This window comes from Lemur catta, chromosome 4 (genome assembly GCF_020740605.2).
Source record: "Lemur catta isolate mLemCat1 chromosome 4, mLemCat1.pri, whole genome shotgun sequence".
Taxonomy (NCBI): domain Eukaryota; kingdom Metazoa; phylum Chordata; class Mammalia; order Primates; family Lemuridae; genus Lemur; species Lemur catta.
The window spans coordinates 63,656,365-63,800,543 of record NC_059131.1 but is presented as its reverse complement, the minus strand read 5'-3'; positions in this window follow the sequence as shown (position 1 = coordinate 63,800,543).

Here is a 144,179-nt window from a genome sequence, read left to right as displayed (position 1 = left end):
CCACTCGAGCAAAATAATCAAACCTTATAGCTTGTTGGTCAGAAGCATGAATAAAATTACCTCAGCTTTGTGATTGGCATCAGAAGTGGGGAGCAGTGTTCTAAGACTGAGCCCCCAGTCTGTGGAATCCGATGCTATATCCAGGTAGATAGTATCAGAATTGAATTGGAGGACACCCAGCTGGTGTCTACTGCAGAACTGATTGCTTGCTTGTTGGTGGGGAGAAAGCTTCACATATTTTAGAGTCACAGAAGTCTTTTGTGTTGACTGGTGTTGAGTGAGACAATAGAAATAAATACTTTGAGGGTTTTTTTGTTTGTTTGTTTTGTTTTTTTCCTTCTAATTTTGTTTGAGTTTTCACTGACTCAGACTAAGAAAAAATAAAATTCAGGCTTTTTTAAACAGGACTATTCAAAAGCACTAGATAAAGGAAGTCTTATGAACTGAATTCCATAAAAATTTTGCCCTGGATATTGGAGTAAAGAGCCTTCACAACAGCTGTAATAAAGAAGAGGCTCCACCTCTGGATAATGGAGGTCTGCCACAGGGGAGATTGCTCATAAACCAAGGGAAAAATCACCCAAGCCTCTGATGAAAGTATAGGCTATCATAACAATTTGGGGTATGGAAGAGCCTTACAACAAGAACAGATTCACCCTGTGTCTCCTGCCTCAGATTTTTCCAAAAAGGCACCAGTGGGAAAAGACCTATTAATTAGAGATAAAATTCAAAGTATCTGTAATTACACCTAATGCATTGAATTTATGGCTCTAAAACTGACAAAGTCACACAGGTATCAGCTATATAACTTGACCGTTGGGTTAATCATAGATAAATTTAACAAAGTTGACCTAATCTAAGGTTAATTTAATAATGTAAATAAAGTGTGACCCAGCCTCCTGTTAACTTAATTCTAGAGCAATCTAAATGAAAAATCTCTCGCTTTAATCACCAAACACAAGAAGAAAATGTCATCTAAACAAAGAAAACATTTTATATTAGTCTCCAATGTTCTCTAATACCCTCAATAAATTTTTTAAAAATACAAGACACAAATAGAAACAGGAACTTTTTTCAGAGAAGGGCAAATACTAAAAATAAAAGTAATAATTGGAAGTGTCATAAATTAAGTAGAAAATTTCCGAAGTTTAAAAACAAGAATTGATTAAGCTTAATGGTTTGGATGTTGCAGAAAAAAATTAGTGAACTGGAAGATAGGTCAACAGAAATTATGTAAGTGAAGGGGAGAGATAAATATTTTAAGAAAAAAATACAGCTTAAGTGACTTTTGGGTTAATATCATATGTTCTAAAATATGTTACTGTAAAAGCAGATGGAAAAGAAAGTGAAAATGAGGAAAAACATGAAAGATAAGTGGCCAAATGTGATGAAAAGTTTAACCTATGGAGTTAAATAGAATATTTATCAACAGATTGAAGAATATTGACTGACAATCCTTAAGCAGGAAAAATAAACTCAGACTTTTTTGAGTGAGAGTGAAGGAGAATGATAGAGAAAAAGAAAGAATCCACGCTGAAGCACATCAAGGAAAAATTTCTGATAACCAGTAATGAAGAGAAGAAAATGACTGGAGGAAAAAAATAACATAACATATATAGCACATTACATACAAGAAAACAAAAATGTTAATTACAGTGGTCTTTATACCTAAACAGATACAATGCAAAAGACAATGGATGAACATCTTAAAGGTGCTGTTTAAAAAAAAATCAGTCAATCTAGAAATTTATAAGAAGCAAAATTATCCTTTAAAAGTGAAAGCAAGTAAAAAAAAGTTAAAAAGCAAAAGAACTATGGTTCTACTTATACTTTCTTAAAGAAATGCAGACATTCCATAAGTAGAAAGTAAATAATACCACTTTAAAACTCAGATCTAAAAAAGTACAATAAATGGTAAATATGTGGGTAATTGCAAGAGACTTTTTTTCTTAACTCTCAATTTCTGAATAAGACAAATAACTATTGAGGAATGGGTTAAAGCAGCTGGCTTGCAATCCATTTACTCATTTTAACTTGGGGATGTACCTAGGGGGAATAGTAGAAGTCAGGTGACTTACTATATATAATCTGCATGTCAATGGCCTGTGGGATAAATAGATGAATAATATTTTCTCAAAGACTCCTTACTTATTAGATGACATTAGGAAGACGTCCCTAGCTACAATTAATTTTGTTAGGGAAAGAAGGAAGGAAGGAAGGAAGGAAGGAAGGAAGGAAGGAAGGAAGGAAGGAAGGAAGGAAGGAAGGAAGGACAGAAGGGAGAAGAGAGGGAGGAAGGATGAAGGAAAGGAATCTATTCTTGGAGAATGTTGCATAAGATATTAAAGTCTTGAAATATGATACCAAGAGTTTCATAAGTATTTTTACCTTGGGATCTCATACTTGGTTTAGATCAGAGATGTCCGATGTGTCAGCATAGAGGGAAGGAAGTGGCAGAGGGGGAACACATGATATTTCCCAGAAAAGTTCTGCTTTGTCTGAGTCAAAAATTGGCAATCCTTAAAATGATTGTAAAGCTTGATACCCATTCAGTTCTTTAATTAAATCAAGTGTGATTTGACAATCCAATGATTTATGTTAATACAACTGCATAAAACACAAATAATAATTGTGTTTATGACATACCTAAAAGTAAAATATTTGGTGAAATAGTAAGAATAATAAAGGTCTGTAGAGTGAATATACTCTTATAAGTTATTTTTATTATATATGAATTAATATTCCTTCAAAGTAGACTCCAATAAGTTAGGAATGCTTAAGGTAATACCAAAGCAAAAAACAAAATTAAAGAGTCATAGACAGAGGAGATAAAATGTAATACTTATAAATACTCATTTAACTTAAAAGAAAGCAGAAAAAAGAGAAAAGATCAAAAGAAATGAGTACAATAAAAAATGAATAATCAAATGGTGCATTTAAACAATCTTATAAGCTATATTCCATTTAAAAAGCAGAATTTGTCAGATGGAATAAAAAAGCAGGACTCAAGCTATGCCCTTTACAAGCTATATAGTTTAAATATAGAGGCAGATATTCTTTTATGAACTCATTATTTTTCCTTATTTTTTTATAACTAGGATAAAATTAATTTTTGTTTTTAAAATAATTTATGTAATTGTAAATTTATATATATTAAGTTTTAATAATGACTATGTTTAAAGCCCAGGTTTAGATATATTTTGTACTTTTTTTAAAGTTTCAAAATATTAAAGGAGTAGAGATGATTTTGATACATGGCTTGCATCAGGGCTATACATGTGCCCATCACCCAAATAGTGCTCATTGTACTTGTTAGGTGGGTTTTTGCCCCTCCCCTCCTCCTCTGTACTTGATTCCCAATTACTTTTACTACCCTCTGTGCACCCGTGTGCCCATCAGTTAGTTCTAATTTATTAGCAGGTACGTGTGGTGTTTGTTTTTCCATTCTTGCTCCCTTAGGATATGGTCTCCAGTTATTTCCAAATTGCTACAAAAGGCATTAATTCATCCTTTTTGGTGGCTGAGTGGTACTCCATAGTATTTTGTTAATCTACTCATGAATTGATGGGCGCTTGGGTTGATTCCACATATTTGCAATTATAAATTGTGCTGCAATAAACATTCACATGCAGGTGTCTTTTTCGTAAAATGACTTCTTTTTGGTTGGGTAGATACTCAGTAGTGGGAATGCTGGATTGAATGGTAGGTCCACTTTTAGTTCTTTGAGAAATTTCCATACTGTTTTCCATAGGAGTTTTATTAATTTGGAGTCCCACCAACAGTATATAAGCATTCCTTTCTTTCTGCATCTGTGCCACCATCTATTGTCTTTGGACTTTTTTAATAAAAGCCATTCTAAATGGGGTAAGGTGATATCTCATTGTGGTTTTAATTTGCATTTCCCTGATGATTAGTGATGTTGAATACTGTTTCATATGTTTCTTGGCCATTTGTCCATTTGCTTTCAAAAACTTCTATTATTTTTAAAATATTTCAGTTAAGAATTAAAAATTGTATAAATTGTACATATTTATCCTGTACAACATGTTTTGAAATATGTATACTTTTGGAATTGCTAAATTGAATTAATTAACATATGCATTACTTTACATATTTAATTATGATGAGAACACAAAATATACTCTCCTAGCAAATGTCAAGAATAAAATACAGTATTAACTATAGTTACTGTACTGTACAATAGATCTCTTGAACTCTTTTTTTCTATCTAATTGAAATTTTGTATCCTTTGACCAATATCTCTCCAACCACCCTCTCCACCCCACCAACCCCTGGAACCACCATTCTATTCTCTACTTGTATGAGTTCAATGTTTTTAGATACACATATAAGTGAGATCATGTGTTAGTTGTATTTCTATGCCTGGCTTATTTCACTTAATGTCTAGGTTCATCTAGGTTATGACAAATGACAGAATTTCATTCTTTTTTAAGGCTGAATAGTATTCCATTGTGCATATATGCCACATTTTCTTATTATTCTCATTATATGTTATGTTGAATATCTAAATAATATATGAAAAAAGAAAAGAACATTATCCAGTACATTTATAAATTGGCTGCATCAAGTTCAATATAAAAAATTAAAACATTTATGTATACTAGCAATGAACAATTGGAAAACTGAAATAGAAGAACAATTTACATTAGGATATAAATTAGAAACATACTGAATAAAAGATACATAAGAAACCTGTATTGAAAAGTATAAAATATTACTGAGAGGAATAAAATAAAGATAAAAATTGTCATGGATTGAAAGAATCAATATTGTTTGGAAAAACTATTATTCCCACATTGATCTATAGAGTCATAAAAATATTAAACAAATACTATATATATATATGAAATGAAGAACTGATTCCATCACTTATATAAAATATGAATGCTTAGAATAGACAAAACAATATTGCAAAAGAACAGGGTCAATTTTGTAATTCACTCTAATGCTACATTAATCAAGATAAATGTGTTCAATGTGTTCTTGGTTTAGATGGAAAAATAAATCAATAGAATACAATAGTGTTTCCAAAAATAGAATGACACCTAACAAGTCAATTGGCTTATTAAAAAAATAATTCATCACTCACGACCAAGTAGGCTTCATTCCAGAGATGCAGAGGTGGTTCAACATACGAAAATCTATAAATGTAATTCACCATATAAATAGAAGCAAAAATAAAGACCATATGATCCTCTCAATAGATGCAGAAAAAGCATTTGACAAAATTCAACACCCTTTTATGATAAGAACGCTTAACAAAATAGGCATAAACGGGACCTACCTAAAAATGATACAAGCCATATATGACAAACCCACAGCCAACATCATACTGAATGGGGAAAAATTGAAAGCATTCCCACTCAGAACTGGAACCAGACAAGGCTGCCCACTGTCCCCATTACTTTTCAACATAGTATTGGAAGTCCTTGCGAGACCTATCAGGCAAGAGAGCAGAATCAAAGGGTGTCCAAATAGGGACAGAAGAGATCAAACTCTCACTCTTCGCTGATGACATGATGTTGTATCTGGAAAACCCCAAGGACTCAACCAAGAGACTCCTGGAATTAATTAATGAATTCAGTAAAGTCTCAGGTCACAAAATCAATACACACATCAGAGGCATTCAAATATGCCAATAACATTCAATCGGAGAACCAAATTAAGGACTCAATACCCTTCAAAATAGCAACAAAGAAAACAAAATATCTAGAAATATATTTAACTAAAGAGGTAAAGGACCTCTATAGAGAGAACTATGAAACACTAAGGAAGGAAATTGCAGAACACGTAAATAGGTGGAAAACCATACCATGCTCGTGGATTGAAAGAATCAACATTGTTAAAATGTCTATACTACCCAAAGTAATCTATAGATTTAATGCAATTCCTATTAAATTACCAACATCATTTTTCACAGATTTAGAAAAAATAATTATACACTTTGTATGGAATCAGAGAAGACCCCGTATAGCAAAAGCAATTTTAAGCAATAAAAACAAAATGGGAGGTATTGATTTGCCAGACTTCAAACTATACTACAAGGCTGTGGTTCTTAAAACTGCCTGGTATTGGCACAAGGGCAGGGACACAGACCAGTGGAACAGAACAGAAAATCCAAATATAAAACCATCCTCATATAGCCATCTAATCTTTGACAAAATAGACAAAAACATACTCTGGGGACAAGAATCCCTATTCAATAAATGGTGTTGGGAAAACTGGATAGCCACATGTGGAAGACTGAAACAGGACCCACACCTTTCACCTCTCACAAAAATCAAATCACAGTGGATAACAGATTTAAACCTTAAATGAGAAATGATTAGAATTCTAGAAGAAAATGTAGGAAAGACTCTTACAGACATTGGTCTAGGCAAAGAATTTATGAAGAAAACCCCTAAGGCAATCACAGCAACAATAAAAATAAATGAATGGGACCTGATTAAATTAAAAAGCTTCTGCACAGCCAAAGAAACAGTCACGAAAATAAACAGACAGCCAACAGAATGGGAAAAAATTTTTGCATACTACACATCAGATAAAAGACTGATAACCATAATCTATTTAGAACTCAGGAAAATCAGCAAGAAAAAATCAAACAATCCTATCAAAAAGTGGGCAAAGGACATGAATAGAAATTTTTCAAAAGAAGATATAAGAATGGCTAACAAACATATGAAAAAATGCTCAACATCCCTAATCATCAAGGAAATGCAAATCAAAACCGCAATGAGATACCACTTAACTCCGGTGAGAATGGCCTTTATCAAAAAATCCCAAAACAACACATGTTGACGTGGATGTGGAGAGACAGGAACACTCATACACTGCTGTTGGGAATGCAAACTAGTGCAACCCCTGTGGAAAGCATTATGGAGATACCTTAAACAGATTCAAGTAGACCTACCATTTGATCCAGCAATCCCATTATTGGGCATGTACCCAGAAGAACAAAAGTCATTCTATAACAAAGACACCTGTACCCGAATGTTTATAGCAGCACAATTCACAATTGCAAAGATGTAGAAACAACCCAAGTGCCCATCAATCCACGAATGGATTAGTAAACTGTGGTATATGTATGCCATGGAGTATTACTCAGCTATAAGAAATAACGATGATATGACTTCTCTTTGGTTCTCCTGGAGAGAGTTGGAACCCATTAGATTAAATGAAGTATTCCAAGAATGGAGAACAAGCATCACATGTACTCACCACAAAATTGGTTAACCTGATCATCACCTAAATGCACATCAGAGAAGGATACCAATTGGATATCAGACTGAGATGGGGGGTGGGGGGAGTGGATGGATGTATGCCTACATGATGAGTGTGTTGTGCACAGTGTGGGGAATGGTCATGCTTGAAGGTGCTGACTCGGGGAGGTGGAGGGGGGAGGGGATGGAGGTATGACTACATGGTGAATGCCAGGCACACTGTCTGGAGAATGGACACGCCTGGGGCTCTGACTCAGGGGGATGGGCAGGACACGGACAATGTATATAACCTGAGCTTTTGTACCCCCATGAAGTGCTGAAATTAAAAAAAAAAAAAATTGGCTTTTGACAAAGACCCCAAAATAATTCAATGGGGATATAGAAAGCTCTTTTACAAATACTGCTGAATTAACTAGATAATTATATGAATGAAATTAAGGTCAAATCATACCTCACAGCATAACATGAATTCCAATGTACACCCAATTCTAACAGTTTTAATCTGTGATTGAAGCTGAGAGGATACTTCTCTGTCTTTCCCTTTTTCTTCTTCTCTTCCTTATCTTTCTTCCTTTTCTCCCTATCTCTTTTTGCTTTGTTCCTCCTTCCATCTTTTTTTCTCCCTTCCTTCTTTGTTTCCATGCTCTCCTCTTCCTTCCTTCCTTCCTTCCTTCCTTCCTTCCTTCCTTCCTTCCTTCCTTCCCTTCTTCCTTCCTTTCTTCTGGATTCCTTTTTACTTTCTTTCTTCCTCTTATTTTTTTTTGCATTCTGCATTTCTGATATTTTAAATTTTTACAATGACCATGAATTACTTGATATCATAAAAATAAATATGATAAATTTCATATTTTCTTTTTCACATTTACTAATCTGTGAAATAATTATAGAAGTGAAACATATAAAGGAATATACCAGATTTGCTACCAGAACATTATATTGCACTGTCATTTTTTTAACTAAATTTTCAATCTAGGGCAACATCTAAAGATGGCCAAAAAAACTACAGAAGATTTACCCAATTTGTTTTTTTTTTACCCACAAAACCAAATAGGTAATTTGATTGACAACTAATCCTTTGCAAAGCATAAAATAAAGAGTAGTATTAAGGTAGTCATACACAAATTGTGGGATAAGATCAACATCATAGTTTAAAATTCAGAGACATAATTTAACAAACTAGATTTATTTTATTCAGATGACATCAAATAATGAGTATTTTCTGGCTTTGTTTTATTTTGTTTTTACCTATCTTTAAATTTGTCATCTGGTTAAATAAACCTTATTAGTTATTTGGTATATTTTGCAATGTTTAAAAAAAGATCAAAATATTCAACTAAACATGAAATATTCAAGAACATACTAGTTTCCCTATTTCTTTTTTCTTTTTATACCTGAATGAATCTTTGCAATGTGAGTACAAATATATTTTAGGTGTATGCCCTGATGTAAGTCTATGCCATATCAGCTCTAGGGAAATATTCTTAGAACTTAAGTATTATTTCAAAATACCATTAATTTGCAATAGCATTACCAAGAACAACAATAACAAAAAATCATCTTGCTTTCTTCATGCTTCTTTCATTGCCCACATTCTTTCATTTTAAATGGTTTTCTTATGCCTTTTAGCTCTCTGCAGTAAAAATTTATAGCATGATTCCCAAATGGGCTTGACATGCTAACTCTGAGAGTACTGCAGGATTTTAAAATCAAACGCAATTGCTCACAGTATGTTGGCATTTGACTTTTAGAGATTAGGAAGAGAAAAGGGATTTATTAGCTATTAAAGTGATCCATGTCTGTTGCAAATGAAAAGCAAAATTAGTTTTTTCAGCATGAAAATTTTATGTTTGTTTTGATACAGAAAACCAAATTTTTACACAGGAGAACTCACGGAAATACATTCTCATCTTAAGTTCTGTAACAAACTGTGTGGTCCTCAGTTACATTTCAAAGTAGGTTTTTGTTTTATTAAAACAAGTATATATATATTATTGTCAAATAAAATCTCATAACACTGTCAACCTGTGTACCATAATCATTTGTGTTGACATGTATCTTCCCAGCAATCAGTCTCTGGGTTTTAGGACTATCTGTCCTTAAGGCCTTATCACACATAGAGAAAGTTCAGCTCCACCCCAGGCCCTAGGATTTGATCAAGTAGGACTTAGGAAGGAGTATCATATATACCAGTGTATGGTAACAGTCCCATTGTATGGCCATAATCCTGGTGCAATTACTAGTAATGTCCCCTTTGAGTCTTAAGACCACAATATCATTAACAGGCTCTATTTTTATTGTCTATTTCTTCTAGCAAATGGGCTCCTACCCCTAAAAGTCAATCCACTGAGTACACACAACATGGTGACAGGTTTTCTGTATGTAGACTGTCTTAGCTGTTATCTCTTTTTGAATGGTCTATTTTTGCATTACAACAGGTGCAGTACCATAGATCACACCCTCCTGCATGCCTACTGCTTTCTTGGAACAGCAAAGTTATTGCAGTATTTTAACAGATACACTGGAATCTTTACAGAAAATTCCCATACATTCTATACCTCCAGTACTTTCCTTAATTTTTGTGTAGCTTTTTCAATCCTAGTACTGTGAGTCTCTTTTGTATCCTAAGATATGAAAATGGGTGAATGAGAAAAAATTTGGTGCCAGTTGGAGTGTCTTTTTTAAAAGAATAGACAGTCATATAAGTTGAATTTATATTTGTATTTATTCCCAGGGAAATAATTGCTGTTAGAGTGTCTTCTGTTTTCTAGGACAATGGTAGATCCTTTACCACATCTTTCCTTTTCTTTTCTTTTTTCATAATGCTGATGTATAGATTTATCTTACTCAATTTTTTAAATGATGAAATTAAGTTGCAGAAAAATTGTCTCCCACCTTGTAAGTGGTGAAACCAGGATTTCAAAACCAGTCGTCTTTTTACTCTGTGCTGTTGCCTCTAAGCAGAGATAATAAAAGGCTTATGCCTCTCTCATCACCTTCTAGTAATTGCTTCTGACTTCATCAACTTAAATGATCTTCCTTCTCTGTCATATCCCTATCGATTCTCATGTGCTGTATCATCTAATATGATATTTAATCAGGTATTGCCTTGGGTTGGTGACTGTTTCATGTGTATGTATAATGTCTCTGCAATTTTATTATAAGCTCTGTGAGGGCAAAAATACTATTTTTCACTATTTTGTACTTCATGTGGCAACTAGCACAATGAAAATATATCTAGTAAATTTTCCTGCAGAGCTGAATTTTGAAAAATAAATGTGGTTGAGTTCTTTGGAGGAAAGTCTCTATGCAAATCAAGCACCTTTATGAATATTTAGCACCTACTTTCAATATGAATGTCAGGTACTTCTTGTACTCCTTGATAATTGCAGTACAAAGGCAGACAACATAATCTTTTTTTTTTTTCTCTTCTGTTACTGGATTTAAACATCAAATTGAATTTATGGAGAATCCTTAATTTATTTTCAAACTCTTATACCTAATGTTATTCATTCAAAACATATATGTATACTATAACAACTGCTATAATCACAACAGTAAATAAATCAATGATAAAACATGTTCAAGTGGACTTTTAATTGACATAAAATTATATGGATTTACTGTGTACAGAATGATTTTTGACATATTTATGTTTGAAATGGTTAGATATAGCTAATTAACAAATGTATTACCTCTTATAGTTATCATTTTTGTGGTTAAAATACTTAATATCCACTTTCTCTGCATTTTTTAAGAATATATCATCAACTATAGTCAACATGCTATACAATAGATCTCTTGAACTTATTCCTTCTATCTGTAATTTTGTATCCTTTGACCAATATCACCCCCGCTCCCCACCCCACTAACCACCCTACTCTGTAGTAACCATTATTCTACTCTCTATTATGAAATCACTTTTTATTAGATTCCACATATGAGTGAGACCATATGGTATTTTTCTTCCTGTGCCTGAGTTGTTTCACTTAGCATAGTGCCTTGCAGGTTCATCTATGTTGTTGTAAATCACAAGAGTTTCTTTTTTATGTCTGAATAGTATTCCATGTGTATATAGTTGTCCCTCCACATCTATGGAGCATTGGTTCCAGAATCTCTTGCTGATACCAAATTAGAAGAATGTGCAATTATTTTATATAATATGGCATAGTATTTGGGTATAACCTATGCATATCCTCCCCTGTACTTGAAATCTACGGTCCCCAATCCCCAGGCCATGGACCAGCACCAGTCCATGGCCTGTTAGGAACTGTTAGGAACTATGCACGGGCTGTACCCACCCACCCTCCCCATGGAAAAATTGACTTCCATAAAACTTGGGAACTGGGCCGCACACTGCACAGAGGAGGTGAGTGGCAAGTGAGCAAGTGAAGCTTCATCTGTATTTACAGCTGCTCCCCATTGCTCACATCACTGCCTAAGCTCTTCCTCCCCTCTCGCCCTGATCCATGGAAAAATTGTCTTCCATGAAACTGGTCCTTGGTGCCCAAAAGTTTAGGAATCACTGCTTTAAATCATCTCTAGATTACTTGTGATATATAATACAATATAAATACTATGTAAATAGTTGTTACACTGTTATAATGTGTTTTCAATTAGTGTTATTATTGTTGTATTGTTATTTTTATTGTTTTTCCAACGAATTTTTGCTGGAATATTTTCATGTTTTGTTGAATTTGCAAATGCAGAACTTGCAGATATGAAGGACACCTATATATACCACATTTTCTCTATCCATTAATTTATTCAGGACACTTAGGTTAATTCCATATCTCGGCTATTGCACATAGTGCTTCAACAAACATGGGAGTACAGATACCTTTTTGACATACTTATTTCATTTTCTTTGAATATATATCAAGCAGTAGTGTCCCTGTCCTCCAAGTGGAGGTTATTCCAAGTTCTTGGTATTTGTCACAGAAAAGAATTTTAGGATGCACCATGTAAGCCAAGCAAGCAAAAGCTGTATTAAAAACAAAAGTACACTTTCAAAAAATGGAGCAGCCAGACATGCTCAAAAGCAGCAGCTGCACTGAGGGCTGGTGGTCTTAGATCTTTTGTAGCCTTACTAATTCAAGGGAGGGATATTCAAGGCCAAAGGGTTGATTTTTACTAAAAACTTGGGTAGTAATTCATAGAATTGGATCCCTTCTCATTTTCATACTTTACATGGTTGTCCTGGAACTGTCATGGTGATTTTGAGGGTGGGGAAATTTTAAAACCACAATGTAAATGATACTGTAATTAGGCAAAGTTCATGTAAGGTGGTAGAGATAACTGACAAGCTGGTCAAGGCCAATTTTTGTCTGAAGTTGTCAGCTCCTCTAGGTAACTGCTGCTTGAGAATTATTTACTTTAACACTTGTACCTAATCTTCAAGCAGCTACATCTAGCCTCAGCCCTGTCTCCCACTCACTTACTCTAGCAGTAGGACTACTGGGTCATATAGTATTTCTATTTTTTTAATGTTTTGAGGAATCTCTATACTGTTTTCCATAATAGATGTACTAATTTATATTCCCACCAAAAATGTGTAAAAGTTTCCTTTTCTCCACATCCTCACCAAGACTAGCTCTTTGGTCTTTTTGACAGTAGCCATTCTAATAGGAGTGAGGTGATATCTCATGGTGGTTTTGATTTACATTTTTCAGATTAATAGTGATACTGAACATTTCTTATATCCATTTTGGCCAATTGTCTTTCTTCTTTTAAAAAATATCTATACAGGTCATTTGTCCATTTTTTTTATATTATTTATTTCAGCTTATTATGGGGGTACAAAAGTTCAGGTTAAATATATTGCCCATGTCCCACCCATCCCCCCAAGTCAGAGCTTCAAGTGTGTCCATTCCCCAGACAGTGTGCATTTGCACTCATCATGTAGGTATACACCCATCCTCTCCCCCCACCCCCATCCCCCTGCATCAGAACATTCAAGCATGACCATTCCCCAGACAGTACGCAACACACTCATCATGTAGGTATACACCCATCCCCTCTCCCCACCCCCTACCTCAGTCCAACACCCAATTGGTGTTATTCCCAAATATGCACTTAGGTGATGATCAGGGAAACCAATTTGCTGGTGAGTACATGTGATGCTTGTTTTTCCATTCTTTGGATGCTTCACTTAATATAATGGGTTCCAACTCTCTCCAGGAGAACCAAAGAGATGTCATATCACCGTTATTTCTTATAGCTGAGTAATACTCCATGGTATACATATACCACAATTTACTAATCCATTCGTGGATTGATGGGCATTTGGGTTGTTTCCACATCTTTGCAATTGTGAATTGTGCTGCTATAAACATTCAGGTACAGGTGTCTTTTTTATAGAATGACTGTTGTTTTGGGTAGATGACCAATAATGGAATTGCTGGATCGAATGGTAGGTCTACTTGAATCTGTTTAAGGTATCTCCATAATGCTTTCCACAGGGGTTGTACTAGTTTGCAGTCCCACCAGCAGTGTATGAGTCTCTCCGCATCCTTGCCAAGTATTTAATTATTTGTTTTCTTGCTATTGAGTTGTCTGAGTTGAGTTGTTGGATATTAACCATTTATCAGATGTGTAGTTTGCAAATATTTTCTCACATTCTATAGATTGTCTCTTTATTGTTTCCTTTGCTGGGCAAAATCTTTTTGGTTGATGTAATCCCATTTGTCTATTTTTGCTTTTGTTTCCTGTGGTCCTGAGATCATATCCAAAAACACCTTTGGTCAGACCAATGTTGTGGAGCTTTTTGTCTATGTATTCTTCTAGTAGTTTCATAGTTTCAATCTTGTTTGTCATTATTGATCTATTTCTTTTTAATTCAACCTTGGTAGGTTGTATCTCTTCAGGAATTTATGCATTTCTTCTAGGTTATCAAATTTATTGGTGTACATTTGTTCATAGTAGTCTCATGATACTTTATATTTCTGTGGTATCAGTTGTAATGTCTCCTTTTTTATCTCTGATTTTGTTTATTTGAGTCTTCTCTATTTTTTTCTCAGTTAGTCTAGTTCAAAGTTTGTCAATTTTGTTTATCTTTTCAACCAAGCAACTCTACTGTTTTATATACTCTGTTTTATTTTTCATTTTATTCAGTGTATTTTTCAGCTTCTTGATTGCTCTTTGTCTGGTGTTTTTTTAAATTATTTCAATCTCTAGCTTAAATTTCTCCTTCTTGTCACTTATTTTTCCTATTTTGTTGTATTGCTTTTCTGTATGTTCTTTAAGTTTGTTGATCTCCCTTAAAACATCTATTTTGAATTCTTTCTCAGGAATTTCATGACCTCCCCATCTCTTTAGGGTCAGTCCCTGTCATCTTATTTTGTCCATTTGGTGACATCATGTTTCCCTGATTGTTATTGAAGCCTGTGGTTGTATATTGATATATGCTGTCTGAACATTAAAGATGTAGGGACTTATTTCTGTCTTTGTAGTCTGGCTTTGTTTGGGTATATCTTCAATAGTAAGTCTGCCCAGAGATTCTTGGTATGTTGTCTGGTGTGGTTTAAACCTGTGATCACTAGAGCTATTGTAGTGCTGGGTGCACCCTAAACCCAGGACTATCATGGCTAAAGCAGCAATGAGCTGGAATCTCATGGTTGACAAGGCTGGGGCAGCATTGGGCATGCATAAAGCCCAAGACCTCTGAGGCCTGCCTGTTGCTGTGGGTTATTTAGGACCTAAAACTGCAATATTCAGGCAGCCATGATGCAGGCCAGAACTTGAACTTGTTTGCAGGAGGTACAAGTTTTCATTTGGTGCTGGGGCAGGTCTAGGGTGTCGATCTCCAGATACCACTCTGGAATCAGGGGCTGTGAGGGTTTGCCCAGTGCTGAGTTTTACTGTGGCAGGCCCTATATTGTGCTTCAAGTCAAAATCCTAAGCTTACTTCCCTTTAGTTTCCCTAAATGGATGGTATCTGATAGGGTTTGGATGTTTTGTCCCTCCAAAACTCTTGTTAACATTTGATTCCCAGTGTTGAATGTGGGGCCTGATGGGAAGTATTTAGACCATGGCAGGCAGATCCTTCATGAATGGCTTGGTGCCCTCACCATGATAATGAGTGGATTCTCACTTTATTAGTTTGCATGAGAACTGGTTGTTTGAAAGAACCTGGTGTCACTTCCAATCTTTCCTTCTCCTCCTCTTGCCATGTGACACATCTGTCCCCCTTGGCCTTACACCTGTGTTGGAAGCTCTCTGATACCCTCACCAGAAGCAGATGCTGGTGCCATGCTTTTTAAAAAGCCTGAAGAATGATGGAGCCAAATAAACCACTTCATAAATTACCCAGCCTCAGGCATCTCTTCATAGCAGGACAAAATGGACTAATACAGGATCTTTTTCTATACTGTGCTGCCTGGATTTGGGAAAGAGGTAATGTAGGTAATGTGAAACTGTCCTTTCTACCCTCTCCAATACATCTTTTCTTGTTATTATGCTATAACCAGGCAATTTCATCTCTCATCAGATTTCCTTAACTCTTGTAAATGTATTTTTGCACGTGGATAGGTGTTCGAATAGATGTTTCTGTTGAGGGACAATTGCTAAAGGGTCCTGTTCTACCATCTTGCTCTACATGTTCTCTAATCCCAATGTGAGCTCTTATTTGTAGGTTGTTTCTAAAATCAAAATGCTATGTCATGCTTTGACTAGAATTGTTTATTTGTGGATTATAGAATATAACATTCAGGAAAATTAACAAATGAAAATAAACATATTTAAAATTATTTAAAACTTTATAAGTAACTCTTTATTATAATCACTTTACTTTTCAAAAAAATTAAGCCTATTATTTAATTTTTCTTTAATTTTACTATTTCCATAGTGATGGATAAAAATGTAATATGGTAGATAAAATGAAGGAAAAATATACTTAATCACACTTTCAATATTTAAAACACACTAAAATCAGATGATATATTAGGTACAGTGATAAAAATATGTAAATATTCACAAAAATTTTGGACAAGTTTGCATAAAGTACAAATATTGTTTTTAAAACATCAGTTCAACATAGCTCTTGATCAAAGTGGTTTCTATATACTCATATATTAATAATCTTCAGTGAATGGGCATAAACCAAGACCCTAGTCATCTTTCAGAAAATTACAAAATCTGATTCCCAGACCTCTGTAACTATCCACACATTCTTGTTTTTCTGACATTGCCACAGTGTTATAGGAATTAATGAAAACTTGACACTCCTTATAACATGAGCTGTGACTAATGGCAAAGACAAGACAACAAAACTCTTTGTCTAACTTATTAACTAAATTTAATAAATTAGAAGGCAGTCTTTAATTGCCTAAGGGATGCTACAGCCTTTCTTGCTGTCTTTTGGTTTTAACTTTGATTTTAATTAAAATTTAGACATGCCATCTTCAATCTAAATCACCAGAGGTAGGTGTTGTTTCAATATTACTAGGCTTTTTCCTCATCAGTCATTAGTAATTAGGCATATATGACTGGTTAATATTCTTTCTATATTTACTTTGAATATATACTGGCAGGTGCTATTCAGAGGTAAACACTTTTCCCTTGGTCTCAGGAATCCGTGAAACAACCCAATTAGAAATCTTGTTAATGTGTGAAATAAATTTGACAGATTTGATCCAAGAAACTGTAAATACTGCCATTTTCTTCACAGGATCAATATCATTTTCTATGCACTATTTTCCAGTGGTGGTGTTGGAAGCATTACAATGAGGAGTCACATTTGATTGAAATTCCTAGAGAATAAGAGATTCCAATATCCCATTCAGCAAGAAAATTAATCTAAGAGAAAAAAATAGAATATATTCTCTGTATAAGAACCAGGAAGATGTTTCAAAATCTTAATCATATAATATTTATTCACTTGGTAACAAATGTTTATAAACCCCCATCACATTTTGAATAAAAATGAAACTACAATCCTTTGCAGCAACTCCAGTCTACAAAACCCCACGTTATCTGGTCTCTGTCTCCATTTATAACCTCATTTTCTATTCACTGTATACTTTGCTAACTCAGTATTAACCTTAATTGGCTTTCTTGATAATACTTGAACAAATCAAACACATCGTGCCCTTTGCAGGTTTTGCTTCCCCTTTCTGACATCATGTATTCTGTACTATCACACATCCCCATGTATTCTCATTGATGGCTTCCAAATGTCCTACTCTGTCTTAACTTGAACCAAAATCTTTTTCTTAATTCTAAATCTAAACTTAACTCTAACTCTGAGATAATTCTTGATTCTATTGCTATCCACTCTAAACCTATAATAACAATAAATCAAATACTAATCCTTACCATAACAATATTCTTGTGTGTTTAACAGTCACAGTATTTCATACAACTAGCATTATGAAAAACAATGTTTCACTAAGATATCACAGATAAAATTGTACAGATTCATAAAGTGCTAATATCTTTGCATGTAATTTCTATAGGGGGTAGCAATGACACCTAGCACTGCAAAGCAGTGTTTCTCATATATATCATTAAGCAAAATATTACAGGTGCAAAAAAGATTTTTATACAACCTAACTATAACGCAATAAGACATGGAAAACCCCACATATTAAATGTGGAATTTACATTCCCACAAGCAATATATGAGAGATTCAATCTCCTTTGACCCTAACCATAGAGTACTAACATTTTCTCCTATTATTTTTCCTAAAAGTTTTATAATTTTCTCTTTTACATTTTCATCAGTGACTCATTTTGCATTAAGTTTTGAATGAAGTACGAGGTCTTGTTTGAAACTATTTTTGGCTGTTTATTTGGTTTCTTTTTTTATTTCTCTATGGATGTCCACTTGCTCCAGAATTCTTGTTAAAAAAAATCATGTGTTCTTCCTTGAATTGATTTTGTCCCTATGCAAAAAATAAGTTGAGCATATTTGTGTGTGTCTATTTATGGTCTCTGTATTGTTTTATTTATCTATCTGTCTATAATTTCACTGATGGTGTATTTTTGTGACTACTATAGATACATAGTAAGTCTTAAATTCAGGTAGAGTGATTCCACTCACTTTATTCTTCCTTGTCAAGATGATTTTAGCTGTTCTTGGGCTTGTGCCTTCTTATGTATATTTTAAGATGAGTTTGTCTTCTTAATAAGAACACAAAACAGACAAAACCTTTGGCAGGATTTTGACAATAATTCCCTTAAATGTATAGATTGATTTGGGAACAATTGACATGTCTATAATATTGAATCTTCCAGTCCACTAACATACTAGTAGTTTGTCTTTCCATTAATTTAGGTCATCTTTGATTCTTTCTTTATCATTTTAAAATTTTAAATATACAATTACTGTCTATATTTTGTTAAGCACTTATAAATGATTGTTTATCAAAGTGTTTCAAATTTTGGAGCAATTATAAATAGTATTGTGTTTTTAATTTCAGTTTTTTATGTTCATTGTTATAAAAGGACACTACTATTGGGCATGGATCTTATATCCAGCTACCCTCATGGGCTTACTTTTCATTTATGTAATTTTCTTAATAGATTTCTTGTATTTTCTATGAAGAAGACAATGTTATCTGTGAATAGGGAATTTCTCAGTTTCAAATATGAATGAATTTTATTTATTTTTCTTGAGTTATTGTGGTGGTTAGAATTTCCAGTTCTATATTTAATAAAAATGATGGGAGCAGACATTCTTGCCTTGTTCCTGATCTTAGAGGGAAAACTTGTTCAGTTTTTCATCATTAAGTAAAATGTTAGATGTTAGATATAGGTGTTTTTTATTTTCTCTATCAAATTGAAGAAATTCCCATCTATTTCTAAGTTTTAGAGAGTTTCCTTTTTAATGTATATTGAATTTTATCAAATGATTTTTACATACAAATAGATATAATATGATTTTTCCTCTTTAGCCTATTGATATGGTAGTTTATGATTAATTTTTCAATGTGGATCCAGCTTTTCCTACCTGGAATAATAAATCTTACATGGTGATGTTAAATAATTCTTTTTATATAATGTTGGATTAGGTTTGCTAATATTTTAATGAGGACTTTTGTGTATAATTCCATTGGATGTATTGCTGTGATGTGTTATTTCTGTTACTGTATTTTTCTGTATATTTGTAATATGGTATCATAAAATGAATTGGGAAATGTTCTGTTTGATTTCTGGAAGTTATGTAAAATTAGTGATAATTCTTTACTTGTTTGGTAGAATTCTCCATTGAAACTTTCTGAGCCTGGATATTTCTTTTTATGGGAGCTTTCTAATTATGAATTTTATTTATTTGATAGATATAAGGATAATCAGATTATATATTTCATCTTGGTTAGTTTTGGTCATTTGTGGTTTACAAAAAATTTGTCCATTTCTTCTAAATGTTGAATTTGGAGGTATAGAGTTTTTCATAGTATTCTTTTTTTTTCATTTTAATAACTTCATGATATCTAGTATCATGTCCTATCTCATTCCTGATATTTGATTTATATCTTTTATTTTTATCAGTCTTGATAGAGTTTTATTATTTTTATAAATTTTCAAAAAAAATTTGTTTCATTGATTTTCTCTATCATTTCCTATTTTCATTTCCATTGATTTTTCTTGTGATCATATTATTTCATTCCTTCTTTTTGTTTTTGGTTTATTTTGATCTTCTTTTTCTAGTTTCTTGAGATAAAAATTTAGATTACTTATTTGACACCTTTCTTTGCTAGTGATGTAGGCATTTAGTACTATACATTTTCCTTCCACTACTGGTCTGTTATGTCTAACAAATTTTGATATATTCTGTTTGTGTTTTAATTCACTTGTATATATCCTTTTTTATTTCATTTGAGACATATTATGTAATATGCTGATTATTTAGAAATGTGTTTTTTAAACTTCCTTATGCTCAGAAACACATTTTATATGATTTCAGTTCTTTTAAATTGCTTAAAAATTGTTTTATGCCCAAGAAGATGGTCTAACTTGCTGAATTTTCATGTATTCTTAGAAAAAAACTATATTCTGATGTTCTTGTGTAACATGTTAAATAATAGACCTCATTGACTCACTGTATTGTTCAGATCTTCCATACTTTTGCTGATTATCTGTTTAATATATCTGCCAGTTGCATACATGGGGGTGCTGACATCTCTACTATAATTTTGGATTTGTTTATTTCTTCTTTCAGCTCTGCAAGATTTTGCTTCATGTATTTTGAAGCTATTTTGGTTGTTAAATACACATCAGGAATTGTTATGATTTTATAGTAGATTAATCATTTTATCATTGTGTAATGGTGTTTTTTATCTCTATGAATTTTTTGTTCTGAAGTCTATTTTTACAAACTTACTTTCCACAAGATATGCCACTGAATTTGAAGTGAATTTTTACAATAAGCACATAGTTAGATAGTCTTTTATTATCTTCTATGCCAATCATTGGAGTTAGGTGATATCTCATTGTGGTTTTGATATGCATTTCCCTAATGATTAGAAATGTTGAGCATTTTTTCATATGTTTCTTGGCCATTAGTCTGTCTTCTTTTGAAAAGTTTTGGTTCCTGTCCTTTGCCCACTTTTTAATAGTATTGCTTTATTTTTTCTTTAACACTTGAGTGATTTTACATTGGTGGGTGTCTATTGTGCTATTCAGTGTATAATGCAGGTCTGGGTACTTTCTGCAGGGCAAGTCTGGTCTTTGCAAATTCCATTAGTGGTTGCTTCTCTGGGAAAGTTTTTATTTCCCCCTCATCTATGAAGCTTAGTTTTGCTTGGGTAAAGAATTCTAGGTTGGCCATTATTCTGTTTTAGAAGATTGAGAATGGGTCCCCAATTCCTCATGGCTCATAAGGTTTCAATTTAGAAGCCTACAGTTAGTCTCATAGGTTATCTACTGTTTTCGTCTTATTACTCATAGGATTGTGTCTTTCATGTTTACTTTGGGCAGCCTAATCACTATGTGATGTGGCAATTGCCTTTTCACATTGAGTCTCTCGGGAATTCTGTGTGCTTCTTGTACCTGGATATCTAGATTTCTGGCCAGGCCAGGTATATTTTCCTCCATTATTCTAAAAAATAGATTTTCCAGCACTTGTGTATTTTTTTTTCTTTCTCTGGGATGCCTATAGTTATTATGTTTGGTTTCTTTACATAATCCCACATTTCTTGTATATTTTGTTCATGTCTCTTGCTTTCATGTTCTTTTTATTCATCTGATTTGTGTAGCACATAGGCCTTATCCTCAAGCTCTGAGATTCTTTCCTCTGTGTGATCCAACCTATTCTTAAGGCTTTCCACTGTGTTTTGTAGTTCCTTAAATGCCTCTTTCATTTTCACTATTGCTGTTTGGTTCTTTAGTAATACTTTAATTCCTTTAGAGAATTTTTCATTCATTTCCTGTGTTGTTCTTATGGTTTCTTTGTGTTGGGTTTCTGTTTTCTCTTCAATTCCACTGAGTTTTCTTACAATCCATATTTGGAATTCTTCCTCTTTCATTTTCATCATTTTATTTAAGTTGTTATCCATTGTTGAGGATCTGATTTCTTTGGGGGGTGACTTTTTTCTCTGATCTGTCATGTTTCTTGTGTTCTTTTGTTGAATCTTTGTCATAGCCTTCTTGGTCATGAACTGGGGGTGCTAGGACTGGCTTATGGCACTATCTAAAAGTCCCCAAGGGTCGTTCCTTGACAGTGCTGGGGAGAGGTACTCTGGTCTTTTATTGCCTTGAGGATATTTTAGCAATTTGGGTTACCTCTGACCTGTTAGCTTCACCTCTTGCCAATGGAGGCTAGTGAGTTTGGTCCCCCAGCTTAAGCTCCAAGCTGGTGGATTAGATTTCTGGATATGACTCCACTGCCCTCTAATAGCTTGAGATGGAAGGCACTTTGTTGAGATATGGGGTTATACTCTCTGTTGTTGGTTGTAGTTTGTGTGGAGGAGCCAGTTATTGAGGTAATCTAATGTCTCTGTGGTAGGCTCTGGTCCCCCGGATGGGGTATATGAATGCCCCGATCTTTAGGAGGGGACTTGCCACTCCCGAGGGTTTCTAGAAGCCTGTCCGCCCTTAAGGTGTGGTTAGGGGAAAGATAAATAGGAGCTGGTGTCTGCAAGCCTGGGTGTGTGTGCTTCTATAGTTGCTCAACCTGCCACTAGGGGGATCCACTAATATGTTATTCAGGGCATTTTCACCACACTTGGAGGGCTGCTCCTCCTGGGAGGTTAATTGGTGCAATTGCTCAGGTCTCTGGCCAGGTTTTTCGTTCCCTGACCACAAACCCCAATTCTGGTGGCTGCCAAGACATGGAGAGCAAGCCCTGGAGTTATGTTCTTATTAGATTGCTGAAGCCAGTCCAGTGGGCCGAATAAACAGGCTGCCAACTATTTTTCAGCACCAAAGTCCCATAGATCCCTGCCAGCTGCCCAGAGAAAGTGGCTTGCCTTGCTTCTCCCCACCTCAAAGGGCACAGTTGGCCATGCTGGGCCCAAAAGCAACCACTTAGACCACTCCCTTCCCTGCCCAGTGTGGTCCCAGCACTGAGCATCGGAGAGTTCAAAATGTTTCCTGCTATTGTCTCCTCTCCACAGTGCCTGCCATCCTGTGCCATGACTTTGCACTACTTTAGGGACATCCCTGTCTGAGTGAGTGTGGAGGTCTGTGGGGGAGCCAGACATCCTCCAGTGGGTCAGATCGCGCTGCCCTGACTGGCTGGGCAGGTGCCCTACACCCTGCTTTCTATTCCCTGTTATATTTCTCCTACTCTCCAGTCTTTGCAAACATATCTCCCTTTCACCTTTTCTCCTGCACTGTGGGTCCCATGCTGTTTCTCTGCAGATTCACAATGCTTTCCTGAGGGGGGAGTGATCCACTCGTGTGTAGCCATCCAAGTTCTTCACCTCCTTCTCTGGGAGCAGTGAGCCAAGAGGCCATCACTAATCTGCCATTTTCTCTTCTATCTCACTTAAGTCCCTCCTTTTCTAATTTTTAGTTTTTTCTTTTTCTCACTTTCTTATATAGTCCCATAGTTCTCCTTCTTTGGTCTCTTTTCCTGTTGTTTACTTGAATTTTTTAAGCATTCCCTCTTGATTTAGTGTGTGTGTGTGTGTGTGTGTGTGTGTGTGTGTACATGATGTGTATCTAGTTATAAAGTTTCTGATGTATTTACATTGGGTATTACAATATTAATATATGATTTCTCACAGTTTACTAGTATCAACATTTCACCATTTTAAATAAAATTTGGAGACCTTGCATCCACTTAGGTCCCTTTTTATTTTCCATTTTTAAATATCATTGGTTTGACTATCAGATAGTGTTACAGTTTGATAAAACTCATGATCAAAAGGGTAGTCTATTGTATGTATCAATATTTTGGCCCTTTCTATTGTTTCTTATTCCTTCCTGATGCTGTGAGGTAAATTCCTTTATTATCACCCTACATGATTGAATGGTTTACTAATCTTTAAGGTACATAAATTTGTGACTATATTTCTTTTTTAGTTTTTCTTCATCTGAGAATATTTTTATTTCTCTTGAAGTCCAGTGGAATAATTTTGGTAGTTGCAGAATTTCTAGATAATAGTACTTTTGTTTTAAAGCACTTGAAAAATACTATATCACTTCCTTTGAGCCTGCATTGTTTAAGGTGAGAATCTGGCCATCATTCATGTTGGTATTTCCCTGTAGGTATTGTATCTTTTCATTCTGGCTGTCTATAAGATATTTTCCTTAAACTTTAATCTTTAGTTTTCATACTTTATGATGGGTTTGTGAATTTATTTGTATTTATCTTATCTGGAATTTTTTCCTCTTCTTGACTGCAAAACTGAGAATTTTCAGCCATCATATCTTTGAATACAGTTTCCGACCTGTTTTCTTTGTCTTTTCCTTCCAGAAATCCAGTGATATGAATGTTACCTCATTTGTATTATGTCATAGGTTCTTGAAACACTGTGGGTTTTTTCTTTTTTCTAGTCCATTTTCTCTGTTCTCCAGATTGGGCTAATCCTATAGTCTGTCCTTAAAGTCATTGTTTCTATCCTCTGTCATCTCTACTTTATTCCTTAATACATTCAGAGAGGTATTTTTTAAATTTTATTTTTATTGTTGTATTTATACAACAGTTTTATAATTTTCATTTATTTTTATAATATATAAAAATACTGTATATTTATAATGTATAATTATATATTTATAATATATAAATAATTTATGATATATCTATAATTTATAAATATATAAATTATATGCTTATAATATATAAAAATATATTTCATGTTTTTCATATTTTCTTTGCTTTATCTGTTTCGATTAAAATTTGTGTTCAACTGTTAGAGCTTTTATAACAGTTGCTTTAAAATTATTTTCATATAATTTCAACATATTGTTTACCTTAGTTGTTACATCAGTTGACTGTCATTTCTTATCAAATTGTGATTCTCTTGGTTCTCTTTATGATGGGTGATAGATTGCACATGAGGGTGGAAGAGGTTTCCCAAGACTAAATGACTTGATGAATGAGGTATGTGACAGGCCCTACCAATGGCCCTTAGATGCTACAAAGTCCAAAGTTAAATGTCTCTAAGTAGGGGACTCAGCCAGTGGGACTAACAGGCTTCCCAGACTGGACCACTTGTGATGCTGTGTCATTTTGCTGATTCTATATACTTAACCTGGTTGCTGTGATTCAGTCCCTTTTTCTAGTTCTGCTGGCCTGTTCTGGTATCTTTGAGGGCAAGAAGAAAACTTAGGCCCATGAGTATAAAGAAATTTTCTTTCCCAGGCCACTTGCTCTAGTCGAGTCTCTCTTGCTAACTCTGCCTAGCCACTTCAGCTCTCTTAGTGGAAAAGGAGAGTCTCAGGCCCAGTAGAGCATCAGAATGTCTCCTTGTATGCTTAATTTTGGCAAGGCTTTCAATTTATCTCTCTAACCTGGTATAAAGCTTATTTGATGTTGTCAGGAGGGCTGTTCTTCAATTCAGGACAACAATAAACATATCTAAGCTGTCTTATGTTGCTAGGCTGGAGGTAAGGAAATGCTAGGCTTGAAAAGCCATTCTCTCGTGTTTGGTGCGTAAGATACCCTGCTACTACACTATTCCTCCAGTGTGAGTGTCCCAAATCAGATCTCCTTTTATTATCTTTCAAGATTTTTCTTCAGTTAACTTTTACAAAATTTTCAACGTTTATAATGTAAATAGTGGGGATGAGCAGGTTAAATTGAGTCTGTGTCATCTTGTCTGGATCAGAAGCTGCTTGTGTAATTTTTCCTGAAAATGTAAATATGAAGATTCATCACAATTATATTGAATGACAGTCTCCAGGAAGACCTTGCAAATTTAAATATTAGGAACCCCCCACCAGGTGATTCTGATCAGAAGATAAACAAACTGCAGATAAAACTGTAACTTTTGACACACATAATTACTAAACATGGCATGGTTATTTAACCTGAATTATGTTAACTATATATTGCATTTTGATAAATATTTGGCTTACAGATGCACTTTGCAAAGCATGCCATGGCTTTTAAGGAAAAGAAGTATACCAATAGTAATTATGCTATTTCTAGGAATTTATTAATTCTTTAGAGCTAGCTATTTCTAAATGTGTCCCTATAATTTTCAAAGCAATTAAGGATTGGTGATAAGATATGCTTCTGAGGTTAGTTTCACTAAGTAATGCCTGAAGAGAAGAGAATGATCAATGTTCAGGTTTAAATTATCAAGTTAATAGGACAGACTTGATATTTAACCATGTTTTCTGTATACAGGTGTGAAGATATTTTCTCTTGATTATGCATAGTAAATTAACCCGCCAATGGTCCTGCATTTAGTAAAGATAATCAAAAACTGTATAATTTGTCTCCACAAAGTATTTCTATTGTCTGATCTGGTGGATTTTAGATAAATTTAATGTGCTAAAACTAACACAGAAATGTATCTCAACACACTTTGTCATTGATTAATAACAATTTTAGGTGTTATGATTACTCTGAAATAATTCAGGATTATACTCATTACAATTGTGCTTTTATTCTGCATTCCTCACCATTTCTTTAAGAATAAAAGGAAGATCAATTCCCTTCTTTTTCTAACAAAAGTGTCCTTTGTAGGAAGTAGGAATGATTGCCCTCTAAGAAAATGAGGAAAAAAAAAAATAAAGAGCTTCAATTCAAAAAAAGAAATAACAACCTGCTTGTTATTTTTATTCTGTTCCTCAGTGTGGTTTTCTTAATTGGAGAGATGTAGAATCACAGCTTAACAATTCAGAGGCCAGCACCCCATTTCTCATCTTTATTGACTTTCTGTTCTATTCAAAGTGATAACAGCTAGCACATTTACATTAATAAAACCTACGTATTATAAAATAATAGATCATTCTTTTCTCACCCCACAAAAGGTATGAGTCAATGAATATTGTAGAGCAAAAGAACTTTTTTAGAATAAAAAACATATTAAGTAAGCAAGTCTTGACAAGATAGTTTAAAGCAATTAAAAAAAAAAGCAAGGGTGTAACAAATAAACACACACAAAAAAAGAGTAAAAGTAAAAAAAGAAATAAAAACAAACAAAAAACCCCAAACAAATAAAACACAGCAAAATCAACCCAACAAACAACTTAACTGTTTAATAAATGCCTAGTTCTTTAAGTAGAAAACAATCAAATTTTTATACTGAGCATGAAAAAGTATCGAAACAAATTTCAAACATTGAGCATTGCTTTATGGCCAAAAACCTCAGCTACGTCTTTTCTGAATTAGGATACAAAGGGTTTTCAAATTTTGCATAACTCACATAGAATATACTTGGCTTGTCAAATTTACATATGCCTCACATGAATTTTATGGCATATCAATGCTTCTTATCACTAGCCTATTGATAATTCTTAACAATATTCTTTCAATGTACTTTTTTTGTCTAACACATATGAAAGGTACATCACATACATTATTTCAATAATCTTCAAATGGGAAGGCACAGACCAAGAACTGGACAGTTTGTGAAAGCCTTGCCATGATGCTCCACTTATTATAGTTGGACACACATAATACAGCTACTGCTCACCCCAGATTGAAGATGACAGATGTGAGCAAAGAAAAACAAGCCTCTACCTTATTCATAAATAGTAATTATTTGTAAAGAGTCTGCCTGTGACTTTATTGAGATAATTAAATTTGTATTCTTGTGTCTCAAAGAAAGCAAAGTATTTACTAAATTTCTATTTTCTTTACCACTAAACACACACTCATACACACACACTCACAAACATACCCTCTTTATAGTCCCCTCCTTGAGTTTGGCTGCTAAGATTTTAAAATGGGTTAAAGAGACTTTAAAGATGGAAAGAAACAACTTTATAGGGCTAAAACAACTACTCTAGGGCAACTGAGAAAGAACTATTCAGAGATGAAACTTGCGTCCTCCATTTTCTTCATTCATTATTTCGATAAATATTTATTGAAAGCTTTTGAGACATCAGCCATTGTTCTCTGTATTAGTGATAACTTGGTGGCAACAACAGAAATAACAAAAGACATCAGAGTGAAAACCAAGCAAACCAAAACTCCATAAATTTTACCTTTATGCAAGATTCAATTTAGTGGAGGATGATATATTAAGTACTAATGACCTAAATATGAAAAATTATAATTGTCATAAGTGCTAAAAGTACATATGCTAACAATTTGACCAATCCTGGGAAGTCAGGAGAATCTTCTGTGATGAGAATGACATTTGGTTTTAGATATAATGGATAAATAGAATTAACTAACATGGGAGTATAGGAAAATCATTCCTATGTTTCTGAACAGTTAGAACTGTTCCTGAACTAATCTTAATGAAATTAGGTTCCTAGGCTAAAAGCGACCATGGGAAGGCAATTAATTCACTGCTGATTAGAGATTCGCAACCAGCACATGGCAATATGAGGAGCTCCATAGAACCACTCCCAAGTAAAACAATCACAAATGGTGAAACTGTTAAAATAGGTCATGTGCTGCTTAAGGACGTTTCAGACACTGATGGACCATACATATGACCATGTATGATGCTAATCCCACAAAATAATGGAGCTGAAAAATTCCTATTGCCTAGTGACATTGTGGCCTTTGTAATGTCATAGCAACAATGAGTTACTCACCTGTTTGTAGTGACTCTGGTGTGATCGAAGCTACTGCACTGCCAGTCTTGTAAAAGTATACCACATACAATTATGTCCAGTACATAATACTTGATAATGATAATAAATGACTATGGTAGTAGTTTATTTATTTGTTATACTACAGGTTTTAATTTTAAAAAATTTATTGATACATAATAGTTGTTCATATTTTTTGGGTACATGTGGTATTATGTACGCTTGCATACAATGTGTAATGATCAAACCAGGACAACTGGGATATCGATTACCCCAAACATTCACCCTTTATTTATATTGGGAACATTCCAATTCCTCTCTTCCAGCAATTTTGAACTCTATAGCAAATTATTGTTAATTATAATCACCTTACTCTACTATCAAACTTTAGGTCTTATTCTTTCTGTCTAATTGTATTGTTGTGCCCATTAACCAACTTTTCTTACCCTCCTCCTCTCTGTCTTTTCTGGTCTCTGTTAACTACAATTCAACTCTCCGCCTACATGAGATCCACCTTTTTAGCTTCCATATATGAATGCTAACAAATGGTATTTATCTTTCTGTGGCCTGGCTTATTTTGCTTAACATAGTAACCTTTAGTTCTACCTATATTGTTGCAAATGACAGGATTTCATACTTTCTTGGCTGAATAATATTACATTGTGTATATGCACCACATTTCTGACATCAATTTATCTTTTGCACACTTTGGTTGATTCCCTATCTTGGCTATTGTGAATAGTGCTGCAATAAACATGAAAGTGCAGCTATATCTTCAATATATTGATTTCCTTTCTTTTAGGTATATAGCCAGAAGTTGGATTGCTAGATCAAATGGTAGTTCTATTTTTAGTTTTTTGAGAAATCTTCATACTGTTTTCCATATTGACTTTATTAATTTACATTTCTACCAATAGTGTATGAGCATTCTCCATTCTTCACAACTTTTCAAACATCTATTATTTTTTCTCTTTAATAAAAGCCACTTTAACGGGGTGAGATGATATCTCATGGACTTTTAGTTTGCATTCCCTGGTGATTAGCAATATCGAGCAGTTCCATATACTTCTTAGCTCTTTTTATGTATTCTTTTGATATATGTCAATTCAGTCTTTTTTCCCTGTGTTAATTGGATTTTGCTTTATTGCTGTTGAATTGTGAGTTTCTTATATATTCTGGTTATTAATCTCCTGTAAGATGGATAGGTTGTAAATACTTTCTCCCATCCTATAGGTTTTCTGTTCACTTAGTTGAATGTTTAATTTGCTATGTAGCTTTTTAGCTTGATGTGATCTCATTTGTCTGTCTGTATTTTTATGCCTGTACTTTTGAGGTCTTACCCCCAAAATCTTTACCCAGACCAATGTTCTGCAGTATTTTCCAAAGTTTTCTTTTAGTAGTTTTATAGTTTCATTTCTTATATTTAAGCATTTAATCCATTTGATTTGCTTTTTGTGTATGATGAGAGATAAGAGTCTAGCTTTATTATTCTGTGTATGATTATTATTTTCCCAGAAACATTTATTGAGGAGACAAAGTTATCAAATGTATGTCCTTGACACCTTTGTTAAAAATGAGTTGTCTATAAACGTGTGCATTTATGTCTGGATTCTCTAGTCTATTCCCTTGGTCTATGTGTCCATTTTTATGCCAGCATCATGCTACTTTGGTTATTATAGTTTTGTAGTTTGTTTTGAAGCCAGGTAGTGTTATTCCTTTTGCTTAAGATGCTTTGGCTATTGGAGTCTTTTGTGGTTCTACACAATACTTTAAATATTTTTTTCTATTTCTGTGAAGAGCATCATTGGTATTTTGATAGGGATTGCATTGTATTTTTAGATTGCTTTGGGTACTATTGACATTCTAACAGTATTAATTGTTCCAATACATGAGCATGAAATATCTTTCCATTCTTTGTTGTCCTCTTCAACATTTTCATCAGTGTTTTATTATTTACCTTGTACAGAGCTTTCACTTCTTTGGTTAAATTTATTCCAAGGTATTTTATATTTTTGTGGCTATTGTAAATGGGATTGCTTTCTTGATTTCTCTTTCAGAATGCTCTTTGTTGTATATAAATGTTACTGTTTTTTGTATGTTGATTTTGTATGCTGCAACTTTACTGAATTCATTTATCAGTTCTAACTGTTATTTGGTGGAATCTTCAGGTTTTTCTAAACATAATACCATGTTATCTTTGAACAAGAATAATTTGAGTTCTTCCTTTCCAATTTGGATGCCCTTTATTGTTTTCTCTTGCCTAATTTCTCTGGATAGGATATTCTAGTACTATGTTGCACATAAAAATGGAGAACATGAAAATTTTTGGCTGGGTCCTAATGTTAGAAGAAGGCTTTTAATTATTTCACATTGATGTTATGGGATGATGTTGGCTGTAGGTTTGTCATATATAGGCTTTGATGTTTTAAGGTATGTTCCTTATAAACCCAGTTTGTTGAGAGATTTTTATCATAAAGGGATGTTGATATTTGTTGAATGCTTTTTCTACATCTATTGAAATGATATTATGGTTTTGTCCTTGATTCTATTAATGCCATATATCATTTATTGATTTATATATGTTGAACCATCTTTACATCTGTGGGATGAATCCCATTTGATCATGGTAAATGATATTTTTAATATGTTGTTGTATTTGGTTTGCTGGTATTTTGCTGAGGATTTTTGCATCTATACTCATTAGGGTTATTGACCTATATTTTCCTTTTTGTGTTATATCTTAGTCTGATTTTGATATCAGAGTTGCCTGATAACAAAATAGATTGCCTCAATTGAATGAGTTTGGAAGTATTCCCTTCTATTCAGTTTTTTGGAATAGTTTGAGTAGAATTGATAATAATTTTTCTTCAAATGTTTGGTAGAATTCAGCAGTGAAGCCATCATTTATTGGGCTTTTCTTTGATGGGAGACTTTCTGTTATAACTTTGCTCCCATTAATTGTTATTGGTTATGTTCAGGTTTTCTATTTCTTCATGGTTCAATCTTAGTATGTTGTATGTGTTCAGAAATTTATTCATTTCTTATATGTTTCCAATATGTTGGCATATGGTTGTTCATGATAGTCTCTAACGATCCTTTGTATTTCTGTGATTTTAGTTGTTATGTCTGCTTTGTCTCTGATTTTATTCATCTGAGTCTTTCCTCTTTTTTCTTAGTCTACCTAAAAGTTTGTTGATTGTGTTTATATTTTCAAAAAAACTTACTTCTTAGTTGTTTATATTTTGTATTGTTTTCTTAGCCTTATATTTATTTTATTTATTCTCTGACGTTATTATTTCCCTCTTTCTACTAACTTTGGGTTTAGTTAGTTCTTACTTTTCCAGTTCCTTGGGTTACATCGCTAGATTGTTTATTTGAAATTTTTCTACCTTTTTGATGTAGACATTTATTGCTATAAACTTCTCTCTTAATACTTTTTTTCTGTATCCCAGAGATTTTCATGTTGTCTTCCATTTTCATTTGTTTCAAGAAATTTTTAAACTTCCTTCTTAATTTCTTCATTGACCTATTGATCATTTCAGAGACTTGCTAAATTTTCATGTGTTCATATAGTTTCCAAAGTTATTCTTGTTATTGATTTCTAGTTTTATTCTATTGTGGTCAAAAAATACTTGACATGATTTTTACATGTTTGAATTTGTTGAGATTCGTTTTGTTGCCTCATATATGGTCTATCCTGGAGAACATTCCAAATGCTGATAAGAATGTGTATTCTACAACAATATAATAAAATGTCCTGTAAATGTTAGTTGGGTCAGTTTGGACTAAAGTGTAGTTTGGCTTTGATATTTCTTTATTGATTTTCTGTTGGGATGATCTGTCCCTTAGTGAGAGTGGGATATTGAAGTTCCCTGCTATTATTGTATTGCAGTCTATCTTTCCCTTTAGATCTATGACTATTTGATTTATATGTTTAGGTGCTCAAGTGTTGAGTGCATATATAATTACAGTTGTTATATCCTCTTGTTGATTTATCATTATATAGTGAACTTCTTTGTCTCTTTTTATACTCTCTGACTTAATGTCTATTTTATATGATATGAGCATAGCTACTCCTGCTCTTTTTTGGTTTCTGTTTGTGTGGAACATCTTCTTTAATTCCTTTGATTTTACACTATGTGTGTCTTTATAGTTGAAGTAAGTTTCTTATAATATAGTTGGGTCTTGTGTGTGTGTGTGTGTGTGTGTGTGTGTGTGTGTGTGTGTGCTTTTAATATAATCATCCACTCTATATCTTTTAATTGGAGATGTTAATCCATTTTCATTCAATGTTACTGTTGATAGATAATGACTTATTACTGCCATTTTTTTTTTTACTTCATTTTTGGTTGTTTTGTAATTCCTCTCTTCCTTTTTTCCTCCCTTACTCCCTTCTTTTTTGATTAAATGGTTTTCTCTGGTAGTATGTTTTAATTTATTGCTTTTTAGTTTTAGTGTGTCTATTGTAGGTTTTTGCTTTGAGGTTACCATGAAACTTACAACAAAGTCTTATAACAAGTTATTTTAAACAGATAAAAATTAAATTTGATTGCAAAGAAAAAAGTAGACAAATAAACTTTAAAAACTCTATACTTTAACTCCATCCACTTTATAAAGGCATTAATCCCATTCAGGAGGACCTCACTCCCAAGATTTAATCATTTCCCAAAGGCCTTACCCTTACACTTTCACAATGGGGGACAGGATTTCAGCATATGAATTTTAGAGGGCACAAACATTTAGACCATAACAACCTCTTTGAAGGAAACTTTAAAACTCTAGCAAGGGCAATGAAAATAATCTAATAATTAGAATCATCTCCATGATTTTTCATGGATGACTAAATATTGTGACAATACCAATTTTTCCCAATTTTATTCAGAAAAATTCTGTTATATATGTATAGGAAAGTAATATATAGTAAGTAAAATCCTGTAATACAGCTGAGATGGGGCAGATTATTTAATAAATGGCATTGTGATAATTTGTTTACTATATGAGGATAAAAGAAACTGGGTAGCTGCCTAAAACCACCTATAAGAATGGATTTCATCAGGAGAAGGATTATTAAAGGCTTAGTGACCTAGGATTGGAGAAGGGCTTCTTAACTAAAATTTTAAAATTATGAACCATATAGTGAAAAAAATAAGCTTTATTCTATACAAAGCAAAAACTTCTGTTGAACAGACAAAAACTCACCCAGATGACAGAATGGGAGAAGGTATTTGGAAAATCGAAAACTAATATGGAATTACTATGTAAAGAAAAATCACACACAGAAAAAGGCTACAATCCCCACAGAAAAACTGTAATCCTAATCAAAGCAATGGGCAAAGAAAAGTCAAGACAATAACAGATCTAGATTCCTAAAAGGCTAAACCAATATATATAGAGAGATTATGATACCCACAAGTAATTGGTTAAGTATATATACAACAACAAAGTGATATCACTTTACAACTAATGTATTGGCAAATATTTGAAATGTAGATAAGACCAAGTTTGAGTTGGAATGTTGTGAAAAATTTGTGCATATAAGCAAAGAATAATGCAGTCATTCTGAAGGCCAATTTGGGGCTACTTAGTTAAGTTAAAGGTAGGGAAGCCACATGACCCAACACATCTTCTAGTATATAACACACAGACAAAATACTTATGTAGGTACGTGGGGGGACTTGCATGAAGATGCTCATGTTATGTCATTTGTAGTTGTAGGGTTAGAGGCAATCTGGGGTTCTTCATTGGGATAATAAGTAGGCAAAATGTGGAAATCCTGAGACCCACAGTCTTATGGTACCATGAGAATACACTGGAGACTTAGAGGAGGAAAGAGAACTATGAAGTAGTCAGAACTCCAGGTCTAAACATTCATGTGTAGTGGTTGAATTCTAGAAAAATTATTTTTAATGAAAGAAAAACAATGGTGAGAATCCAATATTAGGTGAAATGAAAGGCATACATGTGCATTAACAACAGGCATTTTGTAACAGCATATAAACAAAAGATGCACATTAAACACATTAATGGATTTATATGAGAAAGAAAGAAACAGGCTTGTGGGATTAAGATAAAAGAAATAAATAAATTGATAAATCAAGAAAGGGTCTCTTTAAGCACCAATGATAATAATGTGCCATGAAAGGAGGATATCACTTAGTCCAATCCTCTACATGTGGAAGGAAAGGGTGGGATATATAAACAAATATATTGCAGAAATTTCCCATCAAAATTTATAAATTTCTTGTCCCATTCCTGTAGGGCTTTTACTGTAGAAGTACCTGATTTAAAAAAAAATAAATATAAATGTGATGCAAATTTTACTTTGCATAGAATATTTTTCCTGTATTATCTAGCCTGCAATTTTGAAAATCTTGAGATGTGTTCTCCCATTGATGAACAATGGGGCACCCAGAAAAATTGAGTGACTTGTCTAATAGGGTCCCTTATCTAGGAGAGGTGGAGCTGAGACTAAATCTAGGCTTTCTGCCTAGATCTTTGAGTTATACCTTGGTGGAAATGAGCACTGAGATTTTAATGTATTATAGCTTCCACTTAACTTCAGGAAAGGATCCCTGTTGCTTTACTGCAAGGAAGGAAAAAATGGGAGAGTAGAGAGAAAATTCATTCAAGGTATTAAGATCAATAGAAAAGTTTTTTTAAAAAATGTCAATTTATTTGATGTCAACAGGATTTGGGCCTTTTCCTATAGTGTTTCTTCTAAAAGTCACCTGCCTTAAGGTATCTGCATAAAACCTAGTCTATTTAATCAAGTGTTATCATCTGTAAGGCAAAGGAGTTTAAGGAGACAGGCCACTGTGATCTGGAAATGTAATATTAATATTTGCTATAATATAAAGCAAATATTTACAAGGAGGAAGACCCATTTGGGAATAGCTTCACCTGGGCAGTACAAACACAAAGATATGCTTACTTATTTTGATCTCAGTTACTCTCATTTGGTGTGGCCTCAAATACAATGTTGGCCGTGGGAAGAAGTGAGGCTGGTGCCCATGACACTGTTAAAGGCCATTGTATGGTTCCCATGAACGTGTGGCCAAATGTTTTTAACTACGAAGATTATAGAAAACCACTAAATAATTATTATGCTTCTATTCTTTTACTTATACATTTATTAACTTTATGAATATGTAGTAAACCCCTAATTTATGCTAGATATTATGTTGATAGTGGATATATTGGGGAACAAAATTAACATGGTACTTTCCATTATGAAACCTACAATCTGTTAGAAAAGGCAAACAGCAGCAATAACATGTAATAAATTTTTTGATAGAAGTACAAAGTGCTATGAAGTGTGAGTAGAAGAAACTAAATTGATGGATATTTTTATAATATTTTCCCTTTTTTCTTATGGAGAATTTTGAATATACATAAAAAGTAAGAAGGATACCCCATTCAAACTCCCATCTACTTTTTCTCTGCTTTTATTATTTTGCAAAAAATTATATGACAGTCAACATCATGTAATTTCAAACATAAATATTTTAGTATGTACTTATGAAATATAGGGACATTTTTCCAAAAAAAAAAAAAAAACCCCAAAACCAAAAACTATTTGTGTAAATTTGGAAGGACTTAAAAGTGCTGCAAATGTCTGAACTCTCTTAGAGAACTAGTGGCACTGGCCAATGGCTAGACTATAGAATTTTTAATTGCATCTAATAAACTTTCTAAGCTATTCTGTATATTCAAATATCTGCAACTAGATGAAAAAGAAACTCATTTATTTTATTTTTTTTAATTTCAGCATATTATGGGAGTACAAATATTTAGGTTACGTATATTGCCCCTGCCCGTCCCCCCCCAAGTCAGAGCTTCAAGCATGTCCATCCCCAGACAGTGTGCATTGCACTCATTATGTATGTATATACCCATACCCTCCTTCCCCCTCCCATCTGCCTGACACCTGATGAATGTTATTCCTATATGTGCACTTAGGTGTTGATCAGTAAAACCAATTTGATGGTGAGTATATGTGGTGCCTATTTTTCCATTCTTGGGATACTTCACTTAGTAGAATGGGTTCCAGCTCTATCCAGGAAAATACAAGAGGTGTTATATCACCATTGTTTCTTATAGCTGAGTAGTACTCCATGGTATACATATACCACATTTTATTAATCCACTCATGTATTGATGGGCACTTGGATTATTTCCACATCTTTGCAATTGTGAATTGTGCTGCTATAAACCTTCCTAAAAAGAAAAGTCCCAGACCAGATGGTTTCACACTCGAATATTACCACACCTACAAAGAAGAACTGGTGCCTATCCTGCAGAAATTATTCCACAACATCAAGAAGTATGGAATCCTTCCCAACACATTTTATGAAGCCAACATAACCCTGATACCAAAACCAGGAAGGGACACAACAAAAAAACAAAATTACAGATCAATATCCCTTATGAATATAGATACAAACATTCTCAACAAAATCCTAGCAAACCGAATCCAGGTGCTTATCAAGAAAATAATCCATCATGACCAAGTGGGCTTCATCCCAGAGATGCAGGGATGGTTGAACATATGCAAATCTATAAATGTAATTCACTACATAAATAGAAGCAGAAACAAAGACCATATGATCCTCTCAATAGATGCAGAAAAAGCATTTGACAAAATTCAACACCCTTTTATGATAAGAATGTTTAACAAAATAGGCATAGACGGGGCCTACCTAAAGATGATACAAGCCATATGTGACAAACCCACAGCCAACATCATACTGGATGGGGAAAACTTGAAAGCATTCCCACTTAGAACTGGAATCAGATAAGGTTGTCCACCATCCCCGCTGCTATTCAACATAGTGCTGGAAGTCCTTACGAGAGCAATCAGGCAAGAGAGCAGAATCAACGGTGTCCAAATGGGGACAGAAGAGATCAAACTCTTACTCTTTGCTGATGATATGATATTATATCTAGAAAACCCCAAGGATTCAACCAAGAGATTCCTGGAATTGATCAATGAATTCAGTGAAGTCTCAGGATACAAAATCAATATACACAAATCAGAGGCATTCATATATGCTGATAATAGTCAAACTGAGAACCAAATCAAAGACTCAATACCCTTCACAATAGCAACAAAGAAAATAAAGTACCTAGGAATATATTTAACTAAGGAGGTAAAAGACCTCTACAGGGAGAACTATGAAACACTGAGGAAGGAAATAGCAGAGGACGTAAACAGGTGGAAAACCATACCATGCTCGTGAGTCAGAAGAAACTCATATTTTTATTGATTGTTTATTATTTTGTTTATAAACTCATTGGTTAAGATAATTTTCTTTTGTTGAAAAATATAAGGTTTAAATTTTCTATTATATAAACTGTAATATAATCTCTGCTGGAAGAGAAATGCTCCAGTTGAAAATGCAGGTATATATACACATGTAAAACCCTATTCAATAATGAGGACATAGAGTGATATGTTAATGTGATCTAGATGCTTTTTCTGGGATTAGACATTATTGCTAGCATCTATCATCTCATATGTCTTTACCTATTAGTAAGTGCCCTTTTTTAAATAGGGATGTCTTACACCTAACTTTTCCACTTAATGTATGGGCAGTAGTATCAGTGCTAATCCTAGTGGAGGATGCAGTATTCAGCTGCTTCAGAAATATCTTCACGTTTCATAGATAATCTCAGTCTATTTTAGGCTGCTGAAAATATACCAGAAGACAAAATCTGCAAAACTAAATTTGTAGTAAAGTTATTTTTCTTATCTTTTCTGATAATACCCCTAATATTTGTCAAGGCATTGCTGGTAAGAGCAGAAAATGTAAAGGACTGTGCAATATTTCACTGATAAATGTGCTTCTTTTTACTTGTATAAATATAGGTTAAATGTATCCCTTGGACCATGCTAGAAGTATCATTAGCCTTATATGGCAAGTATCATAATATTTGGAAAATCCCCTATGAATCTATGAAATAAATTTGTATTTGTACTCGATATTTCTGTACAAGACCCATAGGCTCTGGATATTGAAATAGCAGTTTCAAAATTGAGAGCAATGAAAATAATAGTAGAAATAAAAAAATGAAACAAAACAAAACATTCACATTGTTTCCATCCTAACAAATTCAGTGTCTTACCCTGTTTGAATATTTTTACATAGCAATAATAATTTTATTGATAGCACATTACATTCTGCCTTTTGTTACTTACATTGTAAACTGGGAGAAACTATTGTACTCTACGAATTTTGGCAAACATAGCCACATTTTCATTAATTTTGTTACCAGAAATGTCTATCTGTAGTGAATGTTAGTTAAACAATAATTATATTTCTACAACACACTTCATTGCTTCTTTCTAATATCATACTGTAGTGTTATATGTCATAGATTTACACTAATTAGTCTAATTTTACTATTGTTCATTCTGTTTTGTCTGGAGCTCACCCAAAAATGTGGTCCCTTTTATCAAATCTTTCCCTGATTAATCCAACTCACACTGATAACATTTACTCTCTTTGATCTTTGACTATCTGTCAAATATTTTTTCCATTGTTTATAACTTTTTTCATGTTATTTATTTATCTTTCCACCTAGATTGCATGGATTAGATTTCTTTGTTGTGCCGTATTATAGCTTTGGCACTAAAAATGTCATTCTAGAACCAGCTAAATAGGCATTACCTAGTAGTTTGTTAGACCTGAACTGTCTCAGAATACTTTCAAAACCCAGTGAATCAGAATCTGCAGTTTAACATGATTCCTGGTGATTTATATGAACATTATTACCATTTCAAGCACTGCCCTAACATGTATCAACCCTCTGTAAATGCTAAGTGGTTTCCTACAACTACCATAATAAATTGCCACAAACTGAGTGGTTTAAAATAACAGATATAGTCTTAATGAGTGTGATGCGCACTGTCTGGGGAATGGACACGCTTGAATGTTCTGACTCCGGGGGGATGGGGGGGGACATGGGCAATATATATAACCTGAACTTTTGTATCCCCATAATAAGCTGAAATAAATAATAAATAAAAGTAAAAATAAGATAAAATCACAAATATTTATTCTCTCACAGTTCAGAAGACCAAAAGTTCTAAATTAAGTTGTGTGAAAAGTTAGTTCCTTCTGTAGGCTCTGAGAGAGACACTATCCCTTGCCTTTCTTGTAGTTTCTGGTATTTTCTGGCAAACCTTGGCATCCCTTGGCTTGTATATGCATCACCCAAATCTTTACTTCTATCTTCACATTGCCTTCTCTGTGTCTGTCTGCGTCCTCTCCACTTCTTATAGGGATACCAGTCTTTCCATTTAGGGGGATCCCTAAATCCATGGTGATTTCATGTCAAAATCCTGAACTAATTACATTTGTAAAGACCTTAATTCCAAGTAAGGGCACATTTTGAGGTTCCAGGTGGGCATGAATTTTAGGGGAACATGAATGAACTCACTATAGCTATATAAAACAAATATATGCCTTATTATTTTTTTTTCATTGCAGATGCAGTGATGACCACTCTTTTATCCCAGAACTCAGACATGGTGAGAGATGTTTGTTGATGAAGGTAAGAATGTTAGTTTTTGTTGTGGCTACTACTCACCATTTAAACAAATCCAAACCCTAAAGTGATGGGATTCTCTCTCTCTGTCTCTAACACACACATACACACACACACACACGTGTTAAAAATACCAAAGAAAAGGTCTTTCTAACTCTAAAACTTGGTTACAGAATTTCTAAAAGCTTCTCTTGAGATTTATCCTTCCCATTAAATAACTATGAAACCAATAATCTTTCTCATATGCGTTTGCTTATAGTCACTTTAAAAAAATGTAATGCTATTGCTTGCATTCTCTGTACCTACTGTATTCGTTTTTCATGGTTATCATAGAAGTAACTGGATATCTATAATGATCTTTTTTCCATCTTAAAGTCCATTTTCTTTATAGCTTATAGCTAAATGATCAGCTGATGGTATTTTCTGTGAGCTGTTTACAGATGTTTCCCTTAATGTTGTTCAATTAACATCTCTACAGTATACATTTTGCCTCTCAGAAAGTTACTTAATGGTATATGTTAATCCATTCATACCCAGAAGCTTTTAAAGTACAAGAAAGGCTAAAAAAAAAAAGAATAAGTAAACATATGTAAATAAGTACACCTCTCTGTAAGTAATGATCTTGGAATTTTTAAATGTTGTTTTCCTTTGCCCATTTGCTAAAAATGTCTCATGTGAGAACAAATGACAATCATATTGCTGACTCCACTCAAAATACATTAGATGGTAGTAAGAAAGTTTATTAAAAATTAGGAGGGATTTATTTAATATCTGAGTTGTTTGATACGATGTCAGGTGTGATAAGAAACATTTTTGTTTAATCCTCAAAATGGAGCAAAAATTACTGTTAACTTTCTTTATATCTTTGTATTTCTTAAAATACTTCTTTTCTATATCAAAATATTTAGTTTGACCTCTGGTTAGTCAGCTAAAACCCAGAACTGATTTATCAATTTCAATATTGTAAAATAAGTGAAATTTGCCTTCAGGAAACTAGATAGGTAGTCTTAATGTTTCCCTGCTGTTGAGGAGTCCTTATTTTGTTATCTAACTAGTAGCTGTTTTGTGGACAGCATCATATGCCTGTAAAAAGGGTGGGGATAAGTACTTTCCTTGGGTGAAAAATTTAGGGGGCTTCAAATTAAGGTGATGACAAAGAATCTGTGATCAAGATGAATGATATTTTAGTTAGTGTTGCCAGATAACATATAAGATAAACAGTTAAATTTGATTTTCAGATACGCAACAGATAATTTTTTTATAAATATGCTTCACACAATAGTTTACCTAAAATTTAAATATTGCACTCCCCAAATTTTTCTTGCATTTATCTAATATATAAATTTAACTATATGTCTTATATTTTTATTTGCTAAATCTCGAGATTCTAACTTTAATACTCTACAGTTTTGTTTGTTTCTTTCTTTTTCTTTTTGTTATTTTGAGACAGGATCTTGTTCTGTCACCCTAGCTGGAGTGTACAATCATAGCTCACTACACACGCCTCAGCTCAAGAGATCCTCCTGCCTCAGCCTCCCAACTAGATAGGACTACAGGCACCTACTACAATACCCAGCTAATTTTCTCACTATGTTGCCCAAGCTGGTCTTGAACTCCTGACCTCAGTGATCCTCCTGCCTTATCCTCCCAAAGTGCTGGGATCATAGGCATGATCACCATTCCAGCCTCCTAATGCACTATTTTTTAAAAAGTTAAAATTAATGCAAAAAAAATCATGATGAAAATAATAACACTTTTTACATAAAGCCAGTATTTACTCAGTGATTTTGTTTTTCTTTTGCCTTAGGCTCTAATAAGCCTTGGTACAATATGGCAACTGATTCTAACTTTTAAAAATATTTCACTACAGTATTATTTATCTTGTTTACTGAGTAAGTTGTGCCCCTTTAATTTTGCCTCCAAAACAAATGTCTCATTTTTCTTACCAGTCTGAATAGTTCCTGGAACCTTCCTTAGCTGTTTACACTTTGCACTCACCACAGGTCCTGGTTTTAGTGGGGGATAATGTGATAATAGCTATACAGTGAGAAAGTTTATACTGAAGGGATTTTTGTAAAGATTAGCTGGCATTATGGTTACATTTCACTGAAGGAGAAATTGAAGCCCGGGGCAGTGATTTGACTTGAACTCTAGTCATATGGTAAATTATTAGGAAATTTGGAAAAAGAAAGCAGATCTTCTAACAATCTAGTGCAATAGAGCTATTTACATACATGCACACATACACACACACACAATTTTTAAGGAAATTTCAAAGGAGAATAATTGCCATGTAGTGGCAGCAAAACATTTGAGAACTTTGAATGGAATAATCTATCAATGAGGCCACAATCAACCTGTTCAATCCCATCTAAAATCACAACTACGGTTACTGAGATAGCAAAGGAATTGTAACAGTTATTTATTCCACAAATATGTATTGAGCTTCATCTAATACTAGGCATTTTTCTTGATACTCAGTATACAGCAATGAATATGAAAGACAAAGTCCTTTTTCTCTTGGAGCTTCCATCACAGTGGGGCAAAACTGGCAACAAAAGAATAGAGCAAATAAACAGCTTTTGTATTGCAGATAATACAAATGCTAAAATGAAATAAAGCAGGATAAAAAATATGTCCCTGAATGTGAAGGACTCTATTAGATAGTGTGAGCAGGAAAGGCCTCTTTGAGAAAATCACAATGCAGAAGAGACAAGAATGCTGAAAGAGTCAACTCTAGATCTCGATACAGAATATTCCAGACAGAGGAAAGAGTAGAGACATAACATGGAAAAGGGATTGAGCTGATCCTAGGTAAGGAACAGCATGGTCCACGTGTAATATCCATCTGCCTTTAGTTAACATTGTATTTTGAGAAGCAATTAAAAACAATTTTTCAGGACTATTTAAATTTTATACCAGTGTTTATATAACCATCCAATGACTCCCAGTTTGGAAATGGCAGGAACTGAAAAAAGTGGTAACTAGCCAAATGTGACTATTCAAATTTAAGTTAATAAATTCAGATAAAATACAAAATTCAATCTCTCAGTGACACTACCCCCATCCAAGTGTTCAACAGTCATATGTGTCCTGTGGCTACTATATTGGACAGTGCAGATACATAGCATTTGTATCATCACAGGCATTTCTATGGCCAGCTCAGCACTGATCTAGTAGCAAAGACAGACATACAATATTATATACAATTATTTTCTTAAATACATGTTATGTATTTCCTCACACTACACATATATAGTTATATATATATTATATTCATACATAAAATATTAAAAAATATATGTAGCTTTTGGGAAAAAAGTCAACCCTTTGCATGCATTCATGTAGTTAATAACATTGAGTGATTGCCTGCTATATGACAGATGACAGGAATTACTACTTGCAACGAGAATTCAGCAATGAACCACCTTCGACTTATAAAGTTTAAATTTTAGTGATAGATACATAGGAAAAATACATAGTTCAATATTGATAAATGCGTAGGAGAAAAAACAAATTAGGAAAGGAGAATTGAGGTGGGGGGTAGTTGTGAGGTGTTAAAATAATAAACAGGGAAATTAGGGAAAGCTTCACTGCAAAGATGATGTTTGGAGAAAAGCCAGAAGTAAATAATAGGATGAAAGACATACTGCAAGCCAGAGGGAAGAGCAGCAGACACCAGGGGCCTGAGATGAGGGCTGACCTCGCCCATCTGAGAAACAGAACAGAGATCAGCACAACTGAAGTGGAGCAGAAGGAGACACAGGGGAGGAGCAAGAGCTAAAGCTGGGGAGGTATTGGGGCCAAATTATTTAAAGACCTGTAGATCATGGTAAGGTGTTTGTATTCTGAGTAAGTCTGTGAAAGAAAGCTTCACATTTTTGTTTTACTAGATGCCAGAAAAGAAGGAACAAATTTGCTTTATATTAATACAGACCTTATTAAAATAGTTTGCAAGTTGAGTGTGGTGGTGCACACTTGTAGTCCCAGCTACTCAGGAGGCTGAGGTGGGAGGATTGCTTGAGGCCAGGAGCTCGATACCAGCCTGGACAATATAGCAAGACCCCTTCTCAAAAAAATAAAGAATAAGAATAAAAATAAATTGTTTTAAATGTCCCTCTTCAGAAGTATAGCATGATGGTAAAACATGGTTTTCTGGAATTGATCCATAGTTTTGAATAATAGCTTAAAATTTTTTGCCAATAACTATATAGACTTGGACAAGTTACTTCCCCTCTTTAAGATAGGAAATGGCTGGCTCTTAGGAACTTCAGTCTGTGTATTAGATATGGTATTTATCACTTAGAAGCATGTCATTGGAAAGTCAGAACAGTCCTGCGAGGTGGTACAGTAGTCCCCCATTATCCATGGGGTATATTTTCCAAGACCCCAGTAGATGCCTGAAATGACAGTACTGAACCCTATATATGCTATGATTGAGGGCTACTAAGTGACTAACAGGCAGGTAGCATCTACAGTGTATCTGGATATGCTGGACAAAGGGATGATTCATGTCCCAGGCAGGATGGAGGCGGACAGTGCAAGATTTCAACATGCTACTCAGAGTTTAAAACTTATGAATTTTTTATTTCTAGAATTTTCCATTTAATATTTTTGGGCCATGGTTGCCAGAAGGTAACTAAAACTTTGGAAAGTAAAGCAGCTGATAAGGGGGGAATATGGTACTTGATTATCCCATTCTTATAGACAGAAATGAAATCAAGGTGATGTAAGTGACTTACCAGTTCACATAGCTAATACATCAACTTCTATATTTGATGTGATTTTTATATAGAATAATACATGTAAAGCACTTAGCAAGTATCTGTTGCATAATGATTATTATTACTATTACTATTCTATTATAATCTTCTATGCAGCAGCCCCATTGCTGAACTAGACACTGAAATACAGATACTTGCAGAGCAAATTCGTTTCTGATAAGAACCTTAAATTTGCCTCAGGTGAAATTTTTTAAAATGAGCAACTACGAGCACTGTTTGAGCAGTCATTCATAGATTCACTAGGTTTCTCACTAATTAATATAACATTCTATATTCCCAGAACTACAGAATTACCAATCAGGTATCATCTCAAGAATTATATTACTCATCTCCTCCAGACCAAGGAATAACAAAACCAGTGGGAATATAAGAGAATATCCACATCTGCTTATTTACATTTTATGCCTCAGCATTTTATCTTGTTTCAGATTTTAAAAATATATTTCTGACTTTAAGACTAAGCCTTTGTTATAGAAGGCTATGGCATAGCACCAGATGCAGTCTCCATTAGAATGCATTAAAAATGCATTTTTTTGGTAGCCCCATATTTAGCATAGGGTGTGAAACATAAAAAGTGATCAGTAAGCTTTTCCTCCTCTAAATTCAATTTACAAGCTGCCCATATTACATGAAGCAGTAGGGAAAAATACGTACCAGAATAAACCATGCTGATATCTCAAAATAAGACTTGTACCATTTCCTTTACAGCATATAACAATATAAGGTAGCAAATGTCAAATGAAAGTTCAGGGAAACTTATACTAGCAGCTCTAGGACAGTGACTCTCACTTCCCATCAGCCCTGAAATTCACACATAATGAAACTCCAGACACGGTGACACTTGAACTGACAGACCACAGCAGAGAGAACTACATAGCTGGCAAGGAATGCATGATTCTTCATTCCTCAGTGGATCAATCAATACTTCACACACATGGAAAGAGGGGTTTACTCTTGAAATTGTATACTTCAGAGAGAAATGTGGAGAGCGGTAGCACAAACTGATCTGTAGCCGTGTATGTCCTTCTCTCCTGTAAGTCGTGGAATTTTGACTAGTGTTCGTATCAATCATCTGGGTGTGCTTCATTGGGTAGCACTGTTACTGGTTGATACAAGAAGCCAATTCCAGTAGCTCTCTTTGGATCAGAAGAAGCTAACCATGTAGAGAGCCATATGGCTCCACAACTGATGCCCAGAAGCAGAGTGCAGGTCAGTGTTGGTTGATCTCTGTCACACCTTAGACCCTCTGCACTGGCTCCCCATCCAATTCTGGCTGCGTGGACCCTCATGGCAGTACCCAGAAAGGGCTCTTGTTATATACACCCCACACCACATATGTCTATCACTGGGTACTTGTCAGCTTTGTCTTTCCTTATATTAGAACTCAGAGGAAATATCTAGATTAGTTTTCAAGATAACATGTGTTACTGTGTGAACAGGGAGGAAGAGCAGGCTTCTCCTGACAGCATAAATTCACACGCACGTCTTTATCGTAGCTATCTGGAGATGCTGGGAAGATGCTAAGAAGCACTCTAGCTATTATTGTTTTTGAAGACAACAGTAGGAGATTCTAAGTAGGGATGTACTACTCTTAAGTGTATGATTCTAAGGAGTCCAACATATGCTGTATTTAATGTGCAGTTGAAACATCTACTTTACCAAATGGATGCAGCTCACTGCCAGCCACAGTGTCAGAAAAACGTCAATTAATGTCCTCAACAGAGGGAACTTAGACAGAAAGCTAAGGCAGCAGCAGCATTTGAGAAGCTGTATAGAACAGAAGTTCAGGTTTGTGGAGTCAGTTTTGAATTATGACTCTGGCATTTGTTAGCTGTATGACTGTGTTCAGGCCATTTAATCACTCCGAACTTGTATTCGCTCATCTGTAAAAGGAGACAAAAGTTATCACACTGAAGTTCTTAATTAAATAGCATAACATCTATCAAGTATGTAGCCCAGTGCCTTGCATTGAATAACATTTCAATAAATATTAGCTATTATTATTAATTATAGGAAAAACAGAGAGGTTTGAGGGGCAGATGAATACTGAAATAATCCTATAGAAGATCATTCTGTATGGTCAGCCGTCTCATTCATCTCAGGGGAGTGCAATGTGGGATCAGAGGTGGAGAGGTATCCCACAATATTAAGGAATATTGTTATCCTACCACTTGCTTTATGGGAAGATTATCAAAGCCATTCTGAAATGAATTTTGACTTTGAAGCCACGTTAGAGTGAAATATATCCATAATCAGGACTAGAACTCAAATTACCATTCTTGTACTGTTTATTTTTGCCATTCCACAGTTAAAACGACATCTCTTTGGTTCTCCTGGAGAGAGCTGGAACCCATTATACTAAGTGAAGTATCCAAAGAATGGAAAAACAAGCATCACATGTACTCACCAGAAAACTGGTTTCCCTGATCATCACCTAAATGTACATCAGGGAAGGATACCAATTGGATATCAGACTGGGATGGGGGGGTGGGGGGAGGGGATGGGTGTATGCCTACATGACGAGTGCATTGCGCACCCTCTGGGGAATGGTCATGCCTGAGGGTGCAGACCCGGGGAGGTGGGGGGGGAGGGGATCGAGGTATGAATACATGGCGAGTGCCAGGCGCACTGTCTGGAGAGTGGGAGCGGACGCGCTTGGGACTCTGACTCGGGGGGATGGGCGGGACAGGGACAATGTATATGATCTGAACTTATGTACCCCCATGATGAGCTGAAATAAAAAAAAAATATTAAAAAAAAAAAAAAAATATTTATCTAATAGTGCAATTTGTGGCAATTATGAGTAAGAAACCTGTAGTTACAAGGCACCAGGTTTTTGGCCATCCTCAAGCAATATAGATAAAAGGATTTGCTTAATTGCCATTGTCCTTATAGTTTAGGGAAATGAGATATTTTACTGAAGAAAGCAAAGTAAGGTCCATATGCACAATATTTTGGGCTTAATTGTGCAGGAACTCTGGCTGCTTTACACTCCTTCCAAATACTGTGTGCTTTCCTAGACTTTAAGATAGAGTGAAGATTTTTTTTTTTTTCACCATAAGCATACTCAAGATAGAAAAGTGAATGTGAATTTTAGATACTTGAGCAGTTCCTTCTTTCCCTGACTCCCCTAATTTTGGCAAATATAAAAAGAGATATTAATATAATCCTTGGAAGCCAAAAATCTTTAATCAATTCTTACATTTTTCATTTATATCCTGCATTTATTTTATTTGTGGTTATAATTAAATTTCTTATTTTATCCCTCCCTCAATAACCTAAAAAAAAGATGAGGAAGGTTGGATTGGTTTGCTTGGTTATTTATTATCACATTGTATCACTGTCAGTGAAATTGACCATGAAAGTACACATTAAATGGTTGCTCATAAAATATAACATTCTTGGCATGTGGAACAATGACAAAATAACACAACATTGAGCTTATTTTAATTAAAACATCCCCTGTCTAGCTGGCACTCTGTTCTCAATGGCGGCAAGAAACTAGTAAGTACTGTACATCATCGGAGTGAGGAACTTAAGGTACCTCCAATTTAATTAATTCCAACTATCTGCCCAACGCTTTACAAGATCCTGAAGTTTAAGTGTTTAGCATAACCTTCATGGTGACAGAAAAGAGTAGATTTTGTGACTATTTTGTAAATGTTTCTAAGATAAGTGCTTAGATGTGGGAAATCATGGTGTGGTGCCAATTGGTAACCAACCTTTCTAGATCTTTTCTCTCCTTTGCTTCCCATGAGTCCAAGTGATAAAGGTCAAAACAAGGGTAGTCAGACAGGTAAGCACAAATCATATGTGTGACAAAGAATGAAGTGTTTGCCACCATTGTTTTAATCGATGCTGTTTGTGTTCTGTCTTGATGCCGTTACTGAATAGGCCCATGCACCCACCACAGGGACTCTGAATGTTAGCTAATAACTCATAGTTGTCTGTTCTCTGAAGAGTGTCTCTTAGCCAAATGCCACCGACACTAACCCCAGTACCTCCCCAATGTCCATAAACCTTGGCTGATGGTTGCCTGGCAAGGGAATTACAAAACACAAGGCCCCAAAATTCAAAACTAACTTTATGGTGCAATTTGTGATGATTGTAGCTTACTCACAGGCCCTCTTCTTGTTTACCTTTTTTTCCCATGCCCTATCCTGCTTCACTTACACCTGTTCTCCTGAGAGGATTAATCCAAATAAATCACTGGGAAATAATTTCTATCCTAGACTCTGCCTCTGGAGGCTCTCCCCTAAACCCTAGGATGCGTGGTAGCTTTAAAAGAGGATGAATCACCTAGCTCACATTATTTACCACTTTATTACCTAAGTTTTTGCTGCTAAAAAATAATTTCATTTATTATTAATACAGTGGAAAAACTTGTCTGCATATGTGTGTATGTTTAATTGTGGGGGGTGTGAGGATGTGCATGAGTATGTGTACACATATATATTTAAGTGAAAAATATCAGGATACGAAATTCAAAATTATGGAAACATATCAATTTCTACTCTTGCATATGCACAAATACATGAAGCTATCATAGTATGTAGGGATAGTTATACTCAGGTCTGATATGGTCATTAACCTTTCCTCTGCTTGCTTTATATGATTTATTGTCATATTTCAACTCAGCCTTTAACAATATAAAATATATATACAATAAAATAATAATAAAAACATAAAAATGAGGAAGCCATTTCCTTGGTTTCGGTAATGCCATGCTAAAGGAAGTACTGGCATAACAAGGGTAGTAACATATGTTGACGTGGTTGCTATTAGAGACAGGATATGCTCCCTTGTGAAACAGAAAGAAGAAACAACGAAGATATTGAGGAAATATGTTTTGAGGGATGTAGACTGATTCTTGTTGAACTACACTTACTTTTTGAGTGATTACAAATTTCTGATTATTAGATAAACTACTAATATAAATACCTTCTTATCCAAACTTTCACTTTGTTTGCCAGATACCAACTAAAAATATGCGGAGAGAGCTTCTGCTTTAGACTAACTATATGAATAGCATAATTATCAGAATTTCTTTATGTGGTGAGGTCATTAACTCCACCACGGATACCTTTCAAAACCACTACCCATCCCAGGGAGTAAAAACTCTAACATCCCAGACCCATCTGGAATTATCTGATAGTATTACGTTTCTTCACCATAGGAGACTGTGTACCTGCTCCCTGCCGATACCAAATGCCCAAATCGTAGGATTTGATGCCAGAGTATGTGTGTTTGGAAATAATGATGGTCTACATTGTAATATATTCTTGATGCCATATATGAACCATATTTGTTCTAATAAAAAACAAAGATATTAGCCTCTCAAGACTGCACATGGCCTTTATGAAGCCCCATATCATATACACTGATATCACTGACAGAGAGCAGTAAAATTGCCTCTTATGTTAATATGAAACAGAGATAATCAGTGTACAGTCTATTAAATGAGCAAAAAGTTTTTTAAAAAGTATGTATGAATCCTGTAAGTCCACAGATAATAAAAAAGTATGTAAGAAGCAAATTTGTTCATGATTGACAAATGCTTTTTTAACTTAACTGAAACATTTTTAAATATTAAAAGAGTAAAGCATAAAGTAAAATCTACCAGCGTTTTGTGGCATTAATTATTCAAGACTAGGGTAAAATAACTGAGAGTTTATCATTTTTTATCATAATAATTCTGATATTTCAATTCACATCCACATGGTGATTATAAAATTTGCACAATTTATTTTTAATAATAAGATTGTCATTGCTTCTACCACCCCAGCATGCTTGCTGAAGTAGTTCACCTCCTTCACACATTTATGTCTAGAGTGTCCACCAATATGCATCACATGGGCCATCATAGCAATGCAGGCCCAACAGGCACTAAGAAAAATGACCCTCTCCTGCCTGTCTGATTCAGGCTTCAGCTACACTTAATTCCATTTAGTAGGGTCTCAGTATTGTCACTGAGAATTATGAGGATTTCTTTCTTAGGAAGTAGCAGAGAATTTCTGGATTTTATAGAGAATCAGGGACAATGACTTCTATCCATACTACCTATCATCTGAGCCCAAAAGCTGTTGTCACAAAGACTCAGTTGAATTACAAGTTTCTCATAAAAATTATTGTAAGGCTCTGTAAATCCTCTTTGTAGAAGGGTTCATTCTCACTCCAAGTGTCTGCAGAAGAAATAAACACTAAAACACAAACCCCATTCACTGGAAAAATCCAGAAATAACTAGAAGGAGGAATGATATTTTTAATGGGAACCTAGCCTATCAAAATTTAATCTTGTGGTGGCTCATGCCTGTAATCCTGGCACTTTGGGAAGCCAAGGTGGGAGGATTGCTTGAGGTTAGCAGTTCAAGACCAGCCTGAGAAAGAGCGAGACCACATCTCTACAAAAAATAGAAAAATTAGCTAGGCGTGGTGGCATGCACTTATGGTCCCAGCTACTCAGAGGCTGAGGCAAGAGGATCACTTGAGCCCAGGAGTTGGATGTTGCAGTAAACTTTGATGATGATGATGCCACTGCACTCTAGCTAGCGTGACAGAGTGAGATCTTGTCCCCCCCCAAAGTAAAAAAAATTAATCCTTACAATAAAACATAGTCATGGGCTGCATTGTTTGGGGGTATTTTAGTCACCTCATGAATTTAATTTTGTCAACTGGCAAGTCACAGCATTTCTGATCTTTATGATCTCTTCTATTGGCTCAAGGTAGTGTAAGGACCAAGGGAAAACTTCCCCTTTGCTTTCTGAAGTTTTGTTGAAAATTAACTGATTGATAAAAGGCAGATTAATAGGAGACAAGGCACACAAAATTTTATTTTAACATACATAGCATGGGGGAATCACAGGGGAATAATAACCCAATAACTCAGTGCAGTGTAGGAGCTTACATATTCTTTCATGGGCAGACAATTCTTTTGAGGGGCAGTAAATCACTAGGGAGAATGAATGGACCCATGAAGTGGGAATCAGACATTACAGAAGGTGAGAGGTGGAGCTGCACAGGAACAAAGGTTGTCTTATCAAGAAGATAAAGTCCCCCAGGTGTTCTCTTAGAGCTGCCCTCAGAAGAACAGATGAAAAATCTGTCTGTGCATGGTGATGACTTCAGTCTCTTCTCTCCTCTCATTGATATTTCCTGGTGATTTGATGAAATCCCTAAGGAGGGAGTTCCTAAGACAACTGCATTTTTTTTTTTTAAAGAAGCTTTCTTGGTCAGATAAGAAAATTCCAAAGAGAGTCCCTTCCTGTGCTTGGGGGTTGAAGGGACAAGACAAAGTAAGAGAGACATTGATTTTGAGGCAGCTTGAAAGGCCTCTGAACATGTCAGACTGCCAGTCTTTGGGGTATAACTTTCTCAGCCCCAACAGTAGCTTAAACTGGAATTCATTCTATTACTGTCTCTCAATTTTCCCCCAGCAAAATTAATTATAAAACACATAAAGGTTAGCTTTGGTACTCCCAGCCCCATATTTGCTACTTTCTACTCATCCTTCCTATATCCAGTTTCTACAGAAACTAACTTCATTTGTTAAGAAAAGTTTAAATAATTAAACTTAAATAACAAAATGCTGTTGGGTAATTAATTTAAAAATATTTCAGAGGTAGCTGACTATTATATCCTGGCATTTTGCTAGGTTCATGTGTTAAAAATATATATGAATGATACCATCTTATGGTTGTTAATGAGGGAAAAAAACTATAAAATAATTTAAAGAGGTTTATTCTGAGTCAATATGAGTGACCATGCCCAGGGAACATAGTCTCAAGAGATCCTGAGAAAATGCACTCAAGGCAGTTGGAATACAGTTTTGTTTTATGCATTCATGGAGACAAGAATTGTAGGTGAAATCATAAATCAATACATGGGCAATATATATAGATTTGGCCTGAAAAGGCAGGATATCTTGAAATCAGGGCTTGCAGGTTATAGGTGTGTTCTGAGATTCTTTGACTTGCAATTGGTTAAAGAAATAAAGCTTTGTCTAAAATCAACAAAGAGGAATGTTTTAAGTTAAGACAAGGAAGTCTGCTAATCATAGACAGGCCACACTATATTAACTCCAAGTGATCTATTAAGCAAATTGACGGCCTGCAGATGTGACTTGATCATTGCCTTGCATGGTACTGATTGCAATTTAGCATCTCAACACAAAGAGTCTGTTTTATCAGTCTTATGATCTCTATTTTAACATTAATGCTGGTCACCTGTAGTTTCTAAATTGTAAAAAGGAGGGGGTATAAAGAGGTGTGTTCAACCTCCCTTTCAATCATGGACAGAAACTCAGTTTTAAAGCTTTTCTGGGGTCCTCTCGGCCAGGTGGGGATCCGTTCAGTCAAGGGGCTTAGGATTTTAGTTTTAGTTTACATGGCTTACTGAAGAAAGTGATCTATCAAAATACTTAGAGAGCCACATATTCATTACCATGCTTAGTTTAAGCAAAGGACATTATGTATGCAAAATGGAGAGGAATCAAAATCCACAAATGCTTTCTATCAGTAGGATAGTTTTCGATGGGTTTTGAAGAATAAGTAGAACTCTGCAAGGAAAAAATACATGGAAATTTATTCCAGGTCTAGGTGCCATCATGTTCAAAGACACAGATGTGCAAAACATCACCAGGTAGACAAATATAGCTATCTGTACATTGGGAGTCAAGGTGAGGAGTACGGGTGGGACGCACGAGCAGTTGGCAGGATTTTAGACAAAGATAATTAAGTCAGAATTTTATGCATGCCAACCCAAGAGGTTTATTTTTTCTTTTTTTTTCTTAAAAGCTTCTAGAAACCATAGAAGACTATAAAGGAGGGTTTCAAATGGATCATATTTGATAAGATTAGATGTTATCTAAAAACTAAAGCAATGGCTCATACCTCCTGGGCATGCATGCATTTAACCAAACAGAGGCAATGTTTTTGGTAATATAATCAAAAACATAATTTTGTAAGTTAGATTTTTGATATTAAATCTGCAGAATTAAATTTATTATTCCTTGTGCAATAATGTTTTGATCTAAGAAAGGAGAAGGTGGATCATTTTCCAATAAGACTTCAATATACCAGTCAAATCTTCTACTGCTTCATTGTATTTCTACCCTTGAGATTCATCCCCTGGAGAGTAAGTTGGCTTACAGCTCCTGAAATAAGGAAATGAGGTGTCAGAGGCCACTCTCCTGGGAGAAGGATGCTGTCAAGATGCTACCCAGGTTGAGACACTATAGAACAATGTTGCAGAATAATATTAAAATTCCAGAATCACATATTTTACTCTGATCCACTGGACAACTTAGAAAGTTTTTGGTCTAAAATCATATTTGAATGCAAGCTTCATCTCTGTTAATAAATCTAATGGTCCAGAATTCCAAGTTTGTTTGCATTAGCACTATCTATAGGCCTTCTCTGAAAAATCTTGCAAATCACTGTGGACCTACTCTTCTCCAAACTTTTGTGGTGTGTCTATTCACACACATGTGACTACTCTGATCAGAATCTTTCAGTGATTTCATAGTGGAGTCTGGTCTGAAAATCTAACCTGAGATATGGAGCCCTCCACACTGCTCTCGACTCTATCTTATATTTGCAGTCCCTTGTCCCATTATTACTCTTCAATATTAGAGCCAATTCCAGTGGGCCTTCCGATTATATTTTTAGGAATGAGTCAGAAGGCAAAAAATAGTTTTCATGACAATAAAAACATTGTAAAATTCTAGAAGGTAGTAAATTGATGTTTTCATTATTCTTTGCCTATTTTCTCCCAGAAAATACGCTTAGAACTCTTTTAAAAAGCCAGACCTGCATGCTTGACATTGAATAGAACAAAGGGCTGTTATCTGAGTGCATATTAGAATGACCTGGTAAGATTTTTCAAAAATACTGGTGCTTAAATTTTACCCCAGCTTCATGGTCTGGAATGAAGGCTGGGCATCAGTATTACTAAACATTTCCATGGGTGATTCCGTTACATTGAAAAGGTTGAAGTAGAGCAAAAAAGGTAGGTAGCAAAGAGCAAAGAAGTGAGTATCTGTAAATACTATGCCCTATTCCAAAGTTAGTTTTGTTTGGGTCCAAAGATAGGTAAATAATGAGGGAAAAATTACCAATTACATCAAAACAAGCATGTATTTTAACTAAACAATAAATACATTTAATATAACACTATGTGTCAGGCACTAAATCTTCCCTTGGTGTATAGTTCAAAATAAGGCAGGCTTTATTCTTAAGGATCATATAATGAGTGCCATGTTACCAAAAACATGGCATTTTTGGAGGTAGAAGTGAATGCTGTATTTCACTTTACATAAATTATTCTTAATTTAAAATATAGATTCAAAATTATCAAGTGTCTAGGAATAAATCTCATGAAAGTTGTGAAAGACATTTATACAGAAATATGCAATATATTACCAAGTGTGAGTTCCATCTCTAGTATGCCAGATAAAATTGCCAATGGACTGACTCCCCTACACACAAATTTAAACTCAGTATTAAAACAAAACAAAACAAAAACACTGAAAAAGTTCTACAGAGTAATTGCAGATCATATTTGAAAGGGGTAGCATTGGTCTGAGTTCAGGCTGGCTTTAAGTATGGTGTGAGTTTGCTGAAACTCCAGCAGAAACATGCTCTTTTCTTAGCCTAAAGAAAACAGAGCCTAGAGGGGCCACAGCCACTGGAAAGTGAAGTGAATCCCAGAAAAAGCAAACAAAAACAAAAACAAACAAAAAAAAATCCCCCCAAAAACCAAAAAACCAAACAGCCCAGGTTCTGTGTAACTTCTGCCTAAATCTCTTGCTGTCTCCTGAACTGTAAATTCATGAAAAATGGTGAAAACAGCACAACTAGATGGCAAAAAGAACTGAACTAGCATTCAAGAAGCCACTCATCTCAGACAACGTGGAATTTGCAGTTTCAGGTTAATTGAATTAATCATCTGCTAAAACAAAGTATTTTGAAAGAAAAGCAAGGTTATCCAGAGACCATACAACATAACATTTACAGTTTCTAGAATGCAATCCAAAGGTACTCAACATAAAGAAACAAACAAACAAAAATATTACCCATTCTCAGAAAAAGGAGGCCAATCCTGAGATAATCCAGATGTTAGAATTATCAGACTTAAACTTTGAAACAATGAAGTAAAGAAAAATATGGATGACAAAAGAGGAACTCTCTGCAGAGAAATAGAATATATCCTTAAAAAAAACAGAATGAAAAACTTAGAATAAAAATATTAAATAAAAATTCTCAGAATGACATGCAAAATAATAGAGAAAAAATTTCAGTAAAATATCAGGAAATAAATATTTCTGTTTCTGCGTGGTAAGGGTTTTCTGGGAAACTTTTACCAGGAATTGGGCCACTGAAAATTATTTGGAACTTAAGGAATGATTTAAATACTCAGAGACTATCCAGGAGTCATACGTTTACATTTCAAAGAAAGATGAGACACAGTCATAGAGTTATTCTAAAAGCTGTAAATTAGAATGGCTTATCTTATTCTCCCCTCCCCATACCAGATATTTATTTGCAGTCCAAAAGGTGAAAAACCAGGATTTCTCTCCCTTCTATTCCCTGGGAGAAATAGGAAGATTAAATTTTTCTTCTCTCTCACAAGGGGTGGGCAGCATGAATTAAAGTTCCTAGATTCATATTTGCTTACTATAGTTTGTCCCACACGCATGTGTGCCTGTCCACCTCGCTTTCATCATATTTTCTTAGAAGGGGGAGATTGGGCAAAGGGAAACAATGAGGTTTATTGCTATTAAGTGCTATAAACAATTGTTAGAACTAGACAGAATTGATAGAAAAAACAATTAACCTCTCTGTGCTCCAGAAGCCTCATGTCTACTTTCAGGATAGTATGAATAATTATAGATAGTAAAAGCTTATCATGAACTTGGAGAAAGATAAATATAAATTATTCAAGCTGAAGAACAAAGAGAAGAAAAGATTATTTTAAAAAAATGAAGACAGTATCAGGGACATCAGAAACAAGTGAGAGAATATGAAAGCATGCCAAAAGGGTGAGTTAGAGAAAGACACAGAGAAGGAGGATGGAAAAAAAAATTAAAGAAATAATAGCCAAAAATTTTTCCAAATTTCATGAAAAATATAAATTTATGGGTTAATGCAGCTCAGCAAACCCCAAGATGACAAACATGAAGAAAACCATGCCTAGATACTGCAAAGTCCAACTACTTAAAAGCAAGCATAGAATGTCTTGAAAGTAGTGATGGGATGTGAGAAACACTATCCCTAAATATGGTATCTTGATATACTGAGAATTTTAAGTTGAAGGAAAGTGAGGAAATCTCAGAGTAAGAAAGGACTCTGACCTTCTCCCACCCGCTCTCTCTTGAAGACCCTCCCTCATGTGACAGGTATCCTGCCCTATACCTGGAGGGAAGGAACGCCACACAGAGAGGCCAAGAAGAACATGAAGAAACAGGCTTTGCTAAGTTGCCCCCTTTATGCTACCATTAAATTATACCCTTTGTCCTCCAATCATAATTTTGCATGACTGTTCATAAAAATAGAGTTTTCCCTCGTTCTTGTGTCTTCATTTTTGAAGCCTCCTGTACCATGTAAAATTTTGGTTAGATAAACTTATTATGTTTTTCTCTTGTTAATCTGGCTTTTTTGTGTGTTTTGTTTTTTCATTATATGGGTGTAAGCTATGAACCTTGTAATGGATGAGGAAAAGATTCCTTTTTCTCCTCTGCAGCAGTAGTGAATGAAGAAAAAGTAACACATCAGATAACAGGAACATCACATCAGAGACAATTGAGGCCAGAAGACAGTGGGGCAGCATCTTTCAAGTGATAAAAAAAAGAAAAATTATCAATCCAGAATTCTATATTTGGTAAAAAGTATACTTCAAGAATAATTCAAAGTAAAGATTTTTCAGATAAAAGAAAATTTATCACCAGTTAACTTGTCACTATAAGAAAGGCTAAGGGAAGTTGTTTATGCTGAAAAAAATGGATACAACAGGGAAACTTGTATCTTCGAGTAGAAATGTAGAACACTGAAAACGATTTATAGATGGGTACATATAAAATATTTTCTTTTCTCTTAATTTCTTTCTTTCTTTTTTTAGAGATAGCATCTGGCTTTGTCATCATCCAGGCTGGAGTGCAGTGGCAAAATCATAGCTCACTGAAGCCTCAAACTCCTGGGCTCAAGCAACCCTTGTGCCTTAACCTCTAGAGTATCTTGGATTACAGGAACATGCCATCATGCCTGGCTAATTCTTTTTCATTTCTTTAGATACAGAGTCTTGCTATGTTGCCCAGGCTGGTCTCAAATTCCTGGCCTCAAGTAATTCTCCTGCCTCAGCCTCCTAAGTCCCCCTCAGCCTTCTGAGTCCCTGGAATTAGAGGTATGAACCACTGTGCCCAGCAGTCTGTTAATTTCTTTTATATGTATATAAAATCATATATATATATATATATACACACATATATATATATGATTACTAAGAGCAAATACAGTATCTTGAGGGGTTTATGTTATACGTAGATACACATATAATAATTACAGTAAAAACGGTGGCAGATGAGGATGGTAAATGAATCTATACAGCTGGAAATTTCTACATTTTTCCATACAATGGTAAAATATTAACTTTAAATACACTGAAAAATTGAGATTGTGTATTATATACTCAGAGCATACAATAAGAAATTAAACAAGGAAGTGATACAAAAAGGCAATAAGTAAATTGAAATAGAATTGAAAAATATACAAGTAATCCAAAAGAGAATGAGAAAGAGAGAAAAGATATACAAAGAAGAGAAGGAACAACAAAACAAATTATAAATTATATATCTAAATCCAACCATATCAATAATTACATTAAATGTTAACGGACTAATGAAACACTTTTGTTAAAAGGCCAAGGTGATCACAATAGCAAGATCCAAATGGGATGCTGTCTATGAGAAATACACTTTATATACAAAGACACAATGGACATAAGCAAAAGTAAATTGATGGAGAACATGTTTCATGTAAACAGTAAGTATAAAGGTCCAGAGTGGATATATTAAAGTCAGCTAAAATGAATGTCAAGACAAATACTATTACTAGAGATAAATAGGGAAATTTCATAATGATAAAGCAGTGATAGAAAGAGAAAATAAGAGAGATGCTTGATCTATCCATTAGGGAGACATAAAAGTCATAAATATGTTTTTGTCTCGTAGTGTAGCCACAAAATACATGAAGAAAATATGGAAACAGAATTAGGAAAATAGACAATTATGAAATCATAGTAAGAGATCTTTTAAATCTTCTCCACAAATGATGAAATTAGATAGAAAAAAGCCATATAACTAGACAGAAGTAGATAGAACAGATAGACATAGAACACTGCCAATCACTTTGACATACTTGATTGTTAGAAAGCAATATACCAAAGCCTAGGAGGAAACTTCTATTTTTCAAGAATACTATTCACCAAGACAGGTTTAGCTAAAATAATAATATTAATAACAATGATAAGACTCAAACTTAATTAAAATCATGGAGTATGTTCTCAAATATAATAAATTATAAATCAATACAATAAGATATTTAGGCAGAAAATTGGTTTCCCTGATCATCACCTAAATGCACATCGGGGAAGGATACCAATTGGATATCAGACTGAGACGGGGGTGGGGGGAGGGAATGAGTGTATGCCTACATGATGAGTGTGTTGCGCACCGTCTGGGGAATGGTCATGCTTGAAGGTGCTGAGGGGAGGTGAGGGGTGGGGGGAGGGGATGGAGGTATGACTACATGGTGAGTGCCAGGCGCACTGTCTGGTGAATGGACACGCTTGAGGCTCTGACTCAGGGGGATGGGCGGGACATGGACAATGTGTATAACCTGAACTTATGTACCCCCATGATGAGCTGAAATAAAAAAAAAAAATTCTAAATTAAGCAACACACTTTTAAATAATCCATACAAAAAAGAAATTAAAAGAAAAAATAGAAAATATTTTAACTGAACAAATATAAACATACAACCTATCAAAATCTGTGCAGTATAGTTAAAGAATGGTAAGAGAGAAACTTATAAATTAAATGCTTGTCAGAAAGGAAAATGGGTTCAGTTTCAATGAGCTAAGATTCTATCTTAAGAAACTGAAAAAAGAAGAACATGGTTAGTGCAAAGTTTGTATATGAAAAGAAATAATAAAGAATAGTAATCAAGGAAGTAGAGAAAAAAAGGAAAAAATAAAAGAAAAAAAAGCCAGAAGCTGCTTTTTAATGAAGTAACATAAAACTTCTACCTAGAATGGAAGAGAGCGCAGAAATCATCAGTACCCAAAATGATATTACCATTTGCATTATATACACCTCAACACACAATTTTGCCACTCCAGCTTCTCTCCCACTCTGTACCTGGGTGAATATTTTAAGACTGAAATTAAATCTATTTCTCAAGTTTTCTAGGACCCATTATATCTCTTTCGCTCATTTTCTTTTTTTCTTTTTTTTTTTTTTTTGAGACAGAGTCTCACTTTGTTACCCGGGCTAGAGTGAGTGCCGTGGCATCAGCCTAGCTCACAGCAACCTCAAACTCCTGGGCTTAAGCGATCCTACTGCCTCAGCCTCCCGAGTAGCTGGGACTACAGGCATGAGCCACCATGCCCGGCTAATTTTTTTGTATATATATTTTTAGTTGGCCAGATAATTTCTTTCTATTTTTAGTAGAGACGGGGTCTCACTCTTGCTCAGGCTGGTCTCGAACTCCTGACCTCGAGCGATCCACCCGCCTCGGCCTCCCAGAGCTAGGATTACAGGCGTGAGCCACCGCGCCCGGCCTTTCGCTCATTTTCATGTTGAAAGAACTACCAAGTGATATATAAAACCTGTCAACATATATATTGTAGTCATGTTTTCTTTTGGTCTTGAGCAGTCTTGCAAAGTGAAAGCCATGTCTCCCATAAGTGACTTTGAGACCAAACTGCTAAAAGTAAGATGAATTTTCCCATAAGAAAGAATGCTGAGAATATGGCTTCTGACCAAATAAGGGGAAATTAGATCCTGTTCCAATATTTAGAACATCCATTCCCTCTACAGAAAGAGTAGCACAGTGGTTCTTCATCAGAATAATAGACACGTTTTATAATTTTGCTTCTTTCTGACGTGCATATTATGTGAGAATTTCTGGAGAATGGTACTGAATATTTGCATATTAAAAAAATTTGAGATGATTTTTCTGTTCATCCCTGTTGAAGAACCACTGTCTATTTAAGGCTCAAAAAAGAAGTTTAAGATGATCATAGAAAACTATATAGACAGCAAAACAAGAGGTGATAATTTGTTATTACTTTCTAACAGACAAACCTGCAACTACAATCTTCTGTTCATAAATAGGGAACTAAGCTGTGGGCAAAAAGTTACAGTTATAAATATTTTGCTATCACATCAGTTAAATATGAATAGTTTTGAGGGATATAAACTTAGCATTTAATAAAAGTGTAAGAAATATTAATTTTTTATTTGATGATATTTAAAAAGCCACATATGTGACTCCTACAAATATTTATTAGACTCTTACTGAAAAATTAAGGGGGAAAAGGATCTGCCTTATAAATGCAGAAGATTCAATAGGGACAGGAGACGTCTCTCTAGAATGGAAGGGTGAGTGGGTGAGGGAAAGTAGAGGAGAAAACAACATACCTGCTGTCAATTTAATTATGATGTATGTTTTCCAAAACAATAGGAGAACCTCTAGAATGATGGAAAGAGTAAATACAACAGATATTTGACTGAACTAAACCCAACAAAGAATTTCTGGACTCTTCTAAGATTCAGTATATGAAGTAGAGTTCTAGGAAATTAGGGTGCTAAACACAGTACCAAGTACTGCTTAAGATCTTCTTATGGAATCATGGGGCATCAATAATTATCAAGACAACTCTCGAGACCTTATATAGGCACTTAATGCATGGTCAGTGGGTTACATAGTGTTTATCATTAATCAAATTTTCTGATATAAAAATGTGAAAAATGAATTTATCTGATTGTTTTGTCAGATATCTCTCCAGTGATGGAAAATCAAAACAAGGCAGAAAACAAATTACCCAATGAGGTAGAAGGACTTTTGAAAATATGAGCAGATTATGAAATTATACATAAAACAGCGGACCTGTTAAGTAGTACTATTATTCTCATTTCATTTGGCTGTAACACGCATACCCAATACTTGAAGTGAGGGTTCAGGTTTAGGTGTATAGGTCAGCATACTTGCTTCCCAAGCCATTTCATGTTTTGCTGTATGCAGCTGTATTGTCAAAAGAGAATTGGTGACTTCTGTAAGGCTCCTCTTCCAAATACCATGCCAGATTCATTGTAAGGTGTCTGCCTACGTAGGTATGTGCTCTTGAAGTACGTGTTTTAATGGTTGAACAGGTTTGTGCCACTCACAGCTATTGCTGTATTGTACATATGGTAAGTCTCAGATATGATAGATTTCATTTTGCGTTTGAGCTTGTATTATTGATATTACCTAATAAAACTCTGTGTTAAGTAGGAATCTGATGCATGCCCTGGCTTAAGTGGAAAATATATGTGCCCTGACAACAGACGATGAAATGTCTCTCACATTAGAAAAGCTATACACAACGTCTAATCCTGGTAAATATTTTTTATGCACATAAGAAATTATCTACTTACATTTTTATTTGATGACTTAAAAATATTACAGTAAACATTCAATGACACATTTATTATTCTCTTGATTTTCAGGAGAAATGCAAATGGTAACTTAAGGGGGTTTCTGCCATTTAGCAGCAAGAAGATGGCAATTAATACAATGACAAAGCCATAAAGTCTGGGGAAAAATTATGCAAATGCAATGTCACTTACTGATAATTAATTTAAAAAGCAGTTTTTCTTTCAGTTTCTAGTGAATGTGGGCTGTCTTTGACCACTTGTCATCCATTCTCATTTTAGCTTCATGTTGATAATTTGCTTCTCTTTTGGGAATTTATGCCTCTATCATTAAGATCACATGCCATGCCCAACCCACCCTCTGGGGAGGATGGGGGTTGGCTTCAGAAAACAGCCATTTGATTGGTTCAGGACATACAACCCAGTTACAAGACATTAGAAAATGTTTAGTGTAGTCTTTTAAAAAGAGAAACTCTCTTTTTATTCAGAAAGGACTACCAGAAAAGAACAAACATGTAGGCAGACATCTCACAAGGTGATCCAGTCAGCATTCTGGTAAGGCAAGCACCATGAGAGTCAGAGAAAAGAGCCCAGGAAAGGGTGGGGGATGGGATGAGAGAGAGAAAAAGGAGGGAAAGGGGGTGTGAAATGGAGACATTTTGAGCCTTGCATCTACTTACTCTGCATCAAATCTTATTTAAAGTGATTCCTACAACTGCACTCTTCAGTTGCATAAGCCAATATTTATTGCCTCAGCTAGTATGAGAAAATCTTCTATTATTTATATCAAAAGATTCCTTACTTATAGACTGTTAATTCTTCTAATATTAAATTTGGTTTTATCTTTGTTAAGTTTTGTTTTTGTAGTTGGAGGGAGAGGTAGAATAGAAGTGCTTTTCAAAAGTGTTCCACATGTAGCAAAAGTTTCAAAACCACTCGTGTACAATAGAGTCTACACCCACCTGAGCCATTGCCAAGTAGGACTTCAATTCTCTCATGCCCAGAATTATGGTCTGAAAGCCTAGCACCAGGTAAGCTCATTAATTTTTATGGCTTTTTCCTTTTACCCTAGTCTCACATAACCACTGGCTTAGGTGATTGCTTTTAGGCAGAGAAAACTGATTTGCAATCCATGATCCCAGCAGGGAAAGAGAAAGTTCACTCTCTGGTTAGTTAAGTTCTTAGAGAACAAGACAGGCATTTTTATTAAATCATGGGAGAGCCTGAGTAGGATATTCTAGCATTCCCTCCAACCCTCCGCCCTAAAGCTGAGCTGACAGGATAAAATACACTTTATTAGTTGAATTAGTGCATTGCTTACACAGTGATCTAATGCCCATGCATATTTGCTATAAAGCTTTCTTAGTACCAGAGAGGGATTTTAATTAGACACACTGTAATCTCTTTCCATTTATTAATTCTTTCCCTTAGGTTTGCCTTATAAAAAAATGTGTGGATAATTAAAACCTGAGGAGAAATAACATTCCTTCCTAAAGTGTTGCACTAAGAAAAATATTGACTTCTTTCTCCCGCCCTTAAGAAAATAGAGAAGACGTATACGTATCTAATGAATACTGGCAAATATGCTGTTCTGTTTGGGTTCCAACCTGAGTGACTGGTGTCAGGGAGAGGTATCAGAGGATGGCAGAAGAACCGTGCCTTGGGGATGAATGCAGACGTTGCACAGTTATTGATGAGGAAGTGAGATCTTGGCAGATTAATACACTGGTTAAAAGCATGTGATTTGGGATTGAGTGTTTCAGATTTTCACCCCTGATTTATGACTTAAGCCTCCATTTTTTCATTTAAGGTGGAGATGATAGGACCTCTTAGATAGGCTAGTTAGGATTATTACGGGAGATGATACTGTGAGCATGGTATCCGGCACAGAGTACAAGCTGTGTAAATGCTGGCTGTTATTAGTATTATTCCTACCTATTGCTTAATACCTATCCTCATATGAACTACTTCTCTTTTATTATAATTTGTCTTACTTTTCTTGATATGTATTATATATTTAAATGGAATCACAGAATCAAAGTGCTTGAATATGTGGCTAGGTCTTGTTTAAATCCCTAACTCTTTAGGATGGGAAAACCTGGAAAAATGTTTTGAGGATCAGATCTGGAATGAGACTATTGATTGTAAAGAAAAGAGATCATTATGCACAAGATCATCTTCTCTGACTCTTGCTTATGCAGGGCCGTGAACAGCATCACTCACGGGTGGCTACATGTTAACAATCTTGGTGGAAGGGACAGAGCGCTGGACTGGGAAGTAGACAATTTAGGAAAAGGTCACACACACACTAACACATGTAAACATAGAATTGGACTATTAATCTCTAATAGTTTCTGCACATAGAAAGCTACTCCTTTATAGTACTATTTATACAGTTCAAGTAAAGTAAAAACATTTAAAAATGTAGGTACGTGTTATATAAGAATTATGAAAAATAGGAAATATCTAATAACTCAAGCCCTGTCTCATCTCCTTACTAATATCAGATTAAGAGAAAGGAAAAAAACCTGTAGTAGTAATAAGTACAAAACTAGAAGTAATTTTTTGAGAGATGATAATGATTTTGATGTGTGTCTGCTTTTAGTGTAGAGTCAAACTATAATTGACTTTGGGATCTTATGTATTAGAATACTGAATATTTTTTAATGGTTACGGCTTTGGTGCTAAATACTTAGCTCAACAGTGTTTTTTTTTTAAATTATAAACCTTAATTTTTAAGGTTTAAAAACTGGTGGTATTTTAAATACTTATACAAAAGCAATAATATATTTTGAATTTTGTGTTTCCATGCTTTACAAGATACATCAGCCTGAGAGATAAAAATGCTTCCTGAAGATGCATTGATGGTAAACAAACAAACAAACAAACAAACAACAACAAGAAAACCCACACACCCTACCAAAACTGACCTGCTGATAAGACAGGTAAAGAACCCAGAACACTGGCAATTCAAATAATACGTAGTAATATACACTTAAGTAGGAAATGGAGGTACATGATATGCTGTCCATTTCTACTCCTTGGGAACCTGTGGAAGAGAAGTTGGAGAAAAGACACAGAAAGAAAAGAGTAAAACAATGACTCTGCAAAAAAAAAATATTTTTAAACCTCTAGGATAATAAAAAATTTTTAATTATATATATTAAAGTAGACCTACAATCAAGCACACATCAAACTTAAATGACTTGAATCAATAATTTCAGTAAATATTTAGATAAATATTTTCAGTTCTTCTTTCAACAGAAGTAGTATGTTAAAAATGACAGCAAAGAGCTAGAGTACTAGAACCTTTAGAGATTTACGTGTCTTGATATTCAGGCTTTATCATTCTGTCTCATGTCTTTTTAAATTGGAAAGGAAAAGGCTTAGAAACAAAGATAAGAGAGAGGGAATGGAGAGGGATGTCATCTCAGTACACTTCTATGTAGCAAAACACAAACAATTTCACTATTTTTATATCGACTCTACTCATATCCTTTTATATAGTTCCAGAGAGAAAAGGCAGTACCGTTCTGCCTAGAAGTAATTGTTCCTGTCCCCCTACTCACCCGCTTACCCCAGGATATACGGGAAACTGTATCATAGTGGCAGTTCTTAATTTCTAAGAGGCATAAAAACTGACATTTAAATGGCCTTTGACATTTTGTTATTCAATTAGCTTGTTTTAATCAGTGTGTTCCTGACTTCATGGTATGCTTTGAGCACTCCAGCTAAAAGGTTGGAAACAGCCAGAGACAGATGGGGTTAGGGCTGGAAAACACTAATTTTTTCAGCCCTAAGTTTTGGTGCTGACTGGTTAATAGTTCAAATCATCAAACAAGAAACCCTAGTAACCAAGCCTTCTTCTGCTCCCACTAATCATCAAGGATTGTGATTGAAGGGCTCCCAAATGTTTTCTGCAAGTAAAATGCAACCCTGAATATATTTCCTCTGTTCTTGGTGTTAAATCCACTCCTTTATCTCTTACCCAAGAAAATATATTACCTTACATGTCAATGAATGAGAATAGAGTCATAGAGAATATATTAAATATACACTGATTTATAAATATGATAAAGTGTTCTTTATATTCAATATTCTGTTGCAGAATATTTAAACTACTCTAGCTATTTTGGGAAAAATAGATTTATATATTTTGATGGACTGAATTATGGTCAAAACCTTCACTCTGTGCTTCCTATGGGATTATGTAGTTTTACCTTGTGCCATGATATTTACTGTAGTTATTCCCCAGTCCTTGATGTTGGGCCTACCATGTGCCTTTCATTGGCCAATGAGATTTTAACAGATATGACACAAGCACTGGATTGAATTATGCTTGTGTGGTCTTTCTGCCATCTGCCATTGCCGTGCCCGAAACTCCAAAGATAATATGATTCATATTTAGAGAGCCCAGCCCAAATCAGCAGACCACTAGCTGACTCATAGACATGTGAACAATAAATGCTTATTTTTAAATGCTGTTGAGGTTTGGGGTTGTTTGTTATGCACCATTATTTTAGCAACAGTTGATTGAAAGCTATAGGGAATTAGGTACTTACACAATTATTTGAAGGGCCAGGGAAGCTGGCTTTAGACCAAACATCTAGAAACGACTTCAGAGAATCAAACTGGCTTGTCCACAAGGAAACTGCCTCTTCTCAATTGCTATAGGAACCACTGATTTAAATAGCATACCACCTTAGCCATGATACACAGCCTAGGAAACTGTAGCCACAATTATTAAGTCTACGAATATACTACTTTAGCTGATCTAGGATCAAAAGCCACATCCAGGAATGATGGCACCTGAACAGTTACTGCTAAATCTAAACCAGCAAAATCAAGGATCCCAAACTACACTCATCTTTGACAGGTTGACAGGGAGAAAATGAAAGTATTCTTTCTCCTGGAGGGAAGAACAACATATTTAGCACAAATTCTAGTAACAAAATGGTTTTACGGAACCACTATCACCCTTAGTCTGGTGAACAAGAAGGAAAGAAGGATCTGTGAAGTTCCTAGGTGACGACCAACTGATGAAAACTTAGAAGGGCTATGAAAAAAATTGTGTAAATCTGAACTTAATTATATCTTAAGTCATTGATTTTTACTGGGGAGTTTCTATATTGTTAATCTTTTCTTCTGAGACATGATATTGCTTATAGGTAGAAAGAAATTAAATATTTAAATGTGCCTTTTAGGTGTTCTGATTACAGTGAAGGTATAAGCCTTTCTTGGTAGTGAGTAAGAGAGAAAGAATAGCATGAATGGTCAGATTGAGGGGTTTTTCCTTGCTTATTTTGACATTTGAAAAAAGAATCAATAAGATTAAGATCAGGCTTTTTCAAGTGTGTCCATGAATAAGAAAAAAGCTTGTTAGAAATGTGATAGCTCATACCTCATCCAGAACTTCTGAATAGATTACTCATTATAACATAATCCCCAAGTGATTAACATGTTCATTACAATTTGTGAATGAAGCTACATTAAAAACACTTAATGACAACTGAATATATACACACACATACATAAAACACACACAAGCATATATGTACACAAACATTTTTATCCATTCATTTGTTTTACACAGCAGAAAATGATGAACTCTCATACATGTATCTTCAAAAACAATAGTCAGGACTAGAAAAAGAGGGAGGTACCACTTCTACCATTTATTATCAGTATGATGTCAGAATGTCTATTATATACCTGAGTCTCATTTACTTTGTCTACAAAATGGACATAATAGCATTAACCTTGCCTGCCTCATAGGAGTTTTTATGTGAATAACAACAGATAATTCACATGTCTGGAAAGTGCTATAGCCATGTGAATTCTGTCATGACGATCACTGTTAGCCTCACTTGGAGAATGGAAATGTTACAGTTGTAAATATTTCAAGACTGCAAGACCAATGGCAGACAGGCCAGATTCATTTGTTGCTATGGTAATTCATATCAGATAGATGAATTTGATGTGTAATTTCCATCAGCTGATTTTCCCTTGCCTGGGATATTTTTCTTTTCAAAACACGTCTCATCATGGAATTCTATTTATATTGAAAGTTTTCATTATCAATATGGCAAAGTTCATCACAGAAAAAAAGGGTTAAAACATTTTTGGATCACCAGTTAAATATTCCCTTTACTAAATTTTATATGATTATCAATACAGTTAATTTTCTATTGTTAATTTATGATAATATATGGCAACAATTTTAATTCATATGAAGTTTTACTGCTATTCCTATATATGTATGTTGTCTTCCTACTCTCACTATCTTACTATATGAAAGTCATTTTTACTGTGACATATTCTAAAAAGTAAATCTGACAACCATGCTTACAACATTCTTCATCAACATTATCATTTTACCCCTTTGTATACAGATATATATTTTTTGTGTATCTTCAATCTCCAGCTGTATCAATAGCTACATAAGTCCTTATACATTAATATTTAGTTTGTTTCCTATTTTTGTATGTTAGAAATAGAATGTGTTAAATACACACATAATATGGCATAAATACATTGCAGATCTCTGATTATTAACTAAGGTTAAAATTTTTACATAAGAATTACTGGGTCCATTTTGTCCCTCTCATAAATGCAATCATATGCATTTTGAAGTTATATTTTTCCCTGAAAGCTTGTCACAATTTGTCTTCCAAACAGAAGATGCCAATGCCCATTGCTATCTCTCATTCCAACATAGATGATTATTTTAAAATATTAGACAAATTGACAGGCAAAAATAGAATGTCATTTTTAAAATTGACATTAATTAAATTTACTGGTGAAAATAAATTTTTATCTTTATCAGTGATTTTGGTTACTTGCCTTATTTCTTTCCTTAGATCTTCCTTTCCATCTTTCCTTTCCCTTAAAAAAATTACATGGTCTTTTTTTTTGTTTGTTTGTTTTGAGACTGAGTGTCGCTTTGTTGCCCGGGCTAGAGTGAGTGCCCTGGTGTCAGCCTAGCTCACAGCAACCTCAGACTCCTCGGCTTAAGCGATCCTACTGCCTCAGCCTCCCAAGTAGCTGGGACTACAGACATGTGCCACCATGCCTGGCTAATTTTTTTCTATATATATTTTAGTTGGCCAGATAATTTCCTTCTATTTTTATTAGAGACGGGGTCTCGCTCTTGCTCAGGCTGGTCTTGAACTCTTGACCTCAAGTGATCCACCCTCCTCAGCCTCCCAGAGTGCTAGGATTACAGGCGTGAGCCACCGTGCCCGGCCTGTCTTTCTATATTGTTTCTACCTTAACTCACATCTTTCTGCTGAAGAAATTCACCAGATATAAGAGATTAATATTCAAACTATACAAGGAATTCCTACAACTTAATGGTAAAAAACAAAAATAAACAAAAACCCACCAAAAACCTGATTACAAAATAATCTTAGGATTTAAGTAGAGATTTTCTTTTAAAAAAAAGACATACGAATGGCCAATAGCTATACAAAAATATGCACAGTATTACTAATCATTGAAGAAATGCAAGTCAAAACCACAATGACATATCTCCTCACACCTGTTGGGATGACTATTATCAGAAAAAAAGAAGTGTTGGCGAGGATGTGGAGAAATTGGAGCCCTTGTAAACTATTTTTGGGACTGTAAAATGATGCAACCTCTATGAAAAATAGTATAGAAGTTCCTCAAAAAATTAAAAATAAACTACCATATGATCAAGCAATCCGACTTCTGGATATTTATCCAAAAGAATTGAAATCAGTACCTTGAGGAGATATATGTTCATTGCAGCATTATTCACAATAGTCAAGATGTGGAAACAACCTAAATTTCCAACAACAGATGAATGGATAAAAAAAAAATTGGTATTTGTACACAATGAAATACTATTTAGCCTTGAAAAAGAAGACAATCCTGCCATATGTGATCAGATAGATGAATCTGGAAGACATTAAGCCAAGTGAAATATGCCAATCACAGAAGGACCCATAGTGCACAATTCCACTAGGCATCTAAAAGAGTCAGACTCAAGAAACAGAGAATAGAATGGTGGTTGCCATGGGCTGGGGGACAGAAAAATGAGAACTGGTGTAAAGTCTCAGTTATGCAAGATGAATAAGTTCTAGACAACTGATGTATAGCATTGTGCCTAGAATTAACAATATGGTATTGTACACTTAAAAATTTAAAAGGGTAGATCTTACGTTAACTGTTCTTATTGCAATAAAAAATAATTAGTTAAATTTTTTATAAAGTATGCCATAAAAATATGGTAAAATAAAATCTCTTATTATTGAATATTATTTTCAAATGTGTGACTTTTATATGTTTTTTTAATTTTTTAAATTATTCTGAGTGAGATGTTTATATTTTTGTATTGTACTAATCCCATCCTTCTTTTGTTTGCTGTTGTCTTATTAATTTATAAGATTTTTGGAATGGTAAAGGAGTATTGGCTTCAGCTTAGTCTGCAACTGCATTAGCCCCAAACAAGAGAGTCAGCCTGTCCTTTGAAGCTTTAAAGCCAGGCAAGAAGCTAGAGCTTCTCTCTGGGTATGAAAGCCCTAGATGGACTTTCTTTTGAGAGGAGACTGTTTCATCTACATTAGAAATCTGTTGTTTAGTGTGGCCACCTTCATCAATTATCTTGATGGATATTTATTGATGGACAACTTGTTGCAGGTTCTATCTCAGCATTTGCTGCTTCTCCTACTTTCATGTTATGGAAATGGCTACTTTCCATAAACCTTATGAACCAACATTTTCTTCTGCAGCTTCCTTACCTCTCTCAGACTTCATACAACTGAAGAGAGTTAGGGCCTTGCTCTGGATTAGGCTTTGGCTTAAGGGAATGTTGTGGCTGGCTTGACTTTCTATCCAGACCACTCAAACTTCCTCCATATAAGCAACAAGGCTGTTTAATTTCCTTCAAGAACTTTTAATTTAGAGTAGCATGTTTAATTTCCTTCAAGAACTTTTCCTTTGCATTCACAGCTTGGCTGTTTGATGCAAGAGGCCTAGCTTTTGGCCTACCTCAGCCAAAAGCTTTTGACATGTCTTCCTCACTAAGCTTAATAATCACTTCTAACTTTTGATTTAAAGTGAGAGATGTGCAAGTCTTCCTTTCATTTGAACACTTAGAAGCCATTGTAAGGTTATTAATTGGCCTAATTCATTATTGTTGTTTCTCAGGGAATAGGGAGGCCTGAGGAGAGGGAGAGAGATGGAAGAATGGCCATTTGGTGGAACAGTCAGAATACATATATTTATCGATTAATGGGAACAGTTTATGGTGCCCCAAACAATTACAATGTGAGTGTACAAAGGATCACTCATCATAAATCACCATAAAAATATGATAACGATGAAAAAGTTTGAAATATTGCAAGAATCACTAAAGTGTGACACTGAGACACAGAGTGAGCACATGCTGTTGTCAAATTGGCACTGATTGACTTGCTTGATGTAGGGTTGCCACAAACCTTCACTTTGTAAAAATGCAGTACCTGTGTGGTGCCATAAAGCCAAGCACAATAGAGCAAGCTATGCCTGTATTTCAATGACTGCTTTATTATAACATGGCTTTTGTTTTAATTCATCTGTACTTTAGTTTTTCACTGTCATTCTTAGTGTATAACACATAAAATATCAGTGTACAATATGGAAATATATTCATATTTTTGAATTGATATTGAATAAGCCATTTACTATATTATTAATGCATATGCATAGTTTTTCCCCATTGGGGCGTGTTACATAGAACAGAAAGCTTTAATTTCTGTTCATAATGTACCTTTTCCTAATACTGTAAGAAATAGTCTCATTCCAAAGGTGTTAGAATTTCCGCCAAAGATTTCAATTCAACAAATAGTGAGACAGATAAAATGTATTTCATATTCACATATCAGAATGAATAATAAGACATTTTGAATTTTTCTTCAACTTCCATAAAATAAAATGATAGTACTTTAGATAGGCAACACAGATTTCTGGAGGAAATAAGGAAAAGGTTATCATGTAATTAATTCTATCATACTTTATATAATTTTTTTAACATTATGTTACTATCTCAAAAGTAATGTACAGGATTGAAATAGGAATGCAGTCCTATAACTTTTACATTTAAGGGAACCAGGATAATTTATAGACGGATCATTTATAACAATATTTAAATTAAAAAACAATATTTTGTCGGCATCACACAAACTTCTCTTACTTCAAAACTTTCTGTGTGATGATTTAGCAAAAAAGATTTAATGTAGCACTTTTGTGGGGCTTACTTCCAGGGGCAACAGGTGTTTACTTTGACTAAATTATCACAAAAAGATTTATATGTAACCAAAATGTTTGTGCCCCCATAATATTCTGAAGTTAAAAAAAAAAGAAAAAAAAAAGGATATATATCTTATTCTCATCTTCATGTTCTCTATTTCTTGTTTACTAAATCTTTGGGCTGCTTGTATTTTATTCTTAGAAACATCTATAACTCTGGCATTTTCCAATGTTCAGTTTGAGGGTTCAGTGCAAAGAAAAATAATGTTTCTTCTTTAAGGTGAGTTTTAGGGAAAGAATAGGGAGAAATGGCTTGGGTCAATTACATTCAAGCTTACCAGATTAAAAGTTCTCAGGGAATTCAGTATAAGGGCATAGTTTAAAGTTAAGAAAGTATGTTCATGTATAACAGTGGGTACCTCTTAATCACCCTTTTAATTAGTATTGTTATTATTTGCTTTTCCATTTTATTAGGTAATAATTATCAAAAAAGATAAAATCATGAGATTTATGCAGATATAAAATGAACATGTGTAAAATATTTTATTTAACTTATTGTAAATGAGGAAACCAGTAATGTGTTACAACCAATTCAAAGGACAACCTAAACAAAATCATATTTTTGGATCAGGTAAATTAATATTAATATACAAATTAAGGAAAAACTGGATTCTTTTACATTGAAGAAGAAAAGTCAATGGAACTTCTCCTGGAAATAATTAATTGACATGTGTATATAATTAGTTTACATTTCTATCAGTTATCTATAACTTGCAAAGTAGTAAAGTAGCTCAAAAGCAATGCAATGCCAGAATCTAATAATCTGTAAGAATGACAAACAATACATGGTTTACTATTGATGGTGGCATCTAGTAAGTTTTTTTTTTTTTTGCTTATGCCAAGTTTTCTTACAACTTGCTTATATCCCTCAGCACAAAATTTTAAGTATTTTGCACTATGACTTTCAAAAAAGGACTCTAAGTCAACTACTAGCTCAAGCACTTTTTTTTCTACTTTCCCGTAATACCAAAAGTCCAGATGTGTAGTCTATACCCATTTCAAACATTAGTTTACATCAAGTAATATCTTACCTCTTTAGAGAATTATCTCAGTGTAACAATCAGAATTAACATGTTTCTCAATCCTAATTTTTTTCTGAGCTCTCTGTTGACTTCTGTTGAATTCTGCTATATTTGTAGTGCTTGCCTCTGGTTTCTGTGACATCATATAGGATTTGCTCTCTAATTTATCTTTGCTTCTTTTGTCCATAATCTCTACATGTCAGTGTCTCTCAAGTGTCTACTTACAGCTCTGTTAAATTATTTTTATTAATTTAGCCTGCACTGTGATTTCAACAAATGCTGTGACTTTGAATTCAACCATTATTAATAGCTCCCGCACATTTGTCCAAATCCCTCTGTGTGACAAGTGAATCATTTTGAATTTTTATAGTAGAATATCTTTGAAATGAGATCCACTACAATATGCAAACACAGATAGCTACTCATTCTAGCATTCAATTATGAATTTACTTCCATCAAATTCCATGTAAAAGCACAGTAAAATAACTATGTTAGAGAGGCAGTAACAGTGAATATGTTAATGCTCCATTTATAAATGGTTTTATAGTTTATAATGTGCAAGTAGATTACATAAAACATAATTTGAACAACTACAGTTGGGCTTTCATTCCAAGTTAATTTTAGTTAACTGAATGTTATGTTCTAGACTGTTACTTTTTAAAAAATCTATTAAGGATCAATTTAAGACCTGGTTATATGGGGAAGTTTTCCTGTAAGAAATGCAATACATGCACAGGTATCACATTATTTTGTTCAAAGGTGTGCATTGACATGACAAGAAATATAATAAGATAAAAATCACTTAGAATGTCAATTCTGCAATATAATAGTTTAGCAAAAGTTTAGGTTTAAGTAATGCCAAAAGTGTGTATACATGTTTAAATGTGTGTGGGGTGGCAAGGGAGGGTGAGAAGAAGAAAAATTATGCTAATTTTCACCATTCTTTATCCTAGGTACAGTTTCTTTCGCTCATAAAAATAAATTAGAGAAGAAAAGATTCAAATATATTTCTTTTAAATATAATAGTTTCTTTAGAAAGATAAAAACATTACTCTAAAAACATTACATTATCACAAGACAATGTAAAAGAAAAACACCTCATTAAATTGGAAAATGAATAAAACATTATGTAAAAATTTAACAGATGGGAGCATATTAGTCAAAAAGCATAAAACAAAATAACTAAATTGAAGCCAAATAGATCTGTTGTAATAAAAGTTTAATTTAAAAAAACTCTCAATAAGAGTAACAAAAAAGAAAAACAGCTGATATCATGCTTTACACAATAATTAAAGCAAAAGCAAAATATTGCAATAATATTAAAACTAAAATAGTTTAATTCAAAAATATATTTGCCAATAAGGATAAAATAAAATAATGTAAGGATACCTTTATTATACTAGATAGGAACATTAAATGTATGTGTTCTGTCAATTTATATTGCAAAACCATAAAATCCACAGAGAAAGTGTCAAAATCAAGAGTGATTCTCTGTACAATAAAGATAACATAATTAAATAAAAGCAATATTAACTAATGGTATTATTGACAATGATAGAAATCATTTATTGAGCTTTTGCACTGTAGAAATCACTGAACTAAATTAAAAGATTTACAAATATTCTGATTTAATCCATGCAACAAAAACTAGAGGTAGGTTTTATTATTCTATTTTGCAAATGAAAAGAAAGAGTGAAGCTCAGAGAAGTTTTAATTTAATCTTGTTCAAATACCTAATAAATGACAGAGCTAGGATTCAAAGCAATTTAATTACATTCAAATACCTAATAAACAACAGGGCTAGGATTCAAAGTTAGGTTTGTGACACCTAAAAGCTCTATAGTTAGCTGATATCCTACACTTTAACAGCATAGAAAGAAAGAAATTGACAGAAATACAATTTAAATGAGATCATCTGATAACAATTCCAGTCATTGATAGATCCATATAGGAAAAAGCCAACCAACGAACCAACCAACCAAGATACAAAAGTGAAAAGACCATAGAAAATCCAAACAATATAACTGATAAATATCTGTTGGTCACTATACCTTTCTTGTATGGGTAGCATGAATCTGGTTAATGGTACCATGGACTCCTCTAATATTTGGGAAGTAACTGTAGGTTCATGACCTTATGTGTTTGTTTGAAGGAAAATTGATCACTAGCGTCTCACAGGCTGATTTCAAATATTTGTTTTATATTTCTCATTTGCCTAAATTGTAATCCTAATTTTCTTGAACACCTCTGTCTTGTAAATGACTGATTCTCAGTTATGGAATACTTTGGCCATGGTAACTGAAGGTATATCAGCTACCATTTCAAGAAAGATTGTAATTATAAGATTTTGACTGTAAAAATATATAGAATTATGCCTTTCCCTTAATCTGCATTGCCTAACATGCAGTTTTTCCTACTCCAAATAGTATTTCTCTGAACTTTAAGCTAGCCTAGCTGATTAGCATGTCTGGCTATCAGGGTAGTTGAGTATAGATTTGAAATCACATAGAATTACAGCTGTTTAATCTACTCTACCTCTTCTGTTGTGACTTATATATATTTGCTTTCATCCTTTTGTCAATTATTTTCCAAATTGCTACCACTTAGGGTAAATTAACATTTCTCACCCATGAATTATTCTGGTTTTTTATTGTTTCATTACACACCTTTCTTAAGGAAAGAAAATAATTATAGTTATCGGAATGGTGGAAGCAACAATAATTTCCTTAGTATGGTAGTATACTCTGCAAAGCAGAGTCAGAATTCCAGAAACATCCTGGTCTTCCATTACTTCTGTACCAAGAGCCAGTAAATAAACTCAAATGAGTTGTACAGCCTGGAGTTAACACTGATGCCTAAAGAAATGGATTTACCTGAGAAAGACAGATTGAACACATGTGCTCTTTACATAAAGACATTACAGATGGTTTTGTTTGGGCAGGGGGAGATACTAAACCATCTCTATTCTAGAAAAATAGATGAGTCCAAACCAGACTTTATATAATTATATCATGAAAAGTTTAGCGATTTGGATCCAAACACGAAAGGGAAACAGGAGAAGGATTATGTTCCCAGTCGCCACTGGCTGCTGAGTGCTGCTGATTGCCATGTGTAGGAGGAGCTGGTTGAGTGAATACCAAAACCAGGAAGCAAAATCCTTTCTTCCTGCATTTTTTCCCCCTATATCCATCTACTAGCAAGGCTTGATATTGTGCCATCTGACAAAGTAAAAATATTTAAAGGGCCCAGATCCACTTTCAAAGAGCAGGAAAAGTGTATGAGTTAGGATCACAGAGATAATACATCAAAAACTACCATGGACAGAAATAATTTGTGTTAATAAATTTGGAGTTTGCTACTGAGATAACTTGATGTCTCAGTGCATTTATGAGGTGTTTTTTTTTAACTGAAATAGGTTTACCTAGAACTCATAAATTTCTCATTTCAATTTTAACCTGAGTACTTTGTCTTAATTAAACCATTACAATATGAAAGAACATTTGATGAACTTCATTCATTAGTGAACAAAATATTTGATTAAATTTTATGCATATTTTAAGTTCTAATGGAATTTTTTTAATGAAATTTAAAAATTTTTTAGCAAGTACTTTAGGAAAGTGGGAAATATCACAAAGATAGATATAAAGTGCTCATAATGTACAGAGAAACTGAGTTGGTAAGAAATGAAGGTTTTGTATTTAAGAAAGTATCTATCAATATTTTTTAACTATTTTTTCTCTTCCAAGCAAATCTAAAACTCTGGATACTTTGCAAATACTTATTTTTTATAATTAGGAAGCATTAATATTTTATTTCTAATATAACTACATGAAAACTCAGGAACATGTCTGCTGAAGCTTTAAATTGCTTTTTCACTGAACTTGGATGTATATCATTGTACTTTAGTCAGGCCACAGACAACTGGGTTCGTATGTGTCTACGTGTGTGTATACAATATTGTACCATAATTCTTCTCTCTCTAGAACCAGCAAAAAGATGTATAAGGTTGAGTTCCAGCCAAGAAAAAAAAAAAAAAACCTAATGTCAATGCCTATGGCCCAATCAATAAAGCAAAGGAGATATTCTTGAATTTAACAGTCATTCATAGACCACCCACTCTTAAAGTGGGTTATGAACAAGGCAAGTAGGATAATAGCAAAGAATATAAGAAAGGTTTTGTCCATGAGGATGATGTTTCCCAACCTCTGCAGTCAAAATAAGAGTTATAATTTTTATTCTTTTTATTGCCTCTGCTCCCTTTTCTCCTTCTCTCCTTAATGTGTCTTCTTTTCTTATCCACATACTTCCAGGGAGATAACTGCTGTTGATAAGCTAAGTCTGTGTCCCTAATGCCACCCTCACCTTCCTTATCTTGATGTTTTCTTCTTCTACTTTTGTACCCACTGCTTTTTATGGCTAATGTCCTACTGCTTCCTTGAAACTTCTCATTCCAAATTCATACTTAGCTTCCTCATTTTCCTTTACTTCTTATCAAATACACAGAACAATTTGATATGCTGTCTTTACATGGATTTTGCAACACCATATTATCCTGTTTCTTCTAGTTCTTTAGCTCCATTATGGACTAACAACTCAAAACCTACCAAAATCTTAATGGTAAATATTCCTTATTCAGAGTTGTATACTTAATGCTCTTCTAGTCTTAATGCACATTCTACCTGGGAGATCTGCTCTATTCCCAGCTATACTATCTTTTAGGGTTTGATGACTTCCACATGTATGCATTCAACCCTGATCTCTCTCCTAATCTCTGCGCGGATATATCCATTTGATCGCTTACACGTTCTTTCCTGGGGGAATTATTCCATAATGAAGGGAAGACGAGAGGTGCACAAGGGCTCTAATAAGATTAACTAAGTACATTATTTTCCACCATGCTGCAGGAAATCTTAAAGCAGAGAAATTGTATAGGCCGTAACACAGGGCTGAAGAGAAGGATGAAAAATGGGAATAATATTACTGCTCTGTGGGTATATGGGCAGGATGGTATTAGGGCCAGCATCTTGACACAAGAGACCATTGTGTCAAGGTCAGTGGTTCCCTGTAGGTTTTGGAAAAAAAAACAAGTTTCATAAGGGAACTTGAGCTTCAGGGTCACATTTGCACCGCAGCTGCTTTCCAGGGGATTGTCTTCACACAGTATAATCTCCCACTGGTTTAACATGTCTTGTCTGTCCCCTAAAATATTGTTCTAACCCCTGGAGTGTTATAGTCACAGATACTGAGCAAACAGTGTCAACTATTTAATAATTCATTATCCGAACAATGGCTCCTTACAACTTAAACAAAACATGATGGCCAAATATATCTTTATAATCATCACTAAATTTGCCAATCAAGTGGTAATTATAGGATTACAGGTATTATTTATTAACTTGGAGCCTCCTTTACCCACACCCATTTTAGTAAACAGGGCCTCTAATTAATATTATACACTAATGACAACTGCCAATTTTACTTTGCAGATTTGCAAAAAGCTTTTTATTTTTTTACTTGGGCACAGGCAGTCCCCATGGCAAAAACCTTTCTTAACCTTTCAGTCCCTACAGATGTTTCAAGAGTACCCAATAGGAATTCAAGTTCAGGTAAAGATACTGAAATTTGTCAAAAGTTTATATAGGTTACATTCCTACTGCAAATGTGTCCTAGTCTTTCTTTCAGGTCAGTACCATTCATTGTCTCCCTCCAACTCCATAACCACATATATACCATTTGTACATTATCAGGAAAACAAAAATACAGGAGTAACACTGCGAATGTGATCTTTGCTCCTGGTTCAGCTATGTTGTTCTTTTCAAGCCGTCAGCCACGAAAGACCAATTGTGTCTTCATCTTTTCTCACAAAGCAACATAATTTGGTACATTGATTTATTCCCTTTTCAAGTTTTTGTTATTGTTTATCATTATAGGACAATATCCTCTTTTAGTTTTCAATACATTATTGTGGTACAATTGTATTTACATATAACAAAAAATAATATAACTTTACTCCTTTATTGAACCATACATAAACATTAAGTCTAGCTGGATTGTAAAGGGCATAATAATTTAGGAATTGGTAGATAATAGGAGATACTATCTTCATAAAATTGAATTAGATAAAGATGTTTTAATTCAGCTTACAAAGCATATTTCATAAAGGAAAATACTGATTTTATTTAAATTAAGAACATCTATTCAGAAACTACAATCTTAAGTAAAAAGGCAAGCCACACCACAGTGAAAGGAAAACATTTGCTGCATATGTAATAAAAAGCACTCATTTATAGAATACATAAAAAGCCTCCAAAAAATCAATCCTGAAATGACAAACAACCCAACAGTAAAATAGACAAAATAATTAAACAGGCATTTCATATAAGAGGAAATATAATATGAACGGCCCATACAGGCATGATAGTGCATGACAATATAGTGCCAGCTACTCAGGAGACTGATTCAGGATGATTGCTTGAGCCCAGAAGTTTAAATCTAGCCTGGGCAACATAGTGAGACCCAGTTTCTGGGCAGGGAAAAAGTTATTCTGGAAATTTATCTACCTCATTAATTTATAAAAAAACCTCAAAATGAACTAAAATATGACAATACTATATTTTCTCCTGATTGACAAGTATGTTTAATCTCTTAAAACCAAATATGGAAGACTTTTGAAGTGACAATAGTTCTCATATACTGTTAGTGAAGGTTTATTTTGGTTTAGTCACATTGGAAAACCATGTGATAATTATCCAGTAAAATGAAACATAATTATTCTGTGACCCACCAGTTCAATTCTTAAGTAAAAATGCATAGTTATGGGCATAAGATTATATGTAACTGAATGTTATCAGCAGCACTTATCAAAGTAGGCAAAAATTGGAAATGATACAGATTTTTATAAAAATGAAATACATCGATTTTGTTACACAGTGGAGTACTACTCATCAATGCAAATGAGTGAGTCACAACCACCCACAATAACAACTTGGTGGCTTTTAAAAATATAACGTTGCATAAAAGAAATTGGGCACAATGAGTCCATTTTCTATGATTCATTTAGTATAGAAAAGCAATCCACTATTTAAGTGTATATAATTATGTGAGCAAAACTCTAAAGAAAAACAAGGAAGTGGATACCACAATGGCAGGATATTTGTTGCAGGAAATGATTAGGGAAGAGAGCCAGGGAAGCCTGGAATATTGACATTGTTCTTTTTTTTTTCACTGGGTAGGAATTACACAGGTATTTGCTTTTCAGTATTTTAAGCTACACATTCATGTTTTTGTGCTTTTCTATAAGTGCCTCATATTAAACAATAGAGTTAACATATTGGCATCATATATTTGAATCTACAGATGTAGAAGATCCAGATCCAGACTTCCAGTAATTATTTATGACAGGGAAGACACATAAATACAAATATAGTACATATCAAGTTCATATCACTATTGTTTCCTTCATCGCATTGCTTTATAATGATTTGCTTAAATTCATATTGTAACTAGTTTGTAAATTCCTAAAGTTGACCCTTTATTTATTCATCACTGTAGTTTCAAAGGTTACATGACTCATGCCATAAGTGAATTAATCAATGCATGAAAAAATCAAGGATTGAATGAATAGGAACAATGCATATAAAGTGCTCTGGGAGATCAGGAGAAGGAAAGATGATGTTAGCAAGGAGATCAGGAGAGTTTTAAGAAGGATATCGCTATCTTCAATACTGGGATTTGAAGGAGAGGTGTGAAATTTAGGCTTTTAGAGAGGGATTCCTATACCGTAAATGGACTGAGGAAGGGAGAAGCTGTGTATGACTAAACACAAACTATCAGTGGTAGTTTGTTTGCCCTATGAGATTCTATAATTTTTATGTATCGTGGGCATGGAGGAATTATCAGTAAAAACTGTATTTTTCTAGTAGAGGTATTTCTGAATATTAGAATATAATTTTTTATAAATTACAAGTTCATTAGAAGAGATAACACTACTCCTAATAACCCTTTAGTATAATGAATAATGCTGATCAGTTGAACTCAGCAAAGATTTATTGAGCAACTAGGTGTTAGGGTTGGAAATATAAACATGAAAAAGATATCATCCCCACCTTCAAGAAGCTGAAATACACTTATTTAAAAAGATGGATTGTTGTTTATGTATCTTAACTAGGATTCACCTAATCTTGTCCCTGGATGGTCTATTCAATGATCATGCTAGAAATGCATCATGTGGAAGTAAGTAACAGTGGCAGGGGAGTGGTGTGATGGTAGAGTGAATAGAGAAGAAGAGGAAAAAAGTTTGTATTTTTTCTTTTTAATTCTTGGACAAAGCTAAAGCCAGGAGGGTGATGAACTTTGTTAAATCATGACAGAGATTAAAATGGGAGTTCAGAGATTTGCTCAATAAACCTCATATTGTAGAAACCAAGTGTCTCCATTGTAAAATAGTGCTACTCAGAGAGTTTAAGATAAATAAAATTTTAACTTCTTGCACTAAATAGTAAACTTTTAGTACTTATTTCCTTTAGACAATGTGCAGAATAAAATATAAAATTGATATTATAACAAGAATTGAGATGTTTTGTGATATTAATATTTATACTTATTTATTTTCTACTAACCTACTAACATACAGTTTAAATCCTATTTTCTTCAAGAATCTCTCCACCAGCTTTCAGATGAAGCTATATTTCCCTTATAATACAACTAGAAGAATAACTTCTTTGTAAAAGTCACCTCAATGTTTATTTAATATTGCTCATGTTCCATTTTTGCTGTTTATTCTTCAGACACCTATTGGATTCAGTCTCAAATTGGATTTAGTCATATATGAGTTAGGGGTCCCCACTGGATGGAGAGTTCTTGGTGGGTACTTTGGTCATTCCTGTACCACCAAGAGTACACAGCACAGAGCAAGTATTCATTAGATGCTGATGAAAGTACATCAGGGTCCATAGAGGGTAACTAACACAAGGAAGCTTGAGAACCATCCAGAGTTTTATAGTTGGGATGATGAAAATCCTGTAATAACCATTTTTCCCAAAACAGATTCAGATGCTGACTTTGGAATTTTTATGATTTAAAAAAATGTGTGTGCTCTATGTTTCTACATTTTATATTACTAAAAATATAGAAGAACCACTTGTATTTCATAGGTTCTATTATATTCATGAAGCATAGTATGTTGATCCTTTAAGTGCATTCCATCTTGAGATTTAGGTGATTTTTTTTCTGATACGGCATCCTTATGATCTGTGATGATGGAATTGAGTATACCTATGACTGGTAGAAAATCAAAGGCGTGGGATAGGGCTCAATTATTGTAATACCAGCAGCCAGAATAGAAAAAGCTTTCTTGTTTCTTGTTTCTATGACAACCCTATATGGAAACTTCTCATTTTGAAACAGGCTCAAGAGAACAATGGACTTCATAGAGTTCTGCATTTTGTAATTAGAATTGATTTTTACTTTCAAAAACATTTATTGCCCAAACATGTAAATATTTACTTATATTTGTTTTTATATGATCACATGAGAAACAAATCATTGTATGCTTCTTCAAATTCCTATAAAAATTCTAAAAGAAGGACTGTATTCTTTTCTTATGCCTCCTCCAATGGTAGCACATTATGTTTCCCAGTAAAATGTCAAAAGCTTCAATGCAGAGCAGCCTCCATCAATTATGCTCACATAAGTTTCAGAAGCATGTGGGTTGGTAGCAATCAGATTCATCCTGAACACAATGATTTGATTCATATTCCAATGCTATAGGTATATAGGTATATACGTGTATGTGTACTTATATATATGCATATGTGTGTATATGTGTTTGTATCATGCAGAGATAGAATAGATTTTCAATCCAAACCTCCTCTGCTCCTTATTATGAATCTATGTCTTTCATTCCCACCAAATCTTTTCTTCCCACACCTGTCATAATGTATTTTTTCAGTGTCATGCAGTGGCAATTAATGTAATGCTATGACCTGCTTACCATACTCTGCAGTATACTCCATTCCCAGTGTAGGACTATTTCTAGAACATTTGGCAGCTGTCAAGACTTTTTGTTTAATTAATGAGGTTTCATAATTCCTTTGCATTCCTTTGTATTAGATGAGTAATGCAAAGTTGGCTTAGCTAAGAAACTATTATGATGCAACTACATATTACAGACAGGCACCCAAGGACCTGCCTAGAAACTCACAAGGATAGATCAGAAACATTAAGAAGAGGACAGGACAGCTTCACATATGTTGGGGATAATTGTTCTTCATATAATAGAGATAGACGGAAGAATTTATATGAATGTCTCCTTTTTCCCTAATTATTAAATTGAACTAAGTGGAATATTCAAACATTTTTATTCTACAAAAGAGGCAATTTAATGTGGTCCCTTTCATGTCCCAATTTCATGTGTGTACCCTTCAGTTATGCTCCGGATACCCAGAACATGATACTGTGATGCAGCACATCAGTCTGCTGTCGCTGCTCATCCTGTGCTCCAAAGATTTTATTGTCCCTGCCTTTTTTACAAATTGATTGTCCCTTCCCCATCCTCCTCTGATAGAATGCTATCTTGCCATATCTCTCATGGTGAATAGAATACCATCCTGATTTCATCTCTGTGATGCTCAGCTCTCACTCTCAGGTCATCCAGCCTCACTTCTGAGCTGTAAATATTTATTTCAAAATCTCATTTTTGAAACGCTCCAGTGAAAATAGCCTGAGCTTTTGTAAGGCAGGTTTGGTCACTGTGCCTTTATTATAACTGGAAGGCTCTTTATGTCCCAGAGGCCTACCTCTGTATGAAGTTCCTTACTTTGTGGGGGAAACTGTAGAATAACATCTTAATTCTCACCTGAATTTTTGACCTCAAGAAGGAGTTTCCATGTTCCTCATTTTATAAATTGGTGGTAGCTTTACTGCCTCCCATTCAAAGCAATATTAGAAAAAGAAATGTCGGACTATGTCATAGCTCAAGTCTTAGCCTGGCACTCAGAATGTCCTACTCTAGCAGATAACCCCAGTAAACCTTGTGAATGAGAAAAATGGTAGCAGGCTGGTGCTTTCCATAAGACTCTCTTTCACGTGTTTGAGATAGCAACTTATGATCAATCATTTCCTGAAACAATTTCTAATCTTTATTCTATATCACCCTAAAGCTGCCAACATTGATTACATCCTCTTAAAAATTTCCGAATTTATAGTTTTTCGTAGGTGTGGAATCCCAGGAAATTTGTGGTAGATCCCCAGAAAACAAAACTACACATGCAGTAACTGTCACATTTGATTTGGTGCCACAAGTTGTATGCCTTCAGAATGCATATTACACCTTTCAGAGCCCATGACCAAGGAACTCTGCCATGATATAGATCCTAGGAATGTTGTTCTGTCAGTGGGACATTAGTAAGTGTGATACAAGCCGTGGCTTGAAAAGTGGCTGTACATTTGAGGCTTGCCCTCTTTTTCTCTATACTTGGAAATATCAAACAAAAATGTGAATAAACCTGAGTTAACCTCTGCTCAAAGAAACCATTGTGAATACAGTTGGAGTCCTCCAGCCAACACTCTGCAAACTGCCAGATATATGAATGAGGCCATCTGTTTTAGCCATTTCATGCTGCATAAAAAAATCATCCCAAAACTGAGTGGCTTAAAACAGCATTTACTTTTCTCTAGAACATTGTATTTGAGGAGGGCTTGGCAGAGATAGCTCAATACTGCTTCACTTGTCAGCTGGGGCAGTTTAAAGGCTGCAGGCTGAAATAATTTGAAGATTTACATATCTCTGGTGGTTGATACTTACTCTAGATTGGGTGTGTTAGTTCTTCTTCATGGGGGCTCTTCATGTTGTTTTTCTGTGCAAGCCAGTTAGGGCTTCCTCTTAGCATAGTTGGTTGGTTGAAAAATGGGTGTCTTAAGAAACAAAGCCAGGAAGAAACTGCATATATCCTTATTTAACCTAACCTTGGAAATCATGCCTCTAGGAAGAGTACACCCAGATCTCATGCGAGCAAATATGGACCCCTAACATGTGTAGGAGTATCACTATCACATGGTAAGGACAGCTTATGGAATGAAATACATATTGGTTTGGTTGTATTTAGAAATATAATTCAACAGATTATTGTAGACTATCCATCCCTGGCTGATCCACCATCTAACTTCAGATCCTTGATTGAGCCTACAAGACATCAGTGTTCAGAATGACCCAGCTAAGCCCAACCTAAGTTCCCAACCCAGCATATTGTGAGATGATAAATGATGATTGTTTCAAACCTCTGTGTTTTGAGGAGGCTTCCTAGGCACCAAAAGATAATATGGTAATTGATACTCAGAGGAATGGTGATTCCATGAAAAAAAATCTAAAATATATTGTATTGGCTTGGGACCAGTCAGTGGGAAAAGTGTGAAAAAGCAATGGAGAAACTTTTGAGTATGGCTAGAAAAGCAGCAAATAATCTGTTAGTGTAGCTGGAAAAATAGCAAACAAACACTGGGGAAGCTGGAAAAGAAATGAAGATTCCTTTAGGCCCTCCATATAAAGAACAATAGCTATCACCTTATTACCTTGGTAGGATTAGCACTGCTTTAATATTTTTACCATGACAAATGTTACTTTTACTCTGAACTTAAAACTACCTTTATGGGACATGCCTTGTAAGGCCCTGAAATCTCTTGATTTCCCAGAAAATTATCTTCCAATTTTACCTACTTCAGTAAGGGAGCATCATAATGCTCTATCACTTCTGTAGTCATATGGCTGTTTTCCAATGTACTTCTAGGAGCTAACATTGCTGTAGCTTCTAACGTGGGTAATCATGGGCTTTTTCTTAAACTCAAATCTCCAAAATCATTTTATGAATATATATATTTGAATTCTATAACCCACATGCTATATTTAATTTATCCAGAATACTCAGAAGATGAAAAAATAAAGACTTCTGGAGTGGAAGTCCTCATAATTCTTCTAAAATTTATAGTGGGTTAGAATTGGCCTGCTTTTAAGCATGAATATATCTTGATGCATGTAACAGAAGTGATTTCAAAATTCCTTACAAAATGGCACATATAATTGAAAGAACTTGGGTAGATGTGGTTCCAGGCAGCACTCACTCTGTGGTTTAAATAATTTTGTTCCTCTCTCTTAGCTCTATTTCTCTTTGTGTGCTGGCATCAATTCTGTCCTACTGCATACCTGTTTTTTCTTTGTTTAATAGCCTTCTAGAATATGAACACCAGAAAAAACAGGTTCTCTTCTCTGCTAGTGCTAACAGAAAACGTAGGATAGGAGTCTAATTGGGTCTGCTTGGATCACATGACCATCTTATACCAGTCACTATAGCCAGGGGAGTTAAATACTCAGAAGGTTTTCCTGGATCACATATCTACTTACACCTGTAGTGAAAATGATGAATCAGACCGATCAGAGCATTATAACCTAAGAAGAAGGGAGAGCTGATTCTCCTAGGAAGTGCTGGAGAAATATTTAATTATATGGTGACTTGAGCTTCAAACTTTCTATCGTATCTGGTACCCCAGTTTATATCTCTTAGCTATATATTTAGGTTTGCCTTCTCTTCTCACTATTTTTTGGATGGAAAACTCTCTGAGAGAGCTTGGCTGCCTTTAACATACTTCATGTCCCTGAGATATTGCAACTCCGATTGGCCTCCAGTGCCCCAAACATGGCTAAACTTCTGTGCCTAATTGATTTTAAGGGTAGTAAATCTTGGCCCAGCCCTGGGCCTTCTCTTTATATGGGAGAGTTTATGATATTATGATCTGCAATCTCAGAAATAAGGGAAACAAAGAAGAGGTTGTTGAGGTGGCAATGTTGAAATAAATAGAAAAAAACATTTCAGTTATAACAGCTCAAATTCTCATCTTCTTATTCACAAGCTTCACTTTTGAAGGCCTTTCCCCATAAGATGGCTTCATTACTCATTTGTCCACTGTGATGTCATACAAAATCTTATTTTCCTGCCTAATCCACATGGATCATTAGGGCTGGGACCATGGGCTAAAACTTTCATAAAATGAATAACAAAAGCCATGATAGAAAATATTTTGCATTTTGGAATGATTGGTCATGATTTCAGAGTTCTCTTTGTACCATGCTTTGTTGAGTAAGTTTAAATAAATATTTTCATAACTTTCTTTCTCAAGCAAACAAGTTATTTTGAATCTCTGAAAACTAACTGGGACTGGATAGAATTAAAATGAGCAGGGTATATATATGTATGTGTGTTTGTGTGTATGTGTGTGTATGTGCATATGTGTGTGAGGGGTTGGGGTAGATGGAGAGAGAGAATTTTAATTTATTTAATAAACTTTATATATGGAAGTAATTTCTTTAAGTGGACAAGATAAAGTTGGGCAAAAAATGATGTTTTAAAAATATATTGGCTAATTAATGTGCACTATTATTGATTATTCAGACACTAAAAGGGTCAGAACAAGCCAACTACAAATATTAACATGGCTTAATTAAAATTGATCATTAATTCTTGAAGAAATATCAAGAGACATGCACAAATACTCCTTTTATGTGCTTTCTACTAAAGCTAAAGAAAAGGAGATTCAAGTGATATAGGGTAGTTAAAAGCACAATATCTGTTCTTGCCCATCCTTTATGCTTGACTCCTTCCAGTCATGATTTGGATTTATCAAGCCTTTTCTCCAAATCTCTCCATCAATGTACAAATATTTTTTGATGAATATGCCTTTGATGATTCATTTGTATTACCCTTCCTGATCACACTAATAGACAATAATTGATGTATTTTCCCAAAACAAGTATACTATAAAACTCCTTTATTTTCTTATTCCACATGCCATTACTTGGTGGAAGCAGTATATAAATAAAGACAGTGTTCAAGCTATTCAAGTTTTGGGACTCATTTTAATTATACTATGATGATTTCCACAGTGTTTCCACAGGCTATCAAAATAAAGCCCGATCTCCCAGCAAGACATAAGCTCATGATCTCTTTCAGGTACCTACCTGATTCATCTCTGATTTCTATATGCTCTGTGTTTGTGAGGAATAGAAAGGAACTTTTTTTTACTCATCTTCCAAATTATCATATTGCCATAGCAAAAAGTTTGAAGTATAAGTTGCCCAATATATATTTTTGTGGGCTTGCAAAAAAATTGATGAAAAAGCAGATGTTTGTACAAGTCCACTACTAGTTAATACGGAGAATGTACCAAAAATAAGCTGTTCTGTCATCTGGGTAAGTTGTCTTCAATATACACCAAAGGACTTCATTTCTACTACTATTTTTAGATAAATTAACCCAGTCAGAACTTGAGAAAAACTGTTACTCTAGGAAAGCCAGTTTTTAGTGTTCATGGTCTTCCTATTCATTATCTTTTGGTTGACAGAATGCTTCTTCTTTTTATTTTTTCTAAGAATCCCATGACTAACATAAGTTCTTGCCTACCCACTTTTATCCATAAAAACTTATTTATTTCAATAAAGATATACTGAATACCTTATGTTCCAAAGACAGTAGTAGGCACATGGGATAAAGATGTGAACTATTAATAATAAAATCTACAGTCTACTAAGACAGAGATATGCCATTACTAAGCTACAATTTTAGTTGGTTAATTTGGTTTCTGTTTTAAATTCCTTAATTTTATTTCTGTGTATTCAAAAGAAAGAATTTCTTCTCATTCATTATGATTGTTATTTTTTACAGAAATAGATGAAATCAGATGTGGTCTATATAATACTTCTTTTTCTCTAAGATAGCACCAGATGAAATAGTTTTTAAAAGTCCTACATAGAACAAGTTCTGAAAAAATTAAAATGCATAAATAATTTTTCTATACCCCTTGCTTAGTGTCACAGACTCTCATGGAGTATGGAATAAATACCAAAAATATATTCTGCACAAGAATTCCCTGGCCTTCAATACCCTGAATATGTTTTTATTTACCTTTTCCATTGGGACTATAAAAATATTACAAATTTCATAACATATACTTCAGTAAACAACTTTGCAAGGTTTTAAAATCGATATCTACAATCAATGTCACCAGTCAGTGGACTAAAATAATTAAGAAAGGAATATTTTATTGCTCGTAATGCTTTTTGCCAGGAAGCTCCGGAGTGTGTATATGAACTCGAAAATTGCATTACTTTTTTACTCATTTTTACTCATTGATATGTGAGAGGTGATTGATTTGAACTACATATAGATGAGTACGACTAGTATTTCAGATCAGAGTTTAGAATTATTTCCAATTTATAGCCTATTGCTTTTCATCTGGGTCAAAATAGAGCAAAGCTTATCATCTGCTTTATTTGAAATTTAATTATTCTAATCAATGTAGGCAGACAATTCAAGTAATTTAGGGTGACTTGTGATGTTTGTTTGTAGAGTGAATTATTTTGCCCAAATTATTTGGCAAATTGGTCTTAACTCCATTATGTCATAATGTACCCCATTTAACATTTTCCCCATTGGATATTTATGAAGTATTAAACAAACCCATTGGCTCTGTAACTGTAATGTTTTCCAAATTTAGCACAAGATCATAGATCGACACGTATGAACCCTAGAATATAGATGACTCTGAAGGCATGTATGCACATTTGTATTATTTTGATATATATTTTTGTCTCTCCTTCACAATGCAAGATTCACAATTTCGTTCACTGCAATATATCCAATACTAAATGTTGCTTACCATGAGTGTTTATGAATTTTTATGAATGAAACACAAGAGGAATTAAGGAGGACAGAAAGACAGAAAGGAAAGAGAGAAGGAAGGAAAGAAGCAAATAGCATTTAGGATTGAGGAATCTCTTCTCAGGGCTCCAGGATTGACAGAAGGCTTATGTGATTATTCATTTTCTACCCAGAGTGTGCTACCAGTTCTATATTGTTGATTCCAAAAGATGTAAGGGTGAAAGTAAGGAAATGACTCTCAGAGCTGGGAATTCTCTGCAAAGGAGTCATGGCTTATCTATGTATTATTAATATGTTTCCTACTCTTGAGGGGTATTCAAGTATGGTTAATTCATTATGACTTTGTAGTGAGCAGAACCCTGAGAATATTCATAATCCCTGTTCCTGAGTTTCATATGTCCAAAACAATAGTACTTATAAAGTACTTGCTATACATCTGGGAAGAGAAATCTTAGTAGTAAATATTTCAAAAACTTCATAGTTTATAGTAAACGTACAGGTCTACTCACCAATCAAGAATTTCAATGATTTCTATAAAATATTTCCTACTTGGTACAACATGAAGTCATCTGTTCTAGTTTGGGAAAAAAAAAAAGAACATTAGAAGTATTGTCCTTATATTGGAAAACAATGAAAAAAATAAAAGGTATCCTCATAATTTCAACTCGGTTTAGCTCACTGAAAAAATACCACAAAAATTAGAATCTACATCTAAATCTGGCTTTGCTATTATCTGCCTGAAACTGACTATGTGGCAATTCTCAAGAAGTAATCAAGATATTGTTTCTTGTTAAAAAAAAAAAAAAAATCCCAGAGAAAATAAGTGTCCTCAACTGGTGAGGAAATCAAAATAAAGACAAAGTAAAGAGGTTTAAAGTAATTTTTGACTATTGTTTCCAGGAAGTCCTGGATAACACCATCTACCTGTTGTTGAAAAATTTCCAACTCGTAGTGAGTTTCCAGTAAACTATTCTTCCTGTTGGTAGCTAGATACCTCAGAATCACAATCACTATAGGCTGTCTGCTTTATTCCAGAGAGATCCTAGCCTACACCAATCTCAAGAGACTTCAGAAAATTTTTATATGCATTATTTGTACCATATCATATAACATTGTCATTCTAAGTCACGGTAAAAAAAAAAAAAATTCTGTTGTGTCCACCTAGTCTTTTCTACATTCTCATCTGTGTAGGATAACTGCAGTGTATACAGTTTCCTTCAAATCAATCTGCCACAACTTTTCAAATATGCCCCCCAAAATTCTTGATTTTCATAGTACCATAAAATAGTAAGATGTAACAAGAAAATAAACAATGTCAATAACAATAATTCACTACACTATTTACTCTTCTAAAGAATCCATTTTATCAATAAGGTACATCCCACAAATTATTATCAACTCACTTGTTTTTGTATCTTCATGTAGTTCACCAAATATTTTTATCCTACTTGTCTGAATCAGAAATTATTTTTCCTTCAAGGATTCTGCTTCCTCTGAAATCTTCTCAAGAAGATTCTGTTGCTGCGCAACCAGGTTCATTTACCACTGCCCAAGAGGGAGCCAATACACTGAGTCAGCAGGATTTATGGGATAGAAAGGATTTATTCTCCAAAGCAGTAAGTGGAGAGATGGGAGAAATTTCTCAAATCCACCTCCCTGAGAATTTGGGAGATAGGGTTTTTAAAGACAGTTTGGCATAGAAATTGAGTCTGCTAATTGGCTGGGTTCGGAGTGGAACCATAAGGTTGTAGAAATTGTCTTCTTTGCTGACCAGGTTCTTTGGTGGGTGTTACAAGACCAGTTGAGTCAGTTCCTCAGTATGGGCTGCTGGTCTGGGTGGATCAGCCATTCCACTGGAATGAGGGACCTGGAAGATATCTCAGAAGTTGCTCCTAGGTTTCAAAAAGGTGATATTATCTATGGAGAAAGCTAAGAATCTTTATGACCACCAACTATGTGGTTCCAGAGTGGCAACTATAGAGAAGTAAATGGGGACAGTGGCGAATTATTATCATTATTTTTGGCTAGGCCTATGCCTTATTTTTAGCTAGGCCCTTACAACAGTTCTTGCCTTGCGCCCTTTTTTATTAAATTGTTATGGCATTTTCAGTTCTACTTATTCTTTCATTCTACATGTACCTCTGACCTCTTTCTGAGAGTAGTGTTGGTTTTTCTGTACTCAGTTTCTTTAGTATGTTAATCTTTCACACTCAAATAAAAATTCTACTCCCCTGAAGTTGTTACCATTCAGTAAAGGCTACTATCTCTTCCTAAACTTGATATCACCAATATCTCCTCTCATCTAGTCAAAATTATTCTTGAATCATCCAGCATTCTTAGAAGACTTTTGCACCTAGCTAAGTCCTCCCTGCTACCTCTTTATGTCATTATCCTATGTGATTTCACCAGCCATGTGACTCACATATTTAACAATGTTGCCTTTCAGATGCACGGATCTTTGTAATACTAATGTATAGACCCATGATACTCATCTTTGTTTCAAAGTGACCACTAATGCTTATGGTAATACCATATATCTTGGTGAGAAAGTTGTTTGCTGTTGAAATTCTAAATTTACACCTCCAACACGATATCTTATATTTTTACACTAATACCTCAATCTGTTGTTTCTATTACAAGTGGCAGTGCCATCATCAAGAATACAGTTCCTTGACTTTCCAATTTTATTATCTACCTATCCACCCATCCATCCATCCACCCACCCATCCATCTATATATAAACAACTTTCTGTCTAGACTTTCACCTATATCTATCTAGATTACATGGTATCGTAAGTCAGATGATACCTTTATGCCATGCATTCTGTTTTCACGGCAAAGCCACAAATCTAGACCAACACATTCTTTTATCTAATATAGCATTATTATTTTACTTTTGTATTGACAATCTGGATAAAGGAGGTTATAAAAGAGAGCTTTGAAGAATAGGACAGAAAGAACAATTAAACAAGAGCTAAAATTTAATATCCTAGGGAAGAAATTTATACTAAAATAATAAGATTAGTTATTATTATTCATATTTAAGAGTCTAGTGGATACAATTAAAAGCCCAAATAGGGTTTTTATATTAATTGTTCAACCTTATAATTGACTTAATTAAAATTAATCCTATTTTGTAGAAGATCATTTTCCAATTGGATTTTATATTTAGCCCACATTACTTAGAATTTATAAGAATGAAATAGTCTTGATATATTTTGCAAAATAAATGAGAAAAGTAAATTTTGATGGATGAATAATTTTGAATATTACCCAATTTAAAACAATTGGATAATAAATAAAAGCATAATGTCATTAATTTCTTCGATCTTTATTGAGCAAATATCAAACCAGTGACCTCAATGTGCTATCTACTCTTTTAAGGGCTACAGATTGAACAATGAAAAATATAGAAATCAAGGTAACAGGTTTTATCTAAATTATAATCTAGTGTTAGGAAGACAGAAATATAAACTAACAATAGAAAATCAAAGTATTTTCATCTAGTTTTAAGTTTTGTGAAAGAGAAAACAATGTGATATAGTACATAATTTGATATGATAAAAAGGTTACCTTTTATCTGTTAATCAGGAAAGCCTCTATTAGAAGGGTACATTTGAGTTGAAAGCTGAAGTACAACAAATAAATCCTGTGGAAACCTGAGCAGGGTCATCCAGTATACAAAATAGGTTGCATAATGGCCCCAGGAAGGGAAAGAGATGTCTTTGGTCAAACAATAAAAGAAGATGCATTTGTCAGGGGTACAATGAGAATGAAGAAGAGTGATATAAAATGAGATCTTGGGAACTGGGTGGAGCCTAGATATGTCAGAGGCCATGGTGAATGGTTAGAATTATTCTAAACCCATTGACTGTGCAGTTTGAAGCTGAGGCAAGATGTTGCCTAATTTATATATCATGTGTCAGTTGTGGAGACTGGTACATAAAAGGATCAATCAAATGCCATTCTTTTAAAAATGTACTCCACTCCAACCATAGATGAGGATGAACATTTCTTGGTTCAATAAATTAATTAAACAGACAGATGGATGGGTAGATAGCAAGATATTCAAATAAAAACTATGTTAGGACATTCTTTCACTTCATTTTAATACAAGTTTAATAATAAAGTTCATAGAAGTGTAGGGTGAAGTACTTTTAATTTTGGTAATGTGTGACATTGGCTTAGACAGGGACATTTTTTAAAATGGAACATATCAAAAGAAAAATTGGAAATATACGCAGTTTAAATAGCTCTTAAAAATGGTTCCAGAATATCCATATCTAGTGGCCATCCATATGGGAAAGCAAAAAATAAAATGTGTTTTTTACTTGGCACCAAACCAAAAAACAATATTCAAGACCTAAATGTGAAAAATAATAAAATGTAAAACATTCTGAAGAAATACAGCAGAACAATTTTTATAACCATGAGTGGGTAGGATGTTTTTGCACAATGTAGAAAGCATAAGTCATAAAGCATGTAATATAATTATAGTAAAATTTAAATGTAAAAGATACCTTGACATGTAAAAATTGACATGACTGACTCAGAAACCACTTGCAAAGTACATAATTAATAAGAAGTTAACATACAAATATAAAAAGATATTCCAACAGGAAATAAAAGCAAAAGACATGAGGGGGCAACTCAAGTGTGGAAAAACAAAAGATTACTAGACATCAAAGGTAATAAAGAAAAAGCAAATTTACTTTGCTACTACTTGATGTAAAACACTTTGATGAAAATATAAAATGAATTTGTATCATTCACATATATTATTTTAATCAACATATTCTGTGATAAATGAGAAATGTGAACTCTCCTAAATTGTCTTTTAGAGTACATATTGCCTGGCCACTTCTAAGAAATAAAATCTGGACAAAATAGAGTTTAAGAGTATTCCATGATTTATCAGTCCTGCTCCTAAGTATATTCTGAAGAAAAGATCTCCAAAATGTGCACATGTAGAAATTTGCAAAGGTATTTGTTTCACCATTATTAATAAATGTGAAAACATAGAAAATAATCTAAATATCTAACAATGAATTAATGGATATATGAATCATGGCATATTCACAAAATTAAATACTGTACTGAAGCTAAAACAAATAAACTAGCTCTCTACTTATTGTCATGGATAAATCTCAAATATATATATATATACATATATATTTTGTCAAAAAGTATGTTGCAAAAAAGGTGTATGTAGTTATGTCATTTAAATGTACTTTATACTATTAAAATGATAAAATTTGTATAAAAAGAATGTAGATGGCTTTAGGATAAGGACTTCCTTTGGGGAGTGAGCAAGAAGATCATGTTGATAGAGAGACTTTAACTTGCAACTATTATTCCAAAGCAAAAACAAACTGGATGCAGGTTAAATGTGGCATCCTTTATTCATTCTGAATTTGGATGCATATGTGTTTATCATGTTGTGGTCTGTATATTCTAAATAACGGGTAATGGTAACAAATGCATAGATTTTATTCCAAAATATATAACAACCACATAATACAATATGACACCAGATTTTTTTTGTCATAGTTGGATCTATTTAGATTGATGTAGGCTATACGAATATAGATATCGATCCAAAGTGAGTAACTACAATTAAAATACCAAAGCCTGTTGATGCCAATGTGAATAATAGAGAAGAATGAACTTGCTAAGGGTTTGAATCACCTGGTTAAAAACTTTTAGTTTAAATTTGGATGTAATGGCAAATGTTCTGGAGAAAAATTTCTGTTTTTAAAATGTATTTTCAAGTTAGATTGTTTTATGATGCAGCAGCAAACCACTCTCCCCACTCTTAGGAGCATGACCAGCGTGGTTTGGCAGGAAGGCTCTGCTTATCACAGTCATGGACTCTGGCTGGCAGAGGGTCTGCCAATTTATAACGGCCTGGGGCCCACATGTGGCCTTCTGGATCCTTGACTGCGGCCTTTTGACTGAATCCAAACTTTACAGAACAAATCCTTTTATTAAAAGGGGTACAGCAGAGAAAGATGAAGTTTTTCTTGCCGCCTTTGGTGTTTAAAAAAGAACAATCTTGAAATCAGAAGGCCGCAGGTTCCCCACCCCTTAATTTTATTTTCAAAATTGTTATTTTTTTTAATTGTAATTTTGGTTAGTATGATGTCAATTTTGAAATAATAACAATCACAATAAAAACGATAATAAGACAAGCTAAAAATTTTAAATGGATAAAGCATGATCATGTGTAGTACTGTAATGTTCTTGATAATTGCTTATTTGTTACCAGTTAAAAACCTATAGATTTTATAAATGTATAAAACTGTGCATTTTTTTCTTGATTTAGTTTACTTTTACCTCTAAGCTTTTAAAATTATAACACTTTAAAACCAACTCTATCCTTAGGACAGAACCACGTGTAAATTCTTTATTACATGCTAGACATTGGCTTTTGAGCAAGTAGCATTATATATATATATATTGTAAATATATATATGTGTATGTTTTAATTTTTTAAATGAAGCTAAAATTTTATTGTAATGCTTAAGTGTTATATGTGCAATGTTATACATACAATAGATCAACAGATATTAAGTTAATTTCTTGTATCCTTTCATGCAATAATTTGGCAAACATTCAATATTTATTTCCTTGATTTACCATCCTGTTAAGGATTTCACAAAGTTCAATATGTCTATTCCAAACACCTTGGTTTTGCAGAGAACATAGCTGCCATTTTGATTGTTTTCCACTGACAGGAAACTGGAAATTTAATTTGTCCATTTAGTTATTCCATGACCTTAAGAAAGTTGCATGCTCCTAGAGATTATTCCCTCATTTGTGAAATATGAAGGGATGAACTCTAGGATTTTGAAATTTCATCTAGTTCCTTTATTTTGTGATTTCAATGGACTATTTTAATGTCAATCTCTACGTTGTTATATTTTATTTGATTAAGTCTAAATGTTTGAATTGCTCCTATATTTTTTTAAGAATGAGCTTTTCTATTAATTTAAACTGTATTGAATCATATCTCTATCATGCATTTATTATTTGAAGATGTAGAAGATATAGAAATAGAATATTCCATTTGTTTACAATATATCTGCATGAATGATGCAAAGAAAAGAATTTGCTAATAAAGTAAGTAACGTTCACATATCCCTTTCTTACTTACGCGAATGACATCACAGTGTCACAATTAGGGAAGGAAAATTTTTTTTTCCTGGGGAGGATACGTTAGGTAATTTATTATTAGCCATGATTTTTTGTAATTATTTAGTCATTCAATTATTGCAGTTTGTCTCATTAATAAAACTTCTAAGTAACACAAAAAAAATTTTATAATTTGGCTTTATAAAAATTAATTCAATGTATCCCTCAAGATTTTATTTTTCATGAAATGAATATATACAAAATTTTATATGTGAAGTTCTCATTATCACAGGATTTATAATTTTTTTTCACTGTAATCTGATTTAGAAATGTTGAGCAATGAAGTCATAACCCAAATGAAGACTGACATTAGTGTCCTCAAGGGATATTGTCTCTTCAGTGTATTTGAATGGAGTAGTACTATTGACATATATGAGCCCCAGGTGGTTTTTCTCATCTTAATATTAATGTCTAGTAAAATCCTGGTAACAAAATATTGCATTGATCAATTGAAATAAATGATGCCAAAGCTCTTTTTCAACTGAACAGTGTTATTTAAGATATTAAAGGGAATTGAAAATAATTTAAATAAGCCATATTGTCAGTTGTAGTTAGTGCCTAGTGATTGAAGGAAAGCTCAAATGACAATAATCTCTGGGACTTGGATGGTTGCTGTGGTATCAATGTGTTTCTTAAAATTCAAATATTGAAATTCATCACCAATATACTAGTATTCAGAGGTAGGGCCTTTAGGAGGTGATTAAATGTTGGGGCCTCTGCCTTCATAAATTTCATTAATGACCTTATAAAAGAGGTATGAGGGAACTGTTCATCCACTTTGCCCTCCTGCCATGTGAGGACGCAGCAAGAAGTTTCCTCTTGGAAGCAGAGATCAGTCCTCACCTGACACTGACTCTGCTATAAATGTCTATTATTTATAAATTACCTATAGTATTTCATTATAGCAGAAGGGATGGGCTGAGATAATGGTAAAAGTGCAAAAAAGATGCATGGGATAACAATTTGGGAGATTTGGAGGTCTTTGTGAGGAGATGTGCTCAGGGCCTGAATTATTGAGCTGAAATCTTTCCTCTTGCCTTCCCCTAATGGGACCTATGGCTTTTTACCAGGGTAACCATGCATTGGGGAAAATAAAATAATCAGTTTTAGGGGGGACTACTAGATGCTGCTTTTGAACTGACACTAATTCCAGGAAACCTGAAATGTCACAGTGCCCCACCAGTCAGTGTAGGTACTTATGGTGCTCAGGTGACCAATGGTATTTTAGCTCTGGTCTGTCTCACACTGGGCTCAGTGGGTCCTCAAGCCTGTGGTTACTTCTCCAGTTCTAGAATTCATAATTGAAATAGATATGCCCAGCAATTTTGAGGGGGCCCAGAATAAGAGAAGGCCCTGCAACAGGTCTAGGCAGCTGTACAAGCTGCTCTGACACTTGAGCCATATGTCTGGAGGACCCAATGGTATTTTAAGTGTCCATGGAAGATACAAATATACTATCTGGAGCCTGTGGCAGGGCCCTATATCATGGTGAATCCCAGCATAGGCCCTTAGAATTTTGGAGCAAAGCCCTATTATCCTCTGTAGATAACTACTTTCTTTTTAAGAAACAGCTTTTGGGCTGCTACCGGGCCTTAGATGAAACTGGATGTTTAACTATGAGCCAGGAAGTTACCTTGTGACCTCAGCTACCCATTATGAACTGGCTGTTATCTGATCAACTAAGCCATGAAGTTGGTAATGCACAGCAACATCCATCATCACATGGAAATCATACAGGATTGGGCCCAAACAGACCTGAAAGTACACATAAATTACATGAAGAAGTAGCCCAAATGCCAGTGGTCCCTCTACCTCCTTTCTCCTTGCCTGTACCTATGGCCTTATGGGAAGTTTTCTATGATCAGTTGACAGAGGGGGAGAAAACACAGGCCTGGTTAAAAGATGGTCCTATAACATCATATTGGCTGTCTGCCAAAAATGTGCAGTTGCAGCACCACAGTGCCTCTCTGGGACAGCCATGAGGGACAGTGCTAAAGGGAAATTGTCCAGTAGGCAGAATTTTAAGCAGTGCACCTTGATGTTCACTTTGTGTAGAAGGAGAAATGACCAGATTGCAATTATCTACAAATACATGGGCTGTGGCCAGTGGTTTGGTTGGATGGCCAGGGACTTAGAAACAACATAATTAGAAAATTAGTGACAAGGAATTTTGTGGAAGAGATATGAGGTTAGAGCTCTCTGAATGAGCAAAAATGTGAGGATATTTTATGTCCTATGTGAATGCTCACCAAATAGAGACATTTGCAGAGGAGGGTTTTAATAATCAAGTGGATGAGATGACCAGTTGTGGATACAAGTCAGCTTCATATTCAGCCACCACTATCATTGCCCACTGAGCTTATGAATAAAGTGGTCACAGTGGCAAAAATAGAGTTTGTCTGTGAACTCAGCAACATGAACTTCCACTCACCAAGTTCAACCTTAATAAAGCCACTGCTAAATGCTAAAATGTTTAGTGTGTTTTTGTTTGTACTTAGGATAGTTGTAACATGCTGGGAAGAAGTATTACGTTGGTATTGACTTTATATTAACATTAAGTATGGTTTAAGGAGATGCGTAGAGGTGCCCAGTTGACAAGGTGTGGACTTGTAATGGTTAATTTTATGTGTCAACTTGTCTAAGCCACAGGGCACCCAGATATTTGGTCAAAAATTATTCTGAGTGTTTTTTTGAATGAAATTTATTTTGAAATCAGTGGAGTTGGAGTAAAACAGATCACTCTCCATATCGTGGGTGGCCCTCATTCAATCAGCTGAAGGCCTGAATAGAACAAAAAGATGCCCCCACACACACACCACTCAGCAAGAGGGAATTCTCCAGAAGACTGCTGTCAACTTCACCTGCAACATAGGCTCTTCTGGTTCTATAGCAGACAGCTTTTAGAAGAAAGACAAAAATGACAAGAGAACAAAGTTTTCTCCTCTTTCCATGTTTTAAATTTTGAGTGTTCTTTGAACTGAGGATTTACTTCAAAGTGAGATTGTAATTATGGGTTTTCCCATCCCCTGAGATGTCCAGAGACTGAAGATAATAGGACAGGCCAAAAGGAAGTAGTCCACACGGGAAATAAGTCACCAAATTTATTGTGTCTATTATTACTCACAGTGGAAATCTAGATATGTAAATGTAAATTATTTTCTTAAGACAATGAAATAACTCTTGCTTTGATTTAACTTTGATATACTACCTAGAAATGAGGGACTGGTGGAACTATTTTGTTTTTCCGTACCCCAGTCCCCTCTTTCCCCTGGACAGCTGCCCTTTCTCATGTTATCTCTTTCTGGTGGCACTGCTGATCATGTGACCATATCTGCTTCCTGGACCTGGTGTTGGTATGGGATACAAAAGACTCAACCAGAGTTCTCTTAATATATTTCATAAAGATTCACTAGATCGCAAATGAGAGGGAAATGTTCTAGGCTACCAGTGGTCATCTTCTCTTCCCTGTGGGGGATGGATCCGTCATCAAAAGAAATGTAAATAAATAGTACTAAATGGAAAGATCAGGCTGAGTCAAGATACCAAAGCATTAGGAAGAAGCTCCATGACATTATTTTGGACACTGGACCCATAATGCATACTAGCATCATTTAGACTGGTTTTACGGTAGGTAGCGCACTCACTCTGCCTCTCATAAATAAACCACTTCAGATAAATATAGCAACGTGTAATGTATAGCCAGGAATTATTCTCAGTGATACAAAAGGGAACAACATGGAAAAAAAAATCCCTATCCATATTGGGCTTACATTCTAATAAGGCAGACTAAACTGAAAGATAAGCTGGAGTTTATGAGTTGAGTTTCTGACACTCAAAATGAAAAATTATGGGAATATCATGGATTTATTTTATTTCAACTAAGGGAAGCAGAGGATAAGTTAGGGATTCTGTAAATTGTCTAGAGAGTATTTGTAGTCACACTATGAGAGGATGTTCATATTATTGGCAAGTGGATTTTATTTTAGCAATCAGATATATTCCAAGAAAAAAAAGTTGCTTTGTTTTATATAAATCAATTGTGGGTTCAACTGTACAATTTTTTCAGAGACAAAAATTCTCATTTCAGATTGCCTCATCTTCATTTTGGATGGATTATATATCATGTAGCTTAGATGTAATTATTTTAGCCTCTTAGCCCTTGACTGTAGCTCTTTTATTTATCTGAGTATGAACAAAAAATAACAATACAAGAAATCATTGTATGATGAATCCCAGGTGACACTTTTTGTAAAGTAGAGACTCATTTTATAATGTAATTTACCACCTATTTATTTACCCATTTTATGAAATAGGACTTGTGTATATGGCATCTTCATAAAAAATAAAATCAGCAGAGCCCACTTAGGAGTTGTCAAGTAATGCTGACCTGAGAAGTAATATAATAATAGTAAATACGTTGTCTGATAGATTATTCACCCGAATTACAGAATGTAAGGGAGATTTTAAAAAAACACAAAATCTATTACAGAGATTACAGAGATGCTTTATATGGAGCCCAACCTCTGAACTGTTAGTAACAAAGTAACTAATATTTAGTCATGAATTAAGTTAGTATTAAAAGGAGAACAGATTTTTTTTCCCTGAATGAATGAAAATGTCTTTATTCTTTCTAAGTAAGAATAAAAGACTTAGAGACCTTTCATCTCTGATGAAGTTTCTAAGACATATTAGAAAAATACAGATAATGAAGTCTCTTTATTGTCATGGTCATGTGTGACATTTTGCATACTTTATTTCTTTATTTTTAATAGAAGGAAATGCCTTTATTCTTGTTTCCAGAAACTACAGCTGGAAACAAAGACTGCAAAGTGAATATCCTGACTTTGCCTGCAATTTGATTGTGTTAGAAAATGTCTTTGATGTTGAACCAATTTGTATTTAATCACCAGCTGACAGGCCTTCTCTAGTCAAGTCTATGGAATAGGTCAAGGACTTCTTCAGCACCCACTGTCAGCCCTAGCTCCCAGGGCTCGCAGGGCTCCCAGGGCTCCAGGCTCTTTTCCTCAGCACTGCTCAGGTTTGGGACCCGAGATCACAGACATCTAAGGACTCAGCTGAATGCATTGGCATTCAGTATCAGAGTGATTCTCTAGTGTTCCATGACTGGCCTGTTAGTCTTATGAGGTAATCCCTTAGTATTTGAAGCTAGATTTGTTTTCCAATGACTGTCTTATGCCTGCTAGAAAGTCTATATTTAGGTTTGCAAATTCACAATTTGCCCTGTGGTCCTGCAGCCAATTTCATGCCTTACCACCCAAGATCTAACTTCTCTTTCCCATAGTTCCCCAGGTTTTTACAGGTTCTACATCTACTAGTCTATATTCACAGATCATGTTCTGTGATCTGAACTCCACCCATTTGTCACCAAATGCAAATCCAAATCAGTCTCCTTAAAAAGAATGGATAAATTAGCATGTTTACTGATAATAGCTAAGTTTGTTTCCTATCCCAGGAGTGTTATTCATATGTTAAAGAGATCTAATTAGAATTGGAAAAGCTTATATCTATGCTTTCTTCTATTTAAACCAGATATATATGCTTTTTTACCCTGAGTTTTATGGACCCTCTTCCTATCTAAAACCAATTTAAGAGGAAAATTCACGTTTCTTTACTAGTAGGAGGGGCCATATTTTTTATTGGGTAAGAATGTTGGTAGGTCTCACATTCACTCACATAAAAATTAGCCCTTACATATTTTCTTTAAAAGAAAGAGGGTAGTTTAAGTGTTTATTTTAAATAACATTTGAAAACATGTTAGTAGATTTAATTGAGAAAGTAATTGATTGATTGATAATTTAAAAATTAGTGCTATCTTTGCAAAAAGTTAGTGAAGTTATCCTTAGAGTGTGGACCAATTTAAAAAGTCAGTCCTTAAATTGGATGAGTGCAGATTAACTCCATGTTAGAGGAGATTCATCCCTTCCTTTCTAGTGAGCATCCTTTGTTTTCCTTCTTATCTTTTAGAAAAATCTCTGTCTTGGAATCAAATAAAGAGGCTGGAATGATGGCTTTGATACAATTATGTTTCACATAATGATGTTTTGGGCTAGGACAGACTGCATATAGGATGCGAGTCCATGTATTATAATGGAGCTGAAAAACTCCCATCGCCTAGTGATGCTGTAGCTGTGATAAAGTCCACAACACACTGTTCATTTGCTTGCAATGATACTGGTATAAATAAACCTACTGCACTGCCAGTCATATAAAAATATAGCACATTCAGTTATGCACAGTACATAATGCCTGAATATAAATGACTTATATTACTGGTTTGTGTATTTATTATACTATGCTTTTCATCTTTAGAGTGTACTCCTACATATTAGGGGGGGAAAAACCCAGTTAACTGTTAAACAACCTCTGGCAGGTCCTTCAGGAGGTATTCAAAAGGAAGGCATTGTTATCATAGGAGATGACAGCTCTGTGTGTGTTTTTACCCCTGAAGACCTTCCAACGTGACAAGATGTGAAGGTGGAAGATGGTGATAGTGATGATCCTGACCTTGTGCAAGCCTGTGCTAATGTGTGTGTTTTTGTCTTAGTTTTTAACAAAAAAGTTTAAAAAGTAAAAGAAAATTAATTAAAAACAGGAAAAGCTTATGAAATAAGATTATAAAGAAAACATTTTTGTACAGCTGTACAGTGTGTTTGCATTTTAAGCTAAATGTCATTTAAAAGAGTCAAAAGGTTTTTTAAAAAGTTCATAAAATAAATTACAGTAAGCTAATGTTAATCTATTATTGAAACAAATATATATGTATATTTGTGTAAATTGAATGTTGCCTAAGGGTACATGCTTGTAAAGTCTACTGTAGCATGCATTAATGTCCTAGGCCTTCACATTCACTCACCACTCATTCGCTGACTCACCCAAAGCAACTTCCAGTCCTGCAAGTGCCACTGGTAAGTGCCCTATACATTTTTATCTTTTATAATGTATTTTTACTATATCCTTTCTATGTTTAGATAGGTTTAGATACACAAACATTTACCAACATGTTACAATTACCTGCATTATTCGGTAACATGCTGTACAGATTTGTAGCCAAGAAGCAGGCTGTACCATTAGCCTAGGTGTGTGGTAGGCTGTACCATCTAGGTTTGTGTAAGTACACTCTGTGATGCTGGCACAATGATGAAATCATCTTACGGTGCATTTCTTAGAACATATCCCCGTTGTCGTTAAGCATTGCATGACTATATCTACTTGTTCTCTCATCTCTTCTTTGTCCCTCAACCTCTTCAAGCATCAGGGCTTTCTGGTTTTTGTTGCTGTTTGTTTGTTTGTTTCTTTTTGTTTGCTTAATTATATTTGTCAAATGAGAAAATCATACATATTATTATGGGTTCAAATGTAGTGTCTGGCTTTGTGCTTAACAGACAGAAAGTGCTAAAAAATGCTGTTCCCTATCTCCTTACCTTGTGGAACATTTTTTTTTTTTATCACCTTCTTTAATCCCTTCCTGTAGTCCTTTTTTCTTCTCCTTCCATTTCCTCCCAGTCTTTCAAATTATTAATTTACACCTTTACCATCATTTTCCATCCCATTGTCAATGTTCTTCCTTTCTCTCTGTTCCCTTCCATCTGACTCTAAAGGAAAGTTAGCATTTCTGCCTGCAGTGAATTTTCTAATGCTAAGCAAGTGCTAAGGAGAGAGCTGGTAATGGTGCCAAGAGTGATAAGCTGCATATTTGACCTCCCTAGTTAAATGAGAGAAAGCATAGGTGTGATCTTTTAATACTCACTTCATAAATAGAATAAAGATTTGTTCTCCACTTGAAGAAAACTATGGTGGCTGCTTTTGTAACAATAAATTGAGGCAGTTATCAAGTCTGAAGGACTGAGGAAAAGGCCAATATTTTGAGAAATGCAATTTAGAAGATTAATAGAAATGTTTATAGAAACCTCTGGGGCACTGGCTGGCTTTCACAGGGCAGCGAGAGAAACTTTTCAACTACGGAGGGAATTGAGGAAGCACAGAAGCCCACCGGTATCTGGTCGCTTCATTGACACTATCAGGAAGGCATGAATTGGGTATTGAAAAGAAGGAAAAAGGTTAGAAATTACATGAAAATCAGGTTATCAGGAAGGAAAAAAAAACTGAATGTAAGGGCAGAAAATAATGAAGTGCTTTAGAATAGATGAGCCTGCTGTTTGCAAAATTTGACTCGTGTTTCTCTAAGAGCAGGAGTGAAATTAGGCTAGAAAAAAGACAGGAGAAAGACTTCCTCTTCCCTCCGCCTCAGGTGCCTGGCTCAGGATGAGTAGTGCCTCTTCCCTAATGAATCACATAATGCAATTATATGATTCAGTGTATGGCTAAGGCTTTCTTGGGGATGATGTTGGTTTGATGCTGTTGATCCTGCCTCAAAATATCCTCCTGATTGGCCCTGGATTGTGTGTTCGCTTCTTCATTCCACTTTACATCCTCACTGTCCCAGTCACAGATGGTTTAGCTGGAAAATAATGAGGCTATTACCTGTAAAAGTCTTGTGTTACAATTAAAACCATTGTCTTTATGAGACATTCTTTCACCTGTCAATTTAGTAGGTTATAGAAAGCAGCAGTTTTCATAGTTTTTGTTTAACAGCAAAACTTTTCTTCCATTGAAACCTCATGTGGCAGCGTGGCATGTATATACACACATATCTACATACTTGTATATAAACACATGCATATATACACACACACGTATATATCACATAAAGGAATTCGAGGAGGTTTGCTGAGTTATAGGAATGAAGAATCTTCACTGTTTCTTCACCTCCATTTTTCTTCTTTTTCAAAATGACTCGTAATGTTATATCAACTCAATCCCTGAGAATCTGGGTTTGGTTAATACGTACAGTTGACTCTTGAACAACAGTGGGGTTAGGGCACTGAACCCCTACACAGTTGAAAACCCCAGTATAACTTTTGACTCCCCCAAAACATAGCTACTGTTAGCTTACTGTTGACAGACAGCCTTACCAATAACATAAACAGTCAATTAATACTGATTTTATATATTACATGTATTATATACTGTATTCTTACAATAAAGCAAGCTAGAAAAATGAAAATGTTAAGAAAATCGTAAAAAAGAAAAAACATATTCACTATTCACTAAGTGGAAGTGAACCATAATAAAGGTCTTTATCCTTATGCTCTTCATGTTAAGCAGGCTGGGGAGGAGGAGAAAAAAAGAGGGCTTGGTCTTGCTGTCTCAGGGATGGCAGAGGCAGAAGAAAATCTGCGTGTAAACAGACCAGTGCAGTTCAAATCTGTATTGTTCAAGGGTCACCTGTACATATTTCCTAAAACCCAAGGGATATTTCCTACATCTAATTTAATTTTTGGTCATTGTTCTGTAGATTATATTTAAAATACTAGCACAGGGTTGTGGGCAAAGAGTAAATGCAAACAATGTAAATATGACCTGAGTGTAATAGACTTGATTAGAGGCTAAGAGAGATGACAGAAAAAAAAAAAAAAAAACTACTGCAAAAGAAGATAAAATTGCTAAGGCCTGTAAATGTTCTCTTCAAGTCTGACCTTCCATGCATGTGGAAACAGAATGGTGATAACCAAATATGTGTGATTCAGTGACAGTACACAAGATTTTGGGTGTCAATAAAATAAGCCATAAAAAGTCAGTTACAGCCCTTTCATTTTCCTTTCCTCTGCTCTTCTAGCAAAACAAAAACAGTCACAGAGCAAAGCCTCGATGAAAAAATATTGTGTTAAGGTTGAAGAAATAGACAAAAAAGTTGAATAGAGAGAAAAATAAAGAATGACTTTCCACCAGCTCTCTTCCTAAGCCACTCCAGATAAACACACTGTGAGTAAAATTGGTGTGCTTCCCTGAACAGCTTCAGGAAACATTCCTCACTATTCCTCCTCACCTGCTATCCAGATTGCCCTCTCTCTCCACATAAACATTTTCTGTCTGTTTAATCAACAATAGATCTTGAGTGCTATGATAAGCCAGGTAATGCAGTAAGTATCAGGTAGGGATTGTAAAGTAGAAGATTCAATTTGGACACTATAAACTGTCCTAGACTTAGGATGGCTTGACTTGTGATTTTTTTGACTTTACAATGGCTTAAAAGTAATACACATTCAATAGAAACCATACTTCAAATTTCGAATTTTGATCTTTTCTTGGGCTAGTGATATGTGGTGAGATACTCTCCCCTGACGCAACGCAGGACAGTGGCGGTGAACACTGCTCCCAGGCAGGCATGCCATCACAAGGGCGATCAACCAACCTCTACAGTGTACTGTGTTGCCAGACGCTTTTGCCCACCATAGGCTCCTGTAAGAGTTTTGAGCCTATAGGTTAAGTATATTAAATGCATTTTTGACTTTACAATATTTTCAACTTACGATGGGTTCATGGGGACATAGCTCCATTGTCAGTAAATTGAGGAGCATCTATAGTCAGTTTTTTCAGAGGCATATAATTATTGTTCTACACCCGTGTGGATGGGAAAGTAAAGTTATCATTTCTGAATGGAGAATTCAAATTTATACCTCTCGGTAGCATTATCTAAAAGACTACAGAGGGTACATTATATATTCCGCTCTATCCAGTACTAGTTTATCACAATAATATATGAGAAAGACAGCAGAAGAATAGGACAGAAAGTGCTTTCACCTTTTGCTTGAATGTGAGTCATTCCACCCATCCTGGATACTTCCTTGGAAATTAAAAGGAAAGAAATAAAACTCTCATCACTCATGCATTTCTGGTCAGGCAACCCGGAGGGCTGCTTCCTGTTTTGCTGTGTGTGAATAATAGTCTGATGCTGAGGGCAAGTGGCTTGTGTTTTATTTTATTGTACTACTGTAAAGCAATTTTGGTCTCCAATTGAACATTTCATTTTTTCTTTATTAAATTTCACGATTGTTTTTTACCTCAGGTACTTAGAGTAGTAGCACTTGCATTTTTGGAGAGCATATTTTCTCCAATATAAGTGCTTATCATAAAGAACCTGGTGCTTTCCAGTACAAGGAATCCAGACGAGATAAGCTGGAAATGGGTACTTAGACCCTGGAAGGGCAGAGTGAAGGCACTTGTAAAATAGACAGAGAGGAAGAAGGGGAGGAGGGTGAACTGACTTAATGCATAGCAGATCAGCGTGATGCCTAATCAATGTGGCAAAAGGGTCAAGTCTTCATGGCTGAGATGTGGTTGATAATGGACTTCATGTAACAGTCATTATAGGGAGAATGAATATGAACTCTGCTGAGGATACAAAGGACACAACCTACAAGTAATACCAGTGCAGTAAGGCCAAGTTCAAGTGTCACTTTGTCAATCAGGTCCTTTCTGACTACATCAGCCCTCCCTGCTCTACCTCTTCAATGAACTTATCCATTGCTTCCTTTAGTGGCACACAATTTAACACTTAACCATTTGTTTTGTATTATTTATTCTTCTTTTTAACACTTTTGAATGCCTAATGCTATTGGTTTAGGTGATCGTACCTTACTCCTTAACAAGCCTGCAAGAGTTTAAGGACAGTAGCCATGTCCTCAAAGAGAATGAGTGATGTGGTAGAATAATATTAATAGTGTAACTATTCTAATTGTAAGATATCACTATTATAATATTTAAAACACAGAGTCTGCATTTTGACAGGTTTATGCAATTTTCCCAAGTGTTGATGTTAAAATTTAAAGCTGGATTTTTAAAACCCTGTAGCTCACACTTATTCTATCATAAAGAAGCACTGGAATTCTACTCAAACAATTAGAGTCCTAGCCTGAACTCGAACCCCTTCTAGTTGTGCAACTGTGGATATTCATTTCCTTTTTATGAACCTCAATTTTATAATCCATAATATGTGTATAATAACTCTGCAAAACTCTTAATATAGTTGAAGTTTCAAAAAAATCATAATCTGTGAAGAAATGTCAAAATTGAATGTATTATACAAATTAAAGTATAATGTCTCATATCTTCTTTTGTACCTACACCTCACTCTAGTACCCAGTGTAGTATTAACATATGGAACCCATTTAGTTATTTTTAAGTGCCATGGTTTTAAACATGATGAAATAATAGAGAAAATAAAATTCAGGAAACAGAACTATAAAATATTTAATCAATTATAGTGATTCTTTATTTTTTTAATTTAAATTCAGGTTTATGGAGTGTATGTGTGTGTATTCATTGTGTTGAGCAAGTGGGATGGGAGGGAACGGAGCAGTTTGGTGTTGGCAAATAACCACATTAGCAGAGAATATAGCCAGGAGACCTATTAGTTTTGCAAAATTCACTTGTTAATACATCAGGGAAGAAAACTCAACTAAAGTCATTGATTTGTTCAATAAAAGTGGTACTTGGACCCCAGAAGATAATTATTAGAAACAATATTCTTCGTTTAAAAAAATCCTGGAACATTGCCTAACCCCTATTTCCCACATACCCTCTCCATCATCCAATGCATAATAATTTGAATTCAGTTTGTTGAATTTGGTGTTTATTTTGAAATTGTAATTATGAAAGCTTGTTAAATTGGTAGTCCTCTGTAAACCATGCCTTCTGGCATTCAGACACTATGTAATCGTTTCCCCGCATTCATTCTGAGCTTGGCCACGTAGTTGGCTTTGATGAATGAGACACTATCAAGTGTGGTAAAAGCACAGGTTTGAGAAGTAATTGCATTGAGGCTTGTTATCTTGTAACTCCTCCATCTGGAAAGCCAGCCATCAAGCTTTAAAGAACTCTGGTGGGATTACCTGAATAACCAGTGGGCACAGAAAGAGAGAGAAATTGCAGAATAAGATCACCTTGGAAAGTCCAGCCCCACCTGATGGAGCTCACATTTAGCTGTATGAGTGACTTCAGTGAAAAATGTGAAGCAGAACCATCTATAGAATTGTGATAATTAATATGTCATTGTTTAAAGCCACTAAGTTTTGAGGGTGTTTTGTTTCAATATATAGCTGAAACACTAATGAAGATTCACACATACGTATAATGCAAATTTTAATCCTCTACTATCTTAATTGACTGGCTTCTTCTTAGGTGTATTAGTATAACGGTAAGCAGAAGGTTAGGTTTTAAGTCTCTCTTGACCTCACTGCACTGCCCTTTATTACCTAAAACATAAGACTGTAGTTTAGGAAGATTAATGCTCCTTCATTATCTGCTCCCATAAGAAGATGGGGGAAGGGGAGGACTAATTTTGGTTTTAACACTGTTTTGTTTTGTTTTGTTTTCAGCCTTTCAAGAACTATCACACTAAGGATTGCAAACAAACATGAAGGAATTGGGCCAATATATAAAGTAGAATAACAATATTGGAAAAGTCTTGTGAAATAAGAGTGCAAAGGAAAGTCTCTGCAGGACTTGACTTCTCAGGTTTCTCTCTCATGGGTGGTGGGGGTATGGTTTGTTAGCTTGATAGTTACGACCAACTCTCTCAAACACTTTAGAAATCTTCTCCTAGTGTCTGGTTAACTCTTGCTCACATATGGATAATCTCATCTCTATTACATGGATGGCTCTGACTCTTTTAATTTTTATTTTCCTCCTCCTTCCTTTCCCTTCCACAAATGTTCTCATGCCTCAGTTACTCCCTGTAGATGGCACTTTGGCTCTTTAGCAGGATTGTCAGTTTTGCCCATGACCTCCCAAATTTTAAAGAGTCATGTTGGGGAACCAAAATAGGGCAATGGGGAGGCAATTTTGAATACGAGGTCTCAAGGTTGCTTGTATGATATTTTCACTCCTGTAAGTTGTAGACAAGTTTCTTTGTTGTTGAAATCAAACACCTGCACCCTCTCCCAAGGGTCACACATTTATTCTGGGTGCTGCTACATTGTAAACTCTATCAGTGAGAAACATATGACCTTACTTGATTCATAATCATTGCTACAACTCTAGAATTAGTAAGTACCATTGTTATGCACAATATAATCAAATAATCTATGTGACATTTCATATATTCCTTTTTATATTATCTCGAGTGAGGGTATGTATTGACCATTTTAATTTAAGAAATTGAATATTTCGCTTCTCTGTCTCCCAGGGGATATAAGGCACAGCAGAAAAAGAGGAGAATGGGGGAAAAGAGTGGCCAAAACTTAAGTTACAGAAAGTATTTACTTTTTAAAGAAACTGAAAAAATTAAAATAGTCAATTAAACAAGATCAATAATGGAAATGGGAGTAACTCACTTTCCGTCCAATTTTCACTTATTTGAAGGCCTTTGTATGTTCCAATTCTTACAGTAATGTAAAATGAAATAAAATAAAATAAATAACTTTTTAATTTAATACTTACATTGATTTGGAAATATAGAAGTTTAAATTACCTAAATAACAAAGATGAATTTTAGAATATAGTCAAATTACACTAGCACCCCCCTCTAACTTCCTCCATTCTGGACACTCTTAAATTGTTAAGGGCACTAGCATGGTAGAGTTACCCCTTAGAAATACATCACTTGCTAATAGATATTAATAATGCTTTTATTTTAGAATAATTTTAGACTTACAGAATGATTTCAAAGATAGTACAGAGAGTTCCTGTATGTCCCACATTCAATTTAGCTCATTATTAGCATCTTAGTATGTTATATTTTTCACAATTAATGAAGGATTATTGATACCTTATTGTTAACTAAATTTCATACTTTGTTCAGATTTAAGTTTATCCCTAATGTCCTTAGGATCCAATCAAAGATACCATTCATTTAGTCATCATGCTTCCTTAGGCTTCTCTAGATTGTGTTGGTTTCTCAGACTTTACTTATATGGTTTTGATGACCTTGATAGTTTTGAAGGAGTACTGGTACAGTATTCTGTAGAATAATGCTCAATTGAGATTCGTCTGATACTTCTCTTGTTGTTAAACTCTGGTAATATTGTTTGGGGAAGTAGACTACTAGTAAAATACCATTCTTATCATATCAAAGATACATACTATCAATGACAATGCTGTTGATGTTAATCCTAATCACCTGATTTAAGATTGTGTTTTCCAAGTTCCTATACTATAAAGTTACTCTTATTCACCCTGTCATATATAGCATACTCCTTTGGAAAAAAAGTCATTATGTACAGTCCACAATTAAGAAGTAGGGGGTTATGCTCTACTTCTTTAACAGTGAAGTGTCTACAAAAATTACTTGGAGTTTTGCAGGGGAGATTTGTCCATTCTCTCTCCATCTATTATTTATTCAAGCATCTATTTATGTCAGTGTCATCATTTCTTTAATACATTTGCTGGCTCAGAATCCATGTGTAGGCCTAATATGAGTTATTAAAACCCAGTTGTATCCCAACCCCTTTATCCTAGTTAAAATTTCCCCTCCCCATGTAGTTGTTTGTGATTTAGCCCACTTGTTCCTCATTGCACTAACCCCAAAGCCAACATACCCCACAGCTGCTGAGAAAACCATGATAAAACCTAAGGCTCAACAACAGAGCCAAGTAAATAAATTCCCCCTTTCTCAGGTGTTTTCTTAAAACTAGCCAATTAACAATTCTCTCGGGATACCACCTGTGGACCTGAATAAAGGCATAGCCCCAGAGAGGCACATGCTCTCTTCCTCTTTTCCTCCCTACTCACTGTTCGAGCACCCTGCTGCCTCCGGACTTCTCTCATGGGCACGCCTCTGCTCTCATGAACCTGTGAGTAATAAAATGCTTCTGTTATTTCATGTGTTTGGTTGTGCTGCGTTCTCTGTGTTTCACCTGATGGACACACTCAAATCTAGCTTTTCTCAGTCAAGGCTTTCCTAGAAAGTGGCTATTTTGGCTTATGGCCACTTTCGAGAGGGTGACCTAAAGATCAAATTAGAAACAAATCACAGCAGACAGTATTGACTTATGGATATGTACTTTATATTTTAGGTTATAATTCAACACTACTTTGCATTTTTTTTTTTTTTTTTGCTCAAATTGTCTCAGGTTTGGTTTATTGGACCTCTTTCACTTCTGTATCCATTTGACACACTCTCATCATTGTGTTTTGTGTGATTTTGTTTTAGCATTTCATTGCTTTCTGGCACTGTATGATGCTCCAGGCTAATCTTGTATGTTTCTTCCTCAAGTTCTAGAATAAGTTATTTTTCCAAGGAACCCTGCTTTCTTTTATGGTAGAGTAGTATTTGAAACCAAATCTGTATCCTGGGTATGCTCGTAACTACTGGAGTGTTACTGCTTCTAGGCCCTCTCAGCTAACAAAGCATGAAAATATGTGTGTGTGCTAACCCTTGTACTTACATATACTTACAGTTTCCATATGTGACCATCTGCATGTTTATTAAGCTGAAATGATTTCATATTGATGTCTCCAACTTTAATACATTATTACATGGATCTTTTATCCTGCTTTCTTGCTTATCTGTAACCTCTCATGCTCCCACTCTCAAGGTGTGATTAACTGGCTTCTACCAGTTGCCATTAATTTACTTAATTGTTCAGTTCCTGTATACAGACATAATGGTTTCACAATCGTTAGCCTGCTACTCCTATGGGAGGAAAAAAAAAAAAAAAAAAAACTTTATCAACTCAAGTGCAGTGCTTGCTCAATTACGTTCACTTTTATCCTATAGACTCTACTCCCTAACTTACTTAGGGCAGCACCTTATTGCACTTCCCTCTTCAGTAAAGTTGTTGCATACATTTGTAATTTAAATTATTTTGTTACATTCTGCATTTCATCCTAGGATCCCCTGACCTATAAAATATGTATGTTTTTCAATTTGCATGTATTAAGATTTCCTGTTTGTGTTGTAAATTTCTGTGGGTTTTGATAAATGCTGAATGTTTTGAGTTCACGATTATAATATCATACAGAATGATTTCATCATCCAAAAAAATCCCTGGTGCTGTATTTATTCATTTCTCCATCCTTTAACCCCTGCCAAACTCCTATTAACCACTGATATGTTTACTTTGTCTATAATTTTCCCTTTTCCAAAATTCCATATAATTGGATTCATATCGTATATAGGCTTTTCATACTGTTTTCTTTCATACAATAATATTCATTTAGGCTCTTTTATGTCTTTTTGTGGCTTGATAGCTCATTTAGTTTTATCACTGAAAAAAATGTTTTATTGCCTGGATATACTGCACAGCTTGTTTATTCACCTTTCAAAGGGCATCTTGGCTGCTTCCAGTTCAGGCAAGTATGAGTAAAGTTGCTATAAACATCCATGTGCAAGTTTTTATGTGAATATAAATTTCTAATTACATTAAGTAAATACCTAGGAGTATGCCAGGTGGATCATATGATAGGACTACATTTATTAATAGTTTTGTAAGCAACTGCCGAACAACTTCCAAAGTGGCTGTACCATTTTGCATTTCCAGTAGCTGCAAGTGAGAGTGCCTTCAGCTCCCCATCCATACCAGCATTTGATATGTCCAGTGCTAAATTTCAGCCACTCTGATAGGTGTGTAGCGCTTTCTAATTATTGCTTAAATTTCCAGTTTCCTTATGACAAATGAGATGGAGCTTCTTTTCATAAGATTATTTGCCATATGTATATCTTCTTTGGTAAGGATTTGGATCTTTTGCATTTTTAATTGAACTGTTTTCACTTTTGAGTTTTAAGAATTAAGAGTTGCTGAATTTTGTACATTTTGAATAGACTTCAGGAGGTATGTTTTGCAGATGTTGTCTCTCAGTCTTTTAATTGTTTTTCACAGATGTTTTTAATTTTAATAACATCTGATTTACCAATTTTTTTCTTTCATGGATCATGCTAGCTGTGTTTTATTTAAAAACTCATCACCAAATCCCAGGTCATGTGGATTTTCTCCTATGTTCAAGAAGACTTACAGCTTTGTATTATATATTTAATTTCTATATTCCATGTTGAGCTACTTTTTTTGTAATATATAAGGTCTGTGTCTCATTTTTTTTTTGCATGTGGAGATCCAATCTTTTCAGCACCTTTTTTTGAGAAATCAAGTATTGTGAGTCATTCAACTTTGTTCTTCTTTGGTATTGTTTGCCTTTCCATAAAAATTTTAAAGTAAGTTTTTAAATATTGACTAATAGTTTTCTGAGATTTTGACTGGAGTTGCATTGAATCTATAGATCAAGTTGGAAATAATTGTAACCTTAGTAACACTGAGTCTTCCAATTCATGAACATGGACTATTTCTCCATTTATTAAGATAATTGCTATATTTTCTGTCAATATTTATAAATGATATTGGTTTTTATTTTTTTTAATTTTTTATTTCAGATTATACAGGGGTACAAATATTTAGGTTACATATATTATCTTTGCCCCAGCTGAGTCAGAGCTTTAAGCATGTACATCCCCCAGACAGTGCACACCACACCCATTAGGTGTGAATATACCCATCTCCTCCTCCCCCACCCCCACTTGCCTGACACTCCATGAATGTTACTACTATATGTGCACAGGAGTGTTGATTAGTTAATACAAATTTGATGGTTAGTATACATGGTGCTTGTTTTTCCATTCTTGTTTTTCCATTCACTTAGTAGAATGGGTTCTAGCTCTATCCAGGATAATAATACAAGAAGTGCTAAATCATCATTGTTTTTTGTGGCTGAGTAGAGCTCCATGGTATACATATACCACATTTTCTTAATCCACCCATGTATTGATGGGCACTTGGTTTGTTTCCACAGCTTTGCAATTGTGAATTGTGCTGCTATAAACATTCTAGTGCAGATGTCTTTTCTTATAGAATGTCTTTTGTCACTTTGGGTAGATGCTCAATAATGGGATTGCTGGATCAAATGGTAGTTCTAGTCGTAGCACTTTGAGGTATCTCCATATTGCTTTCCAGAGCTTGTACTAGTTTGCAGTCCCACCAGAAGTGTACGAGTCCATGCCAACATTTATTGTTTTGGGACTTTTTGATAAAAGCCATTCTCACTGGAGATAAGTGATATCTCATTGTGGTTTTGATTTGCACTTCCCTGATGATTAGAGATGTTGATCATTTTTCCATGTGTTTGTTAGACATCAGTCTACCTTCATTTGAAAAGTTACTGTTTATGTCCTTTGCCCACTTTTTAAATGGAGTTGTTTGATTTTTTTTCTTGCTGACTTTCTTGAGTTATATCTAGTTATCAGCCCTGTATCAGATGTGTAGCATGTGAATATTTTCTCCCATTCTGTAGGTAGTTTGCTCTCGTGATAGTTTCCCTGCCTGTATGGTATTGGTTATTGAATTTAAAATTTCAATTGTAAATTGCTGGTATATAGAAAACAATTGAATTTTGTATATTAATATTGTATCCTTTGATTTTTCAATATTCACTTTTTATGTTCAAAAGTTCTTTTTAGTCTTTGGGATTTTCGAGATATGTAATCATATAATCTGTGGACAGAAGCACAGTTCTTCTTTTCTAGTTTGTATCGTTTTACTTGTTGCACTAGCTAGGACTTCCAGTATGACATTGTCTAGGAAAGAAGGATGAGACAGGACGTTATTTTCACCTTGCCAGTCCCAGCAGGAATGCACCAAATTTCTCACCATTACATACAATATTGGCTATATATTTATGTACATATTCTCTATCAAATTGAGAAACTTTCTCTTCCCATTTTGCAGAGTTTTTATAATGAATGACTGCTGGGTTTTGTAAAATGGTTTTTGTCAGTGGCAATTGATATGATCATATCATTTTCCTTAGTCTATTCATACAGTATATTGCATTGACTTTTTTTAATGTTAAACTACCCTTACACAACTAGAATAAGTTCCACTTGGTTATAGTGAATAATTCTTATTCCATATTGTTACATTTGGTATGTCAGTATGTGAGGAATTTTGACTAAGTTTATGAGAGATACTGATTAGTAGTTTTCCTTTCTTGTAGTGTTTTTATCTTGTTTTGGTATTAGGATAATGCTGTTCTCAATAAATGGAGAAGTGTTCTCTCTTCTGTAATTCTAAGTTAATATAGCTGCTCCAGCATTCTGTTGGTTAATACTAGCATGGTGTATCTTTCTGTATTACTTATGTTATCAATGTGTTTATATTTAATGTGAGTTTCTTATAGACAACATATAATTTTCTTGTTTTATTTTGTATCTACTTTGGTAATCTCTATTTGTGTATATAGACCATTCACATTTACAGTTATTATTGGTATATTTGGATCATACCAACTCTTTTTGTAGCTGCTTTCTGTTTGTTTCCAAAGGTCTCTTTTTCTGCCTTGTCTGGTTGTAATTGAGCATTTTGAATGATTACATTTTATTTCCTCTTTTGTATGTCAATTATACTTCAAAAAATAATCGGTGGTTTCCTTAGAGTTTACATTTTGTGTTTCTAACTAATCCAACTCCACCTTCAAATAACACTACTCCACCTCATGTGTAGTACAGGTGCATAAAAACATAGAATTCTCAATTCCTCCTTCACATTTGTCCTAGCAGTGTCAGTCCTCTAACTTACACATTATAATCATCTATTACATTTATCTTTTAGATCTGTTATCTATTAGACCCTTTACAAATAAGAAAAATAAAAGACTTTGTTTTCATGTATCCATTCCATAAGGCTCTTGCTTTCATTATGTGGATCCATGTTTCTGATCTACATTATTTTCCTTCCAAGGGAAAAAATGGTAATGTTTCTTGCAGTAGCAGGACTGCCAATAATGAATTCTCTTTTTTGTTGCCTAAAGTATTTTTCCCCTTGATTTCTGAAGGATAATTTTGCTGGATATAGAATTCTAGACTTTCATTTTTTTCCTTTCAGCACTTCAAATATTTCCCACCTTTATTTCTTCTTGCATGTTTTCTGAAGAGATGTCTGATATAGTAATTCCTATACATGTTTCTCTATAATTAAAGTGATCTCCCTTCTGGCTTACTTCAAGATTCTCTCTTTTTCTTCGGTTTACTGAAGTTTGACTATGACATGCATAGGTTTAGTTTATTTGGCATTTATTCTGCTTGATGGGCTCTGACCTTCCTGGATATGTGTTTTGATATGCATTAACATTAGAAAGTTTTCATCATCACTTCAAATGCTACTTTTGCTCTCTTTTGTCATTTCCTTCTGAAATTCCGATGATGTATATGTTACTTCTTTAGAAATTGTCCCAGGGCTCTTGGACGTTCTGTTCTTAGTATCTTTTTTTGTGTTTGCATTTTAATTTGGAGACTTTCTATTAAGCCATTTTCAAGCTCACTAATTCTTTGCCCTTGTTGCATCTGTTGATGAGTCAGTTCAGCCATGACAATCCTCATTTCTGTTAGTGATTTTGATTTCTAGCATTTCCTTTGATTTTTTTCTTAGAATTTTCAGTTTTGATTATATTATCCATTTTTATATGATTTTTCTATTATAGTCCTGAAAATATTAATCAGTAGTTGTCAATTCCCTATTTCAACATGTGTTATATCGGTCTCATTCTGATGTTTGCTTTTTCTCTTCAAATAGTGTTTTTTTTCCCCTTGCCCTTTGTTCTTCCTTGTATTTTTATTTTATTTTTTGAATGACAAACAGGTATTATCAAGTTATAGAAACTCAAATAGGCCTCTATTTTAAAATTTATGTTAATCTGTCTAGTAGTCCTGCTTTGTTTAATGCTTTCTGTAGCTATAGTTGACAGAGGCTTCATATTCCTCTTGTGTACTTGTTTTGGTCTTTCCTCTTTGTGCTCCTGTAAGTTCTCCTCCTTTAAAGAAAATGGCTTTTTTGTAATTCTTTCAACTATAATCATTATCATCATAATGGGCCCTGTTAATGTGATGTTAACATAATGAGCAGTGACAACATTCTAAAATCTTCCAATTAAATCTCAATTTTTGAGCCCGCCGTGTTTCTAGCCTTGATGTATGTGTTTCTTCTCACATCTTCCAGAAGAGACAGGAAGAGTAGAGAGGGCTGAATGGGAGGAATGCCTTTCCCCCAGGGCTCAGTGACAAAGTACTACTCTGAAGAGTAGATCTTTGCTATGAAGAAAAATATGGGAATGTTGTGCAAAGTTTACTTTCCCTGACTGAGCTGAAGGTGATTATAAAAATCAACAACAAAATAGCATACTTATTGGAATACTAGTTAATATTCTGGAAACGTAAAACAAAGTAATTTTTTTTATATATTTTCTTTGAATATATGTCAGAATTTAGAACTTCTTTTAAATCTTGACCATATCTTTTACTCTTGCCTAAAACACAGAGCACACTGACCAATTAATCACAATGTCTCCAGAAGCAAAAAAAAAAAAAAACAAAAGAAAAGAAAAAGAGCTATTATTTTCAGTTTATAAAACTAACCATTGAGTTATTTTGTGACTATGTTAAATTAGTATTACTGATTATATTTCCAGGTGCATTGTTTAAATCACTTAATTTGAAAAGATAATGTGCTTTTTGTTACAATAAAAGAGAAACTTCTAGATACATGCTCATTGTAAAAATGTTTGAAGGGCCATTTTGTTTTTCATATCTGGAGTTGGAGGATTTCTCATCTTTGATATTCACATAGGCTGTTTAAACACATGTAGACAAATTTAGTAACCATCTGAAATGCAGTCATTCATATTCACTTCATTTATTGGGAGTGGGTGTGGGACTGAGGAATTACTGAAATATTAGTACCTGAATATTCAAATTTTGATGCTCAGAAATCTGAAGAGGTAAATTTTGTGTGTATGTATATGTGTAAAGCTACCATGAAAGTCAACTCAATTCAAAGTATATATCTTGCTGAATTCTGAGCATTAGGCCATACCAATGTTGGCTATTTGATTAATTTTTGGATTTTGATCTCTTCTGACTGTGTAGAAAAAGCTAAATCTAAGCTCATCTTCATCAATATGAATACAATCTTTTTATGTGGCACATCAGATCGGTTTTTTCCTAAAACAATACCATTAAAATGACACCTCTGCATTTCTTCTACAGTCATAGCTTCCAATATTAATTTCTCCACCATTCTATAGCAGACTTTAATATCCCTAAAACTTTTATTTGGGCTCCCCAAAAAACACATTTATTCAAAAGTCAGTCTATATCAAGAAAATTGGTTAGAATGGCTATCAATTGTAAAAAAAATTAAGTTCTAATCAAAATTAAAGTGCCAACCAAAATTTAAGGTAGTATGTGATATTATGGCACAGTGCTGTGGTCATTGATCTTGCTGCTGTACCTTGCCAAATTATTCTTCCCACTTAGTTGAAATTTGATAATGAATAATACAAAACCCTGCTCCCTAGAGAAAGTGCTGGCAGAATTATTAATAGATGTGGCCAGACAACTAGGAGAGAGTGATGGAGGTTTGTGAATTTTTCAAATCAATTAGATCTAGATAATTAAAATTTCTTCCCCATGAAAATATTAGAGAATTAAGTTCATCTCTTGAGTTGTTGTTGTTGCTGTTGTTGTTTATTTGTTTTTAGTAGAAACTCAAGTCCCAGAGAGAACAAAGTATATTGTTGAAGCCTGGTATATTTCTCAAATACTACAATCTTAGAGAATTAGATAAACATACACAAGCACATACACTCACACAGAGAGACACACACACACAACAGAGATGGAGAGAAAGGAACAGAGGGATGGAGAGAAAGGGACAGAAGGATGGAGAGAGGACCAGAGAGGGAAGAGGAGGAGGGTCATGGAAGGAGGAGGGACACGGAGACAGAGTAGGAGCTTGGGACACAGATAAGGGTGTGACACATTCAGGGGGCTGGTACAGAGTGAAGGACAGATGAGGGATACAGGAGAGGATGGGGTCAGAGTGATAGAGGAGGGAGGGACACGTAGAAGGAGAAACACACAAAGAGACAAAGTGATACCTAAATTTTTCTTTATTTTTCACCTCAGCTATTCCATATATGTTAAAATAAAAACTAGATATTTATTTACTTGAGAGCCTCAGAATAGGCTTTCAAAAGAAATGCATTGAGTCTACTAGAAAAGATACTTTATTTTCTCTGATACTGACTCTGCTTCTATTTGATCTCCAGAGAAATATTTGAATTAAGTATGCCATTATAAATCAATGTGTTTATTCTTCTAGACTTGTAGGAATATGATAAACTTTCTTTTTTTTTTTTTGAGCCGTAATATCATAACAAAATATGTTAATATCTGTTTTTGGTGGATGGATAAGGAAGAATTAAAAGACTCCATGTGAGATGGATTCAATTTTCTCAAGAATGCAAAAAGCAATTAATTATTAATCATGGGGGTGAAGTTAAGACCTGAGTGTAGAGAGAAAAATTTTAAAGAGTTGCTTTGGGGGTGAAATAGTTAAAAATAAGAGTCAGCATCACTAAGGATGAATGAAAAAGATTGGCCTAGACATTAGATTTCAGATAAACATGTTTAGTTTGAATTTTAAAATCTCTAATTGAGACTTTTAAATATTTCTTTTCCAATAGACAAGTTTATCCAAATGCTATTAAGGAACTGGAATCAGAAGACAGACTTTTAATGGTCTCTTTAATTTTTTTTTATATCTTTGTCCATAGAAAACAACAATTAACACAGAATAACACAGGGAAGAAAGAGAAACAGAGAATCATTTTGTTTTCCTGATTCTTAGTTCTAAGGTATAAGTCATAACAAATCTGAAAGCTTGTCTGGGTCTCAAACAGATGAGAAATTAAGTAGGAGGTGATCTGCTCTCAGAATGCTAAATATCATTAAAGTTCCATATTTGAATAATTTAATTACTCACAATTTTAATCTCATAGTTGCATAGTTGATCTGACATATGAAGAGGTACCCAAGAATTGGATGTATGTTCTCAACCATAAATAACTTGTCCAGGGTAAAAAGTCTGTTATATCAACTCTATCTGTGTGGTTCATTCACTCTTTTTTTTTTTTTTTTTAATAGTAGGTAGTCTAGTGTAAAAAAAAAAAAAAAAAAAAATGTTTAAGCTTAGTATCACTGGTATCTCCCACCACTGACAGAGCCCCTTAGTCCTAATCAACACAACTAATACAACTTTTATATGCAAAATAATTTTACAAAATGGCACCTTTTCAGCACCCTTGGATAAGAGATAATTGTCAAATATGATTAGAGGAAAACATTTCCTGCAATTATGATTTGATTTTCCAATATCTGCATATCAAAGTTTAATAAGATAAACATGGTTATGCAATTTTAATAGAACTTATTTATACCAGAAATAGGACTAGAAAAATGAATGGTTGTGTTTAGTTAAATTGGTAAAATGTTCTGGATGAGATCAGGAGAGAAATATTAGAGTCTCAAGAAATGAGTCCCAAGGCTCTTCAAATTTAGACATTGGAAAGATAAGAGTCAGCAACAAATGTTTGGTAAATTAGAGGCAGAGTAGTGACTAAAAGCAAAGGAAGTGTTTCAAAAGGAGTGAGTGGTCAGCTAGCTCAGATGTTTTTCATGAGTTGTATAAAAGTCAAGCCAGACAAAACAATACCAGTTTTAGCAACATGGGGGTTATGGGTGTCCTAACAGATTAATAACAGTTTTACTAAAGTTAGGCCAAAAAAAAAAAAGTTTGATTGTGGTAAATTCAAGAGAATGGGAAGAGGGGAACTAAGGACAGCAAATATTAATATAGGTATTCCTGTAAATGACTTTCTATACATGGGAGCAGAGAAGGTAGATTTCTCTGGACAGAGATTTGAGGTCACAAAAGATTGAACATTTAAAATGGGGGATATTTCAGTATGTTGGTGTAATGATGAGAATCCAGATGAGAAGAAAATATTGATGATACAGATGTGAAATGAGTCTATTGCAGTAGTCATGTCTTTAAATAGATGGGATCTGTGTGCAAGTAGAGAGGTTTGCCTAAGAGAGCAATGTGAATAATTTGATCATAAAGGAACAGGGGGTCAAATGTAATGTTGATTCAGTATAAGTGGTAGATAAGGCTTTGGGAGTGCACAAAAGTTATTTTTGCTTTGATAACTGCTTTTTCAGTGACATAATAAACGTGCATATTAGTGACGGGTTGAGAATTGAGTAGTAGGTATGACAGAGAGTGGAAATTGTTGTTTCTGATATAGGGGAAAAATGGCTTAGGGGGAGGATAAGCAGGATTGCTGGGCAGAAATGAGAGCTCACTTGAAGTTAACACTTAAAAACAAAATGACGTGTGCCACGGTTGTCTATTTTTCTCTATTTACATTTAGACGAGATGTTTCTGATGTTGAATAGATGAGAAGAAGTTATCAATCTGAGTTAAACCTAATATACAGTGAAAAAATTCAAAGGTAAATGTGTTTGGGATGACAGGCAAAATATTAGGATGTGGAGATGTATGAGATTCTTCAAGTACTATGGTGAAGGTCACTGAAGTAAAAGTCTTCCATATGGACATTATTATTGCCTCCAGGGGAGCTGACAGAGAAAGTCTATAGAAAAAAAACTGAACGACCTTAGTAAAATAAAACCTTGCAAAATAAAGGAAAATGATCTGGAGTTACTCAGATGATATTGACAAGAAGGGGAGCTGAGTTGTTTAGCCAGCTAATATTGACCTCAAAAGGAGAAGGGAGCATTAGAATATGGCACGGAAACATTTTTCTGCAAATAGCAATGACATGAATGTTAATGTCTTCCTTTCTTGCTGCCACATTTGTACATTGGGGCAAAGAAGTTGTTCAGGTTTATTTTATTATATAGGAAAGGACTGGGTGACAAGGGGAAATTTGTGACAATATTAGATTGTCATTAAGTGAAGTCATTTTTCAAAGCCAGTTTTTAAAAGTATGACATACAATGAAAGAAATTAAACTGAGAACATATTTTTACCCACCAGGAAATATAGTCTCATAGTAAATAAGTGGGTGGAAAAGTGAATGGGAACAATTGCTTTAGAAAACAATTTTGTATCAGTTAATAGAGTCAGAGATATGCATCCACTGAGACCCATCCACCCAATTTACAGTCTCTGTTCCTGAGAAACCCTTACATATGTGGAAGAAGAAATAGGCCCTGAGATGCTCTGAACCCTTAGGATTACTGAAAAGTGAAAAACAACCTAAAATGTAATTAATGACCTGAATAAATAGTTTTATAGCAGTACAGTTGAAAACAAGTAAAGAGAATGAACTAAGTTTACATGTGTCAACATATATAAACCTCTACATTTTCATAGTGATGAAGACACTAGTTGCAGATATCGATACCTATATCCACCATGATACTAACATAAGTAAATTATAAAAAGGGCACAAAACAATATTCAATCTCGATTGCTCATGTAGGCACACATATATAGTAAAAATGTAACTGCTCAATGGGAAAGATACATAGGAACTTCAAAACAATGACTATTTCTCATAAGAATGGCTATGAGACCATAAAAATGATTCAAAGATTTAATTTATATCTCTTAGAATACAGTTTATTTCTTTCCATGAGGTGGGAATGGGGTGGAGAAGAAAGATGGAAAGAAGAAAGGGATAAAAGTGGTGAGAATATGGGCTGACTAGTCTGAAATCTGCCACAAAATGCTGGAAAAGCAATCTTGCCTCACCTCCCTTGATCTACTGAAGAGTTGTCCGGCTGGGAGGGACAAGACCAGGAGAAGTCCTCCATCCATGACATCAATTTCTTATTTTCTCTGGCTCTCCTCCATTTTCTATGTGTTGAAAACACATTTAAAAAACAACACTCATTTATATTATATTTAAATACTTTTGTCTAAATTTAAGAAGTATTTTGCCTGAAAATGTCAAGATATGCTCATTATAAATAATAGCAGCTACAATAAAAAGAAAAAATAATGCAGCACACAATTGGATTTAATGTGATGGAGTTAGGTAAGTGATGAAAACTTGCTCTGTGCATTCAATGAAGAACTAATGCTAAACTCTGACATTTCTTTTTTGTTAAGAAAAATAATATTACCCTGCATGCCTATAAACCTCATGTACTTTTCTGCATAAGGCGAGCACAGGATCCAGAGATTGCAGCTTCTTAATTAACTGCCATGGGAATGTTTAGGTGTGAAATTAGTCACCAGAGGGAGCCCATATTATTCCTCAAACACAGTTGCAAAAGACTGAGGACAAAGTGAAAATACATGTAGAGATTGGGGCAGAGAAGTTCAAGGAGAGTACAGTGTTCTTTTACTGTTTCTTAAATTGCTGTTTCCTCCCAATTTCAAACTTCAGAATGAACTAACTTTGATAGATGCAAAGGCTTTTTAATAGCAAAGGCATAGAAGAAAACAAGATCCATTTTTTTCTCTCAGGGTCTATTTATCCATTGACCTTCGCATTTACTTAACATGAAAACGACTTTTGTACATGCTGATTCAATTTACACAAGAATAAGACATTTTATTAGGCTCCTAGGCAGGTTAACTGTGACAGTTTCTAAACAATGCAAGTGCCAATAATTTGCCCAGTTCTTCTCAAAGTGAAATCAATCTTGGTCATGTATTTAGCAAGTGAAGTTGTCCATACATTTGGTCTTTTAATCAAGTATGAAAGAAAGCAGAGTTTGGAAGCAGAAGAGACTCCTCATTCCACAGCTATGGTCTTCAACCCCTGGGCTGTGCATCAGTACCAGTACCAGTCCCTGGCCTATTAGGAACCAGGCTGCACAGCAGGAGGTAAGCGAGCATCCTGCAAACAAGTGACTTTTCATCTGTATTTACAGCCACTCCGCATGGCTCATGTTAGTTTCAGCTCCAACTCCTGTCCTATCAGCTGCAGCATTAGATTTGCGTAGAAGCATAAACTCTGCTGTCAACTGTGCATACAAGGGAACTGTGCTTCTTATGAATATGAGGTAGAGATGAGGTGGTGATGCTAGCACTGAGGAATGCCCGCAAATACAGATTTTCATTAGCAGAGAGGTTTGACTGCACTGAGACCATAATAAATCGGTTTCTTGCAAACTCATATCAAAACTCTATCAGTGAGTGGTGACAAGCTGCATCTTTATCTTTGTTCAAGTCAACACATCAGATGAAGTAGCCGCATTCAAACCAAACTGGAATTATGAGGGTGACGAGTGAACACTGGGATATTTGACATGTTTCAAACATTAGCAGAGCTTTGGGAAGAGACTGAACCAGAGTCTTCTTTCTCCCAGCTGGGGCGTGATCAACTATCTCAGCTTTCAAAAGTTTAAGCATTACTTCCCAATCACAAATAGAACCCTGAACTAGGAAGGAATGGATACTCGACCCATTTTTGAATAAGCCAAGTGAATCCACTTGGTCTGTGCTAAAAGAGGATCAACTACCTGAGTTCACAAATGACAGCAGCCTTGAAAATGTGTTTGAGACTTTAAATCTCCATATGTTCTGCATTAAAGTCAAGGTGGAATATCCTGAACTAAGATTGCCACAAAAGCAACAAAAAGCCTGTTTCCATTTCCGGCATCCTATCTTTGTGAAGCAGAGTTTTCTGCAGTGACAGCAACCAAAATGGGATTATGGAGTAGACTGGACATAAGCAACACACTTCGGGTATCACTGTCTCCATCACCCCTAGATGGGACCACTTAGTTGCAGGAAAACAAACTCAGGGCTCCCGTTGATTCTGCATTATGGTGAATTGTATCATTATTTCATTATATATTATAATGTAATAATAATATAAAGTGCACAATAAATGTAATGCCCTTGATTCATATTGAAACCATCCCTCCCATCCACCCTCTGCCCCAGTCCATGGAAAAATTGTCTTCTATGAAACTGATCCCTGGTGCCAAAAAGGTTGGAGACCACTGCTCTATAGCACTTCCCATTTTGTAATTCTATAATTTTATGATTGTATGAAATGGGTAAATGGAATCTATAAATCGCTATCAATGAATTAATCCAAATAGATCAAACAATGAAGCTCTTTTTAGAAACAAACTCAGTCCAGAACCTCAAGCAGGCATTTTGGTACTGTACAATTGAACCATTTGCATGCTTGATTGGACTGAAATGGAAGAAAATGCCATATGCAATGTACTCTGTTGTACTCTGTAATCTAAAGGCCTTCTTTGCTTCTCCAGATTTTAAGCTCAAACAAGTGGAGCAAGATCATATTACTCAAGTTTTTTAAATATTAAATTCATATTTCTATAATCCAGAATGACTGAAACTTTACCAGAACTTGTATCTCTGTTTAGTCTGTAGTAATAACTTGAATTGATTTACCTGCCTTTACATGTTGCATTCTGTAGAAACTGTCCTAAAATATACAGACAAAAGAAAGTGAGAATTGCTACTGCTATGTAAACCCTCAGCTCTTGATTCCTAAATGTTAATTTATTTCACTCTTGCTACCCACTCATTTATTCAAAATATAGATACTTATCTTATTTCACATCATTTCCTTTACCATCTGTGGTTGGAATAAGACAGTAGCTAAGGAGACCTCTTGCACTTGGCCCCATTTCTGAATCTTTATGTAAAGTGTAGTATAATGGTTATTGGATATGGATGCTGGAGTAAAAGACTGACTCCAGATTCTGGCTGCAGTATTTTCTAGTTGTGTCACCTTGGGGTATGTACTTAATCTCTCTCTCTGTTTTCACATTTTCAAACCAGGTTACTAATAGTTCTTACCTCATAAAACTATAGGGAGCATTAGATGAGGCATTAACTAGTAAAGAATATTGTCAGGAACATAGGAAGTTCTCAGTAAATGTTATTTATTATTGCTGCTTCTGATCTTTTTTATTATTGGTGGTGGTGGTAAATTGAATAAAAAGCCCAGTTATGACTATCTTATATTTCCACATTTTACTCTTCTCAAATTAAACTGAGATTGCTTTGATTTTGACTTTTTGTTTCATTTTCTTGACTTTAACACTTTCATGTATAACTTAAATATCCTTCTTTCAATTATAACTGGAATCCTGTAATGGTTTTAAATTTTCTCTTAATGTTGACCTGCACTACAAATATTTTATTAGCTATGCCTATGGAGAATGAAATAGCTATATATGTGTGAAGAGTGTTAAAAAAGTTTATGGAAAATGTGTATTACAAAAATATGGATTTAAACTTTTTTACACTAAAATAAACTCACACTAATTTTTCATAATATGTCTGAACAAGACGTAGTTTGAATCACCAAGAAGGATTAGGCATCAGTTTGAAAAAAGCCCTTATAAGAGCTTCATGAATCCTGCTAAAATTGAAGCAAGAAGGAACATCAAATTTATGGTAGAGCTTGGATAGAATAGTGAAATCATTGATGCCTTATAAAAGCTTACAAGACAATGTCCCAAAGAAATCAGTTTACAAGTGGATAAGTCATTTTAAGAAGGAAAAAGATGACATTGAAGATGAAGCCTGCATGAGCAGACCATCGACATTGATTTGCAAGAAAAAAATTAATCTTGTTTGTGCCCTAATTGAAGAGAACTTATAATTAACATCCAAACAGTAGACAACACCAGAGACATCTAAATTGGTTTAGCTTACAAAATTCTGACTGAAAAATTAAAGTTCAATAAACTTTCCATTTGATGGGTGCCTTTGCACCCACAACTGTTGCAGACAAGAGCAGAGCTTTCAATGGCAATTTCAAATAAATGGATCAAGATCTTAAAATATTTCTTCAAAAATTTGTAACAGGAGACAAAATAATGGCTTTATCAGTATGATCTGAGAGACAAACCAGTCAAAGCAGTGGCTACCAAGAAGTGAGAGTAGTCTAGTCAAAGCAAAGGTGGACTGCTCAAGAGCAAATAATGGCAATGGTTTTTTGAGATGTTAAAGGCATATTGCTTATTGACTTTCTGGGGAGCCAAAAAGTAACATTCACTAACTATGAGGCTTTTAAGAAAGTTAGCCCAAGCTTTAGCAGAAAATCTTCCAGGAAAGCTTTACGCAGACAGTCCTCCTTCATTGTGGCAGAGAGTCCTCCTTCATTGTGACAATGCTACTACTCCTTCCTCTTATCAAAAAGGGAAATTTCATAAGAGTTTCAATTAACTTGTTATACTACATCTGAACAAGATCTAGTTTGAATCATTAGGAATCCACCTTACAGCCCTGATTTCATGCCTTCTGATTTATTTTTGTTTCCTAATCTTAAATTTTTAAAGGGTACAAATTTATTTTTAGTTACTAATGTAAAAAAGACTGCATTGAAATGGTTAAATTCCTAGGACCCTCAGTTCTTTAGGGATAGACTAAAGAACAGCACTGGCAACATCACTTCTAAAAGTGATTTGACCTTGATGGAGTTTATGTTGATAAATAAAGTGTATGTTTTTATTTTTATGTCTTAATCCTATTTTTTCATGAACTTTTCTGAAGTCCCCTCATATGACTGTCCACATGCATTCACTGTTATGAAATAGTAGAGTATACATGAGGAGGCTTCTGTAACTTCATGTAATTGAAGCCATTTATAGGGAAATGGTGCTGTGGGATTTATAAGGGAGCATGATTGTAATAAGTATGGATTTTGATCTTGGTCTGAAAAATATGGATCTGATCTGCAGACCATGGTTGCAGAGAAGGTGGGAACAGCAGTGGAGGCAGTGGGGAACTGGAAGATGATAGGAGATTTAAGAGCTGATGAAAGATCTGAAAAATTCAAAGCCGTGAAGTTTTTACTGTGCATTTACTTTTGCTAGAAAGTATTGTAGTTGATTGACAAAACTAGTTCATAATGGAAATTTAAAACAACAGTAGAAAAGTCATAATGATGGGTTTCTGAATTAAATGTGTATCAATTTAGTGAATAAATATGTATAAATATAAAACATATTTTTTTCAGAAATGCTATCCAAAGAATTTTTCCCTGGTTTTTAGTTGACTTGTATGACCAGAAATGTTACTTCAAATACAAAGCTCTGTATTCTTCCAGTGTTATAAAATAATTATTAGTAGTTCATTGAGAAGAGTATTGACATTTTCTGCTTAATTTTTATGGAATACCACAATTATTTTTCATGTATAATTGTTCCAAAGGGTGATAATGATAACATATACAGGCCATCTCACTTCTGTAGTAGTGCCAGATGGTAAAAATGCCCATGCAAATTAACCTATGCAAAGTGATCACAGTCAATGGGAAAAAAATTAAAATTACTCCATGACCTTTAAAAATACTTGCCAAAATATTAAAAACTTACTGCCATTTATAAGTGTATAAGGAACTTTTTTAATAGTAAAACTAATACTTATTTAGCATACTATAATTTAAATATAAGAAATAAGTGGTTTGTTTGCAAAAATATGTCAAAAATAGGGTTTTTATCTAATGTAATTTTTCTATCCTCATATATCCCATTTAGGATATAAGATTGCATTTAGTTGAGTCATGTCTCTTTAAGCTCCTCTTGATTATGACAATTTCTCAGGCTTTTCTTATTTTTGAGGAGTTTTGGGAAAATTTTGAGATACAGGTGAGGTATTTTGTAGAATGTCCTTCAACTGGGATTTTTTTTTTTCCATAATATGAAGGGCGTACAAATACTTTGTTACATGGATACTGTTTATAACACTTAAGTTGGGGCTTTTAGTGTGCCCATCTCTCAGTGTTCATTGTACTCAATAGGTAAGTTTTTACCCCTTCCTTCCATCTTGGTTTCCAATGTCCTTTACATCTTTGTGTCCATTGATTAGCTCCTAATTATTAGAGTATACCTGATGTTTGTTTTCCATTCCTGAGATACTTAGGATAATGGTCTCTAGTTCCATCCAAGTTGCTGCAAAAGACATCATTTCATTTCTTTTTATGGCTGAGTGGTACTCCACTGTCTGTGTGAGTGTGTCCCACATTTTCTTAATTGACTCATGAATTGATGGGCACTTAGGTTAAAAACTAAGAAAGGTCCTTCATGCTTTGATGTAGCCAATTAGGTATTTAAAAATAATAAATGTTCAGAGGTCATATCACATGACAATACTTCACTAACAAAGAGTATTTTTTTATTTCAGCATATTATGGGAGTACAGATGTTTAACTTATATGTATTGCCTTTACCCCACCCAAGTCAGAGCTTCAAGCATGTCCATCCCCCAGACAGTGCACACTGTATTCCTTACATGTGTATGTACCCATCCTCTCCTCCTCACTCCCATCTGCCTGACACCTGATGAATGTTACTATTATATGTGCACTTAAGTGTTGGTCAGTTAATACCAATTTGACAGTGAGTACATGTGCTTGTTTTTCCATTCTTGTGATACTTCACTTAGTAGAATGGGCTCCAGTTCTATCTGGGATAATACAAGAGATGCTATATCACCATTGTCTTTGGCTGAGTAGAACTCCATGATACACATATACCACATTTTCTTAATCTACTCATCTATTAATCAGCACTTGGGTTGTTTCCACAGCTTTGCAATTGTGAATTGTGCTGCTATAAACATTCTAGTGCAGATGTCTTTTCTTATAGAATGTCTTTTGTTCCTTTGGGTAGATGCTCAATAATGGGATTGCTGGATCAAATGGTAGTTCTACTTGTAGCTCTTTGAGGTATCTCCATATTACTTTCCAGAGGTTGTGCTAGTTTGCAATCCCATCAGCAGTGCATGAGTGTTCTTATCTCTCCACATCCACACCAACATTTATTGTTTTGGGACTTTTTGATAAAGGCCATTCTCATTGGAGATAAGTAATATGTCATTGTGGTTTTGATTTGCATTTCCCTAATGATTAGAGATGTTGAGCATTTTTCCATATATTTGTTGGCCATTAGTCTATCTTCTTTTGAAAAGTTTCTGTTTGTGCCCTTTGCCTGCTTTTTAATGGAGGTTGTTTGATTTTTCTTTTGCTGATTTTCCTGAGTTCTATATAGATATCAGCCCTTTATTGGATGTGTACCATGCAAATATTTTCTCCCATTTTGTGGGTTGCCTGTTCACTCTCATGATAGTTTCCTTGGCTGTGCAGAAGCTTTTTTTTTTTTATCAGGTCTCATTTATTTATTTTTATCATTGCTGTGATTCCTTTTGGGGTCTTGTTCATAAATTCTTTGCCTAGAGTCTACAAGAGTTTTTCCAATATTTTCTTCTAGAATTCTTAAGGCTTCATGCCTTAGGTTGAAGTCTGTTATCCACCGTGAGTTGATTTTTGTGAGGTGAAAGGTGCGGATTCTGTTTCAGTCTTCTACATGTGGCTATCCAATTTTCCCAGCACCGTTTATTGAATAAAAATTCTTTTCCCCAGTTTGTTTTTGTCTGCTTTGTCAAAAGATCATATGGCTATATGAGGATAGTTTTATATCTGGGTTCTCAGTTCTGTTTCATTGGTCTATGTCTCTGTTCTTGTGCTAGTGCCATGCTGTTTTAGTTAATACTAACATAGTGGTTAGTAGTTATAGTACAAGCTATAGCCTTGTAGTATAGCTTGAAGTCTGGTAGACTGATGCCTCCCAATCTTTTCTTTTTGCTTGAGATTGCTTTTGCTATGTGAAGTCTTCTCTGGTTCCATATGAAGTGTAGAATTATTTTTTCTAGATCTGTGAAAAATGATGATATTTTAATAGGGATTGCATTGAATCTATAGATCACTTTGAGTACTATAGACATTTCAACAATGTTGGTTCTGCCAAACCAAGAGCATGGTATGGTTTTCCACCCGTTTACATCCTCTGCTATTTCCTTCCTCTGAGTTTCTTAATTCTCCCTGTGGAGGTCTTTTACCTCCTTAGTTAAATATATTCCTAGGTATTTTATTTTCTTTGTTGCTATTGTGAGGGGCACTAAATCTTTGATTTGGTTCTCAGTTTGACTGTTGTTGAGGTATAAGAATGCTACTGATTACTGTACATTGAGTTTTGTAACCTGAGACTTGAATAGTGGAGGTCATCCTACGTATACAAAATAATAAAGAATATGTCTGATGCATAATTTATACTTCGGCTAAAACTATTTGCAAAATGGTATTTTAAATAACAGTATTCTTTTGCCATTAAAAATTAAAAATGTTTGAGGATGTATTATTTGGTAATTCATCCTAGTCATTAGATTTATGGTCATTCTAATGTCGATAAAACAATGCCCTGATTCCATTGTTGTAAAGGGAGTTACTATTGTTCAGATATGTCTTCTCTTTGCCTATGTAATAATGATATGGCCCTATCATCTGCACAAATGTGATGGTGATTTTGACAATGATTACGATAATAATGAAACATATGGTATTAGAGAATTTACTGAATATTGACTGTTAAGTTTAGAACAAATGATTTTATGATACAGAAACTAAAATCTGCTTTAGTTTTGTAAAAACCATGTTATGTATAAGCACTTCTATTAGCTGTTTACTGATGTAACAAAAAATGATTTGGGTAAACTAAACATAAGTTGGCGTTCAATTTAAGTCTTGGCTACAAGGACGATCTGTACTTTATTTTTGTCATTGATAATCAAATTCTAGTCTTACCTTGGTGTGTTGAAAAATTTATTCTCTGCAGTTTGGCTGAATAGAATTGGCTGCTTTGTAATGCCAAGCCCATATGAAACTAACAAACAACAAAACTCAGTGATTACAAGGAAATGATAGGAATAGCTAAATAAATAATCTTATCTGTTAAAAAAAAAGTTTGAACAGTGATAAACCTCTCATCTCGTATAACTTCTAATATGGAGTGAGCACCTTTTCTATGCCTTGGTGAATTGGCATGCACCTTTCTGAGTCTGGATAAGGTTGCAATGTTTTATTTTTGCTTCCAAAATCATAAAATATCTTTAAGATTTCCTTTAATGTGAAGTTCTTATTTTGTTTTTGTGTTTTGCTAGTATCATTTCTTCTGGGACACCTTCGTTATTTTTTGTCATAACCACTTCATTTATGTCGATAAAGTCCCTGTCACTGAGTTCCTCTGAATGCCTATCTAAAGACTCTGCTTTGGCAGCAGTGTCAACATGCCCACGGTTTAGCTATAGCTTTTGTAACTGTGTTTATGTTTGATTCAATTTGCACTTACAGTGTTATCATCCTTCTCTTCTTTGCTGCATGTTTATTTTTGTTGGCTCATTCCCTCTTGGGATTTTCCAGTTTTGTAAAACGGCATATGAGTTTATAACCGGGAAACAAGACAAGACAATTGTAGTTGACTTTGAACAACACCGGTTTGAACTGCCCAGGTCCACTTATGTGTGAATTTTTTTCCATCAAAATGTGAATAAAAAATACAATATTTTCAGGATACAAACAGCATGTATATATAAGACTGACTTTTCCCATATACACAGGTTCCACAGGACCAATGTGGGATTTCAGTATGCATAGATTGTGATATACCAGGGGGTCCTAAAACTATTACCTCATATGTACCAAGGGATAACAGTATATGATTTTCTGTCTGTATGCAAACTGAGTGACACATGTATAGTGCCCAGAACTAACAGAGTTTGAAAGAAGTGATATGATTGTTTTTTAAAATGATGCTTATCTATTCTTTAGTGATTTGTGGACTGAAGAGCTATCAGAAAACTTTGTACTTTATGCAATTATGTGCAGATAGCATGCCTTGATAATTGAAATTTAAATTGTAATGTTGGGACTGGTTTTATTTAAACTGTGCTAATTAAAATTTGTGTGTATTTTGAACAAAAAATGTCTGTTGGGATTTATGTCAAATTTGTTAGCCATTTTCTTGTCAAACCTGTTGGCCCAAGCAGAGTTCAATCATTATAAAGTATCCATCATCTATCTCTAGTGTAGGTCGATAATATTACCTGTCCTCAAGAATCTCACAACATTTAGAGAGAGATATGAGATATAGAATATAAACAACTTTAGTTATTAAACAATATACCAAGTGATAGTTTCTATGAGGGAGGAATTAATATGAAATAAAAATAACTGGCCAGAATGTGGTGAATTCTTAACACTTTTTTGTCTATTATTTTGTAATGAAAAAAATTGCTTGGGAGTAAATTCTAAGACTTGAAACCTATTGAAATTTGTCTTTAGCAATTCATGATAATTATGCTTAAGTTTTGGGGAAGAAATAATATCTCATTTGCATTAAATCTGGTTTACTACTGACCAGACAGGAGTTATTCAAGATGGCCTTTAAAGCTGTCTTCGTGTTACAACTAGAACTGTCTCATTTTAATCTTTCTGCTTTAGAATAGATGCAGATGAATGATCCCAACATTTCTGAAACCCTTTATGTGCAAGTAAATCATTGTTAGGAGAGTTAAATTCCTTCTTTTATGAGAAAAAATACATCTCCCTTCAGCCTCTAATTGGAAGGCAATTAGTTTCTTCAATTTTCACTACTGGTGCCTGGGAAGAATTGTTTCTTATCTTTACCTCCTGTTTTCAGGTCTAAGATGTGCATGGTTCAGGCAGTACTTATTGAGTCTCTGGGCTCCCAATCTTCCATACTATAGGCATGCATTCTGCTTGGCCTGACCAGGTGTGTTCCACAAAGCTTGTAATAAAAAAAGGTATCACTTCTTTAGTATCTTCTGTGGATGCTTCTCCTTCTACCATGTATTAAAAATTTACCTGGTGTGATAAGCACAAATTAAGTGAAATGCTTGCATCTCCCAGGAGCTTTGTATTTAATATCTCACATTTAATTTTAGATAGTATCTGAAGCATTTAAGATACACCCCTACCTAGTATAAGAAAAGTGATTGGAACTAGTTCCAATAGTTAAAGTTGGCTGCCGTTACACAAGTTATAGTACCAAGAAGAGTGTTACATTTTATATGCTCAGATTTTTCAGGATTTAATATTCCACTCAATCTAAATTGTCCTAGTTGCTCACATTAAACTTCCAATTGAGATTCTTTCACTTATAGGAAAGAAAATGAAAACATAAGCTAATAAGCTGAAAAAAAAAGTACAATATGTTTGTGGAAATAGGAATATAAATTTGAGCTAATGGCTTTATTTACATGGGATACTAAATCATTAAATTCTATTTTATTAAATGTGTTTGTTTAGAAAGACCTGCTTTTTACCTGATAGCATGCCAAAGAACTTTGAATATAATAATGAGTAAACATAGACTTTAATTTCAAGAAGATTAAATTCCACTAGAAAGAAAAAGTATGTGTCGTCAAACATTTGAAAAGCACAACATTGAGAAGTAGTAGTCACAGGTCAGTTATTATTTTTTTCCTGAGGTCAATGATTAACTTTCTGCCTAGTCATGAGAAATAGGCTGATATAAGCAAGGGTCCTATCAAATAAGACAATTTTGCAGAGCTTAAATGTGGTAAAGGATCTCGCCTGAGAGGGTGAGTTAGAAGGGGGCAGGAGAAGAAAGGAGAAAGCATTGGAAGGGTGCAAAGCAGAGTGGTGCCTTGCGGCATCCTCACCAGAGGTTCCTATGAAGCATCACAAGGATGCTGAGCAGAAATGAGGCTGTGGAGGCAGTTTTGGAATTCTGTGTCTACCAACCATGGAACCGGAAATAGATCAGAGGGGAACTTGGAATGGATCAGAGAAGAGAAAGGAAAAGTGCTCCATTCCTCCCTCCCTTATTCCCTTTTTTACTTTTAAATCATTTTGTTTTGTGGCTTTATTACTTTACATAGCAAATTAGATACTTCAAGAAAATAGAAGTAAGCAAATAAAATTAATTTTTTTCTCTCTGCATATTTATATACATATCCATAATCACTAAGTTTTTATTTTATATATACAGAGTTTTAAACAAAATGGGTTCATAATTACAGATTTTGTTCTGTTAGAAAATACATACTTTTCCTATTTATTTTTTACTAATGTTCATCAAACATTTATTGAACACGTACTACATGCCAGGTTCTTTGCATCTCCAACATCAAGGCAAGCTTGAAGAGGTTTAGTTCAGGGAAGGGGACAGACTCCCAAATAATTACATACTTGCAAGATGTATGTGAAATGAGAGAGAAATATATGGAATTAGAGAGGAAAGTATACTTCGAAAAGTTGCTGCATATTGTTTTTTTAAGACAGCTTTATTGAAATATAATTTTTCAAGTGCAAGTATCTTAAAACATTTGTAAATATATTTTCTAATAAATCATGTTATCACATTCAAAAGTTTAAAAGGACATAAAGTAGAAAGTTACTACCATAGCTCTCATCATCCAGTCTGACTCTTCCACAACTTATAACACTTGCTTTGTATCATTCCAGTAATTTTAAATGTACATTCATTCATATAACTACATATTCTTTTACATGAACAAATTGGTGCATAGTATATATAATAACTTGTCGCTCTTTGAGGTATCTCCATATTACTTTCCACAGAGATTGTACTAGTTTACAGTTCCTCCAGCAGTGTATGAGAGTTCCTATATTTCTGATATCTTCCAAATTGCATTTCTTCTAGACTTCCCCTGAATTATTGAATCAAATTATTATCTGCCAGCTCAGCATGTACACTTTTAACAGGCCTGTCAAACTTGGCATTATATTAACATTATGCTCTTTTGTTCTTGACTCTCAAGTCCATTTCTCCTGCTTTTTATGTTGTTGTTATTGTTCTTGCAAAGGTAACTTCAACATTCTCATTGTTTAAACCATCCTTGATTCTTCTCTTTATCTTACTGCTTTATCCATTTTTTTTTTTTTAGTAAATCTTGTGGGCTTTTAGTGAAATAATCCAGAATCCTACCATTTTTCATACTTTTACTTTTTACCTCCTTTGTCCAGACAACTGTAATCTCATCTAGACAACTATGGTAATCTACTAAATGGACTCTTTGTTTTTACTTTCTGTCTACTTTCAATACAGCAGTCGGAGTGAGCTTCATAAAAATCTCTCAGTTCAAGCCATTTCTCTCTTCAAATGCTTTAAGTGACTTCTAATCTCAAAGTCAAGGCCAATCCCTTACCATTGTGGCAAAGCCTTCCATCACCTTCTCTCCCACTTTTCCCCTCAGGGATTCTACTCTACCCACCTTGGCCTTCTTGATGTCCCTTAAATAAGTCAAACCCTCTTTATCATCAGGCACTTTACATGTGCTATTTGTTTTGCCTGGAAATCTCTCCAGACTTCATGTTCTCTACTTCATTGCTGCTATGTTGTACAAGATCTCTAATTAAATGTCACTTGTCAATCATGCCTTTTCTGGTTATTCTATTTAGAAAAGCAACAATCTTCAATTTTTGTTCATCAAGGAAAAAGTAGAAACAACTTGGAAGCACACAATTAAAAAAGGATAAGTCCACACTAAACACACATAGACTCATTTCACAAGTGATAATCATTGTAATGCATAACCTCTTCTGAATTTTCCTATGACTAAAGCCTTTAATAATATATTTCTTCTTAAAAATTCCATCCATTTGTTTTTGTCCTCCTATCTGAGAGAATCATTTAAAATGCATTGTCTCCTCTATGAAATTTTCCTCAGGTATTTGTGAAATAATATTTTTGTCCACACTTTGTCTTCCCTCTTCCAAGATAAATACCTGTATTTTCTGTTTTCTATTTCTATAAGCTTATAAATATGTTGTCATATTTGACTGTATTTTCCCATCAATCTTAAATAGAAATACTATTTTCAGCTTCCCACTTATAAATTCATTTAGCAGACTGGCAAAGTTTTGTCTGAGCCTACGTACTAAAACAAGTTGCTACTGTCTTATAATATTGAAATTACCTTGAATTTCAATTTCATATTTATCATATTTTTTACCCTTTTTGAACTTTCATTATATTCTTCTTGCAAGAGAAGATTAAAACAAGGTTGAAGATTAATCATTTTCCTTTCATACCTTATTCTATTTATGCTCCAATACTGCATCTTTTTTTTCAAATGATGAACCTATCCCTTTCTCCTTAAATAATAAAATGTCTGTGAACAATGTTTATAATATTTCATAAACTTTGATTTGTTCTGGGTCTGGTCTTATTCCAGGCTTCTTGCTTTCTTTAGCTACACCTCCTCCTAGGGATAAAACCTATCTGATAATTTGCAGAACTGCCCCAGGGTTTGGAGGATTTGCTTTGGCCATCTTTTTATATTTCCCAGAATTATTTGCCACTATATAATGTAAATTTTATTCTTTAGTACTTTTAATATCCCTCTTAGTCCACCTTTCATTTAAGAAGCTCATTTGCTATTGTATTACAAAAAGTGGGACTTTTAATCTGGATCTGGGTTCTATTCCCAGTACTGATGCATATAAATTTGGGCATACCTTGTAATCTGTGAGTCTTAGATTCTTCACACAATGAGGGAAATAATACATGTTCTGCAGTTTGTTAGTATTTTTGTTTGAACTAATATTTTTAAAATCTCCTGTGTAAACTAGATGTTCCATAAATATGATAGTCATGAGATTATGTCTACATGATTTTTTAATTCTCTCTCTGTAATAAAGCATATATGAATTATGCCTTGGTAACTCCAGTGTGTATGTGCGTTATTTTATATCTTACTACTGAGAACTTCAAGGTAACATAGTAATTGTCTCTCATTATTCCTGATATTCTCATTGATGTGAATTAAATCCAAATTACTAATTTCCTGATTCTCTCATTGTGAGATGTGAATTTACCAACAGTGTTAGTCGAGATGCTTTGATAAATAAAATTTTCAGTGGATTTCTAGAAGATTGGATTTCTCTAATTAGTACAAATGTTTCTGTGGGTATTATATACTATTTTAGAGAATCATGCCTTAGTTGCCACTTTTTAAAGATTCTTCTACAGAGAATACTGCCTTTGCTATATCAGATCATCAATTCCTATGTAAAACAAAGTCTTTCATTTAGAGAAATGAACCTTGGCTCCTTTTGTGAATCTGCCATCCTGGTCATGATATCCAGGTGATACAGGAAAACAGTTTCTATCATTACGCTCAGATCTAGAAGTGGAAAACTTCAAACACAAAGAGGTTAAAAATATGACTTGTTTTGCATTTCTCTGATTAGTGACATTGAGCGTTTTTTCATATGTTTACTGGCCATTAGTCTGTCTTCTTCTGAAAAGCTTCTGTTCGTGTCTTTTGCCCACTTTTTTAATGGGGTTTGATATTTCTTCTCTTGCTGATTTGCTTGAGTTCTTTGTAGATTCTTCTTATTAGCCCTTTGTCAGATGTATAGCATTGCCAATATTTTCTCTCATACTGTAGATTGTCTATTTGCTCTGTTGATTGTTTTCTTGGCTGTGCAAAAGCTTCTTAATTTAGTCAAGTCCCATTTATTTATTTTTGTTGTTGCTGTTGGGATCTTCTTAAATTCTTTGACTAGACCAATATCTAGAAGAGTTTTTCCAACATTTTATTCTAGAATTCTTATGGTTTCATGTCTTAAATTTAAGTCTGTTATCCATTTTGAATTTTAGTGATTGGTGAGAGATATGGACCCTGTATTAATCTTCTCCATGTGTCTATCCAATTTTCCAAGCTGCATTTGTTGAATAGGGCTTCTTTCCTCCAGTGTGTGTGATTGCCTGCTTTGTCAAAGATCAGATGGCAATATGTGGATGGTTTTATATCTGGGCTTTCTGTTCTTCTCTGTTGTGTTCCATTGGTCTATGTCTCCATTTTTGTTTCAGTACCATGCTGTTTTGGTTACTACAGCCTTGTAGCTGTAAGTTTCGTGAAGTGATGCCTCTAGGTTTGCTGCTTTTACTTAAGGTTGCTTTGGCTATTTGGGCTCTTTTCTGATTCCCAGTGAAATGTAGAATTATTCTTTCTAGATCTTCAGAAAATGGTGTTGGTATTTTCATGGGGATCACATTGAATCTGTAGATCTTTTGGATCAGTATGGACATTTTAACAACGTTGATTCTGCTGATCCATGAGCATGATATGTTTTTCCATTTGTTTACATCATCTGCAATTTCCTTCCTCAGTGATTCATAGTTCTCTTTGTAGAGATCTTTCACCTCCTTAGTTAAATATATTAAATATATTTCTAGGTATTTTATTTTCTTTGTAGCTGTATCCAAAAGTTCCAAAACAATAGATGTTGGTGTGGATGTGGAGAAAAAGGAACACCTATACACTATTGGTGGGACTGCAAACTAGTGCAACGTCTATGGAATTTAGTATGGAGATTCCTCAAAGAATTGAAAATAGACCTACCATTTGATCCAGCAATCCCATTACTGTGTACTTACCCAAAGGAAAAAAAGTCATTTTATCAAAAAGATACTTGCACTAAAATATTTGTTGCAGCACAATTCATAATTGCAAACATATGGAATCAACCCAAGTGCTCATCAATTCATGAGTGGATTAATAAAATGTGTGTGTATATATATACATACACACATACACACACCCTGGAGTACCACTAAGTCATAAAAAAGAGTTAATACCTTTTGCAACAATCTGGATGGAACTGGAGACCATTCTCCTAAGTGAAGTATCACAAGAATGGAAAAACAAACACCACATATACTCACTATTAAATTGGAACTAACTGATCATCACTGAATGCACAGATGGAAGTAAAACTCAATGAAAGTCATGCAGGTGGGAGGGGGACAGAGGTGATAGGTGAAATCATACCTAATGGGTACAATGTACAATATCTGGATGATGGGTACACTTATAACTTTGACTCAAGCCGTGCAAAAGCTATCCATGTAACCAAAACATTTGTACTCCTATAATATTCTCAAATAAAAAAAAAATAACTTGTTCCCAGTATCCTACAGTTCTCTACCTAGAACTTTAGAGTAGATGTGGAGTTTCTGGTCTTTCAGTTCTACCATTTATCCCCTCCAGGATCAGAAGATGCAATTTTCATTCTTGTCAAAGGTGATTTACCTTACACTTGGCATGGAGGGCTGGCCAACACAGAAGTGAGTTGAGGAGGGTAGGCTGTGCTCTATTGAGAATGAGTCCAGGGACTCTCTCATTTACTAGCTCCCATTGACTTCTGCTTGAAAATCCTCCATGTCACTTTTATAATATGAGCTAAAATGTACATTCTTCCAGAAAATCCACTACTTCAATATTGCCTGTTGTTTTAAATCACTAGGGTGGAAATCGCCAGAAAAAATATTAAAATAATTTAAAATTGCATTTTTCTCTGCTATTCACTGTCTGTATAAAGTTAGCAAACTTTCTCAACCTTATTTCGTTCATTTGTAAAGTGATACATATTAACAATACATATCTCAGATTTCTTGTAGGAGTCAACTGAGACAATTTTAAGAATATATTTTATAAAAAATAGGTTGAATAAGAAATGTTTTTTGAGACAAAAGTCAAAACATATCATGGTATTCTGGAAAGAATGTGGGCTTTGCATTTAGATAGACCTGCAGTGAATGTTGAGTTTTGCCACATGCTAGCTGTATGATCTTTCCCAAGCAACTTTCCTTCTCCAAAACTTTTCTCACCTGTAAAAGGATGCCATCACTCACACATACGGAATACTGTAATAATTACTTCTAAAAGTATATTAAAATCGTTTAAAAGAGTGCCTGCCATATACAGTGCTGGGAAGTGCTAATTCTTTACTTTTCTCCCTTTATCTCACTGTCGAAAGGACCCAGACCTCAGAATTTTACTCTTAATAGATGATCCTCTCAGAAGATAGCACACCAACAGAAAAATAGATGAAATTGGAATAGGGGCCATTCCATACCCCTAAAATAGCACTGCTTAGATCTTTCTGTGCCAGGAAGAAATCACTGCCTCAGATTTTTCTGTTCCCAGCTCAGCAGTTTCTTTTTGAATCTCCTCCATTTTGGCAGGTAGACAAGGTCACAAAATACACAATTGCCTGAATTTTTTTAAGCTAGCCTCTGACCAGAGTCAGTGACATTTGCAGCTTTTTAATTACACACACATGCCCCTTTCATCTTGCATAATGCTGAGCAATAAAATTAAACATACATTCTTTCCTCTGGGTGGCTATTTGGAACATAAAGCATTGATATTATGTGTTAATCAGCACATCTATATTTTGGTGGAGTATGTATGGACACAAGATGCAGGAGTTCACTTATTCTATTACAATGAATTTATAGTCCAGAAGAACCCACAAAAGGGTTAGAAAATGTTGGCTATTGTGCTCTTTTAGGAAAATATATTGCCTAAAGATATAGAAGTGCTGACTATTAGAAAACCAAAGTGGATTTAAACGAAGCAAATAGCATGACATAAAGTTACATTAAAATAACTTTTAAGAATTTGATCAGGAGACATGAAAGCTAAGAAACAAGGAAGATAAGGATACCATTGCTTGCAAATCAGTGCTTCTGGAAAGATTTAGAGAGATGTTGGCTTTGAGAAAGAGACATATTTAAACAAATTCTATTTTCACTTGGTGTTTAGAGAGATCACAACAAGCCAACAATTTAAGGAGCAGGTTTACATGTCTGACATCATAATCCAAATAGCACCATTATTGTGTTGATTTGGCTATCCATTTTTTCATGTGCCTGCCTGTTTGTTTTAGTATTACACATTCTACAATATGCCCTCAAAGAGTCTCTACTTTAAGAAATTATCTGATAAATAGTAATTCCTTTCCAGAAGGCATAGGCACCTGAGAATTTAGTCTGTTTTACAAATTCAAATACCTATATTACAATCTATTTTGAATGCAGTTTATTTCAAGTAAGCAAATATTTACTAAATGAAAAAAAGTATGTAAAATACTTTTCAAAAAACTCAATTCATAGTATATGTTCAATAAATATTATTTTTAATTCAAACTGGCTTTATTTCTGGTTTAAGTGTTCAGGGTTTTTTTTTTTAATTGAACTCTTCGAAAAGGTAGAAAAATCATTAATTTATTAA